This window comes from Monodelphis domestica, chromosome 1 (assembly GCF_027887165.1).
Source record: "Monodelphis domestica isolate mMonDom1 chromosome 1, mMonDom1.pri, whole genome shotgun sequence".
NCBI lineage: Eukaryota > Metazoa > Chordata > Mammalia > Didelphimorphia > Didelphidae > Monodelphis > Monodelphis domestica.
In genome coordinates this window covers 86,329,334-86,471,988 of record NC_077227.1, presented here as the reverse complement: position 1 = coordinate 86,471,988, position 142,655 = coordinate 86,329,334, and the positions used below count along the sequence as shown (strand labels likewise).

At 37.2% G+C, this 142,655-nt stretch overlaps 1 protein-coding gene, 1 long non-coding RNA gene and 1 other non-coding gene across 6 annotated transcripts; 1 reads left to right on the top strand and 2 right to left on the bottom strand.

The window, feature by feature from the left end:
- Positions 1-29,765: 29,765 nt before the first annotated feature.
- PANK1 (pantothenate kinase 1) lies at positions 29,766-105,660 on the bottom strand. 4 transcript variants are annotated; one of them, XM_007478828.3, is made up of 7 exons: positions 104,993-105,660; positions 60,081-60,433; positions 49,713-49,966; positions 45,067-45,243; positions 44,219-44,342; positions 38,594-38,719; positions 29,766-32,977 (listed from the first exon to the last, which is right to left on the bottom strand). In XM_007478828.3, exons 1-7 carry the CDS (start codon positions 105,312-105,314, stop codon positions 32,918-32,920), a joined length of 1,416 nt encoding a protein of 471 aa, XP_007478890.2. In that variant the 5' UTR covers positions 105,315-105,660; the 3' UTR covers positions 29,766-32,917. The 4 variants fall into 4 exon arrangements, with proteins under 4 accessions (XP_007478890.2, XP_007478891.1, XP_056658699.1 ...); XM_007478829.3 differs by lacking the exon at positions 104,993-105,660 and adding an exon at positions 104,155-104,441; XM_056802721.1 differs by lacking the exon at positions 45,067-45,243 and having other exon boundaries at positions 104,993-105,528.
- Positions 42,944-43,027, bottom strand: MIR107 (microRNA mir-107). Its single transcript, NR_032162.1, has one exon. It is a non-coding gene; the product is annotated as a microRNA mir-107 (primary transcript).
- Positions 105,661-112,707: 7,047 nt separating the features above from the next.
- On the top strand, positions 112,708-118,296 carry LOC130455066 (uncharacterized). Its single transcript, XR_008912899.1, has 2 exons — positions 112,708-115,050; positions 117,744-118,296. It is a non-coding gene; the product is annotated as an uncharacterized LOC130455066 (long non-coding RNA).
- The last annotated feature ends 24,359 nt before the right edge of the window (positions 118,297-142,655 follow it).

The window sequence follows — 142,655 nt, the reverse complement described above, 5'->3', positions numbered from 1 at the left end:
ACTTATAAAACTATTGCATATTTTTAGTTATGTAGGCTAAGTGACATGGGTAGATAGGAACGAATTTTCATTACATAATAATTGCTTTATGTAGAGGTCTGCAGAATGGTCCACATATATAAAGGAAGAACTGTCTGTATGTGTTTTTATCAGAAGCAATTCCTCTAGGAGCAGGAGGAGATGAGTCAAACATGCTAGCTGAGAAGAACAGCATGCACTACTCTGTCCTAGCCTTCCTTTTACTTGCCAAATTTAATATTATTTATCATAAGCATCATGAACTCTGCCCTTATTTTGCCTGGAATCCCTTTGAGCATGAAAGGAGATACAATGGGAGCCACACAGGAGAAGGGAACCTTCCTGATTTTAGGACTAGGTGTTCTCCCCTCAGCCAATCATTCAGAGAGTTTTGCTCTTTAAGTGTGGGCATAAGCTAGTTATTGCATAACTACAATTGCAAGGGCAAAATTATTATGAAGGGAGAGGCCATATTTGATAAATCTCCTTATTAAACATGAACCAAAGTTACATATATGTGATTATTTATATACACACATATGTTTATGATTACTTTCTATGAGTGGAAGGGATCTTGGATATTGTCTAGTCCAACTTCTTCATTTTACAAATCTGAAACCCAAAGAGGGCAGTATCTGTTAATATTTCATCATGCATATATTAAGTGTTTTCTATGTGCCAATATTATGCCAAATGCTTAGAATATATTGAAAGGCAAAAACACCATCTCTGCTCCCAAAGAATTCACATTCTAGTGAAAAATATATGTAAATTATGTAAATAACAAATGTATACACAGTAGATGAAAAAGAATCTCAATGAGAATGTACTAGCAGCAGGAGGAACTGGGCAGTCTTCCTGCATGACATAGGATATGAGCCAAATCCTAAAGGAAGCCAGGGAAGCTAAGAGGCAAAAGTGAGGAAAGAAAGTGTGTGTGTGTGTGTGTGTGTGTGTGTGTGTGTGTGTGTGAGAGAGAGACAGAGACAGAGACAGAGACAGAGACAGAGACAGAGACAGAGACAGAGAGACAGACAGAGAGAGACAGAGACAGAGAGACAGACAGAGACAGAGAGAGACAGACACACACACACACACAGAGAGAGAGAGAGAGAGAGAGAGAGAGAGAGAGAGAGAGAGAGAGAGAGAGAGAGAGAGACCTAATCAGAATATGCTTTTGTAAAATTTGTTTCAGTAGTAGTATGTAGGATATATTGAAGTGAGGAAAAAACATGAAGCAAGGAAATAACTTAGAAGGATATTTCAACAGTCCAAACAAGAGATGGTGAGGGACTATATCAGAGTGGTAGTTGTGTGAGTAAAGAAAAAGGGAAATATGCAATACATTCCTTAAAGGTTAAAATAAAGATATCTGACAACAGATTGGATATGTGGGATGAGCACACATGATGAAGTGAAAATAAATGACAGTAAAATTGAGAGTCTGGGATACTGGAAAGAAGTATTAGTATTAGAAGAATAGTATTGGGGAAAATCAGAAGAAAGCCAATTGCAGGGGAAGATAGCCATTTGTTTCAGATATACTGAGTTTAAGATATGTACTGGACTTTCAGTTTCAGATTCTTGAAAGGCACCATAGGTCAGGTAAGAGATAAGGGCCATGTAAATATATTTGAGGATTATCTAAAAAGAGATGGTAACTTAAACCCATGGAAGCTGATAAGGTTATCAAGCAAGGTATTATAGAAGAAGAGGAGAAAAGGACCCAGAACAGAGTTTTAGGGAAAACTAGCAGATTGCATACTCAATCATCTGCCCACTCTCTGGAATATTCATCCATCAGTGGTCAGCTGGTTCTATCCCTACTGCCTTCAAACATGCCTTTCTCCCTTATCCTTAACATATTTTCATTAGACTCTAATAACCTCTAAAGCTATAGTTCTAAATTTCTGCTCTCTTTCTCAGTCAAATTCCTTGGAGAAAGGTCTCTCTCTCCTCTCACTTCTCAGCCCTTTATTATCTAAATACTCTCACATTTGCCCAATAGAAATTATTCATCCAGTTAGTAATTATATCTTAATGTTGAAATCTTATGGTCTTTTCTATGTCCTATTCCTTCTTAATCTATCTGCTACATTTGAGACTTTTAAACACTCTGTCCTTTGGATTCTTTCTCCTCTATTTTAATGACCCTGCTCTCTCCTATCTCATCTCTACCTATTCCATCATTCTCAATTTCCTTTACTGATTCTTCATCCATCATGCCCCATAACTGTTGGTAATCCCCTTGTATCTTCTCTGAACTTCAGTCCTACATTACAAATTATTTAATTAGATACTTCAAATTGGATGTCCCAGAGACATATTAAACTCAACATATCTAAAACTGAACTCATTATCTTTCCCCTCTAAACTTTTCACTCTTCCAAATTTCTCTGTTTCCAGTGTCTCAGCTTTGTAATTTGGGCATTATACTATTCTCCTCATTCTCTCACATTTCTAATCAATTGTCAAATCTTGCCATACCTACTTTCATAATATCTCTGACATCTGAACCCTTTTCTCTAATCATATGACTACCATATTAAAGATTTCATCACTTCTTAACTAGATTTTTGCCTCAGTCCCTGCTTCAGCTCTCTCATTACTCCGGTACACCCTACACATAGCTGCAAAAGAAATTTTCTTAAGCTTAGCTCTGACCATGAGTATACTACTCAATCAACCCTAGTGACTTCCTATTACTTCCAAGATCAAATGTAAGCTCTTCTGTTTTGATTTTAATGCCCTATATAACCTGGCTCTAACCTATCTTTGCAGTGTCATTGAATAGAAGTCCCTCTCTCATACTCTATGAACCATTCAAACTGGTCTCTCTTTTCTTCACATATAACACTCCATCTTCTATTCCTCTGCCTTTGCACTAGCTCTCCTACAAGTCTGAAATATTTTCTCTTCTTGCCTCCACTTCCTTGAGTCCCACTTTTTCTTAGGATGCAATTCATGCATTATCCTCTGCAAAAGCTTTTCTTGGTCCCTCTAACCTGTGATTGACCTTCCTTCTGGACTACCTTGTATTTAAGTACTTATATTTCTAATTACTAACTTTATATTTACGTTGCATATATTTTTATTACTTGTTGTCTCCACCATTACAAAGGTCAGGCCTCACCAGCAAGGGTTATTTTATTCTTTGTAATTTAATGTAATCCTTGTCCTCAAGGAACTTACATTCTAACAGGAAAGGCAAATATTTATAGAATATGCACAAAAGGTATACAGGCATACCTTGGAGATATTACAGGTTAGGTTCTAGACCACCAAGATAAAGCTCAATAAACTGAGTCACAAGAATTTTTTTGTTTTCTCGGGGCATAAAAAAATTATGGTCACAATATACTGTTGTCTATTAAGTATGCAACAGCATTATGTGTAAAAAACAATGTACATAGCTTACCTAAAAATACTTCATGACTAAAAAAAGAGCTAACTATCATCTGAGCCTTTTTTGAGTTATAATCTTTTTTGCTGGTAGAAGGTCTTGCCTCAATTTTATGGCTACTGGCTGATCAGGCTGATGGTTGCTGAAGGATGAAGTAGCTGTGGAAATTCCTTCAAATAAATCAACAATGAAGTTTGCAGCCTCGATTCACCCTTCCTTTTGCAAAAGATTTCCCTATAGCATGTGATGCTATTTGGTAGCATTTTATCCAGAGCAGAAGTCCTTTCAGAATTGGAATTAGTCTTCTCAAAAGCTGCTGTTGCTTTATCAACTAAATTCATGTAATATTCCTCAATATTCTTGTGACTTAGGAAATAAGAAGTCCAAGGAGAGGGAGAGGTGAAGCAACAGCTTGTCAGAACACATCACAACCCTTATCTGTTAAGTTCCCTATCTTATATGGGTGCCATTTGAGACCCCCCCCCAAAAAAATGATAATAGTAACATCAAAGATCATTAATCATAGCTCACCATCACTGTTATAAAAATAATGAAAAAGTTTGAAATATTGGAAGAATTCCCAAAATGTGGCATTAAGACATCATGTAAGCAAATCTATTGAGGAAATGACACTGATAGATTTGCTCAAAGCAACATTGCCACAAATCTTCAATGTGTTACACACACGCACACACACAGAGTATCTGCAAAGTACAATAAAAATAAAATTAGTTATGCCTGTACAAAGCAGTTTGGGGAATAGAAGGCACTAACTAAAGGGTGAGACATGAAAGGTTTCTTGCAAAAGCTAAAGCCCAAGTTGTTCTTGTTGATATAAGTACATTTATCTAGCTATTCATTAATTCACATTTGTTTAGGTCTAAGCTGGCAAAATATACTTGGGTCCTTTCTAAATAACACTGTGTGTGAGGGGGACCCAAAATAATACCTTTTCTTTTTTTACTTTTTTTCATCTTCATTATCATCTACCTCACCAAGGCACAGAAACCTGTTTTTCAAACTGGAAATAAGGACAATATGGCCACATACAGAAAAAATGTTAAACAAGTACACTACAAAATAAACAAATTGCACTTTTAAATAACCTGTATTTTAATGTGATTACAGATTTTGTTCATTTCTCCCCAACACAATGGACCAAGAGGACAAGATGGCAAACTACTTTCACAACACTTCTATTCTCAAATACTCCTTTTCCCATCATTACTCAAAATCTCTCTTCCTTTGAGTTCTACTTCATCTGTCTATCTCAACCTCTTTGTATTAGCAATCTACCAGTCTCTAAGACTCTTTCTTGATTTGCGTTTAGTACCATATTTACAGTCTCCCTCCACCCCAATTCTTGTTCTTCTTTGATAGCATCAAAAATTTGTTCATATCTTTTCCAATAACTTAGCCTTCCTGTTCACCATTCTCTTCATCTCCTCAACCTAAAAGGAAGTGGGTTGTAATGATAAGAGCACTGACTTTTTTTAACCCCTTACCTTCTGTTTTAGTATCAATTCAAAGACAGAAAAGCAGCAAAGATAAGGCAACTAGGATTAAGTGACTTATCCAGGATCACAAAGCTAGAAAGTGTCTGATACCAGACTTGAACACAAGACCTCCCAACTCCAGGTCTGGTACTCTATCCACTGCACTACTTAGCTGCCCCTAAGAGCAGTGACTTTCAAGTCAAAGGAAGTAGATTCAAATCCTGACTTTGTTACCAGTACTATATGATCTTGGACAGGACATGGATTCAAATCTTAACTCTACTTCTTTTGGACAAATCATTTAATTTCTAGGTCCCTCAGTTTCCTCATTTTTAAAATGAGGGGGTTGGACCCAGGGACATTCAGCTGGCTGAATAGGAAAAAATACTGTTACCACCACAGTTACTTCCTTTGTCTTCCCTTCACACCTTCTAAGCCTCAGTACCCAGAACTCATCCAATCTATTGAAATGTTCACATCACTTGGATGAAATAGGATTCTGCAACTATATTCTCATCCAGTGATATAGAGGACCATTACCCTTATCCTCTATACTGCCTCTTTGATCTCCTATTGCACTGTTCTCTTGCCCATTAATGTGACCTGAAGACCTCTGGCAGCTGAACATTCTTTTATGTGTTGTGTCACCAAATTAGAATTTAAACTACTTAAGAAAAGAAACTGACTCGTTTTTTATATTTGTTTTTCTAGCTCTTAGTCCAGTATCTGTCACTTAATAAATCCTTTTTCATTCACTCATACAAAGCTTCCTTTCAGCTCTAAGGTTTAGAACTATGATCTAAGAGGTATATAAGTTCAATCCTCCTTCACATTGTAGATGAGGAAACTGAGTAACTCTAAGTCACTTAACCTTACTGGGCCTCAGCTTCCTCAACTGCAAAATAAGGGAGCTAAACCAAATATTTTCTCATGTATCTTCTATTTTTAAGGCTCAGAGGTTTTCAAACATTTTGTCTCAGGACCCTTTTACACTCTTAAAAAAAATAATGAGGACTCCCCCAAAGAGCATTTATTTATGTGGATCTTATCTATTAGTAATTATCATAATAGAAATTAAAATATCTTGGTATTATTATAAAAATTTTTGGAACTCATATACTTCCTGAAAGGGCTTCAAAGGGCCTTGGGCACTCCTAGTCCATACATTGAGAATCATTGCCCTAAGTCATTGAGAAGAATGGTCAGAATTTACATTTCACCATGACCCAAATATCCCTCAGAATCTTGGACTCTAAAGCCACTTTTCTGATTCACTTCTCCTATCTATCCTTCAACCTCTTTCTGAGTCTTGTTCTTTTTCAAACTATTCTTCATCCTCACTTCAAACTCCAACATGACCATTCTTCCCTTTTCTTCTATATTATCGTTGCTGCTCTGGGCTCCATTTCCCCCCCCTCAAAGTCTTGACCCTAAATTTAACCATTTCAGTCACACAATTTCCTCTACCACTGAATCCTTTCTCCTGGATCTATAACTTATCCTGCCCATTCTTGAACCTGGGTCATCTCCGAGTACCTTTATTTCTACTTTTGAAATTTTAGTTAACTGGATCCATTGCAAAATTAAGTTACCTAATTTTCATTTGGCCTTCACTGCTAAACAGCATTCCTTTTATCAATTTCTAATTAACTTTTTGTCATCTTCCACTAATGGCAATTCCAAATGTTTTCTTCTAGCTTTAAGCAACCATTGTAACACCTCATCATTTAACAAAGGATCCTGTTTACTCTCTGTATCTTAAAACCCTTCTACATTTTAATCCATCCTCTCTCTTTGCTCTATCACATAAAGAAGTATTTCCCTTCTCTTTGGCAATCCCAGTCCTACTACCTTCACCACCTTTGATTTTTCATCTCCAACTATCACCTCTAGGAACATGCTCCAAAAATCAACCATATTTCCTCTCTTCAATATCATCTTATCTGCAAATTCCTTATCTGCTGCTGAAACATGTAGTATCTGAGATACTCCTTGATATATTGGTTCTCAGAAGAGGTACTCCCAATTCAAGGAATTTTGTAAGTCATTTTGTGACCAACTCAAACCAAAGCTCACAATCCTCCACAAATTTATTTACTCTTATTAGCTAGTTAGAGGACATGCTAATTCAAAATAAGACATTCTTAAAATTTCAGAGCAAATATGGTGACAAAAAACTATTTTCCCCAGGCAAACAGAGTATGATTTACCACTACATCACCACTGCTCAAGTCCAAAACCACATTTAGAAGAGAGAATGAAGATGAGGAAATAGAAATTGTTTCATCCTTTAAAGTCTACTGAGTGTGGCAGCTCATGCTCTTCAGTAGCCAACCCTCTTTGGTGCAGGTTCCATAATGAAGTTGAGGAGGTGGAGATGGAGGGAACAGATGGAACATAATGACCAACAATAGGCAGAGACCACTGGTTGCTTCCATTGCTTAGCAAAGAATCCCATTGGAAAAAATTCACAGAAAAATGTCACTAGAAAAACACTCGCCACACAACTAAAACTAGACTTGAACAAATGGAAAAACATTAACTGCTCATGGATAGGACGAGCCAATATAATAAAAATGACCATCCTACCCAAACTTATTTATCTATTTAGTGCCATACCCATTGAACTACCAAAATACTTCTTCACTGATTTAGAAAAAACCATAACAAAGTTCATTTGGAAGAACAAAAGATCAAGGATATCCAGGGAAATAATGAAAAAAAACACATATGATGGGGGCCTTGCAGTCCCTGACCTAAAACTATATTACAAAGCAGCAGTCATCAAAACAATTTGGTACTGGCTAAGAAACAGAAAGGAAGATCAGTGGAATAGACTGGGGGAAAGCGACCTCAGCAAGACAGTATACGATAAACCCAAAGATCCCAGCTTTTGGGACAAAAATCCACTATTCGATAAAAACTGCTGGGAAAATTGGAAGACAGTGTGGGAGAGACTAGGAATAGATCAACACCTCACACCCTACACCAAGATAAATTCAAAATGGGTGAGTGACTTAAACATAAAGAAGGAAACCATAAGTAAATTGGGTAAACACAGAATAGTATACATGTCAGACCTTTGGGAGGGGAAAGGCTTTAAAACCAAGCAAGATATAGAAAGAATCACAAAATGTAAAATAAATAATTTTGACTACATCAAACTAAAAAGCTTTTGTACAAACAAAATCAATATAACTAAAATCAGAAGGGAAACAACAAATTGGGAAAAAATCTTCATAGAAACCTCTGACAAAGGTTTAATTACTCATATTTATAAAGAGCTAAATCAATTGTACACAAAATCAAGCCATTCTCCAATTGATAAATGGGCAAGGGAAATGGATAGGCAGTTCTCAGATAAAGAAATCAAAACTATTAACAAGCACATGAAGAAGTGTTCTACATCTCTTATAATCAGAGAGATGCAAATCAAAACAACTCTGAGGTATCACCTCACACCTAGCAGATTGGCTAACATAACAGCAAAGGAAAGTAATGAATGCTGGAGGGGATGTGGCAAAATAGGGACATTAATTCATTGCTGGTGGAGCTGTGAACTGATCCAACCATTCTGGAGGGCAATTTGGAACTATGCCCAAAGGGTGCTAAAAGAATATCTACCCTTTGACCCAGCCATAGCACTGCTGGGACTGTACCCCAAAGAGATAATGGACAAAAAGACTTGTACAAAAATATTCATAGCTGCGCTCTTTGTGGTGGCCCAAAACTGGAAAATGAGGGGATGCCCATCAATTGGGGAATGGCTGAACAAACTGTGGTATATGTTGGTGATGGAGTACTATTGTGCTAAAAGGAATAATAAAGTGGAGAAGTTCCATGGAGACTGGAACAACCTCCAGGAAGTGATGCAGAGCGAGAGGAGCAGAACCAGGAGAACATTGTACACAGAGACAAACACACTGTGGTATCATCGAACGTAATGGACTTCTCCATTAGTGGTGGTGTAATGTCCCTGAACAACTTGCAGGGACCCAGGAGAAAAAAACACCATTCATAAGCAAAGGATAAACTATGGGAGTGGAAACACCGAGAAAAAGCAACTGCCTGAATACAGAGGTTGAAGGGACATGACAGAGGATAGACTCTAAATGAACACTCTAATGCAAATACTATCAACAAAGCAATGGGTTCAAATCAAGAAAACATCTAATGCCCAGTGGACTTACGCGTCGGCTATGGGGGGTGGGGGGGGGAGGAAAAGAAAATGATCTATGTCTTTAACGAATAATGCTTGGAAATGACCAAATAAAATATATTTAAAAAAAAAAAAGAAAAATGTCACTAGAAGGGGACTAGCTCCAGGTTTGATCTCCAGAAAACTGTTATACAATAGTGTGAGTATACATTGGTACTCTCTCTACTTGCCATTTCCCCATAGTCTATAAAGTCCCTTAAAGGAAAAGATTGTGTCATTTTTGTACATAATTGAAATTTAAGAAATGTTTGTTGATAAACATATGGTGATAATTTGGGGCAACATTCTAAAAAAAGTCTTTGGAACATGCCCAGATATTCTATTCACTACCTGGTTTTCATCCAAGTGACTAAGAAGAAATTGGTAGAAGCTGGTTTCTGACCATTCATGACTGAAGAGCTTGTACTTTGTGATGGAAAAAAAAAAAAGACTTCCAGGTAACTGTAGACTCAAAGGAAATGTTGCTAAACTGGACTTGAGTATGCATATAAAAGGAGCAATATATCTCTTTATCTTTCTGTTTTCCTTTATGGCTTTAAGATGACAGAAGCTCTTAGATTAGGTCCTAAGAGTCAGATGGAGGAGAGGCAGCCTGTCTCCCAGCCAGCCAGGGTAGCTATGAGTATGCCTTCATTTCTTCATCTTTGAGTTTCTTCTTTCCCAATCTTAGGTGAATAAGTGTTCTGAGATAGAAATGCCCAGGCAATTTTGTGACTTTAGGAGACCCAAATTTTCTATCTATAGTTAGAGCTGAATAGTGGCAATAACAGTTTGAAAAGACTGCAATCAAGTGACATAAGTTTCCTAAGAAGCCTAAGAGTGATCTCTCTCATGTCAGAGAGAAGAGATGACTGTGGATTCTATAAAGGAACAGGTCCTCTGAGGTCAGCTAAAAGCTATACCAATGGGAAGTTCATTACTTTGTAATGTTTAATTTCTCCATTAAGAAAAAGACTTCCAGATCCAAGAGTAAAAGATATCTCTTAGGGCATATATATTCTTTACATTACTAACATTATGCTTTAAGTTTGGGTCAGTTTTCTTCAAGAATATTGTGTGTATTTGTGGGAAAATGTGCTCTAGGTTTTGGAGGGAATGTTGTATACTAGCTCTATTTGCTATATATATATATATATATATATATATATATATATATATATATATATACCTTCAGAGTATATCCCTTTTTGAAAATTTAATATAGTAAACTATTTGCTAATGGAATCATACCAGTGGGGGCTCATATATAACAGTCCCAGAAACCTACCCTTCATTGTTATCACTAGAAGCCTAAAAGAGTAGTATATTCTATGGATCCAGTGAGAGGTAGTTCAGGTGAGAGAACACCAACAAGGTTGGTGCCACCTGTGTTTTACTCCATGGATGCTTCATTTGATCTTAGCCTGAACAAGCTGAGAAATGAGTGAGCATGGTATGAATGAGTGATGGATTTGGACTTAGAAGACCTAGGTTCATACCCCATATCTGCCCTTACCCCTTATCTGACTTTAGGCATCCCTAACCTCCCTAGGAATAAGTATCTCCCTCTGTAAAATGAGGGTATTGGTGTAGATGATCTCTGTGATAATTCTTATATCTATAATTATTCCAGGGCAGCTAGGTAGTACAATAGATACAGCACTGGGAGTGGAGTTCAGAAGACATGAGTTCAAATGTGACCTTAGACACTTAATGATGATGTGACTCTAGTCAAGTCACTTAAGCCTGTTTGCCTCAATTTCCTCATCTATATAATGATTTGGAGAAGGAAATGACAAACTCCTTGAGTATCTTTGTCATGAAAACCTCAAAAGTAGTCATGAAGAGTCAAACACAACTGAAAACAACTGAACAATCACAAAAATGATTATTCCAGAATTTTGCTACAATGCTTCAGTGTAAGTCCAAAATATATGGTGTCCTTTAGTAATTAAGTCCATAGTAGAAAAGTCCAGAAAGGTTTTCAGACAAAATAGCCAAGAAAGATTATCCTCCTCATATGATTTTTGAGCACGTTGATGAGGCAAATTGTTTACTAAAATCCCAACAAAAACATTTAAAAAGTATTCGATGACCTTCTGAAAGCATCTATTATCAGACCCTTCCTTAGGAATGAGTAATGACTCACCCTAACTGAACTCAAGATAGCCCCAAGCTGAGTTTCAGTGGGGTTCATAGATTCCTTCTTCCCTGCAAACTGAGATCAGAACATTCTCTTCTGAAAAAAAACATGCCAAAAGCACAGAAACCAAGAGTAAGATAGTGAAACAGAGAGCACCAAATTTCAAACTGTAAATATAAAAAAGCCTCTTTGTCCTATACAGTTTCCATCAACTTCACAGCTTCTCTGGGGCTGTTGAATAGGATGCAATCCAAGGAAATGGAGACTTTTTGAACATGTGGATGGTGATCTGTGTTTGTTCTGTCAGCAGCTCAGCCTCAAAGGGCTCCATTCCCCTGAAATGCAGAGGCACTCTGCCAATAATTACTAAGGTTCCTTTTTAGTATGGTTATGTTCTTTTTTTATACTGCCAATAACCTAACCCATAAGCCAGTCTTAAGATGTCTATGTGGTAATAACTAAAATGGCTTAAGTAACCATGCCTATATTAATGTATTGAGCATGCAGGATTGTTCTGTGAAAGAATATGTAATCCAACATAATTCCTCAATAACAAGTTTTTTTTTATTCTCAGGAATAATAGGAGTCCATGTGAAACTTTTGCTACCTTTGGGTAACAATATCTTCTTAACAAAAAATGCCAAAATACTCATAGGGACATAGGTTATTAGAGCAGGAAGAACCTTAGAACATAGAAAATTAACCACATTACCTTTTTCCATCTTCAAATCAGGAAGGGACTTTAGAATGTTGGATGTGACAGCTAGACAGGACCTTTTAGAATCCATCTAGTTGATCTGATGGAGGAAGAAACTGAGGTTCCCAAAGGTGAAGTGATTTGTATAGACAGTGAGTTAATGACAGACCTCCAACATCATTCAGTGTCACAACACTATCTCTAATGGATTACTTTTTATGTTTTATTCTTATTTTATTACTATGTAAGTAGCTCTTAAAAGGGGTATATATTGTTCAACAAAATCAAGAATTTGAACTTCCTCTAATCGTTCTAGAGGGCAATTTGGAGCTATGCCCAAAGGGCTTTAAAAGAATGCTTGCCCTTTGACCCGGTCATACCACTGCTATGTTTGTATACCAAAGAGATAATAAGGAAAAACTTATACAAAAATATTTATAGCACTATTGTGCTAAAAGGAATAATGAACTGGAGGAATTCCATGTAAACTGGAATGACCTCCAGGAACTGATGCAGAGTGAAAGGAGCAGAACCAGGAGAACCTTATACACAGAGAGGAATACACTGTGGCACAATAGAATGTAGTAGACTTCTCTACTAACAGCAATGCAATGATCCAGGACAATTCTGAGGGACTTATGAGAAGGAATGCTATCCACATCCAGAGAAAGAACTGTGGGAGTAGAAACAGAGAAGAACAACTGCTTGATCACATGAATCGATGAGGATATGATTGGAGGTGTAGACTCTAAATGATTATGCTACTGCAAATATCAATAATATGGAAATAGGTCTTGATCAAGGACACATGTAAAACCCAGGGGAATTGAGCATTGGCTACAGGAGGGGGGTAGGAGAAGGAGAGGGAAAGAACATGAATCGTGTAGCCATGGAAAATTTTTCTTAATTAATCAATTAAATAAAATTTGAAAACAATATTTATATCTACACTCTTTGTGGTGGCAAAAAAAAATGGAAAATGAGAGGGTGTCCCTCTATTGAAGAATGGCTGAATAAACTGTAGTATATGATGGTGATGGAATATTATTGTGTTGAAAGGAATAATGAACTGGAGGAATTCCATATGAACTGGAAAGACCTCCAGGAACTGATGCAAAGCAAAAGGAGCAGAACCGGGAGAACATTGTCCACAGAGACTGAGATATTATGCATAATTGAATGTAATAGACTTTTCTACTAGCAGCAATGCAATGACCCAGACAGTCCAGAAGAACTTATGAGAAAGAACACTATCCACATCCAGAGAAAGAACTGTGGAAACAGAAATGCAGGAAAAAAAAAACATGATTGATCGTGTAGTTCAATAGGGATATGATGAGGGTTTTAATGTTAAAATATCATTCTATTGCAAATATGAATAACTTGGAAATAGATGTTGAACAATGTACATGTATAATCCAATGGAACTGCTTGTCAGATTCAGGAGGGGGTGGGAGGAAAGAGAGGGGTGGGGTGGGAATATCATGTAACCATGGGAAAATATTCTAAATTTTAAAAAAAAATGTAAGAATTTGAACTTCCCTAAAATTATGATGATGAGAAACATTTACTGAAGTCTAATATTTTAAAAAATACTTCAGTATCTACCAAAGAAAAAAATATTTAATCAAATGGAGTTAAACAAGTTTCATCAAATACAAATATTCATGTAACTATATCAGCTCTTTGAAAAGCAGCCCATCATGGAAAGTATAATAAGTTAATTGGAAATCATCATGAAGCAAATTTGTACAGTAATTAAAAACTTTTCAAAAATTGTTTAGCATTGATTTTAAATCTACTTTTCAGTGAATAAGCAGAAATTATGACATTTTCATTTTTACCTTGGCATTAATGAATTTCTTCAAAATTAATAGAAAATATCTTATAAAATAAATTCTACCAGCTAGTAGCTTTTCTTTTTTCAGTTCAGTTTCAGGTTTTTTGGACAGGAAAAAGTAACTTATGTCTGACCATATGGGATACTTCCATTTGAGGGATCAGAGTTTATGGGTTTGACAATTCCTTAATGAGAACTCCAGTCAGCCTTAACATAGCTGCCAAACTAATCTTCCTACTAAATAAATCTTACGATTTCTTGATGCTAGTCAGAAAATTGATTACAATAGTTTATGGGATGGAAAAAACCCCAAACCCCTTAACCTGGAAATTAATCAAGATCCCCCTAATTTTTCATAGTGCTTCCTTTCTTGTCTTATACATGACAGACTTTAAGACAAAAAGCCCCACAAACTCCTCCATGGCAGAACACCAGGACTCTCTGTTCCTGAGGCCTGTCAGACCTGGATAAATGTACAACCTCACCACACCCATTCCTGAGACTCCTCCCAAAAATAATAACCAATGAAATCAACCCAAGTTGCTTTGTTCCCTACACCCCCTTCCTTCTCCAAATTCTACTGGCATTGGGCTCCCCTTTGCTGCTTCTCCACCCCCCACATTGGACTCTCTCACCAATTCTCTTGGTGTTGGGTCCCCTTGCCACTTCATATAAACCCCGCTGTACCATCCTACTCTGATCTCATTGTCTCTTGGGTCAAACCCCAATTAGTTGGACTGAGAATACATTCTAGCAAAATTGGACTATTAACTATTCTTTGAATTCTACAAGCTGTCTCTTTTCTGTGAAATCCATGTAAATCATCCCATAATAATGGTGCTTAAAAAAAAAAAGGAAACTATCCCACACACACCAAGGCATTGTCCAAAAGGTTCTCACACTACTAACCACAGAAGGAACATACATAGTCTAACAAACCCACAAACCTAAAGCTTTATCACAGATAAAACTCTGGAGAAAACCCAGAGATTTAATGAAAAAGTTGATCAGAATAATGAATACTTTAGTATAGTAGCAGAATATAAAATTAAGTCTCAAAAGATAAGAAAAATTATCACCTTTATACAATGTCACTAATAAAATCAAGAAAGATAGAAAATAGATATTTTAGATAGAAAGAGAGTATACTAAATGAAGGCTTGGGAAGTATGTTAGCTAACAACCCTTATTAGCATCAATAGATCCAAATAATTTTGTCTCTTCTTAGCCCATATTTATTCCCTCGGTTTCCTTTTCTTGCTCTGTTTAGCATTCAAAGCCCTTCATTTTTTTAATTTTTAATTAATTAATTTAGAATATTTTTCCATGGTTACATGATTCATGTTCTTTCCCTCCCTTCTCCTTCCCCCTCCCTGAGCTGATGAGCAGTTCCACTGGGTTATACATGTATCGTTGTTCCAAACCTATTTCCATATTATTAATATCAAAGCCCTTCATTAACCACTCACCTTCTGCCTTGGTAGTCTTTTTACACCTTATTCTTTGATATGTATTCTTTGATATAGGGATCTTGGTCTTGCTGGCTATTCCACAAACAAGACCCTCCATCTCTCAGATCCAGGAATTTTCTCTGCCTCCCATGTGTAGAATGCCCTCCCTCTGCCATTCCAACTACAGAACTCTCTGGCTTCTCAAGTTCCAACTAAAATATCTTCTTTTACTGGAAGCCTTCCCACTCTTAATTGTAGTGCTTTCCCTCTGTTAATTATTTCCTATTAATTCTGTAGATAGCTGTCTTTACCTATATTTTTATTCATATTCATTCTGTTTTATTAGATTACAAACTCACTGAGGACAGGTACTGTCTTTTATCTTTTTGTATCCACAGCAATTAGTAGAGTACCTGGTATACACTAAGTGCCTAATAAATGTTTATTGATTGATTGACTGATCTGCCTGTTTTGTATATACTTATATAATGAATACGAACCAGTATCCTGAAACTTTCCAATGGGCCATGTGTGCAGGCTCAGTGCTGGAAGACCTGGTACTTTGATATGATGTAGCAAAGCCAGGGAACTTCCCCTCCTCAGAACTACCCACCAATAGTGATGGCATAGGCATTGTACCTCAAAAACTCAGGCAAAATGCAAGCAGGGAAATTCCTTTTTTTCCCTTCTGTCCTTGGGATTCCTAACCTGATAACTTCTATAAGACCCTGAGAGAATTTTCATCTTTGGATCATCCTTTAAATTTGAGATGGACGTAGAGATGCCCATCCAGGTTATACCACGATACCATAGGACTGTTTCTCATACATCCTTCTGTCCCCACTATTGTAAAGAGTATATGAACCCCAGAATTGATGGATTCTGGGAGCAGCCTTTCATCTTACTGTTCAACCTATACTATCCTCCTGGCCAGATTCAACATTAATTTCTAAATTAATAAATTCCTCTCTTTATTTTTAGGCTAAGTTTTGGAGTCTTGCATTCTTGCAAAAGGTATCCATCCTGAACCCTAGGGGTTCACCTAGCACCCCACAACAGTAGGAACAGGACAATTTTTAAATGGACAAATTTCAAAAGAGAGATCGCTTCAAGGTTCTCTTACTACCTTCCTTTCTCTCTCTCTGGATGTGTAGCATAGACTCCCTCTCGAGAATTTCCCATATGGGGTGAGTGCTCCCACCCCAGCAAAAAAGTCCCTGTTCCTCCATAGCAGCTAGAACCCCTAGGACCAGGCTGGGCAAGTGAACCTGGGCCGTGGGCAGCTAACTGCCTGTCTCCTTTGTAATTATTTCTTTTCCTGAATATAAATGGCTAAATTTCAATCCTAAAGCTTGTGAGATCAAGAGGTCTAAGTTCCTCAGTCCCTCAGTGGACAGTCAGCAAGAGTTTCTGCATTAGATAAGTTGACTACAGGAGGAGGAGAAGCAATTCCTGCCCTGACTTGCCAGAAGACATGGACCTTGAGGTAAAGATGAAATGCTTATTACAATAGTTCCACAAATGCTACATGATTCTGTGCTTTGGGTATCATCTTCTCAGGGTAAATAATACCCTCCCAGTAAAAGTTATTATAAGTTACTAATATTCACTTAAATCTTTATCAAAACAGTTGGTGAGGTTTTGGGTTAAGCATGCCTTTTGTAGAGATGAAATGAATAGGTGTCCTATACCTGTTCTTTATTATATTTCTCTTTGAGGGAGAATAAAAACTAAGCTTCTAGTAATTTGCTCTGGGGATCAGACTGAAACTTATCTACACATGTGGGTACAGAGAGTAGAGACCCTTAGTAAGAAAGGGGGAGAGAATGACTACTGCTATCTATTACATGTTATTCCCCTTCTTTAATCCCCAACACGTGGTCAAATATAACCTCCATGAGAACAAGGGTTATTTCTTTTGTTTTTAAATACTTACCTTCTCTCTCAGAATCAATACTTAGAATTAATGTATTGTTTCCAAAGCAGAAGAACAAGTTGAACAACAGGAATTAAGTGACTTGCCCAGAGTCACACAGCTAGAGAGTATCATATTTAAACACAGGACCTCCTGTCACTGGGCCTGGCCCTCAATCCACTGAGTCACATAGCTAGCTCTAGCTTTTTTTAAATATATTCCCAGTATATGACACATAGTAGGTGCTAAAAAAAATGTTGATTGAGGGGGCAGCTGGGTAGCTCAGTGGATTAAGAGCCAGGCCTAGAGACAGGAGGTCCTGGGTTCAAATTTGGCCTCAGATACTTCCTAGTTGTGTGACCATGGGCAAGTCACTTGACCCCCATTGCCTCGCCCTTACCACTCTTTTGCCTTGGAACCAACAGACAGTAGTGATTCTAAGACAGAAGGTAAGCATTTTAAAAAAATAAATGTTGATTGATTGATGTATCTGAATATTAAATTTCTTACAACTGAATTGCTGCTGGGAATTAATTTGGACTGTGATGTGCTTGAGATCTGACTCAGTCATGAAAGTGAGATGCATTATTATGGTGTAAAAATGACCCAGATTTCTCAAAGTACAATTCTGGCAGTTTCTACCAAGCTGAAAGCTTTGAGTGTTAACCAAGTAACAAACTCTTCATTTAGTATCTGAAGACCAATCTAGACAATCATGGAGAACTTCATCACCTATAAATTGGCTACTAAGTGAAAAAGTCATTGGCTACGGCAACCCATAAAATAAAGAAAAATACAAAAATAGTCCCAAGTCCTTGGTAGCCTCTTTCTGATTCCAAAATATTGCTGGGGAAGTGATAGAAAATGGAATTGAGGATAAGTACTGAGAATCACACAGCTCTTAGCCCATCTGAATTCACATATTTATTTGTAGAGCTCACTGCATGAACTCTTTATCCATTGATGAATGGTTAGACTACTGGAAGAAATGAACAAAATCAATATTGACATTCTTACTTTCAACTGAAACCAGAAGATGTGAGGAAGCTACAGTTCAATGGGGAAAGGTTGCCAGAAATCTCCTTAGAAAGAAAAAATAAAATTGACTTCTTCATATATCCATAGACAATATGAACATTTCATGGCATGCTTGGTCATTTCATCTTGCTGTGCTCTTGAAGAACATAAGCAAAAAGACCAGTACTTACATAACTACTACTTATGCACCACCATCTGTTGATGCCTTGATGCTAAGAAGGTTTAGCTTGAAGGAGAAAAGATTTACCAGGGAAGTCTTAACTATTGGAAAGATTGTCCTATGGAAGATAAATAGAATTGCTTTGCATAGCCCCACAGAGGATCAGTGGATAAAAGTGCCTGGGGGTGGGGGAGGCTTAGGGTTAATGTTAATATTAACCTTGAATCAGAGGTTCCCTCTTGATACAAAAGGTCTGGGTAACTTTGGGGATCTCTCATTTCTCTTGTTCCCTGCCTTTGTTCAGGTAAAACCTGGAAACTTACATATCCTCATCCATCCTCATGGGTAGCCACTAACTCCTCTTATAAGCACTTCATGTTACAAGTCTTCAAAATAATAACAATAATCACTGTCATTTTCACAATGCTTTACAGTTTGAAAAGGACTTTGTACACATCACACTTCAGCTCCTTAAGAAATTGATGAGATAAGTACACTATTATTATCATCTTTATTTTACAGTAGAAGAAAGGTTAAGTGTCTGCCTTATAGTGATGGAAGGTAGATCTAAACCAAGGCACTACCTGTTAATAAGCCTAGAGTTCCATCCACTACACCAAGCTCCATGAAATAGTTTTCTTGATACAGTAACCATACAGAGTACGCACATAGGAGCCTCTGGTGAAACGTGCTTCCCACTTAGCTTTCCTCAGAGATTTGTACTCTCTCCATAACTTATAATATTACCCTGGGTGGGTCCACAAGAAAAGAGGTGGAGGTCCATGTTTGCCACCTGCCACTGGATTTTGTTCTTCCAGTAGAGGGTGCTAAGCATCTGACTTGTTAAACAATGACTGCAAGGTCCTGAAAGCTGACAATTTAAAAATGTCTTTCATTGCTCTAGACCAGGGGGTCCCCAAACATTTTACACAGGAGTCCAGTTCACTATCCCTGAGACCGTTGGAGGGCCGGACTATAAAAACCTAACCCTAACCCTAACAGGACAGTAGTATACTCAGTGCTGAACACCCTCCCCCAGATCACCACTCACCATGCTGAGGTCTTCCATTGTACAGCCACATAATCCTTTGCTGTGGCGCCTCTTTCTAAGGTACCACCCAAAGGATTATGTCACCAGAAGTAGTACTGTATGTAAGTGATGCTGTGCTTTGTGGTGCTGCCACATACAATGCTCCTTTCATTGACCACCAATGAAAGAGGTGCCCCTTCCGGAAGTGCAGTGGAGGCCATATACATGGCCTCAGGGGGCCACATGTGACCCGCAGGCTGTAGTTTAAAGACCCCTGCTCTAGGGTTTAATAAGGAAGAGAGGATTAGAGCAAGTTTGCAGAGGCATGAGACTAACAGGGAGAGAATTCTAAAATGGGAAAATAAGGAAGAAGCAACTAGCTGAGATTTAGGGGTCTTGCTCTGGTTTTGACCTGGAGAGACAGGTTGCTTTTCCTTAGTGGCTGATACTACCCTATATTACCCTAAATTCCCTATCCTGTCTTGCTGTCTGACTTCCCTGGTGCCCTGCTTGCTTTGTTGATCTGCTTGTTACCTACTGCCAGTTCCTGGTGATCCTGAACCATCTGGCACCTGATTATGAGACCAGGCTTGGGTCCTTTGGATCTAGGACCTTCCCTGGGCCCTATCAGGCTTACACAGACCCTTTCCTTAAACCCAAATAAGGGAGGGTTTAGTTTAGCTTAGCCAAGATCAGGGACTGGGAATTTAGGCAGTGAGAAGAGAATTAGAGCAGGAAAAATCACTCTGAAGAAATATCTTTGAAGAGATATTAGATCCTCGGGTATTAGTTAGGAAATTGGCTTTAGGTTATCCCATACTCTTCTACCTTATTTTTTTTTTTTAAATTAAAACCACTTCCCATTTTATTTGAATGGTTTGTGTGTGTCATCTTAAGAGTCAGGCTCTGCCTGGCTGGGTTTGCTGGCCTTCCCAAATCTGTTAATCTTCTGATACTGGCCCAAACCTATCCATCTGGTCCCATCCCCTAAATCACCCTCCTAATAAGGGGCAGTGTGTCTAGACTATTTAAACCTTTTGTTGTTTTACATCTGGATACTACAGTTCCCAGCCTTCACACAAAAAAATTCAGGTAGCTGTTGAGAATACTTTCTTAGAGCACTCAAATGTATCTGTTCCCCATTCCAAGTTGTCTTGTGGTGATTCTATAGCTCCTTTTCTCTTCCATGCTCTCAGTGCCAAGACTATAGGGCTCTTACTAGAACCAACAACTCTCCCTAAATTTGGAGGGTTTGAAGATATACCATCATTCTCTTTTTTTCATTTTATATCTTTTCATTCCACTGGGGCTGTTAGCCTAGGTTACACAAATTGCACTGGACTGAGTATTAATGACCACAAGAAATATTAACAAAGGGATGAAATCAATAACTGTGAGTAATTCCTCCCTACATAACTCATAACTCAGAAAAAGAGGGCCATCTCTTAAGTTTTTAAGAAAAAGCCTCCTAACAAGTAAATTGTTCAGGACCAAAGGACTATTGAAAGATGTCATATGTTTTCTCTCACTAGTTTTTCTTTTTTTTTTCCTCTTTTTTTGATTTGATAAATTTTAATTGATTTAAAATATTTTTCAGTTACACGATTCATGTTCTTTCCCTTCTCTCCTCCCACCCCCTCCCATAGCCAATGCTCAATTCCACTGTGTTTTACATGGGTCATTGAGCAAGATCTATTTCCATATTATTGATATTTGCACTAGGGTGATCTTTTAAAGTCTACATCCCCAATCATATCCCCATCAACCCATGTGATCAAGCAGTTGCTTTTCTTCTGTGTTTCTACTCCCACAGTTCTTTCTCTGGATATAGGTAGCTTTCACTAAAGTTTTTCAAACAAACTAGATGACAACTTTTGGGAACTGTTGTAGGAAGATAAGATATGGGTTGTATTAAGTAACCTATGAGAACCTTTCAGATTCACATTCTGCTGTAGGGGATGAAGATACAAAGAAATTTTATGAAGAACTTGAAAAGACTTTCTGAACCAAATCAACAATACATTAAAAATGAAAGAGTTCAACAGAAAGGTGGTCCTGGGAAAGATGGCAAAAAATACATAGGAAACATGGTCAGGATTGAAACATGAAAGAAGCCAAAAGTATTTAACCTCAGAAATCTTAAGCTATCTATCTTGTATATTATTTTGTAGGAAGAAGTTAGAAAGGACTAAATATGATGACCACAGGGACTTGTGATTCCCTCCATGTGGACACTCCTTTTAGGGGTAAAGGTCTCAGTGTATCCACATCTTCTCATTCTATGTAATTTGTATCTATGTTCCCAAAGAAGTCCAATCTCAAGATTTCATCTGTCTTTCAACATTCCATGGATACCAATGAAGTACTTGAAATATCCATCTGTAATCCCTTGCTCTTGCTATATTACTGAACCTTTTCCTTTTCAGATCAAAATTTCCTGGATAATATCTACTACACCATTCCTTGCATGAATCTTTGCATCAGTCTTTGCATGCATCAATCTTTGGTTGAAGTAAAATTGCTACAGCTTACCTAGACAGCTATACATCTCTTCTTTTTATTTTGAGCCAGCCATGGTTTTGGTGTTTTACGACTCACAGTCAGACAGTATCATATTTACTGATATTGAAAGGACAACTTCATTACCAAAAACAAAAAAAATTGAAAGAAATTGACTTTGTCTTAATAGATAGCAGGGAAATGGTTACTGATATGGAACTCATTTTTAATTTAGCAATTTGTGTACAGTCAGATCAGAAAGTGGTAGATCAAAATCAGTATCGTAAAAGAACAGCTAAAGAAAAAAAAAGCCACCACATGAGAATGCAGTTCTAAGGCAACCTATTTTTAGCTGTTGAATCTGAAAAATGAGATGTAGACAAAAAAGTAAAGGCATTAACATGGTTTATCACAACTTCAAAAGAGAGTAAAACTGACAAAGTACAGTACACTACAATAACAAGGAGACCAAGAGACACCTCAGCAATATATCCTTGAACCAAGCTAAAAGAAATATGACAGCCTAGAGCATATCCCTTCAGAAAAATGAGCAAAAATATGCACAACATATCATATTGCTTGCTGCATCAGGGAGGAGGGAGTGGGGGTGGGGAAAGATTACAAAACATCAGAAAACTAATGATAAAAATACTAAGACAAGAGAACATAAACAAAACATTATGGAGGATCATAGAAGATGGTAAAAAAAATATTATATTCTTCGACATTTGGGAAGTAGAATAAAAAAATCTGCAGAAAACAGAACTAGAACCCAATTAAGGCATTTTTTTCCAAAGAGCAAGCATTAACAGAAAAAAAAACTGGGAGGACCATGAAAAGACAAAATAATAGTGTGGTTCTGTTGGAATTTATAAAACAAACTGTTTTCATCATAGAAGAAAGCTGAACTATCATATATTAAGACTCCAATATTTCAATGTCTAATATGTTGTATGAGAAAGTAGAAATTAAAGATTTCTATTACTACTAAAAATATCTACTAAAAGAAGATAAAGATGAGTAAAGTTGCAGTAGGACAACTATACACTGCAGAAATCCAAGCTAAAGGTGATACAATTCTGAAATCATTTCAGGACTGAATTTTAAAATCTCTGAAAGAAGCAAAAATAGTTAACCAAAAAAATAAAGGCACAAATGGTTAAAAAAAATCAGAATCTATATGACTACTTACTTTCTCAACTCTATAAAAGGGACCTGAGGAAAGGGAGGGAAGCTTGAACTTTTCAGGATGATGCAGAACAGAAAAGGAGGAAATGGAGGAAAGTGGGAAGGAAAAATATATATTTATAATCAAAGACAAAAAAGAGACTTGGTGGTCTTCCTGAAGAAAAGAAAGCTGGATCCTCTCAGGCAAAAGAAATATTTAGTTCACCCAGGCATGATAGAATAAGTCATAGAAGCTCTTAGGTTAGAGATCAGGTAATACAAGATATAGGAAAAAAGAGTTCTTTAATTGATGATTCCATGCACAAGCATGCTGAATCACCTGTTTATTGCTCTGATAACACTACAGAAACTTGTCATCTTTCTGGGATACACATCTAATACATCAAAGAGAATATCCCAAAGCTTATCAAAATGGAAGATAACTATCCCCTTCTACTGATTCACATAGCTACAAAAGACACTTCTAGTAGGAACCTAAAAGGTATTGCCAATGATTATGAAGTCTTGGACAAGAAACTGAAGTCCATATTGTCACAAGTTATGTTTTCCTCACTTTTTCCCATTGAAGGTCAGGGAGATAGACAGAAAAATTAACTTGTGAAGTAAACATTTAGCTAAATAGGATTTAAATTTTTGGATCATAGTATATAATGCAAGACTGACAGATATGTGGTTAGAGATGAAGTATATTTAACAAAAGCTTATAAGAATATATATGCAAGTTACTAGCTATGTGACCTTGGGAAAATCACTTAACCTTGCTTGCCTGCTCTTTACTGCTCTTCTGCCTTGGAAATGACCCTTAGTACTGATTCTAAGATAGAAGATAAGCATTTTTTAAAATGTATTTTCCCAGTGTCTAGAAAATCTAATCAAAAGGGCTTTAAACTAAAAATAATGGCAGGGGAAAAGGACTACCTATGTATATCCCCCAAGTTGGATACTATAAATTATAGCCATATAGAAAGAAGAATAGCCTCTGGGGTACCCAGAAAGCCATGGAAGGAAGGAAGGAAGGAAGGAAGGAAGGAAGGAAGGAAGGAAGGAAGGAAGGAAGGAAGGAAGGAAGGAAGGAAGGAAGGAAGGAAGGAAGGAAGGAAGGAAGGAAGGAAGGAAGGAAGGAAGGAAAGAAGGAAGGAAGGAAGGAAGGAAGGAAGGAAGGAAGGAAGGAAGGAAGGAAGGAAGGAAGGAAGGAAGGAAGGAAGGAAGGAAGGAAGGAAGGAAGGAAGGAAGGAAGGAAGGAAGGAAGGAAGGAAGGAAAGAAGGAAGGAAGGAAGGAAGGTAGGTATAAATAGCAATGGGGGGGACAATATCCATTGTTTTCTTATGTTAAAAAAATTCTGTATTAAAAAAAGATGCACATGGACACATGGGGTGTATGGGGTGTTCAGGGAGGGGTAGTATCTCTGGTATGGAGAGCTTTCCATGCCCTCCTATGGCAGCTCTCCAACCTCTGACCCTCACCTGACACTCAGCTCTCATTTGTGGCTCCTAGTAGCTGCTAGCATGTGGCAGTGGCCTCACCCCGGGCAACAGCTTCGACAGGCCGGCTAAACCTTGTGATGGTAGCCATCGGGTCGTAGACCCCTAGTGAACTAAGGCTTTGCTCACCCAGCATGTGAAGACTGCTTCGGCTGAACAGATGAAAGAAACCAATAAGAAGGTTCAACGGCTGAGAGGGCGACGCAGCAAAGCACTGTGGAGTGCTTAGGGCATGTTGGAGCACAAAAGACAACACAGCCATCCAATGCAGCTGAGGAAATCTCCAGGTGTAATGATTTTTCGTGCCACTGGACCCAAGCTTCCAACGCCAAGAGAGTGGGACTGTCTCTGTGCATCGGCTTTTCCACTAAAATCTCCTTCAAGCACAAGTGTCTTTGTGCACACTCATCTACATCACAGATGAAAGCGCACAAAGACAATCGTCATCCTCGGTTACCGAGAGACTATTACTAACTAACATGGACACTCACTAACTTACGGACTATATTTATCTGAATAAAGTTTGTGATTTATCTTTAGACCCAGTTTATATAAAATATTAAATGCCTCCTGTGACCCAAGGATTCTTAACCTGAGAACCATTTTAAAATAAAGAGATCACTGTATTTCAAGATAACTGGTTTTCTTTGAAAGCTTACCTATTTTATCTTTTTTTTTTTGCATTTAAAAACATTATTATGAAAAGAGTCCATAGATTTGATTGGATTCCCACACTGCTGTAATCAATGATATTTTTCAATGTACTCATATACTTTAAACTATAAGCATTTTGTGAATGAGGATTGTTTAATTCATTGTATTTATTGCCCTAACACCCAGCTCAGGGCTTGTCAGATAGTAGTACCTAATGATTGATTGATTTTGAACAATAAAGTGAGGAATCAAAAGATGAATGGGCAAATAAAACAGATGCCTATCACCTGGGAAGAATTAAATAATGGGATTTACCTACCAAGTCATAAAAATAACTATTATAAAGGATGTAGAGAAGCCAAGGGAGTGTTACATACATTAATACAAACTTAGCAAAATAAGCAGAGTAGGTAAACTATATATGACTGGAATAATGTAAATGAAAAGAATAATATTGAATCCAAAGTGAAAGCTATAGAATTATAATGCTCACTCTTGGTCCAGATGAAGAGATGTGAGTATTTATCTCTCTCCCTTCTTTGTAAGACAAGGGTCAATCAGTAAAGAACATCTCATATACCAGTGAATTTGTCTGATGTATTGGCTGGTGTTGGGAATAGGAGGAAAAGTATAGCTTAGCTTCCCTCAACACAATTTCTCTACCATGATCTAGAAAATGTACCAGACTGAATCTTGATAAAGAAATTTAAGGGGAAAAAAGTGTCTTGTTTCTAGCTCAGGTTAGTAGGAGAGAGACATCAGTAGACACTAGGGATGGGTGACATTTATCAAGGGTGTATTGCTCAGGGTACATTATAGTGCATAGCAAATGAAAGAGGACCCAGATTGTACACGAGGGAAAAAGAGGTCCCAGACCTACTCAGGAAGGTCTCAACCTTGATCAGGCTATGGCAACAGGTACCAGTTATTAGTTCTGTCATTCCTTATCCAGTTCTGAGATAGAGATTCAGAGAGGACTGGGAGGGGACCTGTACTTAGGGATTGGGTTCCAAGTGGAGGAGGAGTAGTTCTAGAGAGAGGAATAATCTTTGTATTAGCAAAGAACAGGTAAGTAAATAGTAATTATCTGGTTCTAATTCACAAAAGTGTAACAGGGTTTTAGTTCCAACTTCTAGCCCAGTGTAGCGTCTATCACAGAAAAATTAGAACAAAGGGGAATTGGCAATTCTTTCTTTCTGAACCTGAAAAGCTTTTTCCCCATCAACAGCAAGTCAATTGAAGTGTTTCATAGACCCAAACCCAGTTCAGGAACTTATAGAGCTCAAGTTAGGAGGGTAGTGATAAGACTTTGCCTTGCAATACACCACTATAGAAGCATGGAAAGCTTTTAAATTTCCAGCCTAAGAAATCAACATTTGATAAATTGGTGAGTTTTTCTGAATTCCTAGTTCTTTACTACTTTTTTTAATTAAGTGATAATTCATACCTTCTTTTCATAAGCACATGGCACATATACAAAGATTGACCATGTACTAGGGCATAAAAACATTGCAAACAAATATAGGAAGGCAGAAATAATAAATGCAATTTTTCAGACAATGCAATAAAATCAATAAGGGCTTATGGAAAAGCAGATTTAAATTAATAGGAAATTAAATAATCTAATTCTTCAAAACTGGTGAGTCAAAGAACAAATCAAAGAAACAATTGCTGATTTCACTGAAGAAAATGAGGAAATGAGGAAACAACATATCAAAATTTATGGGAAGCAGTCTAAGCAGTACTTAGGGGAAAATTTATATCGGTGAATGTATATATCAACAAATCATAGAGGGAAGAGGTCAACAAATTGGGAATGAAACTTAAAAACCTAGAAAGAGAACAAATTAAAAACCCCCAGACAAAAACAAAATTGGAAATGCTAAAAATCAAAGGAGAAATTAATAAAAGTAAAACTACTATTGAACTAATAAATAAGACTAGGAGCTGGTACTTTGAAAAAACAAATATAAATAGCTAAAGTATTAATTAATCTAATAAAAAAAGAAGAAAATGAAATTAACAGTATCAAAGATGAAAAGAGAGACCTTACTTCTAATGAAGAGGAAATTAAGGTAATTATTAAGAACTATTTTGCCCAATTATATGACAATAAGTATATCAATCTAGGTGAACTGGGTGAGTATTTACAAAAATATAAGAGGCCTAGATTAACAAGAAAGAAAATAGAATACTTAAATAATCCCATCTCAGAAAAAGAAATTGAACAAACCATCAAGGAAGTCCCCAAGAAAAAATCCCAGGGTCAAATGGATTCACAAGTGAATTCTATCAAACATTTAAAGAACAACTAATCCCAATACTAAACAAACTATTTGACAAAATAAGCAAAGAAGTTTTACAAAATCCCTTTTATGACACAAATATGGTACTGATTCCAAAGACTCATCTCTATTCACCTCAAGTTAAGAACCTTCTCTCTTTTTGGTGATACTTTGATAGACTGGTTCAAGTTTTGGTAAACACTTAAGAGGAATAAAGCAGAATTTCTTTATGTAATACCTGAAATGTGAGTTCTGGCTCTACAGCTTTACTGTGTGATCTTCAAAAAGTTAACTATTCCCTACCTCAGTTTCTGCACCTGAAAAAGAGGCATTCTGCAATGCTATAATAAACCTATTATTTCATCTATTGAGTTATTCCCTCCAAAGGTTCATAGATAACAAACCATCTGACCCCTCATTTATTATCCATATCCTCCCACAGATCTCCCAGGAGCTACCTGTCTTTTAGATAACTTGGTCTTTCTTATATTTCATAATCAGTTCAGCATTTACTCAAACTATTCATCTATACCCCCTTGTACTCACTATATTACTGGCTCATTTACTTTCCCATTCATTCATTTCCTCCATCATATCCCCTATGCCATTTCTGTATAGGTCAGCTTTGGAAACATCCTGCAGCTTATTTATGCCTACTGCCATCCACTAGTTTACTATTCTGATTTCCTAAAGATTGAAGTATTCCAAGACAGTATCATGGAGAGAATATTTGTTTTATATATACATTTGGACAGTTTGAATTTTTTCCTCCATTTAGTTGTGGGTTATTTTTTTTCTATATGGCTTGTTAGAATTGTTTTTTGTCTATCTCTTCCGAGTTATTATGAATCTCATTATGGAGCTCCTATAACATTATGATGCTTCATGCCATCAGAAAAAATATCAATGATAAACAAGAGTCAGAAGGGTTACACCTTGTTAACCTTTGTTCATGTCATGGACCATTTTTGGCAGTCAAGTGAAACCTATGGATCCCTCATTAGGATAAGGGTTTTTAATGCATTTTAAAAAGCATACACAGGGGGCATATATAGATACAATCAGGTAGTATAGTAGATAAAGTGCTAGACTTAGAATCAGGAAGACCAGTTCAAATCTTGCCTCACGCGTATTAGCTATGGACCCTTGTCAAGTTATCTAAACCCTTTCAGCCTCAGTTTCCCCCATTTATAAATTGAAACTAGCATAGGATTGAGGACCAAAGCCTGGGGGGGGGGGGCATGCATGCACTCTGCAAACTTAATCCAGGGTTGGGAGGGATAACACGATCCACTGGCTACCCTAGGGTGCATTAACATAAATGAGTTTGCCTTACTGGCTATCAATTTGCAAGTTTCAAAGATAGGACAAACAATAATAATCTACTTCAATGGATCCATGATTTCATCAATGTGTGTAATGTATTCCATACAAACTATTCATAATGCTATAAGGGGCAGCTGGGTGGTCCAGTGGATTGAGAATCAGGCCTATAGACAGGAGATCCTAAGTTCAAATATGGCCTTAGACACTTCTTAGCTATGTGACCCTAGGCAAGTCACTTAACCTCCATTGCCTAACCCTTACCTCTCTTCCGCCTCAGAACCAATACACATTATTGATTCTAAGACAGAAGGTTATGGGTTTAAAAAAATTAAATTAAAATAAATAATGCTATTATGCTCTATATTCTCCCAAATATCCTCACAGAAGATCTATCCAACATACAAAGAAGCCTTCCTTCAGGTCTTTTCAAATTTCATGGGTATGAATGCAACTCTTGACTAGGCTTTCTATGGCCTGAGGAGGGATAGGCAGGAGGGAACAGAACTTGTAATCAAACAAATAAGTAAAAAGTCACTGGACCTTGAACCCGGCTTAAACAGAGACCCTGTAAGGATTGAAACAAAAGAAATATTGACCTAAGACAATGAGATGTTTCTTATCCAAGAAATACAATTGCTGGCTGTCTCATTTCATTTTTCAATGAGGCACTGAGCCATTTTCAGCTCCAAGAAGAAAGACCAGTTCTGGTTCCACTTTTCAGGGCCAAAAGATAGTATAATCTGTCCACTCAAACATGTGATCATAGAAGAAATCTAAGTCACATGAAAGCAGACTCTTTGCATGCTAATTCCAAGACAGACACAAAACCCAGTGTTCATCTGATGTGGAAGTGTCTTCTGTCTCAGGTCAGGTGACATATGGAGCCAAAGGTAGGAATCTGCCATGTTGTTTTTCATATCAACAAAAAAGGCTGACCACATATTCAAATCTCATTGGCAATATTTTTATTATTTAATATCTCCCATTATTCAGACCTAATAATCTTAAAGGGCTCGATAAGAGTCATCATGTAATTTCAGATACATACCCTGGATAAGCAAGTACATTTTTTTATGGGACACCAACTTGACTGGATGATTTTACATAACAGACCTGTTGAGTACAATGGAAAAAGCACTGGCTCTGGATTTAGAGGTCCTGGATTAAAATTCTAACTGACACTACTTGTGTGACCTTGAGCAAGTCACTTAACTTCCCTGAGCCTCAGTTCCCTCATGAAAACATAAGGGGGTTGGACTATATGACTCAGAGGTTCCTTCTAGCTTTAAATGTACCATTCTATGGTCTATAACAAAAATAACAACTGATGCAGGTTATCAGACCTCCCTTTGAGTTTTCCAATCAAATTCAGGGAGGAAATCAAGGCAGCATGGTGTAGTGGAAAGAACACTGGAATTAAAGTCAGAAGACACAGATTCAAATCCCAGCTCTGCTACTCACCACCTGTGAGATCACAAACATCACTTTATTCATTTATAAAATGAGGGCACTGAACTAATTGAGTTGTCAATTCATGAAAATCTTGTTATTTCTTCATATATGGAATCAGGATTCATAGAGCCCTCCCCATGCCCACCCAACTTTGTCCAATGAGAATAGGAACCACAACTGGTAAGGCATTTTTAGCTGGTATGGATTTGTACCCTTGCATATAAAACTGACCAAGTTGCCTATATTTTTTAAGTCAGTTTCTAGTGAAATCACAGGTCTGGAACAACAACAACAAAACAACAACAATAATAATAATAACAAAATACAGATTAACACAACTGAAGCACTTATAATAACAGACATGATGATGACACTTTTTCAGAATGAAAAAATGTTGACAGAATTATTCAGGGAGCATTTTTAATACTAAAAATTAAAATCTCCATTTCAAAAGTTGTCAAAAGATATTGAAAGCTGTTGAAGCTGGAAAATTAAAAAAATCCCATAAAATAGTACAGTTTCCTTTGAGGGGAACAAGATATTACATGTCTCCAAGAGACTAATATGAAAGGCTCAGATTACATAATATTTGGTGGGGATCACATAAAGTTTTTCAAATTCAAAAAATTTAAATCATGTACATAATATCTAATCAAGACAAAGGAGTTCAGAAATGAAATTCACATATACACAAAACACATCACAACAGGAATGAGTTTTATTTCAACCAGACAAGTCAACACTTCCATTAGTATCTGCTTCTTCAAAACCTGACAATGTAAAAACTAATGACCATTTCAAAAGATAGAGGAAAGTAAACCAATCTCTTTTGATCTAGACTGTCTTTTGATCCAGACTCTCCTTCCTAACATCCCTTCTTTAATAAACTAAAGCTAAAAAATAAGCTCTATTATTTTGTCCAGGGTCATCAAAGCAAAGGTAAAAGGAGAAGAACAAAACCAAAGTCAGCAGTCAGCAGAATATGTTTTGAAAATAAAAATTATCTTTGATCCAAAAAAATCAGTAAAGCAAAAAAAATTTTTTTTGTTTTTTTACAAATAACATCTTTCTCAGATATTAAAAGTGAAAACATAAAAAAATTTCTACTTATAAGATTTTTCATTACAATTCTCTGGGGCATATGTACAAAAAAGACAAATAGTTTGTTGACTAATTATCACCTGTTCATCTCATGCCATGATTTTGGTTCTTTCTGTGATCCTCTAATTTGCATCAGAATTTTGACAAGCTCAGAATTCTAATGGAGAATTCCCTTCAAATGACAAACATAATGATTTAGTATTATTTACCTTTGGGGGGTTAAAAGAGATGTCCATAAAGAGTGTCAGGTTTCAGTCAGTATTGTATTGCTGATATAAAAATAAACCAAGAGGCAACATAACCTAATGGCTAGTGTAGGGTTGGGTTCACAGGAAGACCTGGGTTCAAATCATAATTTGGAAACTTGACAACCATGTGCCTGAGATGACTCCCTAGAACTTACTTAACTAAATCATAGATTGGCTGTCCTCTGTAACCCAGCAGTGGGTGAAGGCAAAAATGTTCATTTCTTTCTTTATTGCCACTATCTGGTAATATAACATGGAAGAGAACAAGTCTTGGTTTGGGAATCAGGTGGCCCAATTGCCTGTGTTCTGGACCAATCTAAAGTTTCTCTTTCTGTGTTGAAAAGTCCTCTGCACCTAATAGGCATGTAATGTTTCTTATATATACCACTGTATTATAATCCCAGTTCTGTCACCAGCTATGCAAAACTGAACTCACTGTATTCTGTGTCTGTTTCCTTCCGTATAAAATGAGGAAGGCTAGACTTAATCTCTAAGGTCCCTTCCACTTCTGACCTTCTATGGTCTAAGGCCCCTTCTAGGCTTGTGACTCTGTGATGTTTGGAGTCTTCACTGTATGGATACTTCATAAAGCCTTAGTTCTCATTGCTAAGACAGTAGAATGGTCAGCGCCTTGGGTAAAGTGAATACATCTATTCACAGAAATGTTTTCTTGCTGTGTGGAGGAAGAGGGCAGAAACTGAGGTTGGAAGACAGATCTCCTTCCATGGGACATTCATTCATAGACAGAAATATGAGACAAAACAAAAAAAAAACTCAAAAAGGGGGAAAAAAGCATTCACAGTAAAACATGCTAGCTTTGTAGTTTCATTTGAAACCAACAGCAAATCATGAAACGTCATGAAAAATATAAGTCAAGATAAAAATCTCCTAGAGTGATTACTAAATGAAGTTAAAATTACCACACTGATCAGTAAACCCCAGAAGAAAAACAAGCTATTACATTTCAGGTCTTTCTGAAACATTATTCAGCTTTTTTTTTAAAACAAATGCATAAAACTGGGACATTTGGCCACGTTGCACATTTTGTCCTTATTTTTTAAAAAAATACAGTATACAGGAAGAAAAAAAAAATCTTGTATTCCCCATGTGAATTTTGAATTCTATGCTCAAAACCCGAAGTAAAAGATCAGCTATAAGGATTTCAAATTATTTACAAATCCAGCAGGTACTACTACCAAAATGGCTTCGTTCCCATCCTGATCGTGGCTTTTACTTTCTCCAGCAGCAACCTCGACAGGGGCATCTTTCCCAACTTTTCTCCAGGTGACATTTTTACTGATCATCAGTCATTTTAAACAATTCCAGTAGGGCTCCAACAGCGCCAAAATAGCCCTTTAAACAAGAGAAAGCATGTGATAAGAAACTATTTAGAAAAACTACTAAAATAGCCAATGACCTAAAAAATTATTGAAATGTTGAAATGGATAATAGTTTAACTCTAATTTCTGTCCAACATCATTAAGTGGTCACTACACTCAATCAATCAACGTCTATTTAGCATCTAATGGTTTTTGTGAACTGGGCTCAATACTAGGGAGACAGAGACAAAAATGAAGTTGCCCCTGCCTTAGAAAAGCTCAGAGAAGACAGCATGTACATATGTAAGTACATAATAAACAGACAATAAAAATAGTTACAATAGGCACACACAAAATATAGAATAATCACTGCCCTCAAAGAATTATACTCAACTGGGGAAATACAAGTAAATATGAGTTAATTGAACATGTCAGCTGGGAAAGCTTCAGGAAGGTTTCAGGGAGAAGGAGATACTTGGGCTGAGCCTAGAAGGAGGAAGAGGGAGAAGAGTTAGGAGGGAATGAATTACAAATTATTGGGACTAGAGAGAAGGTCTGGGGAGAGGAATTGGAAATACAGAAAAGTAGGAGATGGAAGAGTTGGTTGCCTTATTTGGTTAAAATAATCATGAGCAAATCTGAGAAAGTTTGTAGGAGCCAAACTATGGAGGGCTTTAAAAGGCAAACTGACGGTTTTGAATTTTGCCCCAAAGGATAGAGGGAGCCACTCTGGCTTTTAGTACACTTGAGTATGCAGATCCCTCCTTTTTAACAAATCTGAGTTCTTTAACTCCAAGTGCCCCATGGTCCTCATCTCCTCTGCCTGAAATTCTTGCACCTTCTAATGTTCTCTGGCAGGTTGGGATTCCCCTAAGTCCCCTATTGGTGTGCACCACCAGCACTTGGGGAGCTGCTCCTTTCTCCCTCTTCCCAGTGCCCCAGGACAATTTTTGCATGGCCCACCCCTCTGTCCAGCCACCCAAGCAAGCAATTCCTCCCTCAGCTCTCTCTAGTAATACAGAGGCTAATAGACAGCTTGAATTTGCCTTCTTCAGATCCCTCTGGATTTACCCCTTGAGGCTTTTCTTCTTCTGGTGTCTTTATTTCTAAAGGGATAGTTCATTCTCCAGGCTAATTGTTCAAGATCTTCCAAAAGTACTTTATCTTCTGCCCTTTGTTATTCTTTTTCCAGAAATCCTTCTGCTCTAGTTTTCCTTCTTCTACAATCTTCATTCTCATTCCCATCTAATCAGTCTCCTTCCTTTATAGCCTTTCTATTCCTTCAACTCAAAAGCAGAGATCAAAGACCCAAAGTGGCCAGGAAGAGGCCTCTGGTGACACAGTAGAATCAAGAAGCCTGGGTTCAAATCCAGTCTCAAATACTTACTAGCTAAGTAACTCTGAGCAAATCAATGAACCTCTGGGTGCCTCGATTTCATCAAGTATAAAATTGGGCTAATAATAGAACCTACCTCCAGGGTTGTTGTGAGGATCAAACAAGATAATATTTGTAAAGTATTTAGTGTAGCACCTGGCACATAGCAGATGTTTATTAAATGCTTGATTCCCTTCCCCCTTTTAATGACATGGAAAGAGGCAAAAATGGCAATAATTGTTAAATTTGCAAATGCCGTTGCTAGAGATAGCTTACACATTAGATGACTGAATCAGGACTCTAAAGATCTTAATAGGCCAGGAGACTAAACTCAATCTATAAGAATGAAATTTAAAAGTAAAAGGTAAAAAGCTTTATACTTGAAATGTAAAGCCATTTATTTCTTTAACAACTAAATGACATTGTATTGTTAGGAAGACTTGAATGAAAATTTTGCCTCAGACATTGGCTATGTGGGCTTAAGCAATTCACTTTCTGCTCTGAATCTCAGTTTCCATCTATAAGATTAGGGGGTTGGTTCCAATTTTCCATGTATGATCTTGTGAATTTCATAAATCAGTTTCACACATACAAGATGGAAGACATATGCTTTAACAGCCATTAATCTCATAAAGACCTAGGAGTTTTATGGGTCTACAAGTTCACTGAGTACCTAATGCAGTTTGAGATTGCATCAGGAGAGGCAATGACTAGAACTAAGAAAATGATAATATTGCTCCTGGTCAAATCACATCTAGAATAATATGTTCAGTTCTCAATGACACTGCAGAAAGGAAAGAGATAAGCCAGAGTGTCCAGAAAAGGTCAATCAGGAAAGTGAAGGGCATTGAGTTCATGCCACATGAGTTTCCGTAACTTGGGATATTGAATTGGGAAAGAAGAGGCCCCAAAGAGTAAAGGATATTTGTCTTCAAATATTTGAAGGACTTGTCATATAGAATAGCATCCAGACTTGTTTTGGAGGACACCAAAGGGCAGGACAAGTAAAAATTGATGGAAGAGGCAAAGAGACAATCTAAGTTTGATGGAACATTCTATAAGTCAGTCATTTACAAATGAAATAGGCTGCCTTGGAAGGTAGCAGGGGCCCCGAAAATAGAGATCTTCAGGCTGGATGATCACTTGGGTTAAATAAAGAGATAAGAAGCTTGTTCAGATGCCAATGGGACTAGGTGATACTAGAAGTGCCCCTTGCTTTGAGACTGAATCAATTTGATAAGTTCCAAGGTTCTCTCATCTATTGGAACTGACTTAATTATAGTCAGTCATAGAATTTATTACTGGAAGGGAGCCTCATTTGACAACTGAGACAAAAAGGTTAAGTAACTTGTCCACAACCACAGGGCAGCAGGGCAGACATCTGAGCCCAGATCCTCTGACTCCAAAGACAAACTATATCAAAAGTCATGGAAATCCACTGAAAAGAGATAGGATGCCCTCTCTACACCCAGAACTAATCTGGTGCCCTCCTGCCTCAGGAGCAAAGGTGCCATTAAGCTCCAGAGCAGAATTAATGAGAATGATGTCTCATCAGCCACCAGAGCACTGTAAGGGATCACAAAGAGAAAATAATGAGATCAAAGGCAAAACTTGAGCTTCCTAAAAAGTAGTCTTATTAAGGATATAAGCTTCTTCCAAGGCAGGGCTCCATTTCACCTTTCAACTTTGTATCTCTAGGGCTCAGCATGGTACCTGGCCTAGAGAAAAGTACTTAATTAATGCTACTGGAGGATCATTAGGATGGCAGTCCAATAGAGTGAAAGAACATTGGAACTGGTAGATTACGGGGCCTGTGTTATGACTTTGACTCTCAGGGCAAGTTATCTCAATTTCACCTCTGTCTTCACTTTCTCATGCATGACCTAAGGGGATTAAACAGTCTAAGGGCTTTCTAGCCCTAAGGTTCTGTGTTAAATTAGGATTGCAGAATATGGATGACAAAGTTCATTTTCTAGCAGGTAACCTTGCCTTTCACTCAAATAACTGCCTTAAGTATAAGGAAAACTAGAGAAATTCAACTTGACAATACAAAAGATTATAAGGGATAAGGAGAGCATGAAAGGAGGGTCCTCAATTCTTCTGGTAACTGAATGAAAGTTCTGCCCACTGGGAGCACCTGGACCCAAGAAAACAGCCTAGTATTCTACAGAGCAATATATCATGCTGAATTTTAGCTAGGGAAAAAGAGTCCCTTGATTCACTTTTGGAATCTCAGCTCATTTACTAACCTGCAATGTGACCATAGGCAAATCACCTTCCAACCTAATACAATAAGCAGCATGATAGAGTAGAAAAATGTCCTGTATGTCAAAGTGCCTAGGATCAAATTCTGGGTATATTACCTTAAACAAGTCACTTAACCACTCCAGTCCTCAGTTTCTTCCCTTGTAAAATAAAGGGGTTGAATTAGGTGGTCTTTGAGGTTCCTTCCAACTCTAAAATCCTATAAAGCTATAAAAACAGAACAAAACTTCTTTGTGCTCTCGCTCTCGCTCTCTCTCTCTCTGTCTCTCTCTCTCTTTTGCTCTCTCATTTGAGGAGAGAACCATAAAAAATGCAGGGATCAAAAAGGGTTTCTTGTGGGAGTTGGCACATGAACTTCCTTGAAAGAAGTCAGGGCATCTAAGAAGTGGAACAAAGAAAGATATGTACCAAAGATATGGAAAGATGACCTGTGCAAAGAGATGGAAACAGCAAATGGAATGGCAAGGTCAGAGAATAGCAAGCAGGCCAGTTTCTCTGGAACAATTTGTACAAGAAGGGGAATGATATGCATTGATCCTGGAAAGGAAGGCTGAAGCCAGATGATGAAGATCTATAAATGTCAAACTGAAGAGTTTCCTTCTCTGAACCTCAATTTCCTCATCTGTAAAATGAAGTTACCAGATTAGTTCCTTTACAGCACTAAATTCTGAGTATGGGACTTCAGACAACACAAGTAGGGGAGAAAATACTGTGCTGTCTTCAGCATTAATTTTCACCAATGAGTATCCTGGATTAGTTGTGATTAGTACTAGCTGAAGTAATGCTCCCATAGATGAGAACACCAGGACTAATCAACCTGATCACAAACTTTCATATACTTTAAGAAAATCAAATGTGACTCATTTGCCTCTTTATTCTTTAAGAAAAAAAAAACTAATCATTCCACACATGGTTTAGATAGAACCTTAAAGATGGAGCCAAGAGGCCTCACAATGGCTACTCATTATCACATTCATACAGAATAAGTTCCAAAGAGGAAAAAAAGAAGCCTTCAATTTTTCTTAAATTGAATGCAAAGTATAATCCAATATCTTTATCTTCCAGAGTGTCAGACTAACAGGACAAATTTCATCAATTAAGGAAAGATATTCTTTATTTAGAGAGGCAGTAAAGTGTGGTGCAGACAGATAGACAGACAAAAAATAGAGGAATGACAAGGTAAAAGTCCACAGCCTGACTCTGATGCTTCCTCGGTGTATATAACCATAGGCAAGTCACTTAATTTCTCTGACATCTAGTTTCCTTGAATACAAAATGAGGATGATCACACTTACAATACTGACTTCACAGAGGTATTGGATTGAAATCACTTGGTAAATTACGAAGTCCCATACATGTAAGGGGAAGATGTGGTTTAGTGGATAGCTGACCTGGGAGCCTAGAAGATCAGGTTATATGATCCTGGACAAGTTACTCACCCCCTTGAAACCCAAAACAGATTAAGATATAATTGGGAAATATATATATTTTAAATAAATGCAATAGAATTCACATAATGTTAATATGTGGTTTTCTAGGTCAATGTGCAGTCAGCAAGGATTCTAATGTATGGTTCAGTGGCTTCCATGTCTTTTTTTTTTCTCACCTTCTATCTTGGAATCAATATTGTGTATTGGTCCCAAGGCAGAAAAGAAGTAAGGATTAGGCAATGAGAGTTACATGACTTGTCCAGAGTCACACAGCTAGGAAGTATCTATGGCCAAATTTGAACCCAGGACTTCCCATCTTTAGGTCTGGCTTTCAATCCACTGAGCCACCTAGCTGCCCCCTAGTGGCCTCTTTTAGCTTGACATCATGCCTCTAGTGATTCCCTGAGCCTAAAGACTACAGGTTGCAGAGAAGATGATGACTTGTACTAAGAGAGGGAGTTTCTTTCATCTAGAAGTTCCCTAAACCAGCTAAATCACATGTCCAGTCTATTCTTTTATCCCTATAAAAAGGTAGGTGTTTATTTGATTAGGCAAATGAATCCATACATGTCATACCTACCTCATGTTCTAAGAACAGGGCTTTTAGCTGTCCTTTGGACCAAAAATCCATGGCATAAGCTAAGAGCTTCATAGAGACCATATTGATTCTAAGGAAATTCCCAACAAACACCACTCTGTCAATGTTCTGGCAGGAGAAAAATAAAAACATTTTTTTTTACATTAGAGAGCTATAAAAACAATATGTAGAATACATTCCTTGTACAATTTTTATTTTAAATTTCCATCTTTCAGCATTTGCTTGGGATGGGGGCGGGGTGGGAATGGAGCGGGAGGGAAGATACCGGGAGGTATACAGGCAGCAGAATAGAATTTGGTATCTGCCTGGCTCTGAGAGAATTGTTTTCTATGGCAGTTTGGAGATGAACCAGCATGAAATACAGGTCCCCATTGATGGTCCAACTGTAACTCCTGGCATTTCTTGTTCCTGTCCACATAGCAAAAGGATTCCAATTGCTGTCACTTCTCAGTTATATTCCTTTGCTCAAGCAGCTTCCCATGCTTAGGACAGAGTCCCCTCTCCACCCTGCTAAGACATCATCAACAATGATCAATAATAACAGAGGGCATTTTGATAGTTCTTTCACCTTCACAAAGCACTTTATACACACAAACTCATTTGATCTTCAAAATAATCTTGTGAAGTAGGTATGAAGGAATTCTTGTCTCCTATTTTACAGATGAAAAAACTGAGACTCAAGGAGGTTGCCCATAGTCATCCAGGTAATGTCAGAGGAAGGTCTCTTTCTAATTCTAAGCCCAACAGTCTAGCTACTAACTTATATAGTCTCTCATCCCCCAATCTCTGGGTACTGAAGTCCCTCCCTTCTACCTAAAAAGATTATCCTGAGTCCACCAGATGAAAATGATATCTCCTTCATCAAACTTCTGATAGCAATTTACCTGATCCACCTTTGCCTGCTATCATGTTTTACCTTTGTATAATATATTTGGGTAGTCTTATTAACTCTACATTATCAGTCGAGAAGTTTCTTTTTTTTTAGACTAGAAGTTTCCTAAGGGCAAAGATTGTGTCATTTTTCTGTCTTTGACTACTTAGTGTGCCTCGTACATAAATAAGTAATTAATGTTTCTTGAATATGAATTGTTCCATGTTCCCTGAGCACAAAGTAACCAACAGTGGGTGAAAGTAGCCCCAAAGCAAAAAAGGGCAGTAAAAGCAAGCCAGTTTAGGGTTTCTAGAAATATTCATGAGTTATTAAAAATGGGCACAAATCAACAGTAACTATTACTACTTTCACAACCCAAATATTGCTGGGGACCCAAGACCCACAGGCTGGCCATTACCTCCAGCTTACAGAAAACAGTGAAGGGGATAATAAAGAGAAAGGCAAATTAGGTTCTCAAGGTAAACCTTACCTGCATGGCAGCACTCTGAATCAGAAGATTTTTTTTGAGGGGGAGAGGGAAGGAAGGAGTCAAGGATTTAACTTGAAAGTGACACCTGCTAAAATAAGTTCTAGTTTCATTTTCTCAAGAGCCTCTAGAGATGTAACAGATGGTTCTGAGTATGGCTCTCAACCCAAGAGACAACCCAAAAACACCTGCTCAACTCAGATGGACCAGGACTACAAAAGGTCCTGGGTAGCATTCCGTTCAAGTACAGGACTACATAGGCTATTATATTTGGGAGTTTTAATTTAAAAAACAACTGGCAACAAAAGAGTTCATACTTCTACCACCAAAAATTTTAAACCCTGGAAAGGGAATATCAAGTGGTGAAAGGTATGTTAGAAGTGGTATCAAATGCCTTGAGTTCAAATCCTGGTTCTGCCACTTAACTACCTATGTGATGGACAAGTCAATTACACATCCTAGACTTCAGATCCTACTGTGTAACATAAGTGTTGGATTATTTGGTCTCTGAGGTCTCTTTCAATTCTCAGTCTATGATCCTGTGACTAGACTAGAAATTAAACCCTGTCATTCTTGTGGAATATACTTACACTTGAAATAAAAATTATTGTTCATTCAGAGTGTCCCAAAAGATTAAGTGAAATTCCAGCTTCATTAGCTTCAAATTGCGCTGACTTCTATAACAGCCTGGATAGTATTATTTTACATGTATGACCTCCATATGGCAAAGCAGAAAAGGCACATGTTCTACAGTCAAATGACTTAGATTTCAAGTCCCTTATCCTCACTGTTTCCTGGTCTGTCAAATAAATGGGTAGACTAAAATAACCTCTGAATGCCGATCCTATATCTTTCATAGGTACTCTATGTTACTAGTACTTGAGGTATTTTTATCCCCATTTTCAAGATGAGGAAATTGAGACTCAGATATTAAATGAATTGTCTAAGGTAGCACAGCTACTAAGCTTCAGGGGTAAGATTTGAACCCAAGCTTCCCTGATGTCAAGTCCATCCCCTTGGTTATTATTATTCCAGTCTACCACTTCCCTATTTGCATTTGTATTATTTCTATTACAATGCTGTCCCTATTTGTTTTGCAGTGCTACACATGAAGACTAGCTCCAAGTCCCACACAGTTGGAGGTAGAAATGGGCTGCTTTTCCCATTCCCCAGACCTCCCAAGTTGCCTGGAGTCCAGCTCAGCCATCCGCAATCTGACCTCCTAACAGAGCTTATCCTCCAAAGAATGGCTCTGTTGCTAAGGAAACATTCCTGAGAAGGGAAGACCAGCCTTGGAAGCCAGCATTATTGTCCCCATCCAGTCCATCAATTGGGAGTAGAACCTATAGGAGCTTCTGTTTCCAATGACTTCAATTTCTAACCATGTAAAACCCTGAGGATCTGATTTCTATGGGTAATCCTATTCTGGGCCTGGGTTTCAAAGATTCTTGCTTCTTAGAATAATTGGTCAGGGACCCCTACAACACACAGACTTTTGAAAGAAAAAGGCCATGTGGGAATGGGCAAATTGCCTTCAACAGAGGAGATGGCAGTGAATATTAAAAAGGAAAAGACCAATTAAATTGAGAAAGGCTTTTCCCTTTCCCTGCTTCCCAACATCATGCTGCCAGAGAATAAAGCTTCTCCTTGCACTGAGGAAAAGTATCAATCTCAACAAGCCAGGGACAGGACTGCTGAAGAGCTCTGGTCAAGAGGATATTAAAAGCTGGCAGTGAATGGAGTAATCTGTCAAGGAAGCTAGACTTCAAAAGGGATAGGACTTCTCAGAGAGAATATAAAATCAAAGATTGGAAAGCAAAAAAGAAAGGCAAAAAAGGGAAACCAATCTTCCCTCTAAAAAAAAACCTACTTCTCCAGAAAAGTGCTATGAAACTTATACTATTGGGCTCATGGGGAAAACCCATTCCCTGCAACACTTAGGAGTAAGGAAGGGAAAGAATGCTCCCTTCGAATGGCAAAAACAAAAGGCTGTGAAATCCAACCTAAAGATTCCCCTAATCAAGCCTTTTTTTCTTCTACTCCTGCCTGGGATACTCTTAGCCTTGAAGAAGTAAAACCAATTCCAGTCTTACAATCCTTGTGGCTGTAATGATTATCCAAGATGTGTTTCATATGGCTAAGCCTCTCATGGACATGCCACTGCAGTGCTGCCACCACAAGGAAATGGGAGGGCAAAAGAGAAAGCACATTGGATGCTAACCCAACCAAAATGCCATCCAAGCACTCAGGCCAAAAATAGCAAGGAACACTTTAACAAGAAAGAAATGAGGGTAAAGGGAAAGCAATCAATGCTCTGGGGAGAGGGTGCAGGTGTTATCTGTCAAATGACCTTTGAGAGATCATGAACATTGTCTACTCTATACATATTGATTTAAGAACATATTTGGCTGTCGGGGGCAAGGGGTGGAGAGGATCCTTTAGAAGATAATGTTTTTTAAAAACACCAAAAAAAAAAAGCACACACACACACACACACAGACACACACAACCACGACCAAAGGCTTCTAGCACAGGGCGTTCTGAGGCAGAAGAGAACTTTGAAAAGGCACATCTCTGGAATGTGTTCATTTAATTTTTTGTCAAAACAGCTCCAAGGCTAAAGACTAGATCTCAACCAATTTTCAAATTTATATTTACAGAGAGACTGTCAAGACTTACAAATACTGTGCTGAGTCTGCAAAATTTCTTATGTGAAATAAAATGTAGTGGAAACCCACTGGAATCCTACAATTTGGATGTAGGACTAAGGCCTTCATGGGTTGATCTCATACTATTCAAGCTCTTTTTTCCCTATCAATTTAAGTCAGACATTCTGAATTTCAAAAAACAACTATATGTCAAAAGGTTTTCTTTGCAAACATTCAAATCAGGCATCACAGAAATTTTACAATTTTCTGTAACTGGGGGATGGGAAGGGGGGGAGAGGGGGTCCTGCTGGCCTCCGCTGTAGCTCTCTATGCTTTGATAGCCCTGTACAATGCTGCTTGAACTCCACGCCACAAGGCAACACTGTAGAGAAGCCGAAAGCAGAAAGAAGAGAGGATGAAGAAGAAGCAAGGATTCCCATTGAGTTTCTGGCAGTGAAATTAGGTTGAACTGCTTCAGTTTCATTCTACCAATAACTCTTTGCATGAAAATACAAGGAAACAAACAGAAGAAAATGTGCCAAGAATTGCATGTCCCACTTCATTAGGCATGTGATAAATGATGATGGTTTATAAAGGAGTTTAGTTTGGATTTGTAATTTACAGTGCTGACATTTCTAAATGAATTGATTTGGCATTGGACACTGCAGGGTCAAAGGTGGCTGTGGTATAGTGAAAAGAGCTTAGCTTTGGACTTGAGAGAAGTGGGTTCCAGTCTTAGCTTTGCCATGTCTTGACTAGGAAGCCTTGATTAAGTCATTGAAGTGCTTTGAGCCTTCTTCAGATTTCTTATTGGTAAGAACAGTACTTTCAGTTAACTGTCTCAAAGGTCTTTTAGAGGATCAAATGAAACTAAATAAATCAAGTGCTTTTGTAATCCATAAAGCACCCTAGAGGTGTGAACTATTTTTATTGCTGTTATTGTTGTTTTTACTGTTGCCAACCAGTGACTGCTAAAACTGGAAGTGACTTGAGAAATAACAAGATAACAGACCCAGATTATACGGTCAAAGATTTAGAAGGAACCTTGGGAGCCTGAGACCTCAGGAGGTTAGGCAATTTGCCAAAGGTCACCCAGGGATATGTCCCAAAGCCAGGTGTCAGAGGCAGGGTTAAACCCAGGAACTCTGACTCCAAAGCCGAAGAGCGCTCTTTCCATTCTACCATACTTCCAAATCATGTAGTCCAACGACACTTAAAAATGAGGTAACTGAGGCCCAGTGAGGTAGAGTGACTTGTTCCAAGTCAGAAAGCCAGGGAGAGGGCAGAGGCAGGCCTCTTCACCCTCTAGTCCTAGGTTTTTTCTTATTGAAAATAAATGTTCTTTTTAACCCAAAGGCTAAATATTTTTGTTTCAAAAGACTAGCAGAAAATACATTTCTTTTTTCCTCCTCAAAATGTACTAGTCTTTTCCTGGTCTCCTTTGGGAGACATCATTTTGTGAGATGTGTACATACCAAAGGAGGGGATTGTTCTGAAACATTCATAAAGATCAAAAAAGCTTCTGAATGGAAAAGGCCAAAATGCAAGAAGAAATAAATGGGCATGCATTGTATAGGCAGATGGTGAATTTGTAACCTTACCTCATTCAGGGCACACATCCGAGCAATGGAACCGATGTTATTTGTAATGGTGACCAAAGTCGCTCTGGCTAGGTCCTCTTTGCTGATGGCATCTCGTTTTTCTTTACTCATCATGTTGCCAAAGCTATGTTGGAAATATTAGCAAAGGGGTTCAAATCATCCCGCAACAAAGACCATATTTTAGCCACATGACTGTGGCAAAACTCTTCCATAACTTCTGTCTGGATAACTTTGCCTGTGACTTACAAGCCCTAATTTTGCTACCATAGTTTGTACTCAGAAAATATTTTGATAATAATGATTGGCTTCTTTTTTCTTTTCTTTTCTCTTTTATGTTTGAAATGAACCACTGATGAAGAAGGGGGGTGAGGAAGTGTTCTTCTCCCAAATGCCCCCAAGTAAGCACTTCACAAGGAGAAATGGTTGCAATTGTCAAAACCTTCTTTCAAAGTTGCCCTATTTACAACACATACTTCAATAGCATGAATGCTTCTCTGCTTGCTAAGGTGTCAAAATCAGGTCTGAGCTCTTCTAAAATAGATGCTGCACTAGTCTATGTCAGCAGGAGCATGGCCACATCAGAAAACATTTAGGGCACTGGTAGCCATGTTTTCAGTTGTTATTGTACCTGCCTAGAACAAGAGTACCATAGGCTTTGGAGATGGAAGGGGCCTTAAGAGATCATCTAATGCAACCCTCTCATTTTGCAGATAAGGAAACTGAGGCCCAAAGAGCTTAGATGACTTGCCCAAGGTCACATAGTAGCAGAGTTGGGATTCAAATCCAAGTCCTCTGACTCCAAATCCAGTGCACTCTTTCCACTATACCACTCTCTTTTTAGTCTCTACCTTGATGCTACAGCAGATCCTTGAAGGCCAAATCGTTCATAGTCTCCTCCATAAATATCCTTCACCAGCTTATCAACATTGGTGCTGTCTCCTTTAGCTGCCATTTCCAGAGCTTCTTCAAAGGTCTCACAACCAGTCAGCAAACAGCACAGGCCTAGGAATGTTCCACCTCCAAGACTAAAGGAACAATAAGGTTTATTTTTTTTAAGACTTGTTTTAAAAGGTGCTCACAGAGGTACCCAAAGGGGAACATTCAGAACATTAGCACAACAATCAGGCAGGAGGAGAAAAACAATGGATAGCTCACATCAAATTGATTAGGGCTCAGAGTTAAGACTGGACCAGGAAGTGAGAACTGGGTTGGCTGGGATTAAAAACAAACACTTTAGGAAAATGCCATGCCCTTGGCCTTGGAATGAAAACCATATCAATAAGAAAGTTTCCATCAGTTACAGTTGTGAGACCTTGGGCTAGCCCATTAAGAGGACAGCCTCAGTAGCTGAATCTGTTATAGGAGGCTGAAGGTAACTTTCTTCTTTAGATGGTTTGTGTATATAAAATGAATAGTCATATAAGAAATATAAATCATATTTGTAGTTGATATGCATTTAGAAATAAATATTGCATGAATTAAATATGGAAACCATAAATGGAATCTTCCACCCTCCAACAAAAATACTGACTTTGACATCTCCTGCCTGTAGAATTCTTCCTTCTTTCCTCTAATCTCATTCCTCTAAAAGAGACAATCTCATTTACCTATGTGACTCTCTCAACTGAGATTGGTGAAAGAAAGCAACTCATCAAAGATCATAGGATCTGAGAAAAGATGTTTTGCAATCTCTCAACAGCATGAAATACTAACTTCTTATCTGAGCTGGACCTATTCTCTGAATCCCCAAACAAATCTGTTCTTGATACTCAGAGAGAAACCATTTGTACATCTCAACTTAAAGTTTATTTTGGCATGTTTATTTTTTTTAAAACTCTTAAGGACAAGAATGGGATTCAGTGACTGAAGTCAAATTTGAATCCAGATCCTCCAGACTCCAAGCCTGGCACTCTATCAATTGTGCCACCTAGCTGCCCCATTGTGAGCTGTTTAAATACATTTAAATTGTTCTGGAAAAGAAGTAATGGCCCCCTTTAAAAAAAAAAAGGGCATTTTGTAAGCAAAATGAAAAGAAGCATTAGAAGTCTAATTCTAAAGAAGCCAGCTATATGGGGATTACCTAAGAGAAAAAGAGCCAGATTAAGTTAAGAATTATGCTTACAATTAGAAAAGCCCCTGATGGGGGCAGGTTCATCACATGGAACAAACAAACTTATACACAGTTTCACGACTTCTTTCATGATTCCTTTGGCTTGAAAGAAAACAGAATGCAAAAGCGGTGATGTGGGAATTTAAAAGGAAAAATGACACGTTGATGGGAGGAATTCAAAATAGATAATTAATCTCTATACAAGCAGTAGAGGCTTATAAGGCATCTTACACCAAGTTGCTCTGAAACCTCAAAGTGCTGAAAACAGGAGCAATGCATTTGACACAAGAAGCTTTGAAGACTAACAAAGATGTTATTTTCTGCATTGGGCTGGGAGGAAAAATCAGAGAAAGGATTAAGTAGTGATCTCTATTAGTAAAAAGTTGATGAGAAGAGAACTATATTATAACTAGTTAGCCATTTGTGTTTCTTTAAATCTATCTTTAAAGTAATTGGTGTTTAAATAGCAAAAGCTTCTATTTTAATAAAAAGTTACTTTTTTAAAAAAATCATATTCCATAGGAATCACATAATCTGTGTTCATAGTTCCCCATCACCTATGGAAAGTGACCATTTGGATTCCATGGCAATAAGCCAGGAATCCTTTACTTGGTGGCAGCTACCTAAACTGAAAAATACCATCGTGTACATCTATTTGTAAACTCAAAGCTATAAAGTGAAAACAAATATAATCATGGAATTTATAAGATAGCATGGTTATAACATATCAACTGCCTTAGAAGGAAGACCATTCATGGTTAGATCATATATTTGTAAGACTAAAAGGGTAAATAATTTCAAACAGAGGAATCTTTAGTTGAATATGTACAATGAAGATCACTGGTGCATTCACAAAGCTGGGAAATGGGGGATGCAAAAAACAATGTCTGAACAAACTAGAAACAAGGCCTTCCTTGCCTATTATAGATTCAGTAGGTGGAGGATATTTTATACAAATGATAACACCTCTCAAAATCTGATTGTCAGGGTACATATTTAAAATGTGATTAGAAATGTATTAGTTTCTCAGAAACAGTCAAGGCCAAAACATACAGTGAAAACTCTGATGTCAGATAGCAAGCCCTCTAGGACTTCCGTAAGGGTCTCTTGGAAAGTACTCTCAGGCTAAAAATATTCATCCCCAAAGGTCAACTTTTTGGTGGGAGACTACAAAATAGCTAGGCTGTTCTTTAGAAAAAGAGATACATGCCCATCCCTGAGTAGCAGTGTTTGCTACCAAAATTTTGTGGTGCTGTCTATTTTTTAAAAAGGAAGACATTATTTAGGAAGGACCCTTACAAAACTCAAGATCACCAAGGAAAGAAAAGGTATCCTCCATCGCTTGCCTTGATTTTCCATGCTCATTCCACCTCTTCGCATTCCTAGTTCCTTTCAAAACCCCCAACTCAAGTGCTACCTTCAACACAGGATTCTCCTAATATACATATTAGACTATCTTCCTCCCCGCTCCTCCAACACATACCCAGTCCCAAATTATTTTGCATTCACTTATTATTTCTTTTGTACTTACTCATCAATATACTCATTATTTCTATGTAGCAGAATGCAAGGTCCTCTCAAAGACAGAAGCCATTTTCATTTTGTTCTTGATTCTCCCATATCTACTATAGTGCCTGACCACATAATAGGCTCTTGCCAAATACTGGTGGAACTGAATTGATTTATCAAAACAGAACAACATTGCCACAATAAAAGATACTAAATTTTCTACATAAAGGTTTTCTCTCTCTTTTTCTTAAGGTAGGCAATTAGGTGGCTCAGTGGATTGAGAGCCAGGCCTAGAAGTGGGAGGTCCTGGGTTCAAAGGTGACCTCAGACACTTCTTAGTTGTGTGACTTTAGGCAAGTCACTTAACCCTCTTTGCCTAGTCCTTATTGTTCTTCTGCCTTAGAACCAATGCACAGTATTCATCCTAAAGGTAAGGGGTTTAAAAAATAAAAAGATTTCTTCAAAAACTTAAGTCTCTCACTTAAGACAATGCATTCCAATAAAGTTTGTTTATAAAATTAATTTCTCTAACTGATTCCTGTTTCCATAATAAATTTAGAGGCAAATTGCCAGAAAAATTATTGGTCTCCAATTATTTTTTTAAAAACCTATTTAAGAAAATGCAAAACTATATAAAAAATACTTCCAGGGAAACAAGAACCTCCTGTGATATTGTTTGTCTATTCAAAGAAAATAAAAAATACATCATTAAATATATGGTATAAGTCATCCACATTATGGCAACATAATATATGTCTCAATCTTTTAGAAAAATCACAGGCCCTAAGAGTCAGAATATTGGCTAAGTTTTTAGACAACTATGAATAGACAGCAATGGGTAGGGGCAGAAAGCAAAAGAAGGAGGGACAGAAAAGAATTTTCAAGTTTCTTAATTTGAATCTGTGATTCACTTTTAACTCAAGGACCATCTCCAATAAATCTGTTAGTAATCCCTTCAGGAAAACTTCTGTTTTCTCAATCATTGTACCTTTAGCAGAAAGCCAAGTTCTGGAAAAATTCAATATGCTCACAAATTTTTCATTAAATTACAAAGTTCATTTGAGTTTTAATAACTACCCCAACAGTACTAGGGAGCTATGGAGTAAAGAATAAAGTCATTAGCATATCTTGCAGGAAGTCTCAAAGTACATTTTAGGCAGCCCCTTTTATCTACTGAATACAATCTGAGTTATCTTGTTCTAATGTCTTGGCAAATGCTGACACTACCAACTCTCAGAATGATTTCTCTCCCCTTCCCTTTACCCAGAACACCCATACTTAATTTAGGTCAGTTTTTAAAGTCCAACTCAAATTCTCTCTCTATGAAGCTACCCTCCCCACCAGTACAATCAATAATAACCCTCTCCCTCAGAGTTCCCACAGCTTATTTGGTATGTAGCTAATGCAGATATTTTATAAAGAAATCTGTGTGGGATGTTTTGTTTCCACAGTAGATTGAAAGCTCTATGAAGACAGGAATTAAATCTTATCTAAACTTTCAATGTCCTTCAGGTCCTAGCACAGTATACTGAAATGGTTGGTGTGTATTAATATTGGTGGGATTAAATAGAATAATCTTATGTAAAAATAATGCATCAGAAAGCCATCCTGAATATCACTGATTGCCATTTAATCCTACTATAAACAGGACTGTAGAGCTAGAATAAATTTTAGCAAATCATTTAGTATAACCACTAATTCTACAGACAAGGAAATTAAAACCAGAGACAGGAAATGACTTGCCCAAGATCATATCTGTAATGAGTAGCAATGCAAGGCTTTGAATTCAGGTCCTCCAAATCCTTTAAAAACCTAGGGAAGGAAGACTGTTATACTGTAGCAGCAGAAGGTTCTTCTTGAGGAATATCTATTTACCTGGTCCCTGTAACTCTTTTATAGTTGTCCTTGGAATATACTGCTAGGATGCTAACACCTGAGCCCATGTTAACCAGCAACATAGGGTATGGATTATCAAGGCAGTAAGGCTTTTTTTGACACTGTTCAGGATCTGTAGGTTTTTCAAAATAGTAACACTCAGGTTTGCCATTGAAGCCGACGGAATCAACATAAAGCAGACCTTGAATCAAACAGTCCAATTCATCCAGCTTGTGGAGTTGCAGATCGGCAATCTGAAAGAGAACAAGAAATCAAGGAGAAAAGGATGGTTAGAGCATAAAAGGAGACCAGGGAGACTCAGGTGGCCCTTAGATCTATTGGCAGAGCTAAGCAGGATTAAAGGAGAACAGCTATCATTTTAACAAGGAGTTCCAAAGACATTTAAAAGAAAGGGGGATGGGAGGGGGGGAGGATCTAGGAAGGCAGAAGTTGCAAAAAGGAAGATTTTTTTTTAAGTTCAAGATAAGAAAGGATTCTATTTACTAAAGTTATCCAATAACAGATGTAGGTGACAAAACATCCAGGAATCTTTTCATTGTACCACATATCGCTTCTCATAAAAACCATAGGTAATATCCCCATTAAATAGATGAAGAAATTGAGGATTAGAAACACTGAAGAGTTTGTACATATAGTCAGGTTCAGAGACAGAATTTGAATCCATGTATCCTGATCCTAAATCCAAAGTTCTTTCCAGTAGACCATATTGGCTTTCATGGAAAATCTGATGTGGCAAGATGAAAACTGTAAGTTGGATGTTAGGCCTACATACTGAAGGTACATTCTACTATTAAACTAAAGGTGCTGAGCTAGAAAGCTGTTTTTCTCCTGCCTGATAGGAAGCCCTGATTATCTGAGGTTTATAAAGGAAGCAAGAAGGAAAGAAAGATAGGAAATATTGACGGCAACCTCCAAAGGCAGATCAAATATAAATAACTTTGTATTTTAAGACCATCATATAATATGCAAAAAGGTAATTCTATCTACATTATGTTACTCTTTCCATAAACACAAGTTCATAGATTTATTAGAAGGGACCTTGGAGATCTTTGAGTCCAACCTTCTTATTTCACCATTATAGAAACTGAGTTACAGAAATGCTAAGTGACTTCTGGTATCATATAGCTACTGAAGCATCTAAGGAAGGATATGAACCCAGATCTTCCTGTCTCCTAAATTCGTCATATTTAAACTTTCCAAATTGTAGGCTTAGTGCTCTCCAAATGTCAAGCAGAGCTTATTTTAGACAAAAATATGGGGGGGGGGGGAGGGGGGCCAAGAGGGAAATTGCCAGTCTTTTAGCCCTATCCCAAATCGCCCAACAAGACATAAATACAGCTTTGTACAAAAAACAGGGAGATAAGCTTGAAGTAGTAGAAAGAAGATAGGACTCAAAGGCAGATGACCTAGGTCATCCAGTTTCCCTCCTCTCTAGCTTTGTTACACAAAGTGATTTCTTTTATTTCTAAGATCAAAACACAAAAAAAGATGTGAAATATAGGAGCTAGATCAGATGCGCTCTAAGGACCCATCAAGATCTCAGGTCTTGTGAATTCTATGATTCTGTGAAAATATTCCCTTTGCAAACACAACCGATTATTTCAAAAAGATCATGGAAGGAGCCAGCACAAAACATCTGACCTATGCTTTCCTACCTGTGGAAGGAAAAAAGGTTTAGATAGAGCTTGTAGGATCTTTGGCAGGAATGATCTAAAAAATATTCCATACTAAAACCTGCCATTCCTTTGGAAACATAAAATGGAAGAACTTATAGATCTTCTAGGAACAGTGAGGTGGTACAGTGGATAGAGTACTAGGCCTGGAGCTGGGAGGACCTAGGTTCAAAAATGGCCCCAGACACTGTGCAGGTGTATGGCCCTGGACAAGCCACTTAACCCCAATTGCCTCACCCTTGCAAGACAGAAGGTAATGGTTATTTGAGAGAATTAAGAAGATTAAGTTAAGAAAATTGCCCACAATTATTGAGCTAGTAGTATGTGTCAGAGACAGGACTCAAGTTCAGGTTCCTAGATCCCCAAATTCCAAATTCACTGTTCTTCCCATTTCACTAACTTAGCTAAAACTTAGACAAGCCATAAGCTCTCCAAGCCTGAAATTTCTCAACAGGATAATAATACCTGAAACTACTACCTTCTGAGGTTTTTGTGAGGATCAAGGTGGATCATGAGAATTAATCAATATAGGACTTGCTCATGTAATAAGTAATGGGTACATGCACGCATACAAACACCCACCCACACACAGCTCATCTTTAGAGAGAATACTCATGTTTGAACAGGGGAAGAATGCCAGAGGATGATAAACAAAATGGTACAAAGGTCAGTGTATAAAGACTCAAGGGGTAAAAAGTTAGCACTTTTAGAAACTCATCTTTTCCATGAACTAACTGAATGGACAGCAGTTACATTGACCTTTCCTGTTTTCATAAGTTAACATGCTTAAAAATTAATCTGGATAATAAATAATACTGAAGGCCATCACTAGACAAGCACTGTCAACAAAAGATAGGTCACAAGACAACCCAGTGGATGTCCTGAAAGCAGACTAGAAATAGTCAAAACAAAGAAATTCTCTCTGTCTGTCTCTCTCTCTCTCTACACACACACACACACACACACACACACACACACACACACCACTAACTAAAGAAAGACATTTCACTACTTTCTCCCAAACTATTCCAAAAATAAAAAAAAAACACAGAATCTTATTTCACAGTGACTTTAATCTATACATAAACAAAAATCCCCTATGCAGTAGGATCCCCATACAATAAGTCACCCAGACCTCTAGATTATTCTTCCTAGGGGCAACCTGTTCCATTTGGGGGTAGTTATAATTATGGGAAGCTTTTTCCTAACATTAAACCTAAACCCTCTTCTCAGAAACTCCTACCTATTGTTCCCAGGTCTGTCCTCTGGGGCAAAGAAGGGCAAATTTATTCCCTTCAAGGTACAATCCCCTGGGTGCTTAAAGACAGTTGTTAAATGACCCCTAAGTATTATTTTCTTCTAGCTAAATGTCCCCAATTCCTTCAACCAATCACCAGATGGCATAATTTTGAGGACCTTCAAAGTTTTTTACCTCAAAGTTGACTGTTCCTGCACACTCTCCAGCTTCTCAATCTCCTTAAAAATCTAATGCCCATTGGATAAATCCAGTACTCCAGATCCGACCAGGGCAGATAAGAGTGGCATTACTTGTACATAATATCTCCATTAACTTATCTAGGAGCACGTTAGCTTTTGTTGGCAGCCATATCACACTACAGACTACAGAATTTCAGAATAGCAAAAGCCCCAGGAGTTCCCCCCTCCCAGGCAAACTGCTCTCTATCCATACCTCACCCCTCTTATACATGTACTGACATTTACCTTTATTAAATTTCATCTTATTAAATTTGACCTAGTGTTCTAGCCTATCAAGAGCTCTGAATCCTAACTCTTTTCATGCAAAATGTGAGCTATCCCCTCAAGTTTTTGAACAATGATTGATTTATTCATTCAACAGCATTTACCAAACACATACTACAGTGAAAGATAAATTGTGCGTTCTCTGCCTTTATCCAAGGTTCTTAATCAAAATGTTGATCAGCAAAGAGCCAAAGACCTCTGAGACACTCACTAATGATGATTCTCTGCATCCAGGCATTCAACCAATTCTAAGTATCAAGTCCTCGTCTCTCCATGTCAGCTCCAAGTGTGGCATTTGAGACTTTATCAAATGTTTTCCTATAGAAATGTGTAATATAATGCTTTGTTTTCCATAAATGAAATAGAATAAATCCATATTCATTCAGAAATCAGGGAAACTTGTACAATTTAAAACGGAATTTAAAATGTAGGATAATCTTTTAAGATAGGTCTTTTTACTACTTTAAAATACATAACAATCCCTATGTTTGTTTGGTGTTCCTCATGAACAACACAACCCTGCCTGACCTGCTTCTGCCTGACTATTCCCCATGCCTAGAATACTCCCTCCTAGTTTCAACCTCCATGTTTCCTTCAAAACTCAGCCCAAATACACATTCTAAAGAAAGCCTTTCTTTCCCCCTCAATACTAGGGCTTCCCTCAGAAATTACCTCCCATTTGCAGGGGGTATAGTAATACACTGAGTATGTACATAGTCCTTTGCAAGCTGTGTCTCCAGGAACTATGTTTACCCTCCTTTGGTATTCTCAATGCTTATTTACCAAAATCTTGGCCTATAGAAGAATTTGTATTGACTTTGTATTACTCAATGTCTGTCTGCTGATACAGAGTTAATGCTTCTGATACTTTTCTAACATTTGAAATAATACTTTGTATCATATGAAAGGCACCAAAGTCCTAGCTCATTGATTCTGTATTTTTGCTAAGTAAGACTAACAGAAACTAAGTTGATACAATTTCAAATTAGTATCAGCAAAATGATAGTTTTCTGAACCCGGTTTCCATTGAAAGAAACACATTAATTAGCCAGAAGTACATGATTGGCTCTAATGTGCCTGATTCAACAATCCCAAATTTTCAAGTACTCACTGAGGCAAAAAGGGGCTGCCCACTCATTTTTCCTCCAAACAGTGGGGGGTAGGAATATACTCCCTTCCTTATCTCTCCCTTTTAGAATCCTCCATTTACATGAAGACTCAGCTCAGGTACCTGTTCCTTCCACAGTACCCTGTTCTTCTCAGATAAATCCGTTGTTCCCTTTCCATAGAGCACCTTTTTCTGAATCTAGGATGATCTATCATATCCTATCACATACACATTGAATACTGTAAGCATTGATGGTCATCTGTAAGTAGCACAACAAAAGTCTTGTTGAAGTGACTAAAGACAGGTCATTTTTTAAGCCTAGGGGGAATACATCCACATAAAAATAAATGCATTAGCCACTTCTATAAGGCCTCCTTTCAAGGTCTATACTACTCAGAAAGGATATAGGCTTTTTCAAATGAAAGTTATTACTTAGTAAAAGAAGTAGAGCACCAAATTCCACTATTCAAACAGGAAACTTTAATTGATTGAGAGCTCTAGAGGATGGGTGACTGAGTTCATTAACTCAATAAGCATGCCCAGGTAGGAGAATCTCGAAATTGTCAGAAGAGTATGCTGAGAAATAAATGAACATGGTATGCTCAAGTCATGAGGAAATAGGATTTCAAGTAGGACTTCTGGCTTGAAAGGGCAATGGTCCAAATTCAGCCTAAAGAATGTTATCTAGAGAAATAGCTAGAAAGTCTGAGTATGACCAGAGTGAGGACTAGCTAGATTTGTTTCATTCACACTTTGGGTTATTTTACCTAAGTGTGTTTTTTTCAAAATTTGTGAAGTTTTATTTCCCTGATAAATAAACCCTAGATGATATACTCTTGATCTGGAGAAGTAATTGTGGGTTAAGGAAGGAATATCCTTTTACAAATCAAGATAGCAGATCTCTCACCCAATGCATTTTTTTTAATCATGACAATTCCCCATAATAATATAGTGAATAGAGTACTAGACCTGGCCACAGGAAGAACTGAGTTCAAACCTAACCTCAGAAATTTTCCTTACAAGCTTACATATGTGACTCTGAACAAAACATTTAATCTCTGCTTCAGTTTCCTCTTCTGTAAAATGAGGATGGATTTTAAAAATAGCATCTATCTGTCAGGGTTGTTTTGAAGATGAGTTAAGATTTGTATGCCACTTTGTAAATCTTAAAGCACTATATAAATGCTAGCTACTACATAATAATTATGAATAATCTCATAGGCAAATAACTAAGGCACTGGACTAGGCTGCCTCTAAGACACTATTCAGCTCTGAATCCTATGAACCTAATGGAATTCCTTTGTTTACCAAAATAATCAATATTATCTAATTTGTTATGATTATGTTTACTAGTATTACTGTTCATTTCATGGGTTGATATCCCCTCCACTCTATCAAAAAAAAAAAAACAAACAAGCAAAAGAAATTTGGTAGTTGGGAGGGGGAAGGGAGCGTAGGAGCAGGGAATGGCTGCGCAGTCAAAGAAGCAAGGTTGAAACCCTACTTCTGGTATCTATTACTTGGGCTTCCATTTCCTCAGCTCTGGCTATAGATTTATAATCCATTTTTGGGACTCAAATCTTAGGCATCCTCCACCAAATCCTGTTTTGAAGGAGTCTAGGAAATGTTGCCTTCCTTTTGTCAGGGCACTGACCTTATTCTTTCCAAATGTCAATTGAGACCTAAATCCCAATTGAAGGTGCCCTGTGTCCTGGATCTCTCTTGGCTCCTAAACTGGAGATCTGCTATACTTTGAAAATATTTTCATCTTTCTTTTTATTTTATTTATTCTTTTCTTTCCTTCTCTAAGTTTAGCTTTCTATAAATACCTTGATATCAAGCAAAACAATGGGAATTATCAAATCATTACATATTTGAAATCTCAGATCCAATGAAATGGATCTGATCCAATGATACTAAATTAATTAAGTTTATCTAGACCCCTTATAACATATCCTTAGAACATATGTCATGTCCCTCAAGTCCTGGCTCACTTTTCTCTCTTGAAAGAAAATAAATAGGGGGAGGAAAGGAGGAAAGGGATTATTATTAGCTATAACAAGGTCACAGAGCTAATAAGTCTGTGGGAGGAAGTTGAGTGAGTTAGGGAAATTTCTAACTATAATTTGTGAAAAATTGTTCTGTGTCATGTTGGTGGAGGAAAAGGAAGTTAAGTATGAAAAATTCCAGTCATTTATAGCTTTCTTCAATCAGGTTTTTCTTTAGAATCAATTTCCCAAAAGGGGATTTTGGCATTTCTATAATGATATCAATAATACTAAAAATCTAAGCCATGGAACAAAAGATACATTCAGTATACACTATTTGAACAGGCGAGGCTTTCTGTTCAAAACAGACTAAAAGGAAAGAAAACCTAACAAAAATAACCTCAAAGTTTTCAATTCTAAAATCAGGGAGGAGAAAGCAGCCCAACTCCAAGCCAGTGGCAAAAGTATTGGGTCACTAGATCTTGAAGGGACTTTCAGGGAGAAATCACCCTTATTTTACCTCAAGAAAGAGAGATGCAGAGAAGGTAACTGATTTGTCCAAGGTGACACAGTGCATAAATGGAAGCATCTAAACTAAGGAACTCAGCAGACTAGTGCTTAAGCCCACTAGTGCCTAAGCTCACTTTGGCTCTCTAATACATTATATGTCAATCTATCATTATGCCCTGTCTATGCATCCCTTCCCCCCAGTCCCTGCCTTGATCTAGATCTTCAGATTTCTTTAGCACTGGGAGTCCTCATGGAGGAAATCTCTCTCAATTGAGGTGAGAAAACTCTGCCACGCAGAGTGCAACTATGGTGCAACTTTGAGTCTTAAGAGGAGGATTGCTTAGAGGCACTGAGAGCTTAAATAACCTGTTCAGGTCACTTAGTATGTTTAAGAGATAAGGCTTGAACCTCAGGCCTCTAGATTTCAGAGATGAATCAACTATTTAGGAAGGAGTTAATTTTTAAATTGCAAAAAGCAGAAAAGGCTGTCTTGCTAAATCAAGAGGAAAGGCGGGGGGGGGGGGGGGGGGGGAAGGAAAAAGCATTTATTGAATATCTATTGTGTACTAAGCGCTGTGTTAAATGCTTTACAATTATTATTTCCTTTGATCCTCACAACAGTCATGGGAAGTAGTAGATGCTATTATTATCCCCATTTTACAGATGAGGAAACTGAAATTTTCCCAGCCTTTCTCCTAATCCTTGATCTTGTCAATTTCTATGGTTCTGCTCCTCCTCAAAGCAATTTCTTAGGTCTGATTCTCATCTTACCATAGAGTAAGTCATTTGAAGTGGGGCAGCACAGGACAAAACAGATTATGACTGTAACAATGAGGAAGATGAGGAAATTAGGACACAGGTTAAATTTCATCTTGCCCAAGACAACACAACTGATTAAAGCCTCAGTCCTTTGATTCCTAAATACAGCATTCTTTTCTATTACAGCTAAATAAAGTTCACTTAATCAATAACATGCTAAATTAATGCTATCTATCAGCTATTTTATGGAGTAAAGATGCTGATATAGACTAGCTTGGAAACTTAACCAAATTGTTAATGCTGAGTTCAAAACATATTTACAAAGTTTCAGAAACAAACCTATCTGCAAATTGGTATTGGCCTGCATGGTTGTAGTACATAAATATCATCCCCAAAGGCCAATTTATCTCACCATATCATAAATTTAACCCTAGAAGACATCTTAAAAGTTATCTCAACATTTCATTTTATATGTATATATGGAAATATATATGTATATATATATATATATATGGAAACTGAAACACAAAATTTTAAACAAACTTGCCCCAAAACATATTAAGAATAAGTAGCATTGTGGAGATTCAAACCCAGATCCTCAATCTTCAAGTCTAGCATTCTTTTTAGAACACTATAATGGATCCTCAAGAGAAGGTTGATTTCTAAATCAATGGAGATTCATGAATATCTTTGTTCCACTTTGAAAGAATGTTTTTCATCCATGTGGGCAAAGAAGTATTGGTCTAGAATCAGGGGGTCAGCAAACTAGGACTGAGGGGTGTATAGTTCCAAGAGCTAAGAATATATTTTTTACATTTTTTAGACAAAGTTTTATTGTATTTAAAAATGTAAAACCATCTTAGCTCATAGGCTGTTATTTAATATATGTGTGTACATATACATGTACACATATACATCTATCCTTGATCTAGATTATTAACCAGAAATGGAATTTTCTAGTTACAATGAAATAGGCATTTATTTAAAATTCCCAATAATGAGGAAATAGACTTGTAAGTAATTAAACATTTCATTTTAATATAGAAATGAAATGATGAAATGAGAACAAGAATATACCTGGAAGTCAGAACACCTGGGTTCCAGTATTAGTTCTTTTTAATAATGAACTATACAACTCTACTCTTCTCTAAACTTTAGTTACCTCATATTTAATATGAACAGGGTTGAACTAGCAGGGGCTCTTAACCTTTTATGGGCCATGGACTTTGGGGGACATAGTCTGGGGAAGCCTAAGGACTCTTACTCAGAATAATATTTTCAAATGCATAAAATCAAATAGATAGGATTATAGAGGAAACCAATCATGTTGAAATATAGTTATCAAAGTCATTTTTAAAAATCAAATTCAAGACCTCCAAGTTAAAAACCCCTAAATGAGACCGTCTCAAAAACTGTCCTCAGTTTCTAAAAATGTTATGGGTTTTTGAGAAATTATCATGATCCAAGTGACCTTCTCCTAGCAATTTATGATGGAATGATAAAAAAGAACTGTGCATATCAGCTGGTCAACCTATAAAATTCATTCAATAGCTACCTTTAATAAGATGCAATGAGATAAAGATGCATCACTAAAGTATGGTCTGAAAGCAATCTTTTTTTTATTTTTTAGAAAAATGATTTAATTAGTATTCTTAATTTATTGAAATACAGGTATCCCATCCACATCATAGGGATTAGGGATAAGGGAATCCCACAATCCAGAAAATCTATATAAAAAATTTTGGTCCTCCCTTCATACCAGAGAAAAAGTCTGATTTTTTTCCTTTTTTTTAAGTGTTAATAGTACCTTATTTTAAAATTTGTGTTCAAGTATTTGGTCATAGGATACCTGTAGGTCAACATTAACATTGCAAGTCCATTTGTCATCTACTGGCTTTAAATTTGCTTTTTGAATTTTTTGTTCTCTTCAAAAAGTTTGTGTTTACTTATTTTAACTTGAAAAAAAGAAATTATGCATACTTGTGTTATTAAAAGATAAAATCTTTTTATTATACAATACATTTATATCTTATGTATTTCTGAGTTTCTAAACTTTTTCTGTGTCATCTGCAGCTTCTGTAGAACTTCCCAAAATTCTACAAAAACTCCCATTTAATTTCTTAGGTCGACCCATAATATATCAAAAAAATTTGCAATGTGGGAGGGATGCCAGTATAATCACATTTTTTAAAAATGAAATGTCAAGATCACTAATGTTTTTCCTTTCTTAAAAAAATAAGAATGAATGAGAATGGTGGCTAAACTGACCTCAGAGACAGAAAAATCCCACTTTAATCCTGCCTCAAGACACAAGCTGCCTGTGTGTGACCCCAAATAAGTTACCCATATCTCTGGAGTATTCCAAGTAACTTCCTAAGACCAGCAGTTGCCAAAGGACTGTAAAAATAGTAGTAAAAATTGTCTATCTACATTTTCAGAGGGTGTTTTTCTTCCCAAGAATTCCCTACACTAGTGAAATCACAGTATAGGGTACCACCACCCCCACTTCCAATTTTTTAAAAATAAAAACAAAAGCAACCCAACATACCATTCTAAAATCCTCTTCAAATTTGAAAGCCCCACCTCCTGTGGCACACAGGGTGGTATGAAGACTGGAGAAGTTCTTTTCACTTCCCATCTGAATGAACCTGTGCATGGCACAAGTGGGAAATCGGATGAAGTGCAGGTTTCCTTTACGCCCACACATGGTCAGATTCTTTAGTTCCAGATGCACATCTCGAATCCCAGTTTTCCCATATGCAGTGTTAGAAGTCAAGTATTTCCTTATACTCTTCAAGTTCTCCACTTCCTCTTGCTCCTCCTCTGCTGTAATGTCTTTTGGCTCAAAATAGACCAATTTAACCAGTGTTCCACCAATGTCCATGCCAAACCATGGGAAGGCTAGAAGAGAGAAGGAAGGATAAAAAGAGCTCACTAATGCCCCAAAATGTAACCCTGACCACCGCAATTAAACATGTTATCACAATGGACAAGGTCAAAAATGGTACATGGAGATCTCAGTAAACAAGGGTTAGGATTCCTGGTGCTAATGTTATGTTCAATCAAAAAGCATATACTAAGCACTTAATATCTGCCAAGTATTATGCTACATCCTAGGGATACAATTTTTTTTTAATGAAGCAGCCTTCCTTAAAGCAGTCTATATATCCTATTGATGGAGACTATATGTATATATATGACATATATATATATAGCATCCAAAGAGACAAATACATACACACACACACACACACACATACACACACACAAAACCAAGGAAATTTTAGGAGAGATAATAACTGGGGAGATCAGAGATACAGATCAAAAAAAGGCCATATGTTGGGAGAGGGGTGTTTGAGCTGAGTTCTGTTAGAAATCAGAGTCTAAGAGAAGAAAGGAAGACGTTTATAGATCTTAAAACTAAAAATGAACATATCACAATGATGACATAATATGCATGCAAGCATTTACTTCCACACTTGGAAAACATGCAATTCATACTTCTTGGAATCTCTGGTTTTCCTCCTGATAATCAGCTCACTCACCATCTCCACATAAAGTCTTACTAGTCACCTAGTTCCTTATCTTCTCCATTAGAATATAAGATCCTTAAGAACAAGGATTATTTTTACTTCTGAATTCTGTCCCCAGTGCCTAACACATTAATAGATATTTAATATGTATCTGAACTGACTTCTGATTTAAGCAGACTAGTAAAATAAGGCACAGGGAGAGCCAACACATAAGGGAATGCTGGAACCAACTCAAATGGCTCAATTTTATAAAAAAAAAAAAACTTTAACTTTTGTTTTAGAATTGATACTAAGTATCAGTTCTAAGGCAGAAGAGCAATAGAGGTTAAGTGATTTGCCCAGTGTCACACAGCTAGATTCAAATTTTAATTGTATTTATACCTCAGAAACTATCAAAATCAAGACACAATTTACTGTTTTGTTGATTTCTAGACTTAAGAAAATGATGGAGAAAAAGTTAATGATGTGAATTAAACTTAAAAGTATATCAGCACATATTCCCCCTCTCCCCAGACAGCTGATTATTGAAATCATTTACCAAAATATACTGTCCCAATCAAAACCCATAAGATGAACCAATCAGGCTTGGGCAAGGACTAGGGATGAGAAAGATGAACATCTTAGGATCAGGTAGGTGGTTCACTGGATTGAGAGCTAGGTCCAGAGTGGAAGGTCCTGGGTTCAAATATAGCCTCAGATGTTTCCTAGCTGTGTGAAGCTGGGAAAGTCGCTTAACCCCAATTGCCTAGGCCTTACTATTCTTCTACCTTAGAACCAATACACAGAATTGATTCTAATAAAGATAGTAAGGGTTAAAAAAAAGAAAAGAAAGAAAAGAAAGATATATAATATTCTGATTCTCAGCTTAATCATAAAATCAACACTTTCCCACCAACCAGATTATATTCAAATGCCTTCCTAGAAAGTGAGATCTCAAGGCAAAAAGAACAGAAAACATAAACCCCCCCCCAAAAAATAATAACAATCAACAAAAAGAGGCAGCACCACATCAAACTATCTTTTTCCATTTGACTCCTATGGGATTCTCCTAGTTTTTTATCTTCAGTTAATTATCACCAGCATTAGCCCACTCACAATTCTATAATGTTTTATAGTTACAAATAATTTTGCATAAAGTCTCATTAGATCCTCCCAATAACTTTTTAAGGGAGTAGAACAAAAATTTTTAAATACAACAACCATTGATTAAGCAAATTCCTGTACTTGGCACTGGGTAGGGGTGAGAGGAGCCCCAAACTTAAATAAAACTGACTGGCTTCATGGAATTTACACTTTAGTATATGTCATTGCCCATTCTGAGGAAGTCTATGGATCCCTTCTCAAGAAAATGATTTTAAATGAGTAAAATGAAATACATAGATTCTAAAGGTAACCAATTATATTGAAGTACAATTTTTAAAATTTTTAGATTTTTTTTTAAGTTCACAGATCCTAAGTTATGAACCTCTAGTCTATTGGGAAGACAAAACATCAAAAAAGATGTCCATAATACACAATGTTTTAAAAAGCACATCAGATAAATCTCCCTTTGCAAGGTGAAGACAAAGAGTGGAGAACATTCCTGCTATGGTCAGGTTCAGCTGACTTATCATTTTTTATTAACTGCTTCTTTTTCTTTTTTTTTAAACATTCTCTGTCACAAGCAATAAAATTTTAGGTAAAAAAAGAGAATTATACATTCAGCACAAAGATGAATGTAAAAAGAAAAAGTATTCATTAAAATTAAAGATTTTTAGAATGCCATAAAACCAAGTATGATGAAGAGGTTAGGGAGGGGACACATCACTGACTGGGAAGAACAAGGAAAGATTCCCTAATTAGGCTTTAAAGTTTGAGTAAGAATTCAATGAGTAAGGGGAAGGAAGAAAAGGGCACTCAAGCATAAGAAAAAAGTAGCCTGAGCAAAGACCTCGAACATCAATCAATCTAATACTACCTAGGAACAAATCTCTGGATGGGAACTTTGTCCTGAAACACACAGGATCTGGCACCCTGTCCATGACAAATGCAGGACCCAACACAAATGGCTCCAAGTTTCTTCAATTTGATTGATTGAATGGCAAACCTGTGGTCTTTGGCCAGGGAAAAGAAGGCATGAATATCATAGAAACCATTAAGCACTTCAGATCCCAGGATGACAAAAACAGTAAGAAAATTCCTATTGTTACTGGTCAACAAATCTCATTAAGTTGTCTGGTTTTTCTGGCTTGACCATCAAACCATTCCTCTATCTCTAACCTAGGTGCTCTCAAACCCTGTAAATCCTTGTGCTTTTATACTTGTTGAAATTCTCTTTGATTTCCATTTCTTTCTTCCTTTCTCAAGTCTGCCTAAACTGCAGAGTTAAATCTATGATTATAAAATAACATTACCAAAAACAGTAAAATAAGGAAATGGAAATGAAAGATGTTAAATAGTATCTATAGGATCTCGTAACTAGGCACAGAAAGGTAAATGATCACAAAAGGTCACATAGCTAGTAAGTGTCAGAAGCATTATTTGAATCCAAATCTTTACTGAAAGTCCAGTGTCCTATCCACTATTCTATGCTCCCAGGACATGTTTGTAAGAAGAAAGGAATAAAGCCAATGGCAAAAGATTAAAGTCTGATTAAAGATCCATAATCAATAGATGACTAATAGAACAATATTCTAGAAAAAGTTAAAAAGTATAGATCAAGGGTAAGTACTTAATGTTTATTGATTTATTAACTGACTGATTTTTGATAGTATGGTTAGAAGCATATGGACCCTTCACAGAATCTTTTTAAAAAGTGAGAGTGAAATGCTTTTTTTTGTTGTTATTCATGGAAGCAGCCCATAGAAAGGTACTTCCTGGCATTTATTTTTTCATGCTTTTGCCAGCATTTTTACCCACATGATTAATCAGAATCTCATTTGATCACCATAACTCTCTGAAATAGGCCCAACAGGTATCACTGAGTGCAGGTTTGACAGAAGAGGTAACTGAGGTTCAGCAGAATTCTGCATTTGGCAAAACCAGGATTCCAACCTAGGTCTCCTGACTTCCAGGCCAGGACTCATTTATTTATTTAGTTATTTAAGTGTTAATGAAAATAAAAATATAATGATTTTTCTATCCAAGTTCACACTTTTTTCACAAGTATGTAGAGACTGGGATAAATAATGTTTATTTAAAAGTATTTGTGAAGTTAGAATCACTTTATATCATACATTTTCTTAATCAATGGATACTAAAAATCATATCCTCTATGGAGAGGTTAACAAAATGTTTACATGTTAAAAAAAAAAAAGGTCTTCATTCTCAAAGGCTAGGAAGCTGCTACATTCTTACACTTTGCTTTAGACCAAAAACTAGCATTATTCTAAAGGAAAGCCAAATCCGATATTAAAGAGAAACAAAAACAAAAACAAACAAACAAACAAAAAAAAAGTCCACAGAAATTATGGCAGGGGATAAAGTTGAAAAGAAGACCATCAACCAAATATTAAAGTCAGGATAGCAAATGAAAGCAACAAGGATAGAAGACAGGACAGTATTAGCAGACCGTATAAAGGATCACATGATCAAAAGAAAAAAAAGGTGATAAAATGATGGCAGAGAAATTACCTGAAATTAGCAATAAAGAACAAGAAATGTGCCTACCCCACCTCCATTCACTGTGACAGGAGTAAGAAATGGAGCAGCCACCAATGGAAAAGGTTATGAAAGTATTTAAGAGAATTTATGGACCATCAACATTACAAAAGGCACAAAGGAATAAACTAAGAAATGGGTAAAGTGAGCTAGAGTGGGACTATGGAGGCAAAGTGGTGATTTAGAGAGGGAAGGTAGTTGAAGAGAAGGTAATTTGAACATGCCACTTAAACTGAAGCTCATGAGCCCAGAGCTCCAAAATGGAGAATGGATACAGTAAAAGGCAATATTTGCCCTGACCTGTTCTCTCCCAAGAGAAGAGAGGATTTGCACAGCTGATCCCACCAAGAGTAGAAGACAGAATTAATGTTGGTTTCTGCTTCAAAGGGACAATTCAGGTCTTGGAGAGATGGAGCAATCATTGAGATTCTGAAGTCTCTGGCTCTGGAAAGGGGAAGGGGGGGGGGGGAGCTCTGCAGAGGAATGGAGTTTTAGTTCTCCAAACATGCCATAGCTCAGTGATTAAGAGAGCTAGTTATATATTATTATCCTCATTTTAGCAAACAAGAAAGTGAGGATCAGAATTTAAACTGCATGCCTTAGGTCCCATAGCTAGGAAATAAATTAACTGATACCAAAAACAGAATCCATAGCCAGTGCTTGATTTCCCTAAACCATTTTGTTACTCAGTGGAAAAAAAATCTACAAACTCTTATATTAACAAGGAAAATTCATGATACTAGATCAACTTCTTCAAGAAAAGTTCCATTTTATTTAACGACATATTATCCATATGACTGCTTTTCATTCAGAATGAATGTAATGTCAAGAAGCATATGAAGCCAATGTTACAAACTGTGAGGATAATTTTAGTGTTTTGACTTAAATCTAAATAACTGGTCGCCAGGGATGATTCCCAAATAATAAAATGCCCAAGTCAGCTGGGAATTATGGAGATTTTAATTGAGAGAGAGAGAGAGAGAGAGAGAGAGAGAGAGAGAGAGAGAGAGAGAGAGAGAGAGAGAGAGAGAGAGAGAGAGAGAGAGAATTAATTTAAACTGCTCTGGCTCAGACTGAGCCAGGCAGTAGTTAAAGGCCTTGGCCAAAGTGGCCTCCCTGAGCCTAAGGGAAAGGGAGTCAATCTTATCACTCACCAGGAGACCATCTCCAAGCTGGGTTCCAGTCCTCCACTGAACTCAATCTCCTGAACTGAATTCAGAATCCAAAACTGAACTGCCTGAACTGACTTTTTACCCCTCCTTTTAAAGAAATTTTCTCTTATGTCACCTCCCCTAAATTTTCACGCCTACCAATCAGTAGACACTTTTTTCCAGGACTGCCCATTCTGAGTTCTCACCACTCTTTAGTTCTCACCTTCTCTAGTTAGATTATATCTTATGAGTACTTCACACTTCTTTGTTAAGCTTGCCTTTTGTGACCTTTTTGTGATTAATTTAACCTTTAGAGGTACTTAACACCTTTTTTTATTAGATTTTTAAAAAGACTTAGCTTAAGTTTCTAGCTTCACTATAAGGTATGAGTTAAGTACCTTCATTGTTCAATCAGGAGTTTACAACTTTATCTTCCCCCTAAAGTATGTCTAAGGATGGGTGGAGTAATGTAAAGTTCCCAAGACATTTCTGATTCTTGTTAAACCAAGTATCTCCATTGTTACAATAAGGAAATAGTTAAATCAAATCTTCTAAAATACAATCTGAGTAGTTTTTAAGATTCACAATCCCATTTCTATACTAACAGCATACACACATCCATACACACACACACACACACACACACACTGCTAAAGGTTAACACAGCATATCAATCTGTTTCAAGCAATTTCTAAGAAAATTAGAAAAGTTCCCCCAAAATAATGCCTCTCTATCCCAATCAAGCAAGAGAACCCACTGTAATTTAATGCTGATATTTGCCAGCTGTTGGAAATCAGCTAAGGAATAACTCTGACATCAAAAGGGAGGAGACTCACACAATATAAAAGAAACAAAGCTACAAAAGGAACTTTCCAGTTCCTCCCACCCTTTAATTAGTGTTCTTTTGTTTATCAGGATTTCATCGAGATCCTCCCCAGTCATTGTGATAATCTAAATCATCATTTTTCTAGATCTCTCACCCTATTACTCTGTTCTAGAAAAAGAAAAGAAACTGAAAAATCATGCTTCACTTCACTACAACCCAGCTATACAGGATTTTACCTACCAATTGCCTTTCACCTTATTTAAAAAAAAAAATCCATCATCCAGCAAAGGCAAAAGCAGTTTCCACAGTGTCAGGGCATGTAATATTGCTCCCTAAATAGGATTCAAGTGATCAGGATTCTAACCCTACCTCAATCCTTACATTATCTCTGGTCAGTTGCTTCTCCTCACTGGGGTCTCAGTTTCCTCATCTGTAAAATGAAGGAATCAGACTTTATAGTGTTTTCATATTCCTTCCAGTTCTATGATTCTCTGAAAGTTCTTAGAGGTTGGTGTGTTTGGGTTTTTTAGACCCTTTCCTTCTGTCTTAGAATCAATACTGACTTGGTTCCAAGGCAGAATAATGGTAAGGGTTAGGCAACTGGGGTTAAGTGACTTGCTCAGGGTCACAAAGCTCCAAAGTGTCTAAGGGCAGTTTTGAGCCCAGGACCTCCATCTCCAGGGCTTGCTCTCCATTCCCTGAGCCATCTAGCTGCCTCTAATCCAGAGGTTCTTAACCATTTTTTGTGTTATGGGCCCCTTTGGGAGTCTAATGAAACCTCCATGCCCTTTCTCAGAATAATATTTTAAATGCTTAAAATAAAATACAACTGATTATCAAGGAAATCCATTATGCTGATATAAAGATATAATTTTTCTCCCATCCAAGTTGATATCTGTTTGGTGGCCTCTGGTATAGGGCCAGGACTAGCAGATAAGAGTACTGGACTCAGAGGCAGGAAGATATCAAATATAGCCTCAGATTTACTAGTCAGGCAAGGTACAGCCTCATTAAGCTTCAGTTTCCTCATCTTTAAAATGAAGATTTTAATATCACTTCATAAAATTATTTTGAGAATCAAATGAGATATTATAGAGAGCTTTGCAAGCCTTTAAAACTCTGTATATATAAATATTAGCTCTTATAATTATTATATGGGGAGAATAAAAGGAAAGCCAAGCACCTCTAGTAAAATAGGCTGAACACTCTCCTATTTTTTTAGCTCCAGCTCAATATCACCTAACACCCACCTGGGAAGTGCAATAGATTGTTGCAATCAGTAGCTTTGTACAGAGTATCTGCACAATTGATAAATCATCTGGCTCCTGGCAGTTTATTTCCACTGCTTCCCATTGGGGGCTGATTTCACAGTTCCTAATTAGCAAGTCAAGGAGAAGATTAAGGGAAAGGGATCAAGTTTCTGAGTCTTAATCAAAGTTATTAGGATCCAAGGTAGAAACCTGTTCTATTCATTATAGTAAAACTGCTGTAATATCCAAAGACATAATTTAATCCATTTTCTCATGTGAAAATTTCAGACTTCAGTCATCTTGTCTGACTCCATTTTATGGATAAGGAAATTGAGGCACTACAGAGATGTGCATGGCAGGACCCTGGAGCCAGAGCAAACCACCAATCCAATTATAAAATGTTCACAGTGGGTATTTAAATCTTGGAAATCAGTAAATATAACAAAATCAAGGCTTGATTTATTGTTCACTTGATGTTATGGCCTTGAAAGTGATGGGAAAGTGGAAAGGAAAGGTGGACAGTAGTCAAATAAGTACCTTTTGTCTTCTGTTGTATTCAGACCACTCACTGGTCTCCTAGCCTCAGGCTCTAACCTCTTTCCCAAGTCTCAAAGTAACCAGTCAGTTGTCCTTCATTTCATATATTCCTTAAAGTATAAATAGAATCCCAAATTCTGTAGTGCAATCCCATCCTGGGAGATTTTCCCAAAGATATTGTTCCCACAATCTCATCTCAGAGCTCATTGTGAGTGAATGTGTATGGATCTCAGTGGTGGTAAGAGCATTGTCTCCCTTGTCCTGATTAAAGACAGTATTTCTTTTGTGACTGCTTTGGTGGTTCTGTGTTGTTTTTTTTTTTTCAGGTTGATGGAACAATCTTCTTATGATTTCACAAGTTAAGTGTCTTTGTTGAGTTGAACCTAGTCACTGTTGAACACAAACTAAGGGGGAGAAAATGTAATTATCATCCCTAACTCAATGCTCTTTCTCATCAATCAAGCAATCAATCGATAAATAAATAAATGAATAAATGAATGAATGAATGAATAAATAAATGGATGAATAAATAAATAAATTGGATGGGCAGCTGGGTAGCTAAAAGGATTGAGAGCCAGGTCTAGATAAGGGAGGTCCTAGGTTCAAATTTGGTCTCAGACATTTCCCAGCTGTGTGACCCTGGACAAGTCACTTAACCCCCATTGCCTAGCCCTTACCACTCTTCTGCCTTGGAACCAATATACAGTATGGATTCCAAGAGGAAAGGTAAGGGTTTCTTAAATGAATGAATGAATGAATGAATGAATGAATGAATGAATGAATGAATGAATGAATGAATGAATGAACAAACAAATAAATGAATGAATAAACAAATAAATGAATGAATAAACAAATAAATGAATGAATGAATGGGAAGTCCAGTCTAGTCACCACAAAGAAAGTACCACCATTCTGTGGTTTCAAGGTGTCCAAATAGATGGTTCTAGAAATATAAAGCTATTCTATAGTGGTATTCTTCCATATACCATATAGTTTCTGAATTTCTAAAGAAGGGCATGGTTTTCTGCCAGATACCAGATTCAATTACACAAGAGTCAACTCACCTACATATTCAGAACCACCCACAATGGATTATATGCAAATGAAAAGCAAGCCTCAAACTGCACAATTCTAACCCTAAGCCCCCAGGCAAATGACTAATTGTACTGGAATAACATAATGTCAGAGATGGAAGGGACTTTGAGACCACAATTCCAACTTATACCTGAATAAGAATCCATCTACATCATATGATCCAAAAAGAATGACTTCTTTTAAATAAATTTGTTTTTAAAAGATGTTTCTTCCTTCCCTAGTTGGGAAGATTGGATTGAGAGGAGGGAAAGAGAAACCACTGACTGCTATTCTCTTGCAAGGGGACCTACCCCTTGGGGTCATCCATCCTAAGGAAGAAAAGAAAGTCATCTTTACTGAGGAGGAGAGGAGCACTATTTTCAAGCCCTTCATGCTCTGTATTTTTTGCCAGGTGAAATAAAACCTGTGCTATAAGCACTGTATTATTGGTCTGAGTGTTTCTGTTACTATGGAAGCCTTTTGACCTTTCCTATAGAGGCCTAGATATATATTCAATACCAAAAAGAGTTTTTTTCCTCTCAAAAAATGGAAGAAAAGCATATTTTAAGCTTACTTGGAGAGAACACCATTTTGATGTTCTTCCTTAAAGCAGAAACTTCTCTTATATGTGTCATGCCCAGAGCATACCCTCTCTATAAGACCACTGCTTGTGGGGAAAGTTCCTCCTTTTCTTTAAGGACAGCCTCAGGTGCTGCTCCTCTATGAAATTTTTCATAATTATTCAGCTAAAAAATTTTCCCTCCCCCCTTTCATTACTCTTTGGAGTTTCTTTTATGCATTTATCACATTCCAAGCAGTGTTATGTTTTATCCACCCTACACTCTCTAATTCTTAAGATGTCCTGACTTGTTTCCTAATTTCCATCCCTTAAAACAAATTTCACTTCTACCAATAAAAAAAACATATTTTTTTAAAAATTAGGCTTACAGTACTCTACTAAGTGTTAGAAACTTAGAAAGAACAATTATTTCGAACAAAAAATACTGCCTAATATTCTATTGACAAAAGTAATAACTATAGAAGGGGGGGAGGGAGGCAGTTGGGTGGCTCAGTGGATTGAGAGCCAGGCCTAGAGATGGAAAGTCCTGGGTTCAAATATGGCCTCAGACACCTCCTAGTAGGGTGGCCTTGGGCAAGTCACTTAACCCCCACTGCCTAGCCCTTACCACTCTTCTGTCTTGAAACCTATACACAGTATTGATTCTAAGACAGAGGGTAAGGACTTAAAAAAAAGAAAAAGATGCATTCTCAGACATATGCCCATGTATTGGTTTATTTTAGTGGAAAATTCATATTTCTTACAAAGGAAAGTTAGGCAATAGTAAACTTTTGGTCCCTTAAAACAAAATCAATAAAAAAAATTTAATGTACAGAATGCAAAGAAAATGCAAAAAGGGTACATAAACAGATTTGTTAACATTTTGGTAAATTATATATATATAGCATATATAGGTACATATATATAAATATAAAACAGTCTAAGTTTAAATTCTACTATTTTTATGATTAACAAGAATTTATTTTCTCTCCCTTTGTACTTCCTCTGCCCCTCATTCAACATTAAAAAAAAAAAACTCATAACGAATATCCATATCAAGCAAAATAAATTCCTACACTGGTCACAAACCTAAAAAGTGTATGTATCATCCTGCATTTGAAGTCCATCACTTCTCCAACAAGAGGTAAATATGGTGTACTTCATCACTTGGAAATGAAGAAAATCAAGAAAAATAAAGAAAATAAAGAAGCTAACTTTTTCCTTTTTTCCAGTTTTTAAATTATGATTATTTTTCCATATTATGTGTCAAAACAATAGTTAATATTCATTTTCTGATATTTTGTAATCCATGTTCTTTCCCTTCCATCCCTCTCCAAGAAGACAGGTAATATGATAATGGTTATACATAAATTATCATATAACACATTTCCATATTTGTTTCATCATGTGAAAAAAGCCACATAGTGTTTTCCCTAAAGCTCATGGAGGAAATAAAGTACTCCAAGTACATTCAATTTGCATTTGGACTCCCATCTATTCCTTCTAGGGCAGTGGATTTTTTGCCTTGAGTTTCCTAGAGTTCTCCTGGATCCTTAATTTGTTGATAATAGTTAAGTCATTTACAGTTGATCAGCATCACTAGTGTTGTTATATAGCTGTTCTTCTGCTCACTTCACTTTGCATCTCTTCCTATGAGTCTTTCCAGGGGTTTTTTGTAATCATCTTGTTTGTCATTTCTTATGACATTAACTTTCCCAATGACTGAAGTTAACTTCCTACATACTAATTGAGAAATTTGTGAATGAGTGTTTTAGCAGACTACAAGCTCAGTAAATCTAGTGTGCTATGGAAGGCAAAAATGCTAATGTAATCGTAGGCGGTAAAAGAGGTGTATAGCACCCAGCATTAGAGAAGTGAGTCACATTCTACTCTGCTCCAGTTGAACTAGAACTGGGATACTACAACAGTAGATTTAGGGTACCCCATTTTAGGAACAATATAATCTGGGGATCACAAAGAGAAGAACAATTAGGATTGTCAGTCATTGCCATTCAAGGTCTACTTAAAGAAAATAGGATTATTTCCTGTCCAGAAGATAAGACCTATGGAAGACATCATAGCTAACTTTTAACCAACAGATGTGTTGCCATATGGCAAAGAAGTTAGATTTGCTCTACTTGGCCCCAGAGGGCAGAACTAGGAAGAAGTTGCAAAGAGGAAAGTTTAGGCTAGCTCTAAGAAAAAGCTTACCAAAAAAGTAGTGATATCCAAAAGTGAATAGGCTGCATTTGTGGACACTGGATTTCCTCACCAGTGATCGTACTGAAAAGGCTGGATGGCCACTTATCAGATACATTGGAGACAGAATTTTTGTTCATGTACTGGTTGAGATTAGTGAGATTCTTGAAGGGTGCATGAGTTATGACAGAGACAATTTATAGCCAGATAGCTTTTGGATACAGATCCAAGACTTGGACTGTGAAAGCTATTCTCAGGTTCCTAAGGCACTATTGGAGGAAGGACACACAAGTCCACATTAGAAATATTCTTCCTAACCCTGTGTCAACCTTCTCCACACCAATGCAGGTATCCATAACTTTTTGAAAGAGGATGTCTCTGGCAACAATTCCATTTATATCAGGATTACTTCTGCTAATGTGGCACCAAAGATAGTCTTTGGGAATACGTCTGCTTAGGACAGGAGATTGCCAAAACTGGGAACCAGTTTTCATTAAGTGAGGCTCCACCTTTTGCAAATATCTGCCAGCCTCCATCAATAGAAAGGTGTCTCTGGAGTGGACAGTTCTTTCTGTGCTCAGGTCTAATCTCTACTCTGGGCCTGCAGATATAGGTGCTTTTTTTTTTCTGAGGAAACCTAAAATGCACTGGTTTGCACAATTAACCAAGGAATGGTGTGAGGTCAGAGACATTGGAAGCTTGGACTATCTCTGGATGGGCAGTCTGCTGAGTTTAGCTATTATCAAATACCCTGATAACAACTTTGACTGTAACTTACTATTATTTTCAAGGGGGTAGGGAACAAAAGCACTACAAAAGATAAAAGGAAAAAAAAACATTGCACATTTGAAAAACAAATTTACAAAGTTAGAAGTGGCATTACTTCAAGAAAACTATTAACCCTTAAAAAGTGAGAAAAAGACTTTAAAAAACCATAATTAATGTGAAAGTGTCTACTACTTAGTGATAATGGCTAATATTTACATAGCACTTAAGGTTTGCAAAGTCTCTTCTTTTGGCTTTGATCCTCAAATCAACCCTGTAAGGTAGGTGCCATGTTACAGATGATGAAATAGAGGCTGAGAAAGCGTAAATGATTCACCCAGAGTCACCCAACTATTAAGTATCTGATACAGGATTTGAATTGAGATTTTCCTTCTGTAAAAACGGAGACTTGAATCCAGGACTTCAATCCCCAGAAGTCCTTGCTCCACTTCCCCAGAATGCCTTGTAACCTCGCCTGGGCCAAGATCAAGATGGGGTATTTAACCTGATTGGAAAGGCATCTGGGGCTCTCTTTTTCTTTCCTGTTGCCACTTCCAAGCAGACGCGTCTCTTTTCATAATGTAGGCTGCTTTCTTATTCTGTAATTTTCTGTAATCCTTAACCTTTAATAAACCTCTAAAAAAATATAACTCCTTGCAGAGAGAAACTAATTTCTACCTGCCTTAGTTTCCCCCAAAATTTTAACTCTTTACACTTCTTCCAGTTCCAGTAGTCTATCGCTTGACTTTTCGGTCAAGACTACTTAGGACAGGAGATTGCCAAAATGAGAGTTCTTGCAATCACATGATAATAATAATAACAAGAGGTTTGAGCCATCACTTAGCTTCACTTCTACTGGCAGAAAACCCTATATCCATAGCACCTTAAACTTTGAGAATCACTGCTATCAAAATAAAGTAATGACTAATATAAAAATAGGCCATTCATTATACCATTATACCAACTGCTTTGGCTCCCTCTGGCCTCCAACTCTTGAGCATTCACCAGCCTTGTTTTTTCTCCCTGCTTAAAATTCAGATGCAGAGAACACTCTACCATCAAGAGATATGGGGTGATGCCATCTTCAAACCTAAAAATTTTATGGACTCTTCTCATGCTCACAGAATTTTAAAATTGAATGCAAATCAGTAATATCATTCTGGAGTAATTTATTTAAACTATGTCAGTAGTCAGAATTGTGAATCTCAATATTCTGAATTCAACACAGCAAAAGTACTCAGTAGATTTATTATCACCAGATAATTACAAAACATGGAACCATTTCTTTAAGACCTTCTGGCTCACCAGAAATATTTACTACCTCTGGGGCATAGGTGCTTCCTATTGTAAATTTAGATGGCATACTCCAAGTCACATAAAGGATAAAAAGATAACCAAAAAAAAAAATTCAAAAAGCATGATTAACTACTCCCAACAGAAAAAAAATTCTCTTTCAGGGATAACCAGTTCAGTATGTTGGATGATCCAACTATGCTCTTTGGCACTTGGAATGAAGGATTCTCAATTTAATAGAGTTAACAAGGACCCTAGATGTCATCTAATCCAAACATTTCTTTTTATAGGTGAGGAAACTGATGCCTAGGGCGACAAAATAACTTGTCCAAAGTCACACAGTTTGGAAGAGACCGTAGAAACCATCTCAACTCATGCATTTTTCAGACAAGGAATCTTAAAGAAACAAAGAGAGGTCACAGATGGGCCTGGAGACAGGATGACCAAGGTTCAAATCTGGCCTAAAACACTTACTAGCTGTGTGATCCTGGACAAATCACTTCACCTCTGTCTGTCTTAGTTTCCTCAAATGTAAATAATAGTACCTGCCTTCTGTAATAAGGAATTATTTGAATGGTAAATGATAACTAAGGATCAGGGCTATTAATCTTCTTCCTTCCGTCCTTCCTTCCTCCCTTTACCCTCCCTGGTTCACCTCCCTCCTTGTTCCTTCTCTTCCCTTTCCCCCTCCCTTTCCAGTAGCTTCTTTTATTTGTCTTTCTAAATCAACTCAAGTTAAGTTTTATGATGTCTAATAAAATACTCCTCATCTCTAAATTAAGTAAGGGGTTTATTGGGGAAGAAAGGAAAGATAAGAAATGAAAGGAAAGAGGGTTTGGGGTTTTCCTAATACTACAATAAGTCTTAGGTTGTGTTACAGATAAAATAGTGTTTGCCTTAAACTGTGACTACAGAAATATGGTTTCAAATCAAAAATATAGTGGTCACTGTGGAAAAATTCCCAAATATTAAATATACCAAAGTCAGCTGGATTTTATGGAGACTTTAATTAATACAAATAAAGGAATTAAGGAAAAGGAGAGAGAACAAGAGAAATACAGTATGAAGGGGCTAGGCCAACATGGCCTACCACAAGATTTTATCCCAAGCAAGATTCTAGTGTTCAGAGACCCAGCTCCTCCAACTAGTCCGAGCTCCAACTCAGCTACCAAGGCTGAACTCCCTTTCAGCCACCAAGAGAGAGACCAGCCTCCAATTCAGCTCCATAGCTGAATTTAAATCCAGAGGCCTTCTGGCCTTCTTTTAAAGAGAATTTTCTCCTATGTCACCTCCCCTACGTTTTCACATCTACCAATCACAGTAGACGTTTTCACAGGACTGACCTTTCTTAATTCACACCTGAGTAGATTAAACTTTTGAGTAATTCACACCTGAGTAGACTAAAACCTCACACCTCTTTTGTTAAGCTTGTCCCTTACAAGTTTGCAAGTTGCCTGACCTTTTAGTGATTAATTTGACCTAATAGGTACTTAGCACCTTTTTTGTATTAGATCTAAAAATAGACCCAGATTAAGGGTTTTAGCTTTTACTTTAAGTATGGGTTAAGTACTTTTCATTGTTCAGTAAGGAGTTTATAACTTTATCTTCCCCTAAAGTATGCTTAAGTATGGGTGGAGTAATGTTAGAGTTCTCACATATATCCCTGACTAAGTACCTCCATTGTTTAAAATGGGGAATAGCCTTAACCAAATGTTCCAAGGTAGAGTCTGAGAAGTTTTAAAATTCACAATCTAAGAAATTTTAAGATTCACAGTTGGAGGATGATGGGATATAGTTCAATTTGAGAAAATGGGCTGACAGGTCTGGAACTTCAGTCACTGTATCACAACAGAGAAATCAGAGAGAGCTGGACTTTGTCCTTCTTTCTTCTGTCTCCGAAGTCTAGAGATATCTCCTTTCTGTCTTCAAGGCTAAAGACAGAAGAGACAATAGACTTCTTTCTGTCTTCAAAGCCAAAGCCTTCCAACTTCAGCTGGTCTGATCCCCTTTTCTTCCAACTGTTTTTCTTCCAACCGTTTTTCCTGGTCACATTCCAAACAAAATGTTCTGTTTTGGATGACAGGTCATCAGCCTCAGCTATTACATCTCTGTTGCAGGCTTTTCCATTTTCTTATTTCCACACCATTACACTTCCCCAAGGCTGTTGTGAGGATCCAAGGAGATAATATTTGTAAAGTGCCTAGCATAGTGTCTTACGTATGAGGCTCTTCATAAATGTGTATTTCTTTTCTAATAAGTTACAAATCTGGGGTTTTCCTTGACTCCAAATTCAATCCTCTTCCCATTGCATCATACTGCCTTTGGTTTTCATCCAAATCCTAATCCCTCATTTTACAAATGAGGTGACTAGAAGTCCTAAGAGGTTAGAAACTACTTGTTAGTGGCACAGCAGAGTCTAAAACCCTGGTCTGTCATTTCCCCTTGCCATGAGTGAAGCAGAAAGTCAGAAATTCCAATTTGGGGTTGGAAAAAATTTTTAGAAGAGCTTGAAAGAGGTTTGTTCAATACTGTTTCAATTAGGAATGACCTCTAGGAACTAATGCAGAGTGAAAGGAGCAGAACCAGGAGAATCTCATATACAGAGAGGAATACACTGTGACACAATAGAATGTAGTGGACTTCTCTACTAGCAGCAATGCAATGATCCAGGACAATTCTGAGGGACTTATGAGAAGGGATGCTATCCACATTCAGAGAAAGAACTGTGGGAGCAGAAACAGAGAAGAAAAACATTTGCTTGACCACACGGATTGATGGAGATATGATTGGGGATATAGACTCTAAATGATCACTCTAGAACAAATATTAATATGAAAAATAGGTCTTGATCAATGACATATATAAAACCCAGTAGAATTGCTCATTGGCTATTACAGGGTGTAGAAGGTGGGGAGGGAAAGAACATGAATCATGTAACCATGGAAAATTTTTCTTAATTAATTAAATAAACTTAATTTTTTAAATGACCCAAAAAATTCTGTTTCAATTACTCTACAATGCTACACATTATCACCCCACTGCAGAGCAAAGAAATACATTAATTACATATTAGCAAAAATATTGGCAAGTAATGGATCATGCAAGTACCCAAATTATTTTAAAATTCAGTTCAAAACCTAGGTATGAAGTTATAGGTGTTCCATGGCTCAGGGGAAAAAAATGAATTCTCAAAACAATTTGTGTATAATTAAGTTCAATAAACAATCTTTTTATTTTATTTTAAACAGGCCTCTCAGAATCAAATCCATGATCCTATGTCCTGTTCGCATCCTGTAAAACTATGTATATAACCAGACACAACTGTTGCACAGAAGGCCAAAATGAGAAACACAAAATTAAATGGTGTAAACCACTTCTCCCTTTTTCTTTTTGAACGAAATAGACAAGGCACATGAAACAGAGACATTGAGAAGAGAAAAGGGGGTGAGGGGTGATGTGACTATTCCCCATATGCAGCAGACCATCTCACATCTCAGTGCCTTTGCTCTAGCTGTACCTCAGGCCTGAAATGCCCTCTACCTCACCTCTGCCTCTTAAAAATAACTACTTTCCTTCAAGGACAACCTTCTACATAAAGTCTTTTTTGTTCCCTTCAGCTGCTGGTAGCTTCCCTCAAAATTATCTTGTCTTTGTTTGGCATAAACCTATAATGTAAATGTTGTCTCACTCTCCTACCAACCAACTCAACCCCTGGATTGTAATACCCTTGAACTATTTATCCAGGAACTATTTAGATTTGTCTTTGTCTCCCTAGCTCCTGGCACCACACCACACCTGGCAAATAATAGATGTTTAATAAAGGAATGTTGAGAAACAATAAGACACATAACAAAAGGAACACAGACAGATCCAAACTTCACTTGGTACTTTCAGAATGATGAGGCTGGGGCATGAGAATACTTCTTTATGCTGTCAATTTAATACAGCCTTCTTAGTAGCTTATTCTCAAAACAAGGATCCTCCTCAGAATACTATCTGGCCCATATTTTCTCCCAAGCAGAAAAGAGACATGCCAATTTAATTACCATGGCTGCCCAAGGTATGTTTCATTCACCCTGAGGAATTCATTATTCTCCAGGCCTACCATACCCTTCCCTGACACACATTCCCCCATTGGCTCCTAGGCTTTATGTCATGTAGATAGTGGATTCGGTTATACAACCCTCTGGCACTTCCTTCAGCCTCTAATTCCTATCCTGCCTCTGTCTTTTACAAGGCAGGAGATTATTAGAAACACAAACATATGCACATAATCATACAAAGAGTAGCTAAGTTTGGAGCTATCAAAGGGCACTGCTATGCACTTGGGGGAATAAAACATCCAATTTTCCTTGTCTTTCCAAAGAGACTCTGATAGGTAGGGGAAAACACATTTATGGCACTCATAAAAGTTAAGACCACTGGACTTCCGGGTAAGGATGGAGGCAGTCTAGACGTGGGATGCTTCCTCTCGTTAGTACCCACTGATATAGACTACTTCAAAAGACCAAAAAAAAAAATTTATAAGAATGAACGGACTCTACAGTAGGGCTCAGCATTGAAGGTACTTGGAATTTGGGCATTTCCACACTATAAGGGAGTGAAAAAGCTCCCACCCAAACATGAGCTGATCTACCCTCACCCACCCCAACTATGGAGCCAGAGTCAGAGCCAGCGAATGCCAGAATCAGCGAGTAAGCGAGGGGCACCTCTAGGTCCTTGGGAGCTGACTAAGTCCACCAAAGACCTACCCCTGAGAGCAGCTACACCAGAAACCCGGGAGGGCGGGGAAGCACAGACCATGGGAGCTCCCGGGAAGATAGCACAGAGAAGAGCAGCAAACAGTAGAGGCTATGGGGATTCGAGAGCTTGTCTCAGGCAAAATCCTTGTTCCTTAACTCCATACACAGAGAACCTGCCCATCTCACTCAGATTTCTGACTAAAAAGGGAAGGAAAAACCTCTACAGTGATGGCAAATTGTGCACAGGACCAACAAACACCTTCCAAGAAAAGAAAAATAAACGACAGTGACCCTCGAAAATTTTTATGGAAGAAAAAACCAGGCTACAGAGGAAATACAGGAGGAAATCCACACAAAGACAAAACCTTCTAAAAAATGGAAATTGTCCACAAGCTCTAGAAGAATTTAAATTGGAACTTATCAAAAAGATGGAAGCCTTCTGGCAAGAAAAGTGGGAAATGGTTCAAAGAGAAAATCAAAAAGTTATAATAGAAAATCAAAAAATTAAAGCAGAAAACCAGGCCTTAAGGACCAGAATTGGGCAATTGGAAACCAATGATCTTGCAAAACAGCAAGAACTAATAAAGCAAAGTCAAAAGACTGACAAAAATAGAAGAAAACATAAAATATCTCACTGACAATGTGACAGATCAGGAAAACAGAGGAAGGAGAGACAATTTGAGAATTATTGTCTACCTGAAAATCCAGAAATGAACAAAAATATTGATATCATACTACAAGAAATCATCCAAGAAAACTGCCCTGATGTTCTTGAACAAGGGGGCAAAATAGACATTGAAAGAGGTTATAGAGCACCCTCTATACTAAATTCCCAAAAGACAACTCCCAGGAATGATATTGCCAAATTCCAGAGAGCTCAAGCTAAGAAGAAAATTCTGCAACAAGCCAAAAAGAGACAATTCAGATACCAAGGACCACCAATCAGGATCACATAAGACATGGCAGCTTCCACACTAAAGGACCAAAAGGCCTGAAACATGATATTCAGAAAGGCAAGAGAACTGGGTCTTCAACCAAGAATCACCTATCCATCAAAACTGACTATATAATTCCAGGGGAAAGTATGGGCATTCAACAAAATAGAAGACTTCCAAGTATTTATAAAGAAAAGACCAGAACTAAGTGGAAAGTTTGATATCCAAACACAAAGATCAAGAGAAACATGAAAAGTTAAATAAGAGAGGGAAAAGGGGAAAAAATTTTTTTATTCAAACTCTCTTCTTTAAGGGCTACAATTAGATCAAATTATATATATTAATATATGGGGGAAATGTTGTTTGTAACTCTCAAAAATTGTATTCATTGTTTGTGAATCTTAAAAATTCTCAGACCCTACTTCAGAACACTTGGTTAAGACCATTCCCCATTTTAAACAATGAAGGGACTTAGTCAGGAATGTGAGAACTCTATTTCACTCATACTTAAGCATACTTTAAGGGAAGATAAAGTTGTAAACTCTTTACTGAACAATGAAAAAGTACTTAACTCATACTTATAGTGAAGCAAAAGCCTTAACCGGTAAGTCTATTTCTAGATCTAATACAAAAAGGTGCTAAGTACCTATGAAGGTCAAATTAATCACTAAAAGGTCAAGTAACTTGCAAACTTGCAAGGGGCAAAGAGGTGTGAACTTACTCAGAAGTTTTAGTCTACTCAGGTGTGAATTAAGAATGGTCTGTCCTTTGGAAAAAGTCTACTGTGATTGGTAGATGTGAGAACTTAGGGGAGATGACATAGGAGAAAATTCTCTTTAAAAGGAGCTCTCTCTGAGAGAACGGGGGTGGCTGGCTGAAAATTCATTTTGCCAAAGCTGAATTGGAGCTCGGACTAGTTGGAGTAGCTGGGTCTCTGTGAACACTAGGATCTTGCTTGGGACAAATCTTGTGGTGAGTGGATTAAAGACTGACTGATCTCTCTTAGGGCTTGGGCCGAGGCTGGCCTAGGCTGGCCTGGGCTGGCCTACCCCTTTTCTCATTATTTCCTCTTACTCTCTCTCTCTCTCTTTCATTAATTCCTTAATTTGTATTAATTAAAATCTCCATAAAAACCCAGCTGACTTGGGTGTATTTCATATTTGGGAATTTTTTCCTGGCGACCACTTTATATTTGATTTAACTCAAGACAATATCTTGAAACCATATTTCTGCAGTCATAGTTTATACCAACCACTCTTTTATCTGTAACAGTTTATTGTCAAACACCACTTTAACGGGTACATGTTATAGTAATTAGAAGAATCACTCATAGGAAAAGACTGGGGCATTAAGGGCTATAAGATGATATGCAAAAACAGAAAAAAGGTGGAGGGGGAATCAAAGATGGTACCAAGAGATACTTGAAGAAATAAAATAAATAGGATAATCTTTATCACACAAAGATATATATGGGAAGGGGAGGGGGAAAATACCCTTATAAGAAGGAGAGGAAGAGAGTGCTGATAGGTAATACTAAAACCTTACTCTCTGTGAAATAAATTCTGAGAGGGAAGAGCATCTAGATCCATTGGGATCTTGGATTCTATCTTATCCTACAGGGTAAGTGAGAAGGGAAAACTAAGGGAGGGGGGTGTAGCGAGGAGGAAGTATAAAAAAGGATGGAAGGAGAAGGGGGAGGGAACTTAGCAGACTCTAAAAAAAAAGAAAGGAGCAAAAAGGGAGGGACCAGAAAGGGAAGCATATCAAGGGAGGGGATTAGGGGGACTAATTAAAAGTAAACCACTGGTTTAAAAAGATACAGCAAAAGAAGAAAGGTCAGAACTAGGAGAGGATATCAAAAGACTAGAGAACTCACAAGTGACAATCATAACTTTGAACGTGAATGGGATGAACTCACCCATAAAATGTAAACGAATAGGAGAGTGGATTAGAATCCAAAACCCTACCAAATGTTGTCTACAAGAAACACACCTGAGGTGGGTAGATACTCACAAGGTCAGAATTAAAGGCAGGAGCAAGACCTATTGGGCCTCAACTGATAGAAAGAAGGCAAGAGTTGCAATCATGATATCTGACAAAACCAAAGTAAAAATAGAACTGATTAAAAGGGATAGAGAAGGTAAATACATCCTGATAAAAGGGAATATAGACAATGAGAAAATATCATTAATCAATATATATGCACCAAATGGTATAGCATCCAAATTTCTAAAGCAGAAACTAGTAGAACTGAAGGAGGAAATAGATAGTAAAACTATACTAGTGGGAGACCTGAACCTACCACTATCAAATTTAGATAAATCAAATAAAAAAATAAATTAAAAAAGAGGTAAAAGATGTGAATGAAATCTTAGAAAATTTAGAGTTAATAGATATATGGAGAAAAATAGGGACAGAAAGGAATACACCTTTTCAGAAGCACATGGTACATTCACAAAGATTGATCATATACTAGGTCATAAAAACATGGCAAACAAATGCAGAAAAGCAGAAATAAAAAATGCAACCTTTTCAGATCATAAGACAATAAAAATAATGATCAGTAAGGGCACATGGAGAGGCAAATCAAAAATTAATTGGAAATTAAATAATATGATTCTCCAAAATCAGTTAGTTAGAGAACAAATCATAGAAACAATTAATAATTTCATTGAAGAAAATGACAATGATGAGACATCCTTTCAAAATCTATGGGATGCAGCCAAAGCAGTACTCAAGGAGAAAATTTATATCCTTGAGTTCATATATTAACAAATTAGGGAGGACAGAGGTCAATGAATAGGGCATGCAGATCAAAAAACTTGAAAGTGAAGGAATCAAAAACCCCCAAAAGAAAACTAAATTAGAGATCCCAAAAATTAAGGGAGAAATCAATAAAATCAAATGTGATAGAACTATTGAACTAATAAATAAGACTAGAAGCTGGTATTTTGAAAAAAAAAACAAAATAGACAAAGTACTGGTCAATCTAATAAAAAAAAAGGAAAGAAGAAAGCCAAATTAACAGTATCATAGATGAAAAGGTAGAGCTCACCTCCAATGAAGAGGAAATTAAGGCAATCATTAAAATCTATTATGCCCAATTATGTGGCAATAAATATGCCAATCTAGGTGATATGGATGAATATTTACAAAAATGTAAATTGCCTAGATTAACAGAAGAAATAGAATTCTTTTTTTTTTTAAACCCTTACCTTCTGTCTTGGAGTCAATACTGTGTATTGGATCCAAGGCAGAAGAGTGGTAAGGACTAGGCAATGGGGATCAAGTGACTTACCCAGGGTCACACAGCTAGGAAGTGGCTGAGGCCGGATTTGAACCTAGGACCTCCCGTCTCTAGGCCTGGTTCTCAATCCATTGAGCTACCCAGCTGCCCCAAGAAATAGAATTCTTAAATAATCCCATATCAGAAAAAGAAATTGAATAGGCCATCAAAGAACTCCCTAAGAAAAAATCCCCAGGGCCTGATGGATTCACAAGTGAATTCTATCAAACATTCAAGGAACAACTAATCCCAATACTCTACAAACTATTTGACATAATAAGCAAAAAGGGAGTTCTACCAAATTCCTTTTATGACACAAATATGCTACTGATTCCAAAGTCAGGCAGATCAAAAAAGGATAAAGAAAACTACAGACCAATCTCCTTAATGAATATAAATGCTAAAATCTTAAATAAAATACTAGCAAAAAGACCCCAGCAAGTGATCAGGAGGGTTATTGACTATGATCAGGTGGGATTTATACCAGGAATGCAAGGATGGTTCAAAATCAGGAAAATCATCCACATAATTGACCATATCAACAAGCAAACCAACAAAAATCACATGTTTATCTCAATAGATGCAGGAAAAGCCTTTGACAGAATACAACACTCATTCCTATTGAAAACACTAGAAAGTATAGGAATAGAAGGGTCTTTCCTAAAAATAATAAACAGTACCTAAAACCATCAGGAAACATTATTTACAATGGGGATAAACTAGATGCATTCCCAATAAGATCAGGAGTGAAACAAGGATGTCCATTATCACCTTTATTATTTAACATTGTACTAGAAACACTAGCAGTAGCAATTAGAGAAGAAAAAGAAATTGAAGGTATTAAAATTGGCAATGAAGAGACCAAACTATCACTCTTTGCAGATGACATGATGGTCTACTTAAAGAATCCTAGAGAATCAACTAAAAAGCTAGTGGAAATAATCAACAACTTTATTTTTTTTTTTATTTTGGTTACTAATCAACAACTTTTGCAAAGTTGCAGGATATAAAATAAACCCACACAAGTCATCAGCATTTCCATATATCTCCAACACATCTCAGCAGCAGGAATTAGAAAGAGAAATTCAATTCAAAATCACGCTAGACAATATAAAACTTAGGAATCTATCTGCCGAGACAAACACAGGAACTATATGTACACAACTACAAAACACTTTCCACACAACTAAAACTAGATCTGAGCAATTGGAAAAACATTAACTGCTCATGGGTAGGATGAGCTAACATAATAAAAATGACCATCCTACCCAAACTTATCTATTTATTTACTTCCATATCCATCGACTTCCAAAAAACTTTTTTTACTGAATTAGAAAAAACCAGAACAAAGTTCATATGGAAAAACAAAATATCAAGGATATGCAGGGAAATAATGAAAAAAAAATGCAAAGGAAGGTGACCTTTCAGTCCCAGATCTCAAACTATACTATAAAGCAGTGGTCATCAAAACAATTTGGTACCAGCTAAGAGACAGAAAGGAGGATCAGTGGAATAGACTTGGGGTAAGTGACCTCAGCAAGACAGTCTATGACAAGCCCAAAGATCCCTGCTTTTGGGGAAAAATGACTATTTGATTAAAACTGCTGGGAAAATTGGAAGACAGTGTAGGAGATTTTAGGCTTGGATCAATACCTCACACTCTACATCAAGATAAAATCAGAATGGGTAAATGACTTGAACATAAAGAAGAAAACTATAAGTAAATTAGGTGAACACAGAATAGTATGCATGTCAGACCTTTGGGAAGGGAAAGGTTTTAAAACTAAGCAAGACTTAGAAAGAGTCATAAAATGTAACACCAATAATTTTGATTACATCAAATTAAAAAATTTTTGTACAAACAAAACCAATGTAACCAAAATTTGAAGAGAAATAACAAACTGGGAAACAATCTTCATAACAAAAACCTCTGACAAAGGTCTAATTACTCAAATTTACACAGAGCTAAATCAATTGTACAAAAAAATCAAGCCATTCTCCAATTGATAAATGGGCAAGGGACATGAATAGGCAATTTTCAGTCAAAGAAATCAAAACCATTAATAAGCACATGAAAAAGTGTTCTAAATCTCTTATAATCAGACAGATGCAAATCAAAACAACTCTAAGGTACCACCTCACACCTAGCAGATTGGCTAACATGACAACAACGGAAAGTAATGAATGCAGTGGCAAAGTAGGGACATTAATTCATTGCTGGTGGAGTTGTGAATTGATTCAACCATTCTAGAGGGCAATTTGGAACTACGCCCAAAGGGCACTAAAAGACTATCTGCCTTTTGATCCAGCCATAGCACTGCTGGGTTTGTACCCCAAAGAGATAATAAGGAAAAATACAAATACAAGAATATTCATAGCTGCGCTCTTTGTGGTGGCAAAAAATTGGAAAATGAGGGGATGCCCATCAATTGGGAAATGGCTGAACAAATTGTGGTATATGTTGGTGATGGAATACTATTGTGCTCAAAGGAATAATAAACTGGAGGAATTCCATGGGAACTGGAACAACCTCCAAGAAGTGATGTAGAAGGAAAGGAGCAGAACCAGGAGAACAATGTACACTGTGGTACAATCGAATGTAATGGTCTTCTCCATTAGGGGCAATGCAGTGTTCCTGAACAATCCGGAGGGATCTATGAGAAAGAACACTATCCACATCCAGAGGAAAAACTATGGGAGTAGAAACACTGAAGAAAAACAACTGCTTGACTATATGGGTTGAGGGGGATATGATTGGGAATGTAGACTCCAAATGAACATCTTAGTGCAAACACCAACAACATGGAAATGGGTTCTGATCAAGGACACATGTAATACCCAGTGGAATTGCTTGTCGGCTATGGGAGGGGTGGGGGAGGAGAGGGAGGAATAGAAAATTATTTTTTTAACCAAGGAATAATGTCTGAAATTGACCAAATAAAAAAATAGTGTTAAAAAAAATTTAAGACCACCCTCCTCCACTCCAACCTTCAGATTATATTTTTAAAATAGAAAAAGAATCTGAAAATGAGAGCAGGACATACCCTTCAATGACGGTACCTCTTATTATTCACATTTTTCCTCACAATTCACTTTAATTCACTATAAACATTTAAGTGTCTACTATGTGAAAGACACTAGGTATAAAAAGAAGTCAGCTAAGAAATATTTATTAAGAGCCTACTATGAGGGGCAGCTAAGTAGCACAGTGGATTGTGTCGAACCTGGAGTCAAATCTGGCTTCAAATGCTCCCTAGGTTTGTTACCCTATGCAACTCTCTTACCCTTGTTTGCCTGGCTCTTGCCCTTCTGGCATAGAGTTGTTACTAAGACAGAAAGGAAAGGTTGTTTATTATTTTCTTAAGCCTACTATGTCCTAGGCAATGCATTAAAAGCTGGAGATACAAATAAAAAAAAGGCAATTCCTGCTCTCAAAAAGCTTGCAATTTAAGAGAAGTCAAGTCACCAGAGAAAGTAGCCTGGAAGCTCTCTTTAAATGGAGGGTTTGGAGTTCAGGTCAGTTCTCCAAGCAGAGAAGCACTGATGTGGTGGGAGTACCAAACCTGATGCAGTCTCAAAATATGCTGCAGTTTCCTGATGATAAGGATCTTAGGACCTGATGGAATCAAGTTCAAAGGAGCATATCCAGATGAGAAATGGAAAAAAATGGTTGGCCTGCAAGCCATCTTTACATGGGGCCTTTGGAAGGAGTTTTGTGTTCTGCATTCTAGCCCCACAAAGGTGAAAGACAAAAGCAAAATTAAAGTTGCTAACATCTACCAGCTGTAGGACATGATACTGGGCAAATCACTCAAACCTCTTGTGACTTTCTTATCTATGAAATGGTCATGATAAAAATCTTAACTCAGAGTTGTGAGGATTGAATGAGCTATGCTAAGAAAATGTACACTAAGTGCTTTGCAAACCTTAAAGTCTACATAGATGTGGACCATTTTTAGTAAATGTCACACACATACACACATACACATATGCACATTAAGCTATTAAAGCTAAGACTTTTGGGATACTCTGTGGATACGTAAGCACATATACTAGGGGTGACTATCCAAACTCCCACCTGCACTGACAGGTCAGATACCCCAAATTTGTCTATTATATCTTCTCAGGGCTCTAGAGTTGAGAACTGAGGTTTTGGGGTTATTTATGTTAAACATAGATCATGAGCCCCCACTCATATTCTTCTCCTTTCCCATACTATCAAGTAATCCTACAGACTTAATTAGCTTAATTAGAAAGGGGTATTTATTAAGGTTGTAAGGACTTCAATAGACTTCCACTCCATGAAAGGAAGAAGCTCAGAGAGGCTTAGATCCCCTGAGTTACTCCATCTCAATAAGGCCTGCAGTAAAGCCAGGAAAGCTCCTTTCCCACCAAATGAGAGTTTGAATGTTGACTAGTCACCTATTCTGCAGGTATACTTCTACTACCTAGCATTACTCAGCACCAGTCCTCAGGATCAGACTCTCTGTCCCTGCCCCCCACAACCATTGTCTTGTCTTAATTGACTCACATAAAAACTCAAACTCGATAAAAACCTACCACACTTTACTGGTTTGACAGCAACCAATTCTACCCTAGACCACCAGAAGAGCTTTTTTCTATCCTTCCTGACTGCCTAACTTCATTGTATTTCACTTTAATCAAACTGGCATCTTTCATTTTCTCTTTGCTGACTGTGTTCTACCCCATGGTGCTCTGTGTCCTTGTACTGCACCTTGGGATCCTTAATCTTACTCACCCTATATTAAGACAGTGGTATAGTAAGAATAGTTGGTACAAAGATTCTTCCTCAAAGGTGATGACATTCTATCCTATCAATACACACAGACAGAAGGGGAAATGAGCTCAAGCTTGGAAAGCAGCATAGGGGTAACTCACAGTTCCTAGTTGATGTGAGGCTTTTTTCTCTCTTTCCTGGATTGGGTCAAGAAAAATCTCCAAGATTCTTAGGCACTTCATTGCTGGGCTCTTGGTTGAACTATGCATCTGCCTTCCTACATCTATCTATCCCTATCTCTTGCTGCTATAAGGTCAATTGAAAGATGAGAAGTCCAAAATTCTTCAAAGCTGGCAAGGTCTTCCTCCAGCTAAAAGGAGGAAGAAAAGACCTAGGCTAAAGTCAAAGTAGAGGTATTTTCCTCACCCCTTAAGAGTTTCTTCCACAGTGTTTTGCAGGAATGTTTCAGTCTCTCAACCTAGCTCCCACTAGCTCCTTATTTTATACAGACCCCACATGATATTATCAAATTTCCTTAGCCAGTCAGAATACTCTTCTTGTGCATCTTCACTCCAGTTCAACTAATGACTAATTAGAGACATTGAAATTAGTCAAGATCATTTCACACATAGGGACCCTAAGCTGATCTGACTCAATCAAAATATCCATCAAGGTTATAAGGATGCGTTTTATTATTTATCTTTAGTGGTAGGACAGAGTCATTTGATTGATTTACTAAAAAGTCCTAAGCTTTTACACACACACACACACACACACACACACACAACTACAGGTAGAAGAGAAGAATGGAAAGAACCAAAAGTTAAAGGGGGAGGGCATGTCATTCATAAAAGGCAATCCATGGAGGACCCAAACTGAGAACTGAAGGAAATTAGGCCAAAATGAGTAGAGAAACGGAAGAGATGAGAAGAAAAAACATTCAAGACACAGAGAATGGAGTTTATAAAGGTCCAAAAATGGGAGACAATGTTTTATATGGGAAGTAAGTAGGCCAGTAGGACTGAAACATAGAGTTCCTGAGGGGGAGTAAGTGAAGTCAGTTGAGGAAGATCACTGGGACTCAGTTTGTGATGAGCTTTAAATACCAAAAAAAAGGAAGCTATAATTTATTATAGAGGCAAATGGGAACCTCTGGAGTTTTTTGAAGAGACATGGCACATTCAGAAGCATGGTATATTCTCTGCATGAGAGAAGAGAAATTGAAGGCAAAGAGAACAATTATGAGGCTTTTGTAATAATCTAAGCAAGATATAATTAAACTTTCCATCTCCTATTTGACCATATCCAACTTACCTTGATTCATAGAATTAACATTCCAAGTTCCTATGTAATATTGATATTTTGTAATATCAGACTTTCCTTTCATCATCAGACACATCCATACCTGGGTTTCCTTTTGGTAGTGGCCTAGCTGCTTTTTAGTACTGGAACTACTTGTATTTGTTCACTGTTCTTCCCCAGTAATGTGTTGACCTGAGGGGCTCATCTTCCAACATCATCTTTTATCATTTTAATACTGTCCATAGGGTTTCCTTGGTAAACATAAAGAAGTAGTTTGACATTTCCTTCTCTAGAGAATCACCTTTTGTTTGAGCTCTATATGATCTATCCATCTTGAGTAAGACTGCAAAGCAGTCTTACCTAATGGCATAGCCCCTCTGCCATGCCAAGGTAGTGATCCAAGAAGCTGAAACTGAAACTTAAATACTTTGACCACACATACTGAGAAAATAGGACTCAATGGAAAAGACCCTGATGTTGGAAAAGATTGAAAGCAAAAGGAAAAAGGGATGGCAGAGGATGAGAATGATAGTATCATGGAAGCAAAGAATATCAAACGTCAGAAGATAATGAAGGATGGAAGGTCCTGGAATGCTATAATCCATGAGATTAAGAAGAATCAGATACAACTGAACAACAAGTAAGACATGTTCAAGGCCTAAAACAGGGCAATGTCTGGGTGAATAGATAGAAGGGAATTGAGGCAAAAAGAGATAGAGACAAAAATGATGAGCAGGGCTTGGTAACCAACTACATATGGGGGATGAGGAAAAAAGGAGAGTTGAAGATGCCTCTGAACCTAGCAACTGGAAGGATGGTGGTCATAACAGCAAAGCTGGAAAATATTCCTAAGGTCATCTAATCTAACCCCTTCCTTTTACAGAGGAGGATACAGAGACACAGACACATTAAGTGTCTTGTCCCAGGTCATCTAAGGGACAGTCAGAATTTGAGAATTTGAGACCAGATCCTCTGACTCAAAATCAACCTCCCTTTTCATTGTAGCACAGTGTCCTGTGAGGTAGACAGAGGAGGTACTATTAGCCCTATTTTACCAAGGAAGAAACTGAAGCTAAGAAATTAAGTGATTTGTCCAAGTTCATACTAGTTAGTAGGAGTGGTGATCTTGGTCTTTTCACTCTAAGCCTCCATCACTGATGTTATTGCTCTACTATACTAGCCCAAGGATCTCAATTTCATGGTCAACCCAAAATTCTCCATCACAAACAACCTCAGTGGAGTAAAAAATAAATAGTGTGATTGGTTTTTCTTTTTATTAAACTTCTTGCCTATTTTAAACATAGATATGTTTACATAGGTAATGAAATTATAATATTGTGAGTGGTGAGCTGAGGTAACACCCTAGCAGTATTTCCTTCTAAAACACCTACGGTCAAAAAAGACTGGACACTGGGATTGTTTGTTATTTCTGAAGTTTTCATTTGGAAGGTATGACTTCAGTTAACAAGCAAAGCAGGAAGTTCTGATTTAATCATTTCACTAAATAGCTCCCAGGGTATTATCTAGCACAAGCTCACAAAGGTATAATCTCATTACCTACTTAAGCAAATCCTAATTTCAGCAATGGAGAAGCTTAATTTCACATCTTGACTAGATACCAGAACCTTCATACTCCAGGGATGCCACTGATATCTAACTACCTGGTAGTGGCTCATTAAATCATCTCTCAAGGGAACAACACAGACATGCTGGAATGAACAGGCTTGCCATCATCCTGTACTATTTCATACTGGGCTTTAATCATTCCCTTTCTCCTGGATTATCAAGTTCTAGCTTCTAAAGTAGTCTGGGTTCAACCGAGAAGAGGCAATAAAAAGTCTTGTATGGTGAACAAGACCTGATCCAATATGCACACCCTTTTATTACCTTCGCAGATTAACCACAGTTCTACAAGAAACAGCTTGAAATAGGTTAGCAGAAGGGAAAACATTGCCCAGGGTAAAATCAGTCATATTATTAGTTCTGCACAAGCTTTTTTTTCATGAATTCATTTTTAAATATTTGGCCACATGTTCTTTGTGGTGGCAAAAAATTGGAAAATGAAGGAATGTCCTTCAATTGGGGAATGGCTGAACAAATTGTGGTATATGCTGGTGATGGAATACTATTGTGCTGAAAGGAATAATGAACTGGAGGAATATCCTGAAAGATATTCTATCTTTCAGGGGTGGAAAGAACATGAATTATATAACCATGGAAAGATATTCTAAATTAATTAAATAAAATAATTTATTAATTAAATAAAATTTTTCAATTCAAAACATATATATATATTTGGCCGAGCTACTGAGATAGTAGGAGGAGTCCTACACTTGGAGACAGGAGATATAGACTGGGGCCTCATTCACTAGCTTACTCTGTGACCTTGGGACACTTACCTACTTACCCTCTCTGGCCTCCAGGGTCTCATTTATACAACTTGCACTACTTAACCTAAGAGTACTTGTAAGGATCAAATGAAATAAATGCATAACCAGAAAGTATTATTCAATTACCAATAATCTGTTATTTATAATTCCTGCATGCATAGCACCAGGGTAGGTGAGGGAAAGGGCACAAACATGACTATGTAACATAGTCTTTGCTCTCCAGGAGCTTGAGATCTAGAGTAAAACCCAAAAGGAGACACATATTATGAAGAACCTCTACTCTTCCAATTCGATCTGCTGTACTCCTAGTCATCCTTCAAGGTCCCACTTTACCACAGAGACTTTTGGATTTCCTCCTTGCTGAATTATACAGCATGTAATTAAGTGCAAAATGAGTGTCAAAGGCAGAAATGCAAAGAAAAGGCCCTCCATGAGTTGGAATAGACAGAGAAATTTTCCTTTAAGGGTCAGGGCTTAAGATAAGCAGACAGAAGAAGGGAAGATGGGCATGTTGGAGTTTGGAATGCATATAATATGTTCAGGAATTATATAAGTTTGGCAATGGTGAAAGATTCATGTGGGAGAACAGTGGAAGATGAGATGGGAAAGTTAGGTCAAGATCAAAATAGAAGGGCCTTGTTGTACCACATTTAGGAGTTTGAACATTATCCTGTAGATAATAAAGAACTACTGAAGGACCAAGAGAGGAATGGTATAGTGAAGTCAATATTACTCTGAGCAAAGAGAATGACAGTAGTGAGGCCAGTTGAAGTGCTATACTGTCCAGGGGCAGTTAATCAAGAGATCCTAGGTTCAAATCTGGCCTCGGACTTTCTAACTATAACCCTGGTCAAGTTATTTAACCACAATTCCCTAGCCTTTGCCACTAACTGCCTTAGACCTGAAACTTAGAACCTAACCTAAGTCAGAAGGTAAGGGATTTAAAAACAAAAATACCATGAGTGAGTAGCTCCAAGTTCACCTGTAGAACCTACCAATATCTCAATAGACTGTGTAGAGCTCATAAGCTCCCACAGGAGGAAGGATCAAGCAATGGGGAATCCAGTTTGTAGAGCCAAAACAGCCTGAGATTTCATGCTTAACATGAAGCCAAGATTTAGGGATTTCCTGCTGTGGCAAAAATTCTCATTCCACTATAAACTTTCTCTAAGAGAATAAGTACAATGCAAAAATGGACAAAAGAATTCTAGACTACATACCAGAAAATTGTAGGTGTCAATTATATAACAATTATCTGTGTAAGGATGTATACACACAAGTAGATATCCATGTATAAATATACATTATATGCTATACATATATTACATGTGTAGGGCACAGGGCCTGAAGTCAAAGAGACTTAGTTCCCTAAGTTCAAATCTCAACTAAAATATTAACTAGCTGTGTGACCCTAGGCAAGTCACTTAACCCTATTAGTCTCAGTTCCTCATTTGTAAAATGAACTGAAGAAAATGAAAAGGCACTCCAGTATCTTTGACAAGAAAAATCCAAATGAGGTCATGAAGAGTCAGAAATGACTGAAAATGTCTGAATTACAATCAAACATTTTATGTATTGAGAAAAGACAGAAACAGAGAAATATAATGGATTATTGAGGGAGGAGGGCAGGGTATTGAATACACTGCTCAGTATAAAAAAGTCCCAAATGTTCTCATAACACATTGGCGATTAGAATTAATTCAAGATGTTATCAGTATTCTGGGTTTGAAATGTGCATATGAAATCACCAGTAGTTGCTTTTTGGTCAGTTTTGTTTGGGACAAGTCAGGGTTGGGGACATCTGGGCAAAAGCATGAAGAAGGCAGGTCAAGAAATATCAAAGAGGCCAATTTAGCTGGAATGTAGAATGTGTGAAGATTGGTAATGTGAAATGAGCCTCAAATGGAAGAGTTAATGTGTAACATGCCTGGAAAAAAGAAGGTTGGAGCCAAATAGGAATTTTTATTTTATCCAAATGCATGGAGAAACAACTAATATAAAAAACAAAAGGCAACAATCTAACTTTTTAAAATACAGACACCCAAAATCACACACAATGTGTAGCCCTCCTGATTTTGAGTCCACAATACCATACAGAAAGGCTCAAGAACCTACCGACTTTATGCCCACTGTTACCAGAACATCCCAGAACATGTCCTTTCTGCCCACTCCTTTCAGGAGACCTGTTATTCTGGTGAGATAAGCAGAAGTGAGAGTGGGTAAAGAGCTTTCCTTAACTAATCACAAAAGTCTTAATAAAACCCTGAGAGATAAGCCTACTCTGTGACTACTCTAAGACTGTGGGTCTAAACCAGACCAGGGTTCTGCAGGCTAGTATTCATTTGAGAAAGTGGCTGAGAATTGAGGAATAGGAAATCTGTGATATTTACAGAAAGCTGCTTCCTTAAGAAGCTCTAATTGGGTCTTTGCTCTACCAGAAATGTCTCAAATGCTTCATCACAAGCTTTGAGTAAGAAGAAATATCTGAGGTCATCTAATCCAAACCCTTCACTTTGCAGATGGAGGATTATGTTGTTCAATAACATGAGGTACCATATTCAGTTCTATACACCAGGTTTTAGGAAGGCCATTGATGATTGGAGGAAGCAACAATCAAGATTGCCATAAGATGAACAATTCAAAGAACCAGAGATACTTATTAGCCTAGGGAAGGAAAGACTCAGGTGGGGACATGAGTGCTAACTTCAAATATCTGAAGCTAGGGTAAAATATTAGGAATATAAATAAGACTTTATATAGGAAGACAGTGTGAACAAAGGTCTCTCAATTATGCTCCAAGGCAAAAAATACCTCTTATGTGAAGACCTATGTGACTCTCTACACTGCATACCGTAAGAATCATCTGAATAAAAGATATTACCCAAAAAGTGCTTAGGATGGTACTTGCATATAGTAAGTACTAACTAAATGCTTATTCCCTCTCCCTCTTCCCCTTAAAGCCTCCATTCTGATAGTCTGTGATGTCGAAAGGAGCCCTTTTATAGGGTCTTTACCTTCACACAGTAAAGCATCCACAATTCCAAGTAACTTCCCTTGACTAATAATGAAGAACTAAGTAAAATGTTCCAGATCAGTGGGTTACCAAGCTTACCTGTCCATGGTCATTGTGACTGGCATAAAACACAATTCCAGCATACTTTGGATAACTGGGTATCCAAATTAGATCGCCAAAAACATGCTTTCAACATGACTATTTGTACTTACCCATAACTCCTTTATTAGCCTCTGAACCAAGATTGGGATTCAGGAATACTAATTGGGTGCTAATACCCAGGGCAGAACAAAAGGGTACATACATGTTCATTTCAACTTGTGCAAGGAAAAAAAATTACTGGACTACTTTTAAAAGATTTGAAGGTAGGCTACTGAGGAATCCTGTTCTAAAACACTGGGGGTACACATATCTAGAATTCTAAAGGAATAACTAATTCTTATATCTTTAAAAAGTAAATAAAAGATCTTTCTTCTTCAGTGTCACATATTTTCTTTATGTAAAATTCACTAATTTATATCCCTTGAGAAATGACCGACCCAACAATCAATCAAATGTAAAACAAAAAGAAAGAAAAAAGAAATATAGAGGAGGCCAATCTTCCCTAAAGCTGAATTTAGTCCTTAATTATATATTTTCCTTTATTATCTAATTGTTATATGTATATTTAGACATACCTTCCCAACTCAGTGCTGGCACAAAGGAGGCAAATAAGAAATACTTGTTGAGTATTTTAATAAAATAAAACAATCAATTAGTCAACAAGCATTTACTGAATGCTGACAATGTGCCAGCTATAGTACTAAATACAGAGGCGGAAAATCATAGCCTCTCTTTTCAAGGACCTAACTGTCTAGTGAGGGAAATAACTATAACAAACAACCATGCATAGACAAGATATACATAAGGTAATCTGGAAGTAAACCCAGAGGAAAAGCACTAGCAGTGGAAGGTAAAGGTAAGAGAGACAAGAGAAGTCCTCCTAAAGAGGGTGAATTTTGAACTGAGCCTTGAAGAAAACCAGGAATTCCAGGCAATAGAGGTAAGAAATGAGAGTATTCCCTTTTCCAAGGGAAAAGGCATGAAACTGAAAAATATATTGTCAGTTGTCCATTCCTGTAAAAGGAATATCAAAAAAAGACATTATACCTGGATTGTAGAGTACTTCGTGGGGTGGGGGCAGCTAAATGGCTCAGTAGATTGAAAGCCTAGAAATGGGAAGTCCTGTATTCAAATCTGACCTCAGATACTTCCTAACTGGTGACCCTGAGCAAATCACTTAACCCCCATTGCCTAGCTCTTACCATTCTTCTGCCTTGGAACCAATACACAGTATTGATTCTAAGACAGATGGTAAGGGTTTTTAAAAAATAACGAAGTATTTGAAGGGGAACAAAGGAAGATTAGCAGGGTGGGAGGGTAAAACATGATCATATCTTCCCAAAGATCACTTTCCTAGCTGAGCATAGAGTGGACGAGAGCCATGATGGCAAACCTATGCACTCATGCCAAAGATGGAGTGCAGAGACCTCTCTGTGGGCACATGCAGGTCCCAGGCTTGGCCAGTTGGGAGCCTGGTCCCACCTCCTACACAGGAGGTGAGGCACTGAGCCTCTCTTTACCCTCCACTGTGTCTGTGGTAGAGCTTAGCAGGGCTGGCAGCCCAACCAATTTTAGGGGACACAGGCTTTAGAGCTGGAAGAGTTCTTATGCAATCTCCTCATTTAAAGAAGAGGAAACCATAGGCCAAAAGGAAGTTACTTGGTCAAAGCCACACAGCTAGTAAGGTCATACAGTCTGAATTTGAACTCAGGTCCAGTATTCTTTCTACTATATCATGCTTCTAGTCACAACGGGCTCCTTAACCTATCGAATATTAAAATAAGGACAACCTGTGATAGAGACTTGGGGGGTTCAAGATATGGTGACAGAAATTGTTGTCCCATATTCCAAATGTTGTAGGAAACAGAAACCAGTCTCTAGCACTTTATAGGCTGTCCGATAAAGGTAGATCTGGAAAACTCTATACCATCATAAAGCTTTGGGAGGCCCTGTGCTCATTCCCCATATCCTACCAAGTACTTGGCAGTGACATATTCCATAAAACTTGGGAAGTTTTACTAAGAGCAAGTCAAAAGATTTCCTGGCACATCACCCTGCTGCCAGAAGTATTCTCAGCATAGGAAAAGGGAGAGACTATTTCAGTGGCCCATTCCTTTGAATGTCGGTTGGCAGTCCATGGTGGGTATCTCCCTAGTGGCTAAAGGGTTCCATGGAGTTTAATAGTGTTGAATCATATATTTGTTTATAGATACTACAGAGATTACCCTAGTATACAATCAAGACTCAGTCCAGAGAGTAGACATATATTCTGAAGGTTTTACAGATGTGCTTTATTTCTCAATAAAACATAAGACCCTTAGCTTTATTTTCATCTGTTCTCCAGGGAGAGAGAACTCACCTACCACTCTCCTAAAAGACTGGCTCAAGTCCCAGCTTTGCAATTGGTTCATTTTGTGACTTTAGGAAAGTTATCTCCCTTTTTGGTAGCTAGACTATTGTGTAAAAAAGAAGGGGTATCTCTAAGGTCTCTTACAGCTCTAACATTTGTGATTCTACTTATATCACTAGTCATTTGGGGCTCTTTTCTAACAATTCATACACATTTTCTATTTTAATTATTTGAATCCCAATATCTTGCTTTGATTCCCTATAAAAATCCTTTCCTCTGGAAGTCACCTGATTTTTTTTTTGAAAAACACACACACACATACACCATGTGATAAGCCAACATAAGCATCTAAAAGATGTCATAAATCAAGTAACCAGACACCACCCCTGACAGCTGAGTGATGTGGGGGAAAGGTCCACTTAGCAGCTCAGTGTATTTATGCTGAATCCAATGCATTTGCCTTTGACATCTGACTTTATAGCATGTCATCCCAAGGTGAAAAAATGGCCTAAGCATTAAAGGTATGAAACTACATTCCTTGACAATCCTTGACAAACTACAATCCTTGACAAAAAAGTATATTCTTATGGGATGTGACTATTTGCTAAAAGATGTATATCTTGAAAACAAAATGAAAACCACCCCCAGAACACTTCTGATCCTCTGACAATTCAGTTCCCCAAACACAACTATGTTTTGTTTGTTACTTTTACTCTACTCTCTCCCATTACATGTCTAGCATGTTCAATGTTAAACAGCACCATCTCCACACATTTGGTGGCCAAAGGAAACAAAACATACTTTTTGTTAGCTGCTGAATTTCATACCTACAGATAGGATAGCTATTGAAGGAAATGAAGTATTTAGGAGAAGGGACTATCAGAAAGCCAGGCTTCCAACTTAACCACTTAAATGCCAGACATTTAAAACAAATTATGAATTTCCATCCAGTTGGTTTCAGTGGAATTTCCAAAAATAGCAACAGCTCATATTTATATATAGTACCTTAAAGCTTACAAAACTCATTCCTCCTAATAACATGAAAAGTAAATGGTGAAATATTCCTTTACTGGGGACAGCTGGGTGGCTCAGTGGATTGAGAGCCATGCCTAGAGACTGGAGGTCCTAGGTTCAAATCTAGCCTCAGATACTTCCCAGCTGTGTGACCCTGGACAAGTCACTTGACCCCCATTGCCTAGCCCTTACCACTCTTCTGCCTTGGAGCCAATACACTGGCTCCAAGACGGAAGGTAAGGGTTTAAAAAAAAAGAAAGAAAAAGAAATATTCCTTTACTCAATTTACAGACAAGAAAACTGTAATTCAAAAATTTTAAGTAATTGATATGATTAAAATAGATAAGTACTTTTCTGAAAAAGATTTAATGCATAAAAAATGGTACTTTGTATAAAAAATTAAAGAAATTAATTAAAAGGTTTAATCCACCCATTCAAAGAATCACAGCTAGTATCAGAGCTGGAATTGGAACTTGGGTCTCCAGATTCTTAATTCAATATTCTTTCCACTATACCCTATTAAAAAAAGTTAACAAAAATGAATCCATTCAATCAACTTAATTAAATAAAATATTTTGAATTCCTATGACATGTAAGACAATGCATGTTAAGTCCTCATATAATAACCTGAATTCCAAAACAGAGAGGCACTATGTACTCAAATATGACTACAAGTATACAACCAGGGGTGATTAGTCCCAGTAATCAGTCTTCTGAAGACAGAATTATTCAGTTCTGCACTTCATATTTCTACTGGGTGAGAACTAATTACCATGTTTTATGTAATTACCAAAGTAAAAATCCAAATACACATGACCACTTCAGAAGATTCTTCATGCACACTAATGAGTACCTACCTATATTTTTCGTGATAGCAAAAAACTGGAAACAAAGTGGATTTATAATTACTGGGAAAAGGTTGAACAAATTTTGATGATAAAACATGGTTTCCTCCTCTTGGTAGGAAAGTAGAAGACCACAGTAATGAAATACTGAAGAGTGTTAGGCTCATTATTTTTTTTTCCTCTCTTACAAAGAAGAGTAGAGATAATAGAGAAAGATTAGAGAAAGGATGGTAACACAAACTAAGAGTCTCAATGGAATAAAAGAATGTCTTCAAATAAGTCACCTTCCTTCTTTAAGGCTCCCCTGTAAGAAGGACTGGACTAGATGATTCCAGAGACAGTGTAGCACAGGTGAATGCTGAATTTGGAGTCAGGGAACCTGAATTTGAATCCTATCTCTATTTGCTAACCAACTTTAAGTAAAACATCAGCTTTCTGGGAATAAATATCCTCATCTATAACATTAAGATGTTGAAATAGATGGCCTCTGAGGACCCTTCCAACTCTACATTTTGTGATCCTGCTTTAAGGACTCTTCTAGTTCTGGCATTATCTGATTCTATAACTGTATCATCCCAAAACCTCACAGCACTTGGGTCTTGTAATACCAATGAAAAAGAAAAGATTTGTTCCAAGTTATGACTGGAGAAACTAAGACTGAAAGGTTTGACATGTAAACCAGTTCTTAGAATGCACTACTTCCCAGTAAATGAGATATTTGTAAAGCCCTTAGCACCATGCCTAGAACTTAGCAAGTACTTAATAAATGTTTATTTCCTTTGCCTTTAATTCAAAATCTTCTGGCCACTGAGCTAGATGCTTCTCTCTCATGAATTACTAATTATGCTGAAAAAAATGCCTAATTATCTATCCTAAGCAGAGGCAGCCATAAATTAGGGAAGGGGGAGATTCCAGATGTAGCATTGAATAGCCTCCCCAGCAACTGCAAATCCTCCTTTCTCTCCAATTATCCTGACTCAGGAATAATGGAGAATCCAAATCCTGAATGATAAAATTAGCCCAGGTCTAACCTATGTCTTTTTGAAAAAGTTGAAGCCTTTCACTTTTCAAAAATGTGGTTTCCAAAATTGGTTACAGATTTCAGTGTCTCCAATTCTAGCATTTAAGTAAAGAAAGTCTGAACATCATGAACTTTCTCTTGGTTCTCCTATTCAACCAATTTGGAAACTAGTTCTAAAATTCAGAGAGCAGGTGGGCAAGGATAAGGTATTTTATTTTCTATAGCTTAATCCTTTATCCATATTTTACATTTTTCCAATTTTCCCATTGCTGTTGCTGCTCATCTGTAACAGTTGCCTTAGTTTTTGAAAGTTGGAGAATTTCAATGCAGCTCTCATACAATACATTGTGTCTCCTTTTAAAAAGTAAAAAGTCTTTTTAAAAGTACATACTCATCATTTTCATTAGGTAAAAAAAAACTGGTTGGGGTAAAAGTACATAACACTATTAGGTGTTTTACCACACTCTAGTTAGATAAACATTTCAAGAGCAAGTATCTGTAGAAGGTATATAGATTAGTGGAAAGAGTACTAGATTTGGAATCTTAGCTTCGGTCAAGTCTTCATTGCAAATCCCTGGTTCAGCTATTTATTGCATACTTATGACCTTGGACAAATCACTTTAATTCTGTGGCCCAGTTTCTTCATTTGCCAAATAAAGCAACTGGACCATTTGACTTTCCCCAACTCTTATGAACTAGATTGTTCAATGCTTACCAATAAACTGCCTGGACCAGTGAACTAAGAATGGCATCCAACAGCAATAAATTCATATGTCTCTAGACTTGCCCCATATGATCACTTTAAAGCAAGCTTAAAGATATATTTCTGAAGAATACTGACTAAAATTTCTGAATCTCTAGGAATTACATGAAGAGAGCTCTAACCAGCAAAGACTCCAAAGCAAAAAAGGCCATTTCTGGGAATGGAAAGTCAAGCCATGGATTCATGGAATTCAGTCTCAGTTTTTGCTCAAGCCTAGAGTTGGAACATTCACTAAAAATAATACCAGTTGTTTGTATTTTTCTTTTCTGCTGCTGGTCAGCTGTATCAATAATCCAACAAAGATTTATGTGTTCAGTACTCTGCTGGTATACAGGTCTCCTGCTTAAGTACAGGTTACATTAGGTAATCTCTGGGGTTGCTGTCAGCTCCAAGATTGTAGGATTGTACTGTGACTATAGACACTCCTCCTGACCTAAGAACTTATAGTCTAATTGAGGTCACATGGAAAATTAACACACAATACAAGCTTGGATACAATTAGTTGGTACAGTTGTATAGTATAAATGTTCAGAGAAGGAAGAGATGAGTGAAATATGGAATATAAGAGAATTCTAAAATTTGAGAGTTTGAAGGGGGTTTTCCAAGATTTAGTCCAAGCTGAAATAGTATGAAGATAACTCTCTCCTTGCCCATTTTTAAGTTAATCAACAAAAACTGAAAACACTCCCACTTCACACTAAGTAGGGGAGGTTCAGCAAGCCACTTACCAAAAGTGGGTGAAAACCCAGAGACCACTGACTACCCCCTGGTCAGCACTAAGCAAATTTAAAGACTGCAATTGGCTCCAGTAAAGTGGAGGAAAGGACAGGAAGTGATGTGGAAAAAGGAAGGTCAGAAGCCATCTCAGATAGGGAGTTCAGGACCCTTTATAGTCCTTTTTCAACATCAAAAGGACTTCCTCCACTTTACGGGAGCCAATTGCAGTCTTTAAATTTGCTTAGCACTGCCCAGGGGGTGGTCAGTGGTCTCTGGGTTTTCACCCACTTTTGGTAAGTGGTTTGCTGAACCTCCCCTACTTAGTGTTATGTGGGAGTGTTTTCAGTTTTTGTTAATTAATTTTAAAATGGGCTAGGGGAGAGTTAATTCTTTCTTCACAATAGGATCTGTATACCTAAGACTGCTGAATTCAGAAGGGGGCAAAGTTCTAAAGAAGCAAATAATTCAGGATCCTATGGCTCTTCAATGGCATGATCAAGTGGAGTAGGTAGAGAAGGCTTCATTGAAGATGGAACTGGGGCTGAGCCAAGTATAGAAAAGAGGTAAATTTATTTCAGGTGAAAGGGTCATATGTTTTCCTTACAGGGAGAACAATTTATTGTAGTTTCTAAAAATCAAATCAAACCCACTTCCAACATTGCCCCTTATACTGAAATGTGGACAGATTCTATTCTTTCCTTTCCTTCTTTATTTTTATGGCAAGGGATATTTCTAACTCAGACTTTGCTCTAGCAGGTTTGAATATTAAATGGCTTCAAATGTCCTGTAGTCTGACCAAAAAAAAAAAAGCCCCACACATTCAGGAAAATTTAAAAAGTTCTGCAGAGAGATACCAGTCTACATACTCACTGCAGGTGCCTATCTGATAGAATTGTAGTAGATGGCAGACAGAAAGGCTCCTACCCATCCTGCCCCAATTTTTAGAATAGAGGTAAAAAAAAAAATAGCAGGAGGCAGTTAATACAAATTAGTAAATAGAAAGTAATTATTTGTAAGGCTGTTAAGACCTTACTCTCAAGGAAAGTGTGCACAAGTTAAGTACTTATACTTTTCTTAAATTAAATTTCTCACACACAGACATACCCACAAAGGAATACAGTATTTAACAAGATTTTTCTTCTATTCTCTTCCCTCATTCAAAGTTTACTCTGCTAACATGTATACAAAGATTATGGGGATACAGTAAAAAGTGTCCCAAATTAGTTTTCAGCTTTTAAAGCTTACAATTGCACAAAGGCTTTTGGTCTACCCTATTTTTAGCAAAATTATTCTTCCACTCCCTACTTCCCTTACTCAAAGTTTACTGTGTTAACATTTACGCAAAAATAACAGGATCACAGATTAAGAGCTAGAAAGGCCCTCTAGTCCAATTGCTTCATTTTACAAATGAAGAAACTGAGGCTGTCAGAAAGAACTGACACAAGGTCATATAATGAATGGTAAACCTGGGATTCCAATGCAGGCCCTATGACAAACTGTCAAATGATACCAAGTAGCTTGTTCAAGCTTCAGAGAAGAAAATAAGGCTGAATGGCAAACATGTAATTCACATTTGCAATTCTCTGTACAAATGACTATTAATATCATATTTAATGCTTTGCAAATCATAAGGGTTGTTTTCCACCTAAAAACACAAACCACTAATTTTTGAAATTAAGAAGACAAGTATAAAAGAAACAAGTGTCACATTTTATCTTTAAAAAAAAAACATTTCTGGAAGTTAACAAAATCATGTCATTACTTCATTCCTTTCTGCATGCATAAAGTTATAAAGTGTGTTAAAGAAATTGCTACAATGTGTGTTTTCTTCCCAAAAATGCCGCCAGACAGTTTTTATTCAACTGAATGGCAGGCATTTTAATTTGCCAACACGAACAAAAACTGAAGGGAAAAAAAGTATGCAGTTATTCACCTCATTTCAGCATTGTCTAGGTGTTTGACTATAGTACTACTTACAGTTCAAAAAACATTTGTCTTAAATATGGTTTGCAAAACACATTTCAAGGCTTTCATGGGGAGATTCAGAGATGAGACAAAACAAGATTCCTGCATTCCTGCAGCTTGTACTCCATTGGGAGAACAATAAAAATACAGGTATATACAATATACAGTAATTCAGGTTAAGAGCATTTAAGTTTTAAATCCAATACTTGAATCTTTAAGTTTCCGAAATAATCAGCCAGGCTTGTAAGCCATGGTAGCAATAAACATTGTAACTAGTCAACACCAAGTCTATAACCAAAGATAATTTTCCAGTCAATGTAAAAACATAACAATGCATTGAAGAGCTTTAGTTAACAAATGAGATTTGGCAATTCTAAGTAAGACAAGACATTTCTGTGCCAAAATTTCAGCCTCATAGAAACTGAGTTCTTTAGGGCGGAGAATAACACTATGATTCTCAAAAACTTGGGAAACAACAAAGAAACTCTCAATTAAGAGGAAAAAAGCAAAGAGTCAAAGGAGAAGAAACTTAAATTGAGCCTTTCTCGAATGCATTGCTGGTACCTCCCTCCCACAGTGCTTAATTTGGATATTAAACCTACAGTTTACTTACACTGTTTCTTGCCATTTATCAGCTTCATTAAAGACACACAGGAGCAGGTCACCAGCAGAATTAATGAAGTTTAGATCGGATACAAGTAGTAAACACGACCTGCAAATTTACATCCCAGAAAGTCTAGTTTGGAGACACCCTTTAGAACCTAACATTATATAACTCAGGCGGCGTATTGTGAAATAACTCATTTTAGCCTTCTAAACACTGTAAACTACAATCAAGCCACAAACTCTCAACCAGACCAAACCAAAAAAAAAAAAAGAGAGAGAGAGAGAAAAGGAAAAAAAAGAGATTTTTCATTGGCCTGTTTTGTCCCAGCCCACATGGTATCAGTGGGTGTGTCCCCCAGGGCGGGTCCTCTGATTGGTTGCAGGGAAACACCATTTAATAGGCTGTGATTTAGGGGTTGTCAAACTACACACCTCCTGACTAGACGTTCACCAATAGACCGGTCGGATTGGAGGCTACTCTGCAATTCAAAGGGCAAGAAAATCGTCAGAAGAGAGAAGGGAGGAAGAGGCAGCAGCCTCAGGGAGCCGGCTGAGGACGGCCCCTCCTCCCAGCCAAGCCCCCCCCCCCCATGCATTCTTCCCCTCTACAAATAAGATGGCCCGAGCTTTTATGAAGGGTAAATGCTTTGCTGTCCACTCCTCTTGAGAAGTGTCAAGCTGTCATGAGTAGTACCCACATTGGAGGCCGCCCCGCGCAATCCGGGGGCGTGGGGTGAGGGTGCCCCCGTGAGCAGTGCCTAGCAGAGTGGCCCCTTCCCCCCGCCCCTGCCCGGACTCCTCCGCCTTCGGCAACCACCGGCTTCCCCTCCCCCGGCATCACTTACGCGGCCTGTTCTTCCTCCCGGAATCCATTCTCCTCCGAAGCCTGCATTTCTTGGCCGGGGAGTCGTGGAGCGGCGGCAGCCCGTCAGGCTGAAGTTGTGTCTGGGGCCGGGGGTCTGAGTTGTTGCTGCGTCCCGAGGGGCTCCGGCTGCAGGGTCGAGGCTGCAGTTGCGGAGGCACTGGCGGGACCGGGGGGTGGAAGCCGTTGTGCACGACGCCGTTCACCGCGGCCGCCGCAGCGCTAGGCAAAGCCGTGAGGTGCGGGTGCGGGTGCGGGCGCGGGCGCGGGGCCGAGCACTCGGGAGGCTGCCCCCGGTCTCCCATGCTGGGGCCAGAGTAAGCACGGGCTTCTAAAGCTGGTCTGAGCAGGGCAGGAGGACAGGGCCCAGCTTAGGCTCCCTCGCTGGAGGTCATTCTCGGTCGTTTTTATTTCCCTGGATCCTCCTCCCTGCGGCTTCCGATCCAGCCGCCGCAGAGCCGGCCCCGAAGGACGCCACCGAGCCCTCCGCTCCTCCCCTCTCCTCCCTCCCCCCTCTTCTCTTCTCTCCCCTCCCCCTGCTCTTTCTACTCCTCCTTCTCCCCCCTCACCCCAACCCCGCGGCCCCACTGCGCCTGCTTCGTGCATACCAGCCCACCCTTCCAGCCCCGGGCTGGGCGCTCAGACCCTAATAGGTAGGGGGCAGCCAATGCCCGGGAAACCCCTCCCAGCTGGTGGCGGGAGTTTAAAACCTTCCTCTGGGTCTTCAGACCAGACTCCGCGACTGAGCATGCCCAAGCCTTTGAAGACTTGCAGGTTCGGCCACTTAAGTAGTTGGGATCCGAGCCTCCTGCATCCTTAAGGGCATGAGCTGGGGAACAGTGTGGGTTCCGGAAAAGTACTGATAGGAAAGAAGGTGGGAAGAATCTTGAAATCTCAAAAGCAAGAAAGGGCACTTCTTTTACTCTTCAAGTTCTACTGAGTCAGAGTGGGGAAGTGACTTGTCTAATGTTACAGGCACTCTCGGGGTACACACACACACACACACAGGTTAATGGAGACAGGATCTTGAGCTTTTCTCCACATTAGCAAAATTTTACTCCCCCAAAACACACTATATATCCTTTTCAAAGTTACTCCCTCCTCTCTGATGCCCAGGTTCTAAAGAGTAGTTTTTATTTGTGGGGCACTGGTCAAACTGAATTCCTTCTGAAATTACCTTCATAATAACAATAATAATAATAAATAGCATTTGTATAGGACTTTAAGGTTTGCAAAGAGTTTTACATATATTTCATTTAATTTCCATTACAACCCTGGGAGGTAGCTGCTATTATTATCCCCATTTTATAGATTAATAATTGTCATAACTAATATTTATATTATGGCTGCTACATGCCAGGCCCTGTTCTAATCTATTTACAATTATCTCATTTGAGCCCTACAACAATCTTTAGAAGTAGCTGATTTTGTTTTCTACTACAGATAAGGAAACTGAGGAATAGGTTAAGTGACTTGACCAAGTTCACGCAGATAGTCTATATGGCAGGGTTTTCACTGAGGTCTTTTGACTTTCGCAGCTACTCTATCTACTTCTCTGCCAAATCCCTTATATTTACTGGGTATATAAGTTTTAGATAGATAATTCTATACTTCTTATCTCCCCTCATCTCCCACCCCCATCAGAGTATGAGCCAACTATTTCTTTGCCTTTCTTTGTATTTCCATCCCTTAATATGTGACAGTAGTAAGTCTAAATAAGTGCTTATTGACAGTGAAGGGGCACACTGGGGTGGGAGAGGGGGGAGGTGAAAAAAGGAGAAGGACATTTATTTATAGAAAGCTAGGCAGACATTGTAAGGGAGGGAGGGAGGTTTCTGGGCTTGCAGTCACATCATAAGGTCACTGAGTTTTCTTTCCAGAGAGAAAACTTAGGAACACAGTGAGGGGGGAATTAAAGGGCATAGCCAGGGATAGTTACCTTAAAATAAAAGAGCAAAATTATGACAGATCTAGGGAAATTCCATTTCTATAGAACTGAGAAAGACCCTAGATCCCACCAAACGTAACCAGAGCTATAGAAACTCTGGTCTAATTCCCAAAGGGAGACCACTAGTATAAAGTGACCTTGATCTATAAAGCTCTTCAGTTTTGGTCACCAAAAAGGAAGGTCAAAAGCCAAACTTACCTTTAAATCCCTCTGAACATCCCTAAAAATCTTTGGGCATAAAACACAACCTTGAATGTGGCTCAACCTACACAGAGCCTTGTTTATATTTCAAAAGCATGATGCTATTCGTGGATGACACTGTCTCAAACTGCTATTTGTCTTCTACAAATTAACCATTGTAGTAGTAGGTTATACATTTTAATAGTTATATACTAATAATAGGTTATACATTTTAATATTGTAAAGTATCAATTGAGGGATACTTCTCTCAGGGGCTCTCTACAACTTCTTCCTACAAAAAGTTTTCTGGGGGAAAAAATGAAATCTTATGCTTGTAATTGCCTACAGTATTCAAAATCCTGCCTAGGTGAAGTGTGAAGCATTTAGTTGGCAAGGTAAATTCAGAAGGCAAATAGGAAGCTTTTTGTATTACAGTATTTACCAGGATACATTATCTCATTCCTTGTCCCCCTAGCCTTGTGCTTCCCTTGTGGGCACAGATCCAGGGCAAAAGTGACTGCCCTCAGGACAGAATGTCCTCCACCTTGTTAATTTCTTGTGCCTATTGACATATGGGCCTTCTGGTTCTGTTCCTGCCACCCACTGCCTCCAGTGTCCAGTGGAAAAGAGCCAGGTTGTAGCTCACAGGCTTAACCCAGGGGGTGTGTGAGAGGGTGTGTTGTGGGTGTAACTTGACCAAAGGAAAGTACACAGAAGTCTTACAGTGTCTGGACAAAAGAGGAGGAGAGACTTCTCTTCTTCTGTAGCCCTCATTAAGGGGTAAAAGAGTCCACATATAGAGTCCCAGAGCACATAACAGCCGTGGTAAATGTCTGCCAAGGTTCCAAATAAATGTCCTATTACTAATTCTAGTGACAACCCTGAAAGATAAATTGGGCGGCACTGTAGCAATGACCTTGAAGTCTAGAGAAAAGTTTCTATCCATTCCAGCCCTTCACACACACACACACACACACACACACACACACACACACACACACACACACACACACACACTTTTTCAATGTGATTCAAAATTCAGATGCCTAGGGGGAAAAAAAAGAAAGCTAAAGTCATAATAAAGACAGAATGTCACTTCAAATGCCTAAGGCCCTTTAAGAGGAGATTAAATGTTATCATTTCTCCTCAACCCCCACTCTTAGGGCAGAGCTATTTAGATAGTCCTATGCTGTCTATCAAAAAAAATAACCATAAATCAAAAGATTCTGTTTGCATAATTTGCCCTGCTGAGAAAGGTTCTAATTATTGTCTTTAACAAAACCTGTGCCTCACTACCCCTTTTGCTTCTCTTATTTTAACCATAATCATTGACCAGACAATGTCTGCTCCTTTTATCATCCTAGCTAAACCTTTGACCTGTCCTTATTATAGACAAGAATGCTCAGCTTGCCTAACTTTTTGGTGTTAGTGACAATATATGTCTGTCTACCTTGACAAAGTTGTTCCTACCTCTCAGGGAGCCATGCAAGTCTCTAACTTACACTATTAATATCTCCTGGCACCAAAAAGGACATGCAGTTGTTTAATGATCCTTAAGTGGATGAATATTTTGATTGAGGATCTTATAAACAATATTAAATCTTCCATGAATGAGCATATATTATGGACTATTTGCCAGGTAATGTAGTAAGCACTGATTTAAAAAAAAATGAGCCCAGCCCCTTAAGGAGCTTATATTTAATAGAGATAGAGATCACATACAAGGCAGAGATATAAAAAGAAGGCAGCTTCGATTTGAAGAAGTGGAAAGTGAAATAAGTAGAAAGGGATGAGGTACTAGTAGAGAGGAAGATGGTCAGGTGGACTGGGTAGATGACTTGATGGGATGTGAAACTGAAAAGTATGCCATCTGGATTTTCTTAGGCTCTACCTTCTGAGAATGCTCTCTTTCTCCAAAGATAGAGGGAAATAGGATGCTCAGGACAGCCAAGTCTGCCAAGATTTAGTAATATTCAAAGATAAGACTATGTAGTTTACCCAAAAGGAATGGGATAATCCATCTGGCTGGAGGATTATATGAGCCTGGTCTGTCAAGGACAGAGAGTTTACAGATCAGATGTGATCTCCCAGTACAAAGAAGAGGAAACTCCTTGCGTGCAAGAGGAAAAAATTCCTTGTTTCCCATACCATGCCATTGAGGATGTAACCCTTTCTGCTGATAAAAGGGGAGATCATGAATCTCAGTGACTCATAATAGCAATAGGCTACACTAGTTTTTCATTTACTCTCCAGTTGTCTTTATGAAAACTGCATTGTAGACTTCTATACTCTTCCTCCTCTCTCCCTTCCATACTTCTAAATTCGAGAACCATAACCAAATCAATATATTGCCACTGTTGCAACTGGAAAGGATGTATCAAGCCACAGTCTCTAGGGCTATACTCACAGTCTTTGTGGCTTCAGGAACTGAAAATACACCCTCACCAACCATCACTTTTTCATTTTCATTTCTCCATATTAGAATATAAACTTTTTGAGGACAGGACTTTCATTTTGTATGGTACTTATAGGCATCCTAGAGTCAAGAAAACCTGAGTTCAAATTCAAGCTCAGATACTACTGTGTTTCACTGAGCAAGTTACTTTATATCTGTTTGCCTCATCTTCTTCATCTGTAAACCCAGGATAATAATAGCACCTACCTCTCAGAATAGTTGTGAAGGTTAAATGAAATAATAATTGGAAAATACTTAGCACAGTACCTAGTCCATAGTATTATTATCTATTATTAGTTATTATTATTTAGTACAATATGCCTAGCAACTATCATCTACCCAGTTTATACATACACACATGTGTATTTATGTACATATAAATACACAACATATATTCATATACACACATACTATAATATATACACACACTATACTATATGTAAAAATGGAGATTTGAACCCCAGACTTCAATCCCCAGAAGTCCTTGCTAGCTCCCAGAATTCTCTCTAATCTCTCTGAGTGCGAGATCACAAATTATTATTTAAAGGAGCTCTCTGCCTACTGGGCTCTCTTCCTACTTCCGCTTCGGAGCACACACGGCTCTCCAACTAGCAGGCAAGATATGAGTGGTTGTGAATGGGCTCTCTGGGCCTAAACACATGCTTTCTTATTCTGTATTTTCTTTATTCCTTAACCTTTAATAAACCTCAAAAAATATAATGCTTCTAGAGAGAAACTAAATTTTTACCTGCCACAGTTTGGCGATTTTAATCTTAACAGTTTGGCGACCACAAAGGGATATGAACCCCCAGAAGGGCCTGAATTAATTTTAACATTAACAACCACTGATGACTTAAATTTATCACTTTCCTGTAATGAAAAGGAAGTGGAAAAATGGAAACAAAAATTCAAAGTAAAACAGATCAATGGAGTTTGGGTGTCATCTAAAGGAAAACCCCTGCTCCCTAGAAGGTTCTATCACCAAATTTGCCAATCTGTTCAAAATAATGGCCACTTTGGTACCCAGGGCATTGTGGACTCTGTTAAGAGAGTGTGGATAGCCCGTGGTATAACTACTATAGCTTCTAAAGTGTGTTCAGCCTGCTCTACCTGCCAGGCATATAACCAACACGCCTTTCGTAGAAAAGCCTTTGGTGGGCGTCCTCTGGCTTACACACCTTTTGAGCACCTGCAGATATATTTTATAACAATGCCAAAGTCCAGACAATATAAATTTTGTCTGGTCATAGTATACCAACTGACCAGATGGCCAGAAGCATTTCCTACAGCCCGAGCCACAGTGGCTTTTGTTGCTAAGGTGCTTTTAAAAGAAATCATTCCTCGCTTTGACCTGCCAGCACGTATTGATTCTGATAGGGGAAGTCATTTTACTGATTCTGTTCTAAATCAGATATATTCTTGCTTGGGGATAACTCCAAAATTCCATGTTCCATATCATCCCCAGAGCTCAGGCCAAGTTGAGAGGATGAAAAAAGAACTTAAAACTATGATTGGAAAATTATGCGCTGAGATACATTTAAAATGGCCTGAAATTCTCCCTCTGGCCCTATTTTATCTTAGAAGCAGGCCTAGAGGAGATCTACACATCTCACCATTTGAGATACTTTTTGGACATCTGACTATACAGGCTAAGCCTTTCTCCTCGGGTTATACATCGCTATTAGGGGGAGATACTACTATTGCTTCCTATATACAGGAATTACAGCACAAACTGTGTAAACTACATGAATCCAAAGCTGTAGTACAAGCTGGACCACTAGACTTGACATGACATGAACCCAGGAGACAACGTGTATATAAAGAACTTCCAGCGTATGAGAGCAACTCAGCCTTTCTGGGAAGGACTATTCCAAATATTGTTAATTACTCTAACATCTATAAAGGTTGGAGAAAAGGACTCTTGGATTCATTGCTCACATGTTAAGAGAGCATCTTCTATTGAGACTGATTGATTGTATCCTATACATGAATTGAAGATAATTACCTAATGATGAGTGGATATTGTATTTTTGTTTTTAACACATTGAATTCCTGAATTTATTTTTTTCCCTTTTCTCTTTTTCCTGATTTTATTATTATTTTTCTTTTATTAAAATATTTTATTTTTCCCTTTTCTCATTTCTATGTACTCTAGGTACATGCAAGCAATATTAATTTTTATCCTACAATAATATTAGTTTAAATATCTATACTTGCTATATTATTAATACATACCCAAACAGCTTTAGACTATGGGAACCTGCCATTTATTGATAATTGTCATGGGACTATGATTAATGTTTGTGTCTGATTCTAGGAAATGGGATCAAAAAGGAGCACAGAGATAAACTGAATAATGCCAAAAGAGCTCACAGGTCTACAAATCAAAAACCAATCCAGGTAGGATTGATGCACTTCTAAGCCAATACTAAGACCTTGAACCGAGTGTGAGACTTGAGGTTGCAGTGCTTGATATACATTAAGACATAGGCCTTCCTCATATCCACACTCTTCGTGAAAATACTTACAGATGAGTATCCCAAACTTTGGCTCCTACCTGGCTCCTATAATCTGGTCCCTTTTCTGGTGGTATGGCCTTGGGTGGGTCATTTAACCCCCATTGCCTACCTCTTACCAATCTTCTGCCTTCTGACAATAGGCATCTAAATGGATAAAAAACCAAGGAACTTTAAAGAGACTGGAGATTATATTTTAAGGCATTTCAGACTCCATGTTTTATAAAAATCTCTGTATTCTATTGCATTTTGCTTATTGTTTTGTTTAAGGTTTAACTTTGTGATTTTAAGTTCATATATTACTGCATTCAATACTATTCTGTTATACTGAATCAGTTTAATGTACTGGGTTTGAACTACTGTTAAATTCTGTTGCTTTCCCCCATAATTATACTGAACAAACATTATTGAGTAAGCCCATATAAAAACAGCTTTTCTATTTTTGACTTTATAAATTGTCACATAGAGGATAGATGGAATCCATCATAAAATTGCTATAACAACCTTTGGAAAATTTAATGAGCTAAATAACTCAAATTGATTTTAAGGGTTCTTTAGACATGATTTATAGAATTTTTTCTTAACAATCTCTGGTCATTTTGCCTGCCCCTAACATGAGGTAAGGCACATTTTAGTAGCTGAAGTGAAATACAATTATAACTCCCACCTCCTGCATTTATAAAAATGTAACTGGATGCTGGGAAGTTAATCCCAGGGCATTGTACCCCTAGAAGCCTCCCCCCTCCCAAAAAGGGAGCATCTCTCATTTATAACCCTTCAGCTCAATACTTTATTTCCACCAGAATGATATCTAGATTTCTTGATGATGTTCTAGACCCAAAATAAGTTTTACTTTGTTTAAAAATATGTTTACCAAGGTTGAAAGATTTGCTACGTTTATAAAAATTGTGACAAATATACATCAGTTCATAGGCTTTTAAAAATGCCATATAGCAACTTATGTGAAATATGATAGTGGGTTTGTTGGTTATTGTAATTAACTGGGCTATTGAGAATTTTGGGGATATTGATACCTACATATTTGTACTACTGTTCTTTATTTTTTAAAAACTGTTACCTTGTGAAGTTCATTTGCTTGTACTCACAGTGGATCATGACCAGTTATGAAGAGGAAATAGATTTCATTTTTGGTGAGAAAGCCTTGTATTCTATGTTTTCTTAGCTGATACAGTGTGTCAATGATTATAAGCTACATTTTTGAATTTTTAAAACTCTTTTAGTATATTTTTCTTGCATGTGCAATATACTATTTCAGTATTTTTTCTCTCCTTTTTATATTTCGAGCACATGTCACCAGCATTAAGATTTTCTTTAACATTTTGATTTTGCAGTAATATAAGTTTAAAATACATTTGCTATAATGTCAATGCATGCCCCAAACCTTGAGACCGTAAAAATGATGCCATTAATTGTTTTTAAAAAATTATGGGACTTTTCTTAATGAGTCCATCTGATTCCAGGACAAGATATACAAAAGAGCCATTGCACAGGACCAAATAAAACAATCCAGGAAGGATTGATACACTTCTAAGCCAATACAAAGGACTTGAACCTAGTGTGAAGACTCAAGGTTGTAACACTTAACATATGTTAAGATGTAGGCCTTCCTTGTATCCACACTCTTTGTGAAAATACTTACAGATGAGTATACCAAACTTGGCTCCTTAGCTGGCTCCTATAATCTGGTCCCTTTTCTGTCTTTCTTAGAGTGGAAACTTTCTGTAGTCCTGGCTACTGACTGGGTAAATGCATCATTGCTTAGATTATTTTAATTGGGCTCTGATTTAGGGACCTGTTATACATTTGTTTTTACTTTACTTAGAATTTTTACATATAAGACTTTCATAATCTATATTTTCATCCAGAAATTTTTCTTTTTTATTTGTATTTTTCTGATGTTTTTTAACATCTCTTGCCAATTGATTCATATACCTCATAACTCAGCCATGCATCCTAAGTAATCCTGTGTTTTTCAGTGACCCTCAATATGGGGAAATGTAAAAAATATTATTATTTAAATTGCAAAGTTTAAATTCCTTTTAAGAAAAATTTTAGGTAAAGAAAGATGCAACCTCTCTGAATCCAGAAACTGAACTATTTGGAGAAGACACCATGAAGATGCCTCCAGACCACAACCTGCAGGAAAAGATCAAGAATGAACTTTCAGTGTGGTTGATTGAACATTTATTTGTATTTATACTTTCATGCCAAAGGGGACTGCCCCTTAACTGGCTTTTTGTCAATGCGTCCAGTGATTATTGGTTTTGTTCTTTTTTATCCTCTTATCATCAAATTATTGTAATCTTTAAATTGATTATGTTTTCATGATCCTTTGGGGGAAAATTTTTTTTTCTCAACCAGTATCATATGGTGAAATGTAAAAATGGAGATTTGAACCCCAGACTTCAATCCCCAGAAGTCCTTGCTAGCTCCCAGAATTCTCTCTAATCTCCCTGAGGACGAGATCACAAATTATTATTTAAAGGAGCTCTCCACCTACTGAGCTCTCTTCCTACTTCCACTTTGGAGCACACACGGCTCTCCACCTAGCAGGCAAGATGTGAGTGGTTGTAAATGGGCTCTCTGGGCCTAGACAAGTGCTTTCTTATTCTATATTTTCTTTAATTCTTAACCTTTAATAAACCTCATAAAGTATAATACTTCTAGAGAGAAACTAAATTTTTACCTGCCACAGTATGGCAATTTTAATCTTAACATATAAAATCCATAGCAGTGAAGCAGAAAGGTTAATAGATTTTATGTCAGAGGGCATGAGTTCAAATCCCAGATTTACCATTTAACTACCAGTGTATAAAGTGTGACAAGACAGGAAAGATATATTGGTGAGGAAAGCACTTTGAATATCAGAGAATTTGATATTTTATCCTGGAGGTGATAGGAAATCCCTGGAGTTTGAGTGGGTGAGTACTAGTAGTAGAGCCTTTTGTTCCTCTTTTTATTTCTTTTTAAAGTTTCTGGGGGCAGCTAGGTGGCAATGGTGACTAGAGCACCTGACCTGGATTTTGGAGGACCTGGATTAAAATATAACCTCAGATTCTTCCTAACTATGTTAACCCATGACAAGTCTGTTAATCCCATTTGCCTAACCCTTGCCCTTTTGTCTAAGAGATGTTACTAAGACATTAAGTAAGGGTTTACAAAATAAAATAAAATAAAGTTTCTTCATGATAAAGGATATTTCCCAGGAGGGAGAAATGAACAATATTGAAGGAAATTTGGCAAAGTAAAAAAACAGATCATATAAAAACAAATCAAAATTTTAAAAGTTGTTTTACTATCATAGCATTTTAAAATAACAAAGCATTTTAACATGGAATTTAAAGATAATCTAGTCCAAATGCTTTATTTTACAGAAGAAAATAAAAAACAGAGGACCAGAGATATTAAGGGACTTTTCCAAATCTTTGGAAACTTTTTTTTTAATTCTATAATCTCTCTCTCTCTAATCTCTCTCTCTCTCTCTCTCTCTCTCTCTCTCTCTCTCTCTCTCTCTCTCTCTCTCTCTCTCTCTCTCTCTCCCTCTCTCTCTCTCCCTCCCTCTCTCTCTCTCTCTCTCTTTCTCTCTCTCTCTTTCTCTCTCTCCCCCCTTCAGTGTTTGACTCTTAAAATGAGATTAAAAGGGTAGAGGAGGATATGGAGACACATTTGAAGAAATACAAGTATTTCAGGTAGGGTAGTGTTTGTGCATGTTCATTTTGAAATGTCAGGTTTACTTCAGGAAGCAATGTATAGAAACCATATGTAAACTCCCACAGTAGAAAATTTCTCTCACATAAGTCTCTTAAGGGATCTAGAATGATGAAAAATTCCTTCAGCTTTGAGTCAAGATAAGTATTATAGGCTTACTAAAAGACAGTGATGGGTTATCATCTCTGATAGACTTTGATGGGTTGTTATCTATGATGTGAACAGTATTTTATGCCTAACATCAGAGCTTTGACTTTACTTGCCATAGAATGAGGGATCCAGTGAATTTTTTAACAAATTCTATAAAAATGTTCCATTTTATTTGTGATTATTGAGCCCATAGTGATGCCTGAAAATAGTTGGAGGACTTTTGACATTTTACTTTGTCATCAAAATTGCAATTCATCCGAAAAGCAGTGTAGAGACAGAAGGTACTGTATATGTAGGTACCAGTTGTTAAATATTACAAAGGTGCGAAAAGAAGTGTGGGAAATAGTATCATAAATGTTTGGATATGTAAATGAAGTGAAGCTGCCATGGATCCAGAGGAAAGACTAACAGATGGACAGTTCAACTTCTTCATTGGTATCCATGTAACCTCACATGTAATAGATATATATTTTGATATCCTAGACAGCTAGGTGGCACAGTGGTTAGTTAGACTGCCTGATCTGGAGTTAGGAAGACCATAGTTCACATTTCGCTTCCAACACTTACTAGCTATGGGACCCTGAGAAAGGCATTTAACCCTGTGTGCCTCAGTTTCCTGATCTGCCAAATGAACTGGAAAAGGAAATAGCAAACCACTCCGGTATCTCTGCCAAGAAAATAAAAAAGGGGGGTCATTAAGAGTTGGACATGACTGAAATGACTGAACAACAAAAATATCAAAAGATCTAAGGGATATGCTACCTGCAAGCTGGGCAGATTAGGATAAGACAAGATCTACAAGAATGAGAATGAATAAATCAGTTGCCCTAGGCACCACTGGAGGTTACGCAGACTTCATTGAGTCTGCAGATTCATTGAACCTCTGAAAAAATATCTTTAACCATCCCACAAGCATATATTTATACAACCATTCCTATTGTGAGACTGGTTTTAATACATATGACTGAAATCATATATTTTGTAGGTCTAAAATATCTCTAACACACAAGGCTCTTTTGCTATCTCTTCCAAGATTATTCTCCTTGAATTGCTTAAAGAAGAAAACTTAAATTTTTCCACATTTCCATTTTCTCTCCGGGAGTGACATTTTTTCTTTAGTATTTCCTGTATTGAAGAAATACTAGTTCAGAAAGTTTGTAGTTAGTATTCTCCATTAAAAATTATAATTATTCAACTCAATAGACATTCATTAAATGTCTACTATATGCCAAGTACTCATAGAATGTTGTGGATAGTGGACAAAGAACAATTGGAGTAGAATGAAGCAAGGACCCAATTCTCTTAAAAAAAAGGTTTTCATTTGGGCCATAGGATCACAATTGGAACAGAATGACTCTTGGACCTCATCTGGATTATTTGGCATGCAAAAAAAAAATTTATCTATAAAATGAGAATCTTTTTTTTAACCTTTTGTCTTAGAATCAATACTAGGTATTGGTTCTAAGGCAGAAGAGCGATAAGGGCTAGGCAATGGGGGTTAAGTGACTTGCCCAGGGTCACACAGCTAGAAAGAATCTGAGATCAGATTTGAACCCAGGCCATCCTGTTTCTGGGCCTGGCTCTCAATCCACTAAACCATCCAGCTGTCCCCAATAAATGAAAACCTACCTCAGTCTCCTATTGTTTGTCTTTCTCTTTCAAAGGGAACTAATGACATCATAAAGTTAATGTTTTAACTTGCAAGGAAGTGGAATTTAAATGAGGTAGTTACACAAAGTTTCATTCTGTCTTCTAGTCATGGAAGTCCATTGGCAAGACAAAAGTCAAGATAACTAATGATAGCTCAGGATGTACTGGATGACCTTGTAGTCTTTCCTGTCTGACCAAGCTCTAAGTGCTCCACAGAGACTGCTTCAGTTGCCTCTATGGACCTTGGAACAAACTGTTCTATTCTACCCATTCCACTGGAGGAAATCTTCACGTGCTTGAAGCAGACATTTCTGTTTCACTAATGTGTTTAAGACCTATAGGTTACCTTCAACTTGATTTAGCATGTCTGCCAAGATAGCTTTACCAGGATATGGTTGCTATGCATGCTACAGCTTCTTGGAAACACAGGTGAGAGTTGGATAAGAGGTGGACATCAAAAGCCAATGAACAGCATGAAAAGGGATCAGCAAGCCCTCATACCAGAGGTGATTGTTCTCCCTGAACATATTGCATTCCAGAATCTTTGTCTCTTAGAAACCTTGCAAATATCAGCTCAAGCAACATCTCCTGACTTTTTATGATTCCTCTAAAAGTTAGTGTATTACCTGACAACAAATAAACTTCTGCTTAATATGGGTTCCTTTAGGGCCAAGATTATGTAATTTTTGGTTCTGTATTATTATACTTGATAGTCTATCAAGTGATAGACTATACCAAAGAATGCTAAATGAAGAATACTCAAAAGTCTCACTTTGAATCTATACTCATCCCCATATTCTAGAGACATGGTTGAGGATGCTGTAGCCCCTGGGATTATAGTCATCTTCTTCACACTGTATTAGTGTCCCTATTTTTCCACATACTCTACAAAATTTGTCATTTTCCCCTTCTATCTTTTTAACCAACCTGATAAATATGAGATGATATCTAAAAGTTGTTTTAATTTGCATCTCTAATAAATAATGATTTGGATAAGTTTTTTCATATGACTACATATATAACTTTGATTTCTTTTTTCCAAAAGCTGTATGTTCATAGTCTTTAATCATTTATCAACTGGAGAATTATTTTATTCTTATAAATTTGACAAAGTTCTTTATATTATTAAAGATATGATGCTCTTATCTGAGAAATTGTCTAAAAGCATCTCCCCCAATTTTTTTTGTTTCCCTTCTAATCAGGTTTCATTTGTACACAAATTTTAAAAATTTAATGTAATCAGAATTATCCAATTTATATCTCATGATGCTCTCTATCTCTTGTTTATTCATAAATTCATTTCCTAACCATAAATCTAAAATGTAATATGTTCCATGTTCTAATTTACTTATGCTATCTCCCTTTATGCAAAGTCACATATCTATTTTGACTCTAATTTTAGTAAATGGTAGAAGATATAGGTCTATGTCTAGTTTCTGCTGGACTGCTTTCCAGTTTTCTCAACAATTTTTACTGAACAGCAAATTCTTCTTTCTTAAGCTTAAATAAATATATATATATATATATATATATATATATCAAGCACAAAGTTACTATAACCATTCACTACAATGTATCATTCTACTCATCCACCATTCTATTTCTCAATCAGAACTAGATAGTTTTGATAATTATTACCTTATAATACAGTTTAAGAACATGTACTGCTAGATAGCGTTCCTTTACAATTTTTGACTAATTCCTTTGATATTCTTGAATTTTTAGTCTTCTGGATTAATTTTGTTCTTATTTTTACTATCTCAATAAAATATTTTTTTGGCAATTTAATTGGGATGACACTGAAGAAGTAGATTGTTTTAAGCAAAATTGTCATTTTATTATATTGACTCAGACCACAGCTAATATTGAACAAGTAATATTTCTCCAATTATTTAAATTCATCTTTATATAAAAAATGTTTTATAATTATGTTCATATAGTTCCTGGGTTTTGTAAAAATGGAGATTTGAACCCCAGACTTCAATCCCCAGAAGTCCTTCACAGTTCCCAGAATTCCCTATAACCTCACCTGAGTGTAAGATCACAAATTACTATTTAAAGGGGCTGTATCACCTACTTGCCACTCTGCTATTGCTTCTAAGCACACGCATCTCTCTACCAGGCAGGCAAGATGTAGGTTGCACATGCTTTTCTTATTTTGTATTTCTTTATTTCTTAAATCTAATAATCTTTAATAAACCTCTAAAAATATAACTCTTTTGAGAGAGAAACTAATTTTAATTTTTACAGTTTAATTAACCATGTCGGTTGTGACGAAATACCCTCAATCTTCTAAATCTTTTCTCTACTGTGACTAAGGTCAGCTTTTAATAGCAACTGCCTAGATTTTTTTAAGCCATGTGTCTCCAAGGCTTTTTAGCAAGCCTCTTGACTCATCTCACTCCTGGCTGCAATCTGGACCTGTTTGATTCAGATCGCTCCTGCTCCAGCTGCCCACCTCGGCTCCGGGCCAGCTCTTACTCCTGGCCTCTCTTTTGCTCACCCTGCCCATCTGATCCTGACCCCAGCAACTCTGGCCTCTGGCCTCCGACCCAGATGCCTCATCACCCTAGGCCAAGCCCCAGGACCCAGACTGCTGGTAGCAGACCCAATTTCTTCAGGATCACAAACCAGCTGGTAAAAAATGGGGGTGATTTTTCTTTAGGCTACGATTAGCCTCCACGTGGCAAGGGACAGGGGATAGCAGAGGGGGAGAATGAGGGAAAGAAGGAAGAGACTTTTCCAAACAGGAAGTTAAGAGTATAACAATGATCCTTTTATTTATATCACCTGAGAGTCAGAGGAAAAATTCAACTCCCTGCAATTCTTTGGCAAAAATTGAGATTCCTAAAACCTACCCTCACTATGGGAAAGCATCTCAGTATCTCAGTGAATTGAGAGCCAGACCTAGAGATGGGAGATCCTGGGTTGAAATCTGGCCTCAGACACTTCCTGGGGGTGTGGCCATGGGCAGGTCATTTAACCCCCATTGCCTACCCCTTACCAATCTTCTGTCTTCTGACAATAGATATCTAAATGGATAATTTAAAAAAAAAAAAACAAGGAACTTTAAAGAGTCTGGAGGTTATATTTTTAAGGCATTTCAGACTCCAATGTGTTATAAAAATCTCTGTATTTTATTGCATTTTATTGATTGTTTTGTTTAAGAATTAATCTTGTTTGTTTAAGTTCATATATTAAATTCATATATTACTGCATTCAATACTATTCTGTTACACTGAATCATTTTAATGTACTGGGTTTTAACTACTGTTATATTCTATTGCTTTTCCCCTATAACCATACTGAACAAATATTATTGAGTAAGCCCATATAAAAACAGATTTTCTTATTTTTGACTTTGTAAATTGTCACATAGAGGATGGATGGATATTATAAAAACTGGTTACCATTGTATAACAACCTTTGGAAAATTTAATGAGCTAAATCTCTCAAATTGATTTTAAGGGTTCTTTAGACATGATTTTTAGAATTTTTCTTAACAATCTCTGGTCATTTTGGCTGCCACTAACAGGAGGTAAGGACCATTTTAGTAGCTGAAGTGAAACACAATTATAATCCCCAACTCCTGCATTTTAAAAATGTGACCAGGAGCTGGAAAGTTAATCCCAGGTCATATAGTACCCCTGGATGGCTCCCAAAAGAAGGAGTATCACTCATTTATAACTCTTCAGCTCAGTACTTTATTTCCACCAGAATGTTATCTATAATTCTTGATGATCAAAAACCCAAAATAAGTTTTACTTTCTTTAAAAATATGTTTACCAAGGTTTAAAGATTTGCTATGTTTGTAAAAGTTGTGACAAATATCTATTAGTTCATAGGCTTTAAAAAATACCATACAGCAACTCGTGTAAAAAAATGATAGTGTGTTTGTTTGTTATTGTAATTAACTGGGCTATTGAGAAGTTTGGGAATACTGATACCTACATATTTATACTACTGTTCTTTATTTAAAAAAAAAACTGTTACCTTGTAAAATTCATTTTCTTGTACTCACAGTGGATCATGGGCAGATATGAAGTGGAAATGGATCTCATTTTTGGTGAGAAAGTCTTGTATTTTATATTTTCTTAGCTGATACAGTGTGTCAATGATTATAAGCTACATTTTTGAATTTTAAAACTCTTTTATTATGTTTTTCTTGCATGTGTAATATACTATTTTAGTTTTTTTTAGTTTTTCTCTCCTTTTTATATTTGAAGCACATGTCACCAGTATTAAGATTTTCTTTAACTTTTTGATTTTGCAGTAATATGTAAGATTTAAAAGAGTTGGAGCCATAAACTGTAAGAGTTAAAAATGGTTGAGGTTGTAAACTGTAATGAGTAAAATAGTAGAAGATATAAATTGTAGTAGATATAAGAGTGGGTGAGTAAATGTGTGACTGCAGAAAATATGTTTTCACTACAGTGTCTTGTTTTAAATCAATATATAAGGTGGTCGCCAGGGAAATATTCCCAATTATGAAATATACCCAAGTCAACTGGGTTTTATAGAGATTTTAATTAATAATACAATGAGGAATTAAAGAAAGAGAGAAAGAGAGAAAAAGGAAATAAATGAGAAACGAATAGGCCGGCCCAGGCAGCCCTGGCCAACCCAGGCCTAAGCCCTAAAAGAAAAGATCAGTCAGTCATTAATCACTCACCATAAGATCTGTTCAAGCAAGGATTCGGGGGACAGAGTCTCCCCAGAGGGAGTTCCAGCCAGAGTCAACCTCCCTTGAGAGACCTCCTTAGAGATTGTCCTTCTCTCAACACCCTCCTTAGAGACTGTCTTTTGAGAGCTCCAGAGATCCTGTTTTTCAGCTTTTCCTTTCCTTATAAAGGGAAATTTTCTTTTGTCACCTCCCCTAAATTCTTACATCTACCAATCACAGTGGATGTTTTTCAAAGGACAGACCATTCTTAGTCCACACCTAAGAAGGTGTGGATTTTTGAGTAATTCACACCAGGAAAGCTCTGAGTAAGTTTCCCAGTTCTTTGTTCCTTGTAAATTCACAAGTTGCCTGACCTTTATAGGTACTTATCAACCTTTTGTATTAGTCTTAAAAATAGGCATGGTGGGAGTTCCAGTCAAGATGGCGGCTTAGAGAGAGCTAAAGTTCAGATCTCCAGAAACCCCTTCCTTACCGATCTCAAACTGTATGCTCCTAGGACACCAAAATTTAAAACAAACAACAGAATAAATCCAGGGAACCCTCCTCCTGGACCTGGACCTGGATCAAAAGGTATACCCCCCAAAAGCAAGAACCCAAAATCACTCGGATCTAAGGGATAGGCAGAAGGAAGATCCCAGGACCCAACTCCCCCAACCCAGAGCACTGAGTCTGAGGCAGCAGCAGGAACCTAAGAGCCAGCAAAAGGACCCTAGGGCCAGCTATTCTGAAGGCCACACCCTGAAAACAACCTGAGCTAGTCACGGGGGCACCCAGACATCAGGGAAACAGAGAGAGAAAGAGGGGAGCCTGTAGCCCCCTGGCTGGTTCCTTCTGTCCGAGTCTCAGGGAAGGTCCCTGCTTTAAGACACACTCAATCCAAATCAATTGAAATTAATCCTATCAGGAGCCCTCAGAGCTCCGGGAAGCCTTGGCCCCTCCCCCCTCAGAGTGCAGGCCTCTCTGGCCCACAAAGGCTCTGAGATACCTCGGGGACAGTGCAAAGCCAGGCTCAGAGCATGGGAGTAAAGCAATGAAGAAGCATCGGAAGGGAACTGAGAGCAGTAACACCCACGAATGGACAATTTGCCTGGGGCTAAAGCCTCTGAACACCAGACAGAGAAAAGAAAAGCTAGAACTCCCCACTCAGATAGAGATGGCAAACAGCACAGAGAAGCTTCAACACTCCAAGAAAAACAAGAAGAAGGGGGAGACTTTGGACACATTTTATGGAGCAAAAATACAAAATACAGAGGAGATAGAAGAGGAAACACAAGCAAATGCTCCGAAACTTTCCAAAGGAAATGGAAACTCTCCACGAATCCATGAAGAATTTGAATCAGAAATTATCAAAAGGATGGAAACCTTCTGGGAGTTAGAGTGGGAAATAATGCAAAAGAAATGCACACATCTACAAAACCAGTTTGACCAAACTGAAAAGGAAAACCAGGCTTTAAAGTCAGAATCAGCCAACTGGAAGACAACTTGCATATAAAAGAGCAAGAATTAATAAAGCAATGCCAAAAGACCAAAAAATAAGAAGAGAACATAAAATATTTCACCAACAAGGTCATAGACTTTGAAAATAGAGGGAGAAGAGACAATTTAAGAATAATTGGACTACCAGAAAAGCCAGAAATAAACAGCAAATTCAACATTGTAATATAAGAGATAATCAAAGAAAATTGCCCAGAGATTCTAGAACAAGGGGGCAATACAGCCACTGAAAGAGCTCACACAACACCCTCTACATTAAATACCCAAAAGAAAACTCCCAGGAATGTAATTGCCAAATTCCAAAGCTTTCAAGCAAAAGAAAAAAATCTTACAAGAAGCCAGAAAAAGACAATTTAGATATAAAGGAATGCCAATCAGGGACACACAAGACCTTGCAAGTTCCACTCTGAATGACCATAAGGCATGGAACATGATTTTCAGAAAGGCAAGAGAGCTGGGCCTTCAACCAAGAATCAGCTACCCATCAAAACTGACTATATACTTCCAAGGGAAAGTATGGGCATTCAACAAAATAGAAGATTTCCAAGTTTTTGCAAAGAAAAGACCAGAGCTCTGTGGAAAGTTCAATATCAAAAAACAAAGAGCATGGAATACCTGAAAAGGTAAATATGAAGGAAAGGGAATAGGAGAAAAATGTTATCTTTTTCTTTTACTCAAACTCTCTTCTATAAGGACTACATTTATATCAATCTATGTATATTAACATGTGGGGAAAACATAATATGTAAATAGGGGGAAAAGAAAAACCAAATAGAATAATCTTTTTCACATATTCCCCATTTGGACAATGGGGAATGGTCCCAGTAGGGAATTATCCCAATGGAGAATTCCCCAATGGGGAATTTTTTAACATTCACAAGTCTGAGAAATTTCAAGATTCACAAATATGCTATAATTTCAATGCATGCCCCAAAAGCTTGAGACTAGAAAAATGATGCCACTAATTGTTTTTTTTTTAATTATGGGACTTTGCTTAATGATTCTGTCTGATTCTGGGACAAGATATACATAAGAGCCATTACACAGGGCCGAAGAAACCAATCTAGGAAGGATTGATGCACTTCTTTTTTTTATTTTATTTTTTTTAACATTATTTTATTTGGTCATTTCCTAACATTATTCATTGGAGACAAAGATCATTTTCTTTTCCTTCCCCCCCTTCCACCACCTCTCCCATAGCTGCCATGCAATTACACTGGGTATCACGTATTTTCTTGATTTGAACCCATTTCCATAATATTGCATTAGAGTGTTCATTTCGAGTCTCTCCTCAGTCATATCCCCTCAACCCCTGTAGTCAAGCAGTTACTTTTCCTCAGTGTTTTTACTCCCACAGTTTGTCCTCTGCTTGTGGGTAGTGTTTTTTTCTCCTAGATCCCTGCAGATTGTTCAGGGACATTGCATTGACACTAATGGAGAAGTCCATTATTTTCTATTATACCACAGTGTATCAATCTCTGTGTAACTGAGGCACTTCTAAACCAATACAAAGGACTTGAACCTAGTGTGAAGGCGGCTTAACGTACATTAAGACGGAGGCCTTCCTTGTATCCACATTCACTCTTTGTGAAAATACTTACAGAAGAGTATCCCTAACTTAGCTCCTATAATCTGGTCCCTTTTCTGTCTTTCATAGTGTGGCAAACTTTCTGTAGTCCTGGCTACTGACTGGGTAAATGCTTACTTGATTATATCATTTTAATTGGGCCCTGATTCAAGGACCTGTTATAGATTTATTTTTCCTTTACTTAGAATTTTTACACATAAGACTTTGATAGTCTATATTTTCATCCAGAAATTATCTTTTTTAATGTGGATTTTTCTGATGTTTTTTTCATTTCTATTGCCAATTCTTTCATATACCTCATAACTCAGCCATGTATCTCTAAATGATCCCTGTGTTTTTCAGTCACTCTCTTCAAAGGGTGATTGTAAAAATATTATTATTTTAAATTGCAAAGTGTAAATTCCTTTTGAGAAGAATTTTAGGTTAAGAAACATGATACCTCTCTGAATCCAGAAACTGAACTCTTTGGAGAAGACACCATGAAGATGCCTCCATACCACAAGCTGCAGGAAAAGATCAAGAATGAATTTTGGATGTGGTTGATTGAACATTTATTTGTAGGTATACTTTCATGCCAAAGGGGACTTCCCCCTAACTGGCTTTTTGTCAATGTGTCTAGCAATTATTGGTTTTGTTCCTTTTTCTCTTATCATCAAATTATTGTAATCTTTAAGTTGATTATGTCTTCATGATCCTTTTGGGGAAACATTTCCCAATAGGATCAAATGGTAAAATGTAAAAATGGAGATTTGAACCCCAAACTTCAATCCCCAAAAGTTCTTGGTACTTCACAGAATTCCCTATAACCTCACCTGAGTGCGAGATCACAAATTATTAATTAATGGGGCTATACCACCTACTTGCCTCTCTGCTTCCACTTCTAAGCACGCACGTCTCTACCAGGAAGGCAAGATGTAGGTTGTATGTGCTTTTCTTATTTTGTATTTCTTAATTCTAATCATCTTTAATAAACCTCTAAAAATATAACTCTTTTGAGAGAGAAATTAATTTTAATTTTTAAAGTTTGTCTTGGCAAACACACCTCCAGGTATTTTATATTGTCTATGGTTGTTTTAAATGAAATACCTGTTGTTTGTTTGTTTTTTTAATCCTTACTTTCCATCTTAGAATCAATACTTTGTATTGGTTACAAGGCAGAAGAGTGGTAAGGGATAGGCAATGGGAGTTAAGTGACTTGCCTAGGATCACACAGCTAGGAAGTGTATGAGGCCATATTTGAACCTAGCACCTCCTCTCTCTAGGCCTGGCTCTCAATTGTGAAGATTAAATTTAACACTCCTCTGATTATAATAATGAAAATAATTAACTCTCCCCCGATTGTGAAGATTGAATTTTAACCCCTGTCTATTTTTAGAACACAATACTTAAAAGCTAAGTATGGAGATCTACCCATTTTTAGATTCAATCACCAAAGGTGCAAACACTCCATTTCACACATTGAGTGGGGAAAGTCTGTGACTCACTGTGTGTGATAGTGAATGACGAATCAGAATCAACTGACTGCCTTCTGGGCAGTCCTAAAACAAAGTGTCAATTGTTGTTACATTAAATTTAGGGGAAGACACAGGAAGTGATGAAAAAAAGCATCTTGAAAAGGAGCTGATACTTCCTATGAAATTCAGTTCTTCATTTTTTGGAAGTAGAGACTCTGCTGACTGGACCCGAGACACTGTTTTCTGGTGAGGCTGATAAAGTATCTGCTGACTGAACTGAAACACTGAAACAGTGAAAAGCTGACTCTTAACTAGTGGACTTTTCTGAAAAAAACTATCTTCTGGAGAGACCTACTCTTGAGAGACACTTCCTGGTTCCTTGGCTTTGCCAAGCCTAGCTGAAACTAATTCTCCCTGCCCAGAGGGGCTGGACGTAAATTACTTAGTGCTCGGGCTAGATATCTTATCTTATCCTCTCTCTGATTTCTTGCTTCACTCTTTCTACATTTTGTAAATAAAATCTCTTTGGAATTAATTAAAATCCTAGTGACCACACTCTTAAATAATCAAGTCCAACCCTTTAAAAATTAACTCCATTTCCCCCTTACATAATCCACTGAGCCACCCAACTGCCCCTCTGAAATACCTCTTCTTATCTCTTCTTTCAGGGTACTTTTGGTAATATATAAAATTACTGATGATTTATGTGGGTTTGTTTTATATCTTTTTACTTTTCTAAAATTATTGCTTTAACTGACTTTTTTAGTTAAATCTCTAGAATTTTCCAAGCATGCTATCACATCATCTGCAAAAAGAGATAATTTTCTTTTTTTTTCTTTTCTTTTTTTTTTAAATATATTTTATTTGATCATTTCCAAGCATTATTCGTTAAAGACATAGATCATTTTCTTTTCCTCCCCCCCCCACCCCCCATAGCCGACGCGTAAGTCCACTGGGCATTAGATGTTTTCTTGATTTGAACCCATTGCTTTGTTGATAGTATTTGCATTAGAGTGTTCATTTAGAGTCTATCAAGAGATAATTTTCTTACTTCATTGCCCATTCTGATTTCTTCAGTTTATTTTTTTTCTCCTATTGCTATCGCTAGAATTTCTAGTGCAGTCTCAAATAATATAGGTGATAATGAGCATCTTTGTTTCACTCCTGATCTTATTGGGAAGGTTTCTAAATTATGTCCATTATAGATAATGCTTGCTTATGGTTTTCTGCAAGATGTTCCTTCAAGTTTTAAGGAAAAATCCATTTATATATTTGTTTTCAAGTGTTTTTAATAGGAATGAGTGTTTCATTTTGTTTAAAGCTTTTACTGTATCTATTGATGTGATCATATGATTTTTTACTTTTGATATTAAAATGTGATCAATTATGTTAATAGTTTTCCTTCTATTAAATACCAGTTGGTCATAATGTATGATTTTTGTAATGATATTTTGCTGTAGTCTCCCAGCTAGTATTATATTTACAATTTTTGCATCAATATTCATTAGACAAACTGGTCTATAGTTTTTTTTCTCTATTTTTGCTCTTCCAGATTTGGGTATCAGCAGCATATTTGTTTCATAGAAAGAGTTTGATAGAACTCCTTTGCCTATGATTCTAAATTATTAAAAATTGAAATTAATTGATTATATGTTTAATTCCATGTAGTCCTAATGTTTTTTTCTTAGAAAGCTCATGTATGGCTTGTTCAATTTCTTTTTTCTAAAATAGGTTTATTTAGAAATTCTGTTTTGTCTTAAGTTGATCTAGGCAATTTATATTTTTGTAAATATTATTATATTTCACTTAAATTGTTAAATTTTTGGTATATTGTTGGGCAAGATAAATTTTAGTAATTGTTTTAATTTCATCTTTGTTAATGGTGTATTCACTCCTTTCATTTTTGATACTAGTGATTAAGGTTCCTTCTTTTTCTTTCTTTTTGATCATATTAACCAATGGTTTAATCTGTTCTGTTGTGTTCCCCCCCCCCCATAAAATAAACTCCTACTTTTAATTTATTAATTCAATGGTTTTCTTATATTCATTTTTATTAATCTTCCCTTTAATTTTCAGAATTTCCAATTTGGTATTTCATTGGAGTTTTTAATTTGTTCTTTTTCTATCTTTTAAAATTGTTTATCCAAAGGGGCAGCTGGGTAGCTCAGTGGATTGAGAACCAGGCCTAGAGACAGGAGGTCCTAGGTTCAAATCCGGCCTCAGCCACTTCCTAGCTGTGTGACTCTGGGCAAGTCACTTGACCCCCATTGCCTAGCCCTTACCACTCTTCTGCCTTGGAGCCAATACCCAGTATTGACTCCAAGACAGAAGGTAAGGGTTTTAAATTTTAAAAAATTGTTTATCCAATTCATTGACTTATTCATTCTCTATTTTGTTGATGTGAGCATTGAGAGATATAAATTTTTCTTTCATTATTTATTTTGTTTTATCCCATGAGTTTTGATGTGTTCATTCTCTTTAATAAAATTAGTTATTGTTTCTATTTATTATTCTTTAACCCACTTATTCTTTTTTTTTAATTTTTAAATATTTTCCCCTTGGTTCATTTTCTCTCCCTTCCATCCCTTCTCCCCCTCCCAGAGCTGACAACCCCACTGGGTTATATGTTATCACTTGATATCCATTTCCATATTATTTATTTTTGTAAATGAATAATATTTTAAAACCATAACCCCAAATCATATACCTTTATAAACAAGTGACAAATCATATGTTTTTTAATGCATTTCTACTCCTATGGTTCTTTTTCTCAATGTGGATAGCATTCTTTCTCATAAGTCCCTTAGGTTTGTCCTGGATCATTGCATTGCTACTAGTTGCAACAATTATTATATTTGATCATTCCACAATGTTTCACTTTCAGTATATAATGTTCTCTTGGTTCTGTTCATTTCACTTTGCATCAGTTCATAGAAGTCTTTCCAGTTGTAACAGTTAAATTAGTTTCTCTACTAAAAGTATTATATTCTTAGACTTTTATTAAAGATTATTAGAAATCAAGGATAAAGAAATACAAAATAAGAAAGCACGTGCTTAGGGCTGAATAGCCCATTCACAGCCACTTACATCTTGCCTGCCAGGTAGAGAGACACGTGTGCTTAGAAGAGGAAGAAGAGAGACTGTTGGGAGGCAGAGAGCCCTTTAAATAAAAAATTGTGTTCTCTCACTTAGGTGAGATTATAGGGAATTCTGGGAAGTACTAAGAACTTCTGGAGATTGAAGTCTGGTGTTCAAATCTCCATTTTTTACATACCACCATTTGATCATTATTGGGAAACCAGTTTCCCAAAAAGGATCATGAAAACATAATCAACTTAAATATTACAATAATTTGAGGATAAGAGGAAAAAAGAATAAAGCCAATAATTGCTAGGCACATTAACAAAAAGCCAGTTAGGGGGCAGTCCCCTTTGCATGAAAGTATACCTGCAAATAAATGTTCAATCAACCACACCCAAAATTCATTCTTGATCTTTTCCTGCAGCTTGTGGTATGGAGGTATCTTCATGGTGTCTTCTCCAAAGAGTTCAGTTTCTGGATTCAGAGAGGTATCATGTTTCTTAACCTAAAATTCTTCTCAAAAGGAATTTACACTTTGCAATTTAAAATAATAATATTTTTATAATCACCCTTTGAAGAGAGTGACTGAAAAACACAGGGATCATTTAGGGATACATGGCTGAGTTATGAGGTATATGAAAGAATTGGCAATAGAAATGAAAAAGACATCAGAAAAATCCACATTAAAAAAGATAATTTCTGGATGAAAATATAGACTATCAAAGTCTTATGTGTAAAAATTCTAAGTAAAGGAAAAATAAATCTATAACAGGTCCTTGAATCAGGGCCCAATTAAAATGACATAAAGCAAGTAAGCATTTACTCAATCAGGAGCTAGGACTACAGAAAGTTTGCCACACTATGAAAGACAGAAAAGGGACTAGATTATAGGAGCCCAGTAGGAGCCAAGTTAGGGATACTCGTCTGTAAGCATTTTCAGGGTGTGGATACAATGAAGGCCTCCGTCTTAATGTATATTAAGCATCACAATCTTGAGTCTTCACACTAGGTTCAAGTCCTTTGTATTGGCTTAGAAGTGCATCAATCCTTCCTCGATTGGTTTCTTTTTTTTGTTTGTTTTTTGACCTGTTTGCTCTTATGGCACAATTCAGGTTTAGCTTTGTGCTTCTTTGGCCCTGTGCAGTGGCTCTTTTGTATATCTTGTCCTGGAATCAGAAAGAATCATTAAGCAAGGTCCCACAAATTTTTTAAAACACTTAGTGGCATCATTTTTATAGTCTCAAGCTTTGGGAGCATGCATTGACATTATAGCAAATGTATTTTACACTTATATTACTGCTAAATCAAAAAGTTAAAGAAAATCTTAATACTAATGACATGTACTTCAAATATAAAAAGGAGAGAAAAAACTGAAGTAGTATTTTGCACATGCAAGAAAAATATAATAATAAAAGTGTTTTAAAAATAAAAATGTAGCTTATAATCATCGATACACTGTGTTAGCTAAGGAAATATATATTACAAGACTTTCTCACCAAAAATGAGATCCATTTCCTCTTCATGTTGGGCCATGATCCACTGTGAGTACAAGCAAATGAATTTCTCAAGGTAACAGTTTTTTTTTAAATAAGTAGTACAAATATGTCGGTATCAATTTCCCCAAAATTATCAATAGCCCAATTAATCACAATAGCAAACAAACCCACTATCATATTTCACATGAGTTGCTGTATGGCATTTTTAAAAGCCTATAAACTGATGGATATTTGTCACAATTTTTACAAACATAGCAAATCTTTCAACCTTGGTAAACATTTTTTAAACAACGTAAAACCCATTTTGGGTTTAGAACATCATCAAGAAATCTAGATATCATTACAAAAATGTGGCAGAGGAGTCTAGGAAAAACTCAAACCCCTGTACTGTTGATGTTGGGTAAAGTGAGCTGAAGAGTTATAAATTTGAAATGCTCCTCTTTTGGGAGTGCTCCAGGGGTATTATATGCCCTGGGATTAACTTCCCAAATTATGTTCACATTTTTATAAATGTGGGAGGTGGGGATTAAATTTGTATTTCACTTCAATTACTAAAATGGACCTTACCTCCTGTTAGGGGCAGGCAAACTGACCAAAGTTGTTGGAAAAAAATATAAAAATCATGTCTAAAAAAACCTTAAAATCAGTTTGAGATATTTACCTCATTAAATTTTCCAAAGGTTGTTATACAATTGTAGCAATGTTCTGATGGAGTCCATCTATCCTCTATGTGACAATTAACAAAGTCAAACAGAAAAAAACTGTTTTTATATGGACTTATTCAATAATGTTTTTTCAGTATAGTTATAGGGGGAAAGCAACAGAATATAATAGTAGTAAAAACCTAGTACATTAAAATGATTCAATGTAACAGAATAGTATTGAATTCAGTAATATATGAACTTAAAACCAACAAAATTAAATCTTAAAACAATCATTAAAATATAATAAAATACAGAGATTTTTATAACACATTGGATTCTGAAAAGTCCCCCAAAAATAACCTCCAGTCTCTTTAAAGGTCATTGGGTTTGTTTTTAATTATCCATTTAGATGCCTATTGTCAGAAGGCAGAAGATTGGTAAGGGGTAGGCAATGCAGGTCAAGTTATTTGCCCAGGGTCACACAGCCAGGAAGTGTCTAAGGCCGGATTTCAACCCAGGACCTCCCATCTCTAGGCCTGGCTCTCAATCCACTGAGCCCCTGAGCTGCCTCCCCATAGTGAGGGTGGGTTTTTTGAATCTCAAATTGGGTCAAAGAATTGTAGGGAGTTGAAATTCTCTCCTGACTCCCAGGTGAGCTAAGTAAAAGAATCAATGCAGTCAAAAGATATCTTTTTAAAGCAGTCATGCTTGCAAGTTCCAGTTTGGAAAAGACTCTTCCTTCTCCTCTTTCTCCCCACCTGTGATCCCCTGCCCCCAGTCCACGTGGAGGCTAATTATAGCCTAAAGAAAAATCACCCCCTGTTTTTACCAGCTGGTGGAAGTGAGTCCTGGGCCTGGGGTGATGAGCAATCTGCTCAGAGGCCAGAGTTGCTGGGGCTGGGCAGGTCAGGACCAGGTGAGTAAGAGAGAGGCTAGGAGCAGGAGCCAGAACCAGAGCTGGCAGCCGGGAGCCAGGGTGGACAGGGCCGGGACCAGATGAGCTTTCTTGGTCAAGAAGATCCGAAGCAGATGACTGCAGGCAAGAGTGCAAGCAGGCTCAAGCAAGCTGATAAAGACGCTTTTCTGAAAAGCCTGGGAGAAACATGGCTTAAAAGAAATTTATCTATGCTATCTTATTTCAAAAAAATTTGAGAAGTTCTCATCCAATCTAGTGGTTGCCATTAACTGTAACAGTTAAATTAATTTCTCTACTAAAAGTATTATATTTTTAGAGGTTTATTAAAGATTATTAGAAATCATGGATAAAGAAATACAAAATAAGAAAGCATGTGCCTAGGGCTGAATAGCCCATTCACAGCCACTTACATCTTGCTTGCCAGGTAGAGAGACATGTGTGCTTAGACGCAGAAGAGGGACTCTTGGGAGGCAGAGAGCCCTTTAAATAAAAAATTGTGTTCTCTCACTTAGGTGAGATTATAGGGAATTCTGGGAAGTACAAAGGACTTCTGGAGATTGAAGTCTAGGGTTCAAATCTCCATTTTTTCACAGTTCATATAGAAATCAAGCAGTTCATCATTCCTTATAGCACAATAGTATTCCATCACCATCATATACCACAATTTGTTCATCCATTCCCCAAATGAGGAATACCTGCTCATTTTCCATTTTTTTTTGCCACCACAAGGAGCACAGCTATGAGTATTTTTGTACAACCCTTTTTTATTATCTCTTTGATAACCCACTTTCTCTTTAAGATTAGGTTATTTAGTCCCCAATTAAATTTTAAACTGTGTTTGCTTAATTAAATCTATTTTTATATTATGAAATTCATTGTATTATGACAAACATTCATTTAATATTTCTGCTTTTCTACATTTAACTATGTAGTTTTTATTTCCTAACATATGGTCAATTTTTATAAAAATGGAGTGGAAAAAAAGTATGATCTTTTCTATGCCCATTCAATTTTCTCAAAATATCTATCATATCTAGTTTATCTAGGAATTTATTCATTTCCTTGACTTCTTTCTTTGTTAGATTTATCTAGTTCTGAGAGGGGAAGGTTAAAGTCCCTCACCATTATAGTTTCTTTATGTATGTCCACCTGTAATTCATTTACCTTTTTCTTTAAAATTTTAGATGCTATAGCATTTGGTGCATATATGTTTAGTATTTTTATTACTTCATTATCTATGGTACTTTTAAACATATTTATACCCTCCTAGATGTATATTTATCCCCTTTTTATCCAACTTTCAATGAAAATGAAGTTCCCATACTACCCACCAGCTACTCTTTCACTATAACAGTACTTCTATCATGCTTCTTTTATATTAGATAATTTGCTCCATTTTACCTCTCCCTAAACAATTTAATTTTTATAATCACAATCAATTTAACCCCAAGCCTTCTAAATATGTATATATACTCTATCAAACTATTCTAGTATTGATAAAATTCTTCAGTTACAAATATTATTTTCCCCATAAAAGAAGTAAATAGTTTAATCTTGTTAAACCTTATTCTTGTTTTTCTCTTGATTCTTATAAGTCAAATTTTCCATTCAGTTCTTGGTCTTTTCCTCAAGAATACCCTAAAATCCTTTAACTCATTTTATAACTATTTTTTTTCCTTGCAAGATTACACTCAATTTTTCTTGGTAAGTTATTTTTGGAAGTTCAGGAGACTATTAGAGTTAGGAGTAGATCCCATAGACATTCAAAACTGGATGAACCACTGGTCTGCTTGTTTAAATATATCTCTGATTCCCTACCTCTTTCTGTTATAAACACATTTCTTTAGTGAATAGTCTTGATCCTCAGCAATCTTCTGTCAAAATTAGCAAGGCTGCTAGGGAAGAAATTCATCACCTAGTCAGAAGATATACTGGTTGCTTTCTAATATCTATTCTAACTTTAAAATCTTTCTGAATATCAATCAATAGTTTAAAACCTTAGCAGGTTTGTTCCAGAGGAGGTAGAATATGAGCATCCAAAAAGCATCCAGAAGGCATTTGGTAAGAGCATAAAAAAAAGATAGAGAGGTAAAGAGTCATGGCAGAACATTAAAATGGAAATATGTAGCAAGCAGTTGGAAACATAGGAATTTAACTTAAGGTGAGATACAGAAGTTAAGTAGATTTGAGTTAGCTGCTTAGAAGTAATCTTAGAGAGTGGATTAAATCACTAAAGGGGTGAATTTAGAAACAAATAAGGAAAGAGCATTCAGGACGAAGTATAATAAAATGAAATTCTCAAGAGGTAATATTTCTTAATTTTAAGCTAATTTATTAATTGATAACTCAAAACAATCTAAAATGCCCAGGTTCTCCACAATCCAAAGAGACACCAATGACAGCAGCAGGGTAAAAGTGGCTAGGAACCTCTTGAATAGGCCAATATATCCTCCTCATGATCTCACTACTCAGTCTCTCCCTTGGACATCCCAAGACATCTCTGATTGGTAAATAACCACTGAGGAGGTAGACTTAGAGACCTAAACTCCTCCCTCATTAATTCTTCACAGGAAGAGGTAAGTCTCAGGAGGATGCCAATACAGTGATCACCCACCTATTGCAGGAGTTACATTCCAGAAACTCATGTGAAAAGTGAAAATCTGTGAAGTAGTAGCATTATATATTTTTTATTATTCTTTGATGATAAGCATCTTTCTCTGGGGTTTGGGTTTACTTCAAGAAGCCTTAGAAGGCACAGAATGTTTGGGTGGCATAAAACTTGAAATAAATGAAAACTTTTATGGAAACTTCATGAAAACACAATACCACAGAACAACACTACCTGTAGCAATCAGATATTGATATGAAGTGGAATGAGAGATGCTGAATATATGGGCACAGTGTGGGAGAGCAAACAGAATGATGTTACAGTCACTGAGCCAGGATACAGAACTCAGCACTGTGGTTGGTCATCGTTCATTCCATCAGCCAATAGTGTGGTGTACAATCTCATGTTGACAAACATGTGCAAGTGGTAGTGGCACATTCTACATTTCCCTTGTGTACAGTATGTTATCCATCTGCAAAATCCCATGATATAGCAAAAACTCTGTGATACAGAATTAAATTTTTTTAAAAAGCCAGCCTGTAATAGTGAAGCCATGATAAGTCAATGGTCAAGATAATTTTAGGGCTGTGATTTAAAATCTAGATTTAATTGGTCGCCAGGGAAAATCCCAAATAAAATACCGAAGTCAGTCTGGAAATTTATGGTAATTTAATTAATATAGAGGGAAGGAATTTAAAGAGAAGGAGGGAAGAAGATATAGGATTCCTCCTGCCTGGCCTGTGCCAGGGGAAGTTTAAAATTCCCTCCTCTAGGTCTCTGAAGAAGATTAGCAGCTTCTAAGGGGATAAAGTTGGAAAAGTAAAGGAGGAAACAGCCAGAAACTCAGCACCAAACTGGACAAATAGCTTGTAGCCCTGCTAAGATGCTGGAAGGCGCAGCACACTGCTCTCAGCTAACTCTCCACCACCAATAAGGTGCTGGAGAGAGAAAAAATCCCAAATATATAGACCTTTCACCCTTGTGTCTCCTCCTCTAAATTTTCATGTCTACCAATCATATCAAAGGCTTTTCTCCAGGACTGCCAATACTTTTAGTTCTCTTCTTCTTTGATTTTATTTTATCTTTAGAGTTACTTAACACTTCTTTGTTAAGTTCACCTTTTGTGAGTTACTTGACCTTTTTTTGATTAATTTAACCTTTGTAATTACTTAACACCTTTTTGTATTAAGATCTAAAAATAGACTTAGCTTAAAGTTCTAGCTTCACTATAAGGTGAGAACTAAGTACCTTCATTGTTCAATCAAGAGATTACAACTTTATCTTCCCCTAAAATATGGTCTAAGTAGGGTGGAGTAATTTAGAGTTCCCAAGACATTCCTGATTTTGTTAAACTAAGTATCCTCATTGTTATAAACAGGAAATAGCTAAATCCAATCTTCACACAACCAAGATATAGTGAGGGACAACTATACATTCTTTCATCCTTGTCACATGACTGGATCACTGTAGTCCAAAATGGCAGCTAGAGCTTTGTGACTTTCATAGCTTAGAGAGTTCTTCTCTACAGATAAAGACAGAGTAGTTTTCTACCTTGCCACTAACAAAAGCCAGCCCAGTGAGATGCCTTACTTTATTTTTTAATTAAATTTATTTATTTAATTAATTAATTTGGAAGATTTTTCCATGGTTACATGATTCATGTTCTTTCCCTCCCCTCTTCCACCCCCTAGAGCTGACACGCAATTCCACTGGATTTTACTTGTGTCATTGAGCAAGACCTATTTCCATATTATTGATAATTATACTAGGGTGATCATTTAGAGTCTATATTTCCAATCATATCCGCATTAACCCATGTGATCAAGCAATTGTTTTTCTTCTGTGTTTCTATTCCCATAGTTCTTCCTCTGAATGTGGATAGTGTTCTTTCTCACAAGTCCCTCAGAATTGTCCTGGATCTTTGGAGATGCCTTACTTTAGATTAGAAGCTGGCTAACCATTAAAACCCAAGACTTAAGAAGGGTTTAATATAAAAATGAACACAATTTGATATTAATTTTCCACACAGAGTCCATGAAGAAGGATAAATGCTTAAGGGACAACCATAGCTGGTGCATAGGAGAAGGAAACAACAAGGAAAAGACCCTGAGAAAGGGTAATCAGAAAGTTAGGAGAACTAGGAAAGATCTTTTTCACATTTCTGTCCAAGAGAAGGACAGAATATTGTGAAGATTAAATTTAACTCTCCCATGATTGTAACAATGAAGGTACTTAGTTCTTCCCTGATTATGAAGATTTAAATTGTAACTCATGTCTATTTTTAGATTTTAATCCTCATAAATGTAAACATCCTACTTAAAAGTTAAGTATGGAGACTTGCCTATTTTTAGATTCAATCAAAAAGTGGAAGCATGGTACTTAAAAGTTAAGTATGAAGATCTGCCCATTAAGATCTGTCAAATAGAAAAAACGCAGAACTATTAAATAGTCAAAATCGCTCTTTAATCAAGGAAAAAGGGGTTAGCGCTACTAAGTTGCGACAACAGAGCTGCTCCCAGAGACTGCACAGAATCTGGAAGCCCTGGTCACTGACCCTTGGGAGTGCCACCAACTCAGGATGGACTCCAGGGAACAAAAGAACTTGGGGAACCTATATACCATCTGGGGAGTCCAGGGACAGGAAAAGATGGTTGACATCACTATAGATACAAGGAAAATGGGAATGTTCAAACTACACTGACAGGATACAATCAAGCTTGGGAAAAGAATCATAGCTAGAGGCTAGAGTGTAAGAGAAGGGGCTACTTTCAATTGATATTAAATGATCCTTAACATATGCTTAGTCTACCCCAACTATGATTGTCATTTCCCAGATGGTCCCCCACTCAGTCTAGTCTGCTAGCCTGGGATTCCCTTCAGGGTAGATGTCCATGGGAACAGGGAACAAGTACAAACTTTGGGGTCTTCAACATATAAGCTAGTCCTGAAACTTGGGGTTCATCAGATCTCACTAGGTAACAAGTTTGGGATTCCTAAATTCCGTGTTGACAGATATAATCACAAAAAGTGCAAATATCCCATGTAATCATGAAGTGGGAGATCTGTGACCCACATGTTGATATTGGGTAATGAATCAGAATCACCTAACTGCCTTCTGGACAGTCCTAGAACAGAGCATTAGCTGTGATTGGTAGACATGGAATTAGGGTAAGTGACACAAGAGAAAATGTCTTTAAAAGTAGAGTTTGGCTTGCCACTGGGAATTCTTGGAGCAGAGTATAACTTGGACTTCCACTTCTTCTGGAAGTAAATTCTTGATGCTTTCAAGTTGAGACTGGTGAAGAGGGGCAGAAAGATCTGCTGATTAGACTGACACAGTGGTAAGTGAAAAATCTGGCTCTTTCCTGGATATTATTCTGAAGAGACTAGCCTCAGGAGAGACTTCCCCAGGTCCTCAGCTTTGCCAAGGCCAGCTAAGGACCAACTCTCCTGGTTCTGGTTTTGAGCCAGGGGCCAGGAGTAAATTACTTAGTGTTTAAGTTAGATATCTTACCTTGTCCCTTCTTTTATTTCTTGCTTCACTCTTTCTACATTTTGTAAATAAATTGTAAATAAAATCTCTTTGGAATTAATTAAATTCTTGGCAATCAAAGTCTTAATTAATTAATTCCAATCCTTAAAAAAAAAAAAAAACCTTTTTGCCCCTTAACAGTATTAAGGAGGGGTGACTCAAATCCTGAAAAAAAAAGTCAAGGAGATTGAGTACTGTATAGTTGGAAATTCTTGAACCCCTTAAAAAGTATATTACCCAAAATTCCTTTCTGAATTACCTAGAATCTTTTTTCCCTTTTCCTATGTGCTCACATTTATGATTGTATTTAAGTTTGCTGTGACTCCTCTCTCTCTCTCTCTCTCTCTCTCTCTCTCTCTCTCTCTCTCTCTCTCTCTCTCTCTCTCTCTCTCTAACTTTTAAAATATAATAGTTATTGAATATTAATTAAAAAACCCACAATATGGCTTACCATGAAGAAACAGAATTCTCAAATATTTTCAAGAGAGATTTTCAGTTAAGGTAGTAAGTTTTTCTGCTGGTCACCCAGCCAGCCTGCCTTTGTGCCATAGAGGCCACTACTGCTCCACCCTCTGTCTGCACTGTTGCTTTTGATCCAGCCTAAGCTATACCTGTCCAGTCTCCAGCCCTCCAAAAGTCCATGACCAGCCATTCTGAGCCTTTTTTTTCCTGGAAGGGTGAGAGACCCCAATCCTTTTAACCCCCCTTCCCTTACTCCCACATGTGGGTTTTCCAGCCTGCCTAGCCATTTTTCAGCCCCACTCCCTTCTAGTTTTTAAGAGTATTTCTTAAACTGATTCTGGGTTCCTGGCATGAGTGAGAAACTTGAAACTCAGGATTTTTTCACAGAAAGGGGACTTCTCTACCATTTTTTAAACAAAAAAGGCCAAATCAGTAGATTTAAAGTAAATTTTGGGTAATAAGCCTGCTTTTTCCTTCTTTTTCTTGACCCAAAACAACAAGAAGGAGTACTTTTTCTCTCATATGCAAATACACTATTGTTTTCCCTCCAAGTTTTGCCTCCTAAATTGTTTACTCTGTAAACAAACCTCATTCAATGTCTTTCAGGGAAAATGCTATTGCAAAGCATGCTGGAAACTCTGACACAACAGTTTGAGTTGGTAGAATTAAAAAGTGCAGTTTGGATCTGCTTAATTCTTTTCCTGGGAGTTTTTATTTTCATTGGAGATTTCCCACTTTATTTACTTCTCCTTAAGAATAAGTAGCAACAAGTTAGGTTGTTTGAATTTCAGACCAAACTAGAATATTTTGACAAAGTTTTTTAAGTATTAAATACCCTCAACATTCAGAATGGAGGTTCTTCTCAGTATTTCTATGATGAAGTTCAGATGGGTGACAAAAGAAATCTAAATGGATAATAAATATGGGGGAGATGAAGAACTTTACTGAGATTTGGAGGTGAATTTTAAACTTTCTCCATTGTTTTATTTGCTAACCATCTTCAGTCTGTTCCCCTCAAGATAGTACACAAGTATATTAGAATTGGTGAAAAAGATTTTTACTACACTGCCTGCCTGTACCCTGTCATTTGCTTATATTATTGTATTACCTGATTGTTTTAAGATTTAATTTTCTTTTTAAGTTCATATATTATTAATCTAATCAATATGATTTTGCTACATGATTCTTTATTTTGCACCTTTGCTGAAGAACACAATATCATTATATAAGCCCACAAACATCTTGCCCAAACCCTTGTCACTAGAGCCATTGAAGATCACATGTTGCCTTAAAAAGTCTTTTCTGACTTTTTGCCTTTGTTAATTGTCACATAGATGATGATGGATGGACTTCATCAAAACTGGTTACAATTGTATACAACCTTTGGAAAATTTAATGAGCTAAGAATTTAATTGTCATTTTAAGGGGTCTTCAAAAATAATTTTAGATAACTAGTGGTTTCTCAATGGATGATATTTTATATATAAATATAATATAGAATGTTGTATTAAATATAGAGAACCAAATAGAAGTTCTTGCCAGAGGGGGAAAAAAGCCTTATATAAAACAGGAAGTCAAAAGGAGCTCCTATATGTATACTCTTCAGTTTAATTTACTTCCACCAAAACAATCTAGATTTCTTGGTGATGTTTTAGGACCAAACAAGGATTTCATCAACAATTAAAATATATGTTTGCCAAAAGCTGAAAGGCTTGTTATATCTGTAGAATATATGACAAGTGTCCATCAGTTCATAGGTTTTTTTAAATATCACACAGCAAGTGGCTATATATAAACTCATGTGAAATATGATGGTGAGTTTGTTTGCTATTGTAATTAACTGGGATATTGTGAATTTTCGGGACTTTGGTACTTCTTTGAATGTGCATTATCTACTGCACTACTGTATTATTGTTTTATTCTGAAAATAATTTGTATTCACAAAGTGGTTCAAGGCCAAGTTAAAAAGGAAAAAAAAGAAACCTTTGTATTCTACCTCTCCTTGACTTACACAGTGTGTCACTGATTGTAAGCTATGAATTTTTTTATTTTAAAAAATGTTTAAACATTTTTATTATTGTTTTTCCTTGCATATGCTATATAGTATTTGAGTTTTATTTTTATCTCCTTTTTGTATTTGAAGCACATATCAAACAGTATTGAGAAGATTTTCTTTAATTTTTTATATTTTTGCAGTAATATAAGTTTAAAATACATTTGCCCTAATGTCAATGCATACCCCCCCAAAAAAATCTTTACACTATAGAATAATGCCATTGATTGTTTTAAAAAATTATGGAACTTTACTTTATGATTTTGTCTGATTATAAGAGAGGCAATACAAAAAAAGTCACTGTACAGTGCCAAAGAAACACAAAGCTACCTGCAGTGACTATCGTGCACAAGGCCAAAGAGACCAAATCCCAGTAGGACTGATGTAATTTTGAGCAGCTATTTTAACATATGTCAGAGGCTGGACTTCCTCTCAATCACATGTTATCAAGCACCTCACTCTGGCTACCATTTTGGCTCCTATAATCTAGTCCCTTTTCTGTCTTTCATAGTATGGCAAGCTTTTTGTAGTCCTGGCTACTAATTGGGTAAATATATAATTTCTTAAATCATTTTAATTGGGTCCTAATTCAAGGACCTATTGTAGGTTTGTTTTTCCTTTAATTGGAATTTTTTAGACATAAGACTTTGATATTTTATATTTTATCCACAAGGTCTTTTTTTCTTTTTTGTTTGGATTTTTTTATATTTTGGATTTCTTTTGCAAATTGATTCATATACCTCATAACTCAGCCATGCATCCCTGAGTGATCCCTGTGTTTGTTATTATCCTTCTCAGGGAGTACTATGTTATTATTTGAACTTTGATTTGAATTTGGGCAATTTTAGGATAAGAAACTTGCTACCTCCCAGAATTCAGAAGGTGCCATGAAGATGGCTATAGGGACCACATACTGCACCAGAAGATCCAGAGTGAACTTTGGGATGTGAATTGAACCATGGGGTGTTGAAACGCTTTTGTTTTGAATGTATACTCATGCCAAAAG

Excerpts from the sequence above, each read along its gene's own strand:
- PANK1 (XM_007478828.3), bottom strand. The coding sequence starts at position 105,314 with ATGGGAGACCGGGGGCAGCCTCCCGAGTGCTCGGCCCCGCGCCCGCGC. Across the intron at positions 60,434-104,992 it reads CGGGAGGAAGAACAGGCCGC|CCTTCCCATGGTTTGGCATG; the intron begins GTAAGTGATGCC and ends TCTCTCTTCTAG. Across the intron at positions 32,978-38,593 it reads CCCTGTTCTTAGAACATGAG|GGCTATTTTGGCGCTGTTGG; the intron begins GTAGGTATGACA and ends TCTTGTTTAAAG.